The sequence below is a fragment of the Symphalangus syndactylus genome, chromosome 13, assembly GCF_028878055.3.
Source record: "Symphalangus syndactylus isolate Jambi chromosome 13, NHGRI_mSymSyn1-v2.1_pri, whole genome shotgun sequence".
Taxonomy (NCBI): domain Eukaryota; kingdom Metazoa; phylum Chordata; class Mammalia; order Primates; family Hylobatidae; genus Symphalangus; species Symphalangus syndactylus.
The window spans coordinates 22,584,644-22,710,309 of NC_072435.2; the positions used below are offsets into that span (position 1 = coordinate 22,584,644).

A 125,666-nucleotide genomic window follows, 5' to 3' on the forward strand; every position below is an offset into this window, starting at 1 on the left:
CACTGCAACCGGGCAAGGTCAATATTCTTATTCTGGACCTTCCTTACGGCCGGTAGGGGAGTGCTGGTCTCTATCAGCTCTCTGCTGCCACCGCCTGGATTCTTGAGAACTGCAGTGTCTGTGAAATCATGAAAAGTCGTGGTCCTGGATAAAGGATGGTAAAGTGTATTATATAACATACCATGTAAAGGCATGGGTCTGTGTTAGATAGTGTTTTTGTTCATCTGGTAAAAGTCACATAACAAAAGTCACATAACAACCCATTTTAAAGTACACAATTCAGTAGCATTTGGTATTTACAGTGTTGTAGAACCATCATTTCTGTCTAGTTCCAAAACATTTTTGTCATCCCAAAAGGAGGCCTTGTACCCATTAGACAGTCACTCCCCATTCCGACCTTTGCCTCAGTCACTACAAGCTGATTTGAGACAGGCCTCGTTTTGCATCGAGGGCAGTGATTGCTTCAGCAATCCACACAGGAGGAGCTTAGGCCCAGCATTCTGCATGGTGAGTGGAGCCTGGGGCTTGTCTGGAAGCTGGACTTGCTTGTACAGCAAGTGCTTTTTCTTTATGTGCGTGTGTGTTTAGGTTATTTGGGAAAGGATGGCTCATGAAAAGTATATGGTGGTGGTAGGGGAAAAACTTTAGGGTCCTGGTCAGCAATGTACTAGTCTTACCATCCTGTTCAAGAGACCAACCTTTCTGAGCTCCAGCTTTTTCATCCTTTAAAGATGGTAAATGACATTTATCTCGCATATTTACTTTGAAGATTAAAGGAGATAACTTATGCAAAGAACTGAGCAAAGGCTGGGCATGGTGGCTCACGCCTGTAATCCCAGCACTTTGGGAGGTCAAGGCGGGATCACCTGAGGTCAAGAGTTCAAGACCAGCCTGGCCAACACAGCAAAATGCTGTCTTTACTAAAAATACAAAAGTTAGCTGAGCGTGGTGGCGTGCACCTGTAATCACAGCTACTCGGGAGGCTGAGACAGGAGAATCGCTTGAACCTGAGAGGCGGAGGTTGCAGTGAGCCAAGATGGTGCCACTGTACTCCAGCCTGGGCAACAGAGCAAGACTGTCTCGAACACACACACACACCCCCCAAGCCAAAGAACTGAGCCAAGTGACTGTCAAATAGAGGTAACTGGTAGATGGTCCTGGTTCTTCTTCCTCATCATCGACAAAGCCTGAACTTTGACAACTCATTCTGGGGGCTTTACCATAGTAAGTCACTTGTGACTCCCAACTAGAGTTAGGAACCCAAAAAGCATTCATGGTATTTGGTTGCTGCTGTAGCTTAGATGACAATTTGCCAGTGTAGAAACTGCATTAGGGTTCTTCAGAGAAGCAGAACCAATATTCTGTATGTGTGCGTGTAGGCACGTGCTGCATGACATTCCAAACAATGGGCTCCATGGACCATGATGGTCGCATAAGATTATGCTGCTGAAAAAATGTCTTTGACCTGGTGCTGTCATAGGCCTTGTAACATCACAGTGCAATGCACAACTCACGTGTGTGGTGATATTCTAAACAGGCCAACTGTGCTGCCAGTTGTATAAAAGTCTAGCATATACCAGCCTGGCCAACATGGTGAAACCCCATCTCTACTAAAAATACAAAAATTAGCCGGGCACGGTGGCTCACACCTGTAATCCCAGGACTTTGGGAGGCCGAGGCAGGCAGATCATCTGAGATCAGGAATTCGAGACTAGCCTGACCAACATGGTGAAACCCCGTCTCTACTAAAAATACAAAAATTAGCTGGGCGTGGTGGCTCACACCTGTAATCCCAGGACTTTGTGAGGCCGAAGCAGGCAGATCACCTGAGATCAGGAATTCGAGACCAGCCTGACCAACATGGTGAAACCCCATCTCTACTAAAAATACAAAAATTAGCTGGGCTTGGTGGCACGCACCTGTAATCCCAGCTACTCAGGAGGCTGAGGCAGGAGGGTTGCTTGAACCCAGGAGGCAGAGGCTGCAGTGAGCTGAGATCCTGTCACTGTACTCCAGCCTGGAAGAGACAGTGAGATTCCGTCTCAAACAAACAAACAAACGAACAAAAAAATCCCCAAAAAACAAAAATTAGCCGGGCATGGTGGGGCACGCCTGTAGTCTCAGCTATTCCACTCAGGAGGCTGAGGCAGGAGAATCGCTTCAACCTGGAAGGCAGAGGTTGCAGTGAGCTGAGATCCTGTCATTGCACTCTAGCCTGGGAGACAGAGTGAGACTCTGTCTAAAAAAACCCCAAAAAACAAAACAAACAAAAATTAGCCAGGTGTGGTGGTGCATGCCTGAAGTCTCAGCTATTCCACTCAGTAGGCTGAGGCAGGAGAATCCCTTTAACCTGGAAGGCAGAGGTTGCAGTGAGCCAAGATCACGCCATTGCACTCCAGCCTGGGTGACAGAGCAAGACTCCATCTCAAAAAAAACCAAAACAAATAAATAAACAAAAGCCTAGTACGTATTATGTACAGCACATAGTAGTTGATAATCGTAATAAATGACTATGTTACTGGTTTACGTATTTACTATACTTTTTTGTTGAGATGGAGTTTTGCCTTGTCACCCAGGCTGGAGTGCAGTGGAGCAATCTTGGCTCACTGCAGCCTCCACCTCTCAGGTTCAAGCAATCCCCCCACCTCAGTCTCCTGAGTAGCTGGGACCACAGGCGCATACCACCACACCCAGCTACTTTTTTTGTACATTTGGTAGAGACGGGTCTCACTATGTTGCCCAGGCTAGTCTTGAGCTCCTGAGCTCAAGTGATCTGCCTGCCTCAGCCTCCCAAAGTGCTGGGATTATAATAGCCACGGCACCCGTGTATACTATACTTTTTAAACGTTAGAGCGTACTCCTACTTACAAAAACAAAACAACAACAACAAAAACAATTAATTGTAGAGCAGCTTCAGGCAGGTCGTTGTGGAGGAACCCAGAACTGTTGTCATAGGAGAGGACAGCTCCATGTGTGTCACTGCCCCTGAAGACCTTCTAGGGGGACAAGATATGGAGTTAGAAGAGAAGGATCTTGATGATGCTGACCCTGTGCAGGCTAGGCTAATGTGTGTGTCTTTCTTAATAAAAAATTAAAACGTTAAAAAAATTAGGAAAAAGATTATAGAATAAGGATATACAGAAAGAAAATCTTTCTATACAGTTGCACAATGCATATATGTGCATACGTGTGTGTATGTGTGTTTAGAGACAGCCTGGCTCTCTTGTCCAGGCTGAAGAGCAGTGGTATGAACATAGCTCACTGCAGTCTTGAACTACTGGGCTCAAGTGATCCTCCCACCTCAGCCTCCCAAGTAGCTGGGACTATAGGCATGTGCCACCATGCCTGGCTAATTAAAAAATAATTATTTCCTGCAGAGGTGGGGGTCTCACTATGTTGTACAGGCTGGTCTTGAACTCCTGGGGGATCCTCCTGCCTCAGTCTCCCCAAGTGCTGAGATTACAGGTGTAAGCCATCGTGCCTGATCTATGTTTGTGTTTTAAGCTAAGTGTTATTACAAGAGTCAAAAAATTAAAAATTAAATTTAAATTTAATTTAATTTAAAATTAAAATTAAAATTTAATTTAAAATTAAAATTTAATTTAAAATTTAATTTAAATTTACAAGTTAGCTGGGCACAGTGGCTTATACCTGTAATCCCAGCACTTTGGGAGGCCGAGGCAGATGGATCACCTGAGGTCAGGAGTTCGAGACTAGCCTGGCCAACATGGTGAAACCCCATCTCTACTAAAAATACAAAAATTAGCTGGATGTGGTGGCAGGCGCCTGTAGACCCAGCTACTCGGGAGGCTGAGGTAGGAGAATCGCTTGAATGCAGGAGGCAGAGGTTGCAGTGAGCCAAGATCACGCCATTGCACTCCAGCCTGGGCAACAGAGAGAGACTTTGTCTCAAAAATAAATAAAGTTTATAAAGTAAAAATGTTACAGTAAGCTAAGGTTAATTTATTCTTGAAGAAAGAAAAGTATTTTATAAATTATCGTAGCCTAAGTGTGCAGTGTTTATAAAGTCTACAGCAGTGTAGAGTAACGTCCCAGCCTTCACATTCACCCACCACTCACACACTGACTCACCCAGAGCAGCTTCCAGGTCTGCAAACTTCATTCATGGTAAGTGCCCCATATAGGTATACCATCTTCAAATATTTTCTTCGGTATTTTGTTGTAACTTTTCTACGCTTAAATACACAAATACTTACTGTTGTGTTACCGTTGCCTATAGTATTCAGTACAGTAACATGTTGTCCAGGTTTGTAGCCTACAAGCAATAGGCTCTAAGATCAAATAGGCTCCAGCCTGTGCAACATAGCGAGAGCCCATCTCTACAGAAAATAAGAATCATTTTTTTAAAATGGAGTCTGGCTCACGCCTGTAGTCCCAGCACTTTGGGAGGCCGAGGTGGGCGGATCACAAGGTCAGGAGATTGAGACCATGCTGGCTAATATGGTGAAACCCTGTTTCTACTAAAAATACAAAAATTAGCCGGGCGTGGTGGCAGGCACCTGTAGTCCCAGCTACTCGGGACTCTGAGGCGGGAGAATAGAGTGAACCCGGGAGGCGGAGCTTGCAGTGAGCCAAGATCGTGCCACTGCACTCCAGCCTGGGCGACAGAGCGAGACTCCATCTCAAAATAAATGAATGAATGAATGAATGAATGAAACGGAGTCTTTCTCTGTCACCCAGGCTGGAGTGCAGTGGTGTGATCTCGGCTCACTGCAACCTCTGCTTCCCAGGTTCCAGCAATTCTCCTCCCTCAGCTTTTGAAGTAGCTGGGACTACAGGCATGCGCCACCATGCCCAGCTGCTTTTTGTATTTATAGTAGAGACGGGGTTTTCCCCATGTTGGCCAGGCTATTCTCAAACTCGTGACCTCAGGTGATCTACCTGCCTTGGCCTCCCAAAGTGCTGGGATCACAGGCATGAGCCACCGCACCTGGCCTAGAAAATAATTATTTTTTAATTAGCTGGGCATGGTGGCACATGCCTGTAGTCCCAGCTGCTTGGGAGGCTGAGGTGGGAGGATGGCTTGAGCCCCGTAGTTCAAGGCTGCAGTGAGCTGCGATTATGCCACTGCTCTCCATATAGCCTAGGTGTATGGTAGGCTGTATTATCTAGTTTTGTGTAAATACACTCGATATTTGCACACGACTGATGATGCAGTTCTCAGAACAGAGAGAGAGAGGTTTATTATGAGAATTGGCTCATATGATTGTGCAGGCTGAGGAGTCTCACGATCTGCTGTCTGCAGGCTGGAGAACCAGGAATGCCTGTGGGGCGGTTCCAGTCTGAGTCCAGAGGCCTGAGAACCAGGGGGACCAAGGGTGCAAATCCCAGTTCCAGGGCAGGAGGAGATAGGCGTCCCCACTCCAACAGGCAGGCGGGGAGCAAACAAGGTAAATGACTCCCTCCTCTACACTTTTTTGTTCTATTCAGACTCTCATGAGATGAGTCCACTCACAGAAGGGAGGGCAATCTGCATGACTAAGTCCATGAATTCAACCAGTAATCTCAACCAGAAACACCCTCCCAGACACACCCACAAACGAGGCTTAATCTGGGAACCCCGTGGCTCAGGCATGTTGACACATAAAACCTACTATCACAGACAAGCAGGTCCAACGTGGCGGGTTCGGCAAGAGGATGGGCTAGGGCCTTAACCTGAGCAGTCCTGTGTACCCTCAACCGTTCAAGCTGCCAGGAGGCCCCTTTCCAGGATTGCACCACCGATCCCTGGAGCCCACCTCATAACCCTTACAGAAACGCAGGTAAACAGCGGAATAGTTAGTCTGGGACAAACAGGGAACACAGACAAGCCAGTCTGCAAGACCCTCATCTCCAGCAGGGGTCAGCGAAATGCCCCAAAGGCCAAATGGAGCCAGCTGCCTGTTTCTGAAAATAAAATGTCATGAGAACACAGCCACACCTGTTTGCTTTTGTGTTTTCTTCAAAATGTTTCTATTTTTTAATTAAAAACATTTAAAATGGACAAAAATTCTATATATTCATGGTGTGCAATCTGCTGTTTTGAAATTTGTTTACAGCCAGGTGTGGTGGCTCATGCCTGTAATCCTAGCACTTTGGGAGGCCGGGGCAGATAGATCACCTGAGGTCAGGAGTTCCAGACCAGCCTGGCCAACATGGTGAAACCTCATCTCTACTAATACAAAAATTAGCTGGGTGTGGTGGCGGGCACCTGTAATCCCAGCTACTTGGGAGGCTGAGGAAGGAGAATTGCTTGAACCTGGGAGGCAGAGGTTGCAGTGAGCCAAGATCCTGCCACTGCACTCCAGCCTGGGTGACACAGCAAGACTCCATAAAAAAAAATTGTATACATTATGGAATGGCTAAATTGAGCTGATTAACTTGTACATTACCTTACATGCTTATTTTTTTGTGGTAAGAACATTTAACATCAGGGCTGGGCATGGTGGCTCGTGCCTGTAATCCCTGTGCTTTGGGAGGCCAAGGCAGGAGGATACCTTGAGCCCAGTTCAAGACCAGCCTGGACAACATAGGGAGACCCTGTCTCAACAAAACAAAACAAAAAAACACTTAACATCTTCTCACTTAGCAAGTTTCAAGTACATGATATTTGGCTGTTAACTAGAGTCACCATGTTGTATGATAATAGGTCTCCTGAGCTTATTCCTCCTGTAACATCAAAATTTACATCCTTTGACCAACACCTCCCCAGGCTCTACCTCCCCATCACTTTCAGCCTCTGGTAACCATCATTCTGCTCTCTGCTTCTGTGAGTTTGACTTTAGATTCCACATATAACTGAGATCATACAATACAGACGCTCTTCAATTTACAGCGGGGCTACGTCCTGATAAACCCACTATGAGTTGAAAATACAGGTTGAAAATAATTTTTAATTTTTGAGACAGTGTCTCAGTCTGTCACCCTGACTGGAGTGCAGTGGTGCAATCATGACTCACTGCAGCTTTGGTCTGGTCTCAAACCATCCTCCTGCCTCAGCCTCCTGAGCAGCTGGGACTACAGGTGTGCACCATGTCTGGCTAATTAAAACAAATTTTTTTTTTTTTAAGAGATGGGGTCTCACTATGTTGCCCAGTCTAGGGAAATGCATTTAATATATTTAACCCACAGAAGGTCATAGCTTAGCCTAGCCTACCTTACACCTGCTCCTAACGCTTACATTATCCTCCAGTTGGATAAAATCATCCAACACAAATTCCATTTTATAATAAAGTGTTGACTATTTCATGTGATTGATTGCATACTGAAAGTGAAAGACAGAATGGTTCTGTGGGTACTCGAAGTACAGTTGTTACTGAACGAATGTCACTTTCTATTTTTTTTTTTTTTTTTGAGACGGAGTCTCGCTCTGTCCCCTAGGCTGGAGTGCAGTGGCACGATCTCAGCTCACTGCAACCTCTGCCTCCTGGGTTCACGCCATTCTCCTGCCTCAGCCTCTCCAAGTAGCTGGGACTACAGGCGCCCGCCACCACGCCCGGCTAATTTTTTGTATTTTTAGTAGAGACGGGGTTTCACTGTGTTAGCCAGGATGGTCTCGATCTCCTGACCTCGTGATCCGCCCGCCTCGGCCTCCCAAAGTGCTGGGATTACAAGCGTGAGCCACCGCGCCCGGCACGAATGTCACTTTCATACCATTGTAAATAAGGTCAAATCCATCACAAGTCAGGGACCATCTGTATCTTCCTGTACCTGGCTCATTTTATTTAACGTAATATCCTCCAGGTGCATCCATGCTGCAAGTGACAAAATTTTCTTTGTATTTTCTATGCTTGCTTTTACCTTGTATCAGCAGAGCCAAGCAGTTACAACAGAGACCAAATGGCCCCCAAAGCCTAAAATATTTACCGTTTGGCCTTTTTTTGGAGACAGGATCTCACTCTATTGCCCCGGCTGGAGTGCAGTGGTGCAATCATGGCTCACCGCAGCCTTGACCTCCTGGGGCCAAGTGATTTTTGCCCCTTAGCCTCCTGAGTAGCTGGGACCACAGGCGTGCACTACCACGCCTGGCTAATTTTTTTCAAGTTTATTTTTTGTAGAGACAGAGTCTCACTACATTTCCCAGGCTGGTCTTGAACTCCTGGGCTCAAGTGATGCTCCTGCCTTGGCCTCCCAAAGTGATGAGATTGTAGGCATGAACCACCATACCTGGCCTATTTGGCCTTTTACAGAAAAAAAATTGCCAACTCCTGATTTACGGTCTTAGGCAGGACTTGTCCCAGCATCTTCTCCTCCAGAGTTTCCTTTTCTGTCTCCCTCAAACAGGGTCCTCACCCTCCCGCCCGTATTCTCTCTGACCAACACTTGTGGTACACTCAGAGCTTCCTTTTTGCAGTTCTGGCTTTGGGAGTGTGACCCGAAGAACACTTGCATCAGAATAGCTTAGGAAAGCTTTTTAAAATTCATATTCCCAGGCTTCACCTGGGTCGCACCATACCAGAATTGGCCATGGGGCTCAGAAACCTGAAGCTCACTCTCTCCCCAGTTGAGACAGTCTCACTCTGTTGCCCAGGCTGGAGTGCAGTGGCATGATCTTGGCTCACTGCAACCTCTGTCTCCCGGGTTCAAGTGATACTTGTGCCTCAGCTTCCCAAGCAGCTGGGATTCCAGGCACCTGCCACCACATCCAGCTAAATTTTTTGTTTTTAATACAGATGGGGTTTCACCACATTGGCCAGGCTGATCTTGAACTCCAGACCTCAAGTGATCCACCCACCTCGGCCCCCCAAATTGCTGGGATTATAGGCGTGAGCCACCACACCCTGCCAGGTTTCCAATATATTTTCAGGCTAATGAAAACTTCACAAGCCCTGGATACTGTGCTGATAACACCCCCTGCATAAAAGCACAGCCCTGAGCTCTCTCCACTCTGCACACCACATCTTTCACTTTCACTGTCTAATAAATTTCCAGCCTAATTTCCTGCCTTTTAACTGCTTTATTTCCTCAGGAATTCTGAATCAGATCTCGGATGGAGGCAACTATATTGGTTCATATTTTTTTGCTTTTTAAAAAATAACTTACAAACCATGTAATTCACCCATTTTAAGGTGTACAATTAAATGATGCTTTAGTATATTCACATAGTTGTACATCTATCACTCCAAAAGGAAACCCCGTACCAGGAACAGTCACTCATTCCTTGCTCCCCTCCCAGCCCTGGGCAAACTCTCATCTTGTGTCTCTGTGGATTTCCCTCTTCTGGTCATTTCATATCAATGGAATCATACAAGTGGCCTTTTGTACCTGGCTTCTTTACAGAGGATAACGTTTGTGAGGTTGATCCATGTTGTAGCACGTATCGCTACTATATTCCTTTATTCCTTTTTTTTTTTTTAAATTGAGATGGAGTCTTACTTTGTTGCCCAGGCTGGAGTGCAGTGGCGCCATCTCAGCTCACTGCAACCTCTGCCTTCCGGGTTCAAGTGATTCTCCTGCCTCAGCCTCCTGCGTACCTGGGATTACAGGTACACGCTATTACCCTGGGCTAATTTTTGTATTTTTAGTAGAGACGGGGTTTCCCCCTATGTTGGCCAGGCTGGACTTGAACCCCTGACCTCAGGTGACCTGCCTGCCACAGCCTCCCAAAGTGCTAGAAGTACAGGAATGAGCCACTGCACCTTTTTTTTGTTTGTTTTTTAAATGAGACAGGGTTTCACTCTGTCACCCAAGCTGGAGACCACAGTGGTACAATCTCGGTTCACTGCAGCCTTGACTTCCCAGGCTCAAGTGATCCTCCCACCTCAGCCTCCCAACGGGCTGAGACTACAGGCATGTACCGCCATACCTGTTTCATTTTTAGTATTTCTAGTAGTGACGGGGTTTTGCCATGTTGCACAGGCTAGTCTCAAACTCCTGGGTTCAAGTGAGCCTCCCAACGTGCTGGGATTACAGGCATGAACCACTGTACCCAGCCTGCATTCTTTTTTCATGGCCGAATAATATTTCATTGTGTGGATAGACATTTTGTTTACCCATTCATCTGTTGATAGACACACGTGAGTTGTCTGCACCTTTTGGCTGTTGTGAACAAGGATACCTACTTCATCTCTTACCTTGGTCACAGGCGGCCTACAGGTCATTAGGCAGCTTAAAGACTGGCTGTTCTTCAAATGCTAGCTCCTGGTCCAATCAGCTGCAATGGAGGCCAGCTGCTTGGGTCTGGGGCCTGAGCATTCATCCAGGGCCCCCGCTCAGTATAGCGGCTCACAGTCATCTTGAAATTCTTAATTTTTGAACAAAGCACCCACATTTTCATTTTACGCCTGGGCCTCCAGATAATCTTGGTTGATTCCATTTTGACAATGGGGAATAAAGCTAAAGAATAAACCTACATTCTTGGGTGTCTGCTAAACAGCTGTCACCTCCAATAGAACCAAAAAGTGGCTGATACCTTCTGAGCACGGCTGACACAGATTTCCTGTGAACCAGTCCCGTCCAGCGAGGGGAAGGGGAGGCCGCTGGGTGTGCTGGGGAGGGAGGGCTCCCTGCCTCACGTGGACCAGCGGGTCTCAGGCTGGTGCCCTGGGTAACATCTGGCTGTGTCTGAAGACTTTCTTGGTTTTCACAACTGCGGGAGGGAAGGCACCTGGCAGGTAAAAGCAGGGACGTCACTGCATACCCTACAGCCCACAGGCGGGACCCCGATGTGGAAGTGGCCGGCCCCACTGTCAGCAGTGCCCAAGGGGAGAAAATCCACAGTGGGGATGTGGGGAGGAGCCCGCCCTGCTCCCGGAAGGGTCTCAGGGAAGAAGACGCTCTGCTGCCACCCAGCGGGCATCAGGGGAAACTCAACCAGGGAGTTGGTATCCCGCGGGGTCCACTGACCCTGGAATTGCCTTCCCACGACACCGACTCAGGAAGCTTCTACTCAGCGATCTCAGGTGGACGTTCTGTGCCATGCAGCTCAAAGCATCAGAGTTTGTGCGGCTGCACACACACCCCCGCTACAGCGTGGCGGGCAGGTGGAGGTGAATTCTCTGTCGTTTGACTCGCGGGTGAGGAAAGGGTCCTTCCTGAGAGAGATAAGAGCCCAGATCAGCAGGGAGACAGCGCCCCCACCTGTCCCACCCACGGTGTGATGCATCAGGCCGGTCCAGGGCCCTGGGACTCACCATCGTTGCCCTCCAGGACCGGGTCCGTTGCCTTCCTGATGTTCTTCCCTCCCTGTGGTAAAAATGTTAAAAACAAACAACAAAACAAAACGAAACAAAACAAAACAAAACAAAAAACACTATGTAGGAAGGGGATGTTTTCATTGTATGTCGTGTCCCGAACTTGACGAAAAAACAGCAGTGCAGAAAAAAGTTTTTCTCAGACCTCAAAGATAGCTAGTCTAGAAAAATAGAATAGTCCTAGTCTCTTGCGAACCTGCCATTTTAGCTGTGAGAACAACTGCAATCCATGCATTTGTCCTCCATTAGAAGGTAATACATTTTAGGAGAACAGGCATCTTTGTCCTGCACCATCAGCCTGAGGGCAGCGGCCAGCACATAGGGTTATAGGGTTTCTACAGACTCATCATAACTTCATCCTCTACTTTTGGAATTTAGAGTAAGAAACAAGGAGTTGGGTAGAAATCAAGGTATCATCCCTATTATTCAAAGCTCTGAGGCCAGGCTGGGTATGGTCACTCACACCTGTAATCCCACAGCTTTGGGAGGATAAGGCAGGTGGATCACCTGAGGTCAGCAGTTTGAGACCAGCCTGGCCAACATGGAGAAACCCCATCGCTACTAAAAATACAAAAATTAGCCAGGCATAGTGGCGGGCGCCTGTAGTCCCAGCTGTTCAGGAGGCTGAGGCATGAGAATTGCTTGAACCTGGGAGGCAGAGGTTGCAATGAGCCTAGATCGCACCATTGCACCTCAGCCTGGGTGACAAGAGCAAAACTGTCTCAAAAACAAACAAAAAACTGACACCACACACACACACACATACACTGAAAGACTCTGAGGCAGGTGGCCTGAATCTGCAGCTTCCTAGCACTTTGCCACAGTCTTCTGCCCATCCATTCCACCCACACAAAGCTTGCTGCATGAAAGAGGAAAGTGTGTACACATCTGGAGACAGGAAGCTTGTGAAGAGCACTTAGAAGGTCCAGTTTTTCCTCCTTCCTAGCCATTAGCACCTGGGTAACTCCCTCCTCTACCCTTGGAAATGGCCAAGAGGCTTGAGATAAACTCTTTTCCAACAGGCAGCAGTGAGTACAACACAGCTTTCTGCCAGTGTGGAGTGGCACATCAGATTCTAGGCAGTTTCATGATCCTCCTCCCGGTTTTCCCATCTTGCCAGATCTCCTTCCCTCAAGTGTGGGAGGGGCTTGTGACTTACTTCTATCCAAACAGAATGTGGCAGGCTTGATGGGATCCGACTTCTGTGATGCCATGAGATTGTAAGTCTGTCTTGCTGAGCGACTGTTTTGCTGGCTTTGAAGATGCAATCTGCCATATGGAGAAGGCCAAGCAGAAAAGAGCTGGGGATGGCCCGGGGCTGACAGTTGAGAAACCAAGGCCCTCAGTCCAGCAGCCTGAAAATAGATGCTCCCGGGACCCACGTGGACTTGGAAGAGGTCCTTGTCCCGGTTGGGTCTCAGATGAGACCACAGCCCTGGTCAAAACCTTCACTGCAGCCTTGTGAGACCCTGAGACAGAGGATCCAGCTGAGTCATATCTGGACTCAAACACTGAGATCACGTGTTTTAACTGCTGAGTTTGTGGTAATGTAAACAGCAACAGACAACTAATACAAGTAGGTAAATATTGGTGGAGTGAATGCTCCAGCCACTTCTACAGCTGATTTACAGAGATTCATCTCTTCTTGAAACTGATTCTATAGGGTAAGTACAATTTTTCCTACTTTACAGATAAGAAATCAAAAGCCTATGGAGGTTGACATTTGTATAGTGTCACAAAAATCATTCAAAACAGCCAGAATTTTAACACAGGTCAGCATCAAAAACTTGAAGCCGGGCACAGTGGCTCACACCTGTAATTGCAGCACTTTGGGAGGCTGAGGCAGGAGGATCACTTGAGCCCAAGAGTTCAAGACTAGCCTGGGCAAGATAATGAGATGTTTCTAAAAAATAAAATATTGTTTCTAAACTTGACTTTTCCCTTTGACTTTCCCTTTGGCTGTAACTTTACAAAGTGGGATATTTGTAACTGTTGGGGGTGGGGTAGGCAGCAGTGCTCAAGATAATGCACCGGACGCAGGAGGGCATTGTGTATTTTTAGCTATATATAAGGTGATCGACCTTTAGCAAGATTAACATAGTAATGCTTTGTTAACACAAACATTAATGGTGGTTTCCTTGCCCCCCTCCCCACTCTTTTTTTTTTTTTTTTGAGACAGAGTCTCGCTCTGTCGCTCAGGCTGGAGTGCAGTGGCGCGATCTCGGCTCACTACAAGCTCTGCCTCCCGGGTTCACGTCATTCTCCTGCTTCAGCCTCCTGAGTAGCTGGGACTACAGGCGCCCACCACCACACCCGGCTAATTTTTTGTATTTTTAGTAGAGATGGGGTTTCACTGTGTTAGCCAGGATGGTCTCGATCTCCTGACCTCATGATCCACCCACCTCAGCCTCGCCAAGTGCTGGGATTACAGGCATGAGCCACCGCGCCTGGCCTCCTTGCCCTGTCTTTGTTAGATGGGCCTGTGTCCCATGTGGGAGAAAAGGTATCCTGAAGACAGATACTGTGATTCAGAAGGGCTAACTTTTCCCCCACTACTCCACCCATTCACCTCGTAAACCCTATCACATTGGTCCAATGTCCAAGTATTTTATAAACAAACACTCCCAGAACACGCAAGTATTTAAAAAGTATTCCTGCAAAGAAACCATAGGTTGAAGATAATGCTAATACTATAAGCACAAATAAACTGCAGAGTTGACATTTCTCCTATACCTGGTATAAACTTTATTAGCTCCATTGCAATGGGAGCAGAAAAGGGGGCATGCCAGTCCCTGTCTAATATATGCTGACAGGGAATGATGCTAAAACATTCCTCCAGTTTGAAAGGGGTTACTGGAGTTATAGATTTACACACAGTACAGTGAGTGGCTCGTGGAAGGTGGTTGTATTGTAGAGGCAACATTTCAATTAGTAGAATGAACCCCAGAAATGGATTTCCTGAATGGCAGCTCTGCTACTTATTGGCTGTGCATTCTTTTTTTTGAGATGGAGTCTCGCTCTGTCACCCAGGCTGGAGTGCAGTGGCATGATCTCGGCTCACTGCAAGCTCCGCCTCCCGGGTTCGAGTGATTCTCCTGCCTCGGCCTCCTGAATAGCTCGGACTACAGGCACAAACCACCAAACTGGGCTAATTTTTGTATTTTTAGTAGAGATGGGGTTTCACCATGTTGGCCAGGTTTGTCTCGAACCACCAACCTCAGGTGATCCGCCTGCCTCAGCCTCCCAAAGTGCTGGGATTACAGGTGTGAGCCGCCATGCCTGGCCTTGCTGTGCATTGTTATTTTCTGCACCTCAATGTCCTCATCTGTAAGATGGAAGCAAAAAATATACTTACCTCTAAGGTGTTGTAAAGACCAAATAAGTTAATTCATACTGCTTAGGACAGGGCATGGTATACAGTAAGGGCTGTGTTAGATATCATCATTCATCGTCATCATGGATGAGAGAAATAAATACAAGAAATCATAAGTAGTACATTTTGGTAAGAATGTAAGAGTTTTCCACTCTCCTAGGAATAGACTGATGGTTCTGTTGTAGCCATGGTAATAAGTAGCTACCTAGACAGGTTTAAATCCATTCAATGGATCCAAGACAACTTACCTCAGTGAACATGCTTTTTTGCAAGCCAACCAACAGCTGCCCTTTGCATCAGAAATTCAGCCAGTCAGGAAGGGATGCACTCTGATGAACACACCTGTACCAATCAGCCTCACCTGAGTAACCACAGGCCAACTCATACCTTCAAGGTTCAGCCTCATTCTGTACCTCCCCAAATTCCTACCTACAAAGATCAGAAGTCTGCTTTACTCAGAGAGACTGTGGTAGACCAGCTTTTCATTACACTAAGGAATAAATTCGGCTTTGTGTTTATAGGTTCAGATATTGAGTGACAGTAACACCATCCTTTGGTATTCAGGTATGTGCTTTAAAAAACCAGTAGTTGGCCAAGAGCGGTGGCTCACACCTGTAATCCCAGCACTTTGGGAGGCTGAGGTGGGCAGATCACAAGGTCAGGAGATCGAGACCATCCTGGCTAACACGGTGAAACCCCGTCTGTACTAAAAATATAAAAAAATTAGCCGGGCATGGTGGTGGGCGCCTGTAGCCCCAGCTACTCAGGAGGCTGAGGCAGGAGAATGGCGTGAACCCGGGAGGCGGAGCTTGCAGTGAGCCAAGATTGTGCCACTGCACTCCAGCCTGGGCAACAGAGCAAGACTCCGTCTCAAAACAAAAAACAAAAACCAAAAAACAAAAAACACAAAAACACAAAAAACAAACCACCACCACTAGTTGTGGTACCCAAATTCAGGGGCCGCCTTTGAGGATCTAGGTCCTCCCAACCTCTCTGCTCCCAAACCATATCCCCACTAGTTAAGAAAACCAATTGACACCTTTTCCAAATGCTCTGTGTTTATTTCATTCCCTCTGTATGCTCTGAGGTAGGACTGACATTTCACAGATACTGAGTCCTACGACTTGAAGGTCTCTAGCCTTCAAATCCAGTAACCAAGGTATAGTGAACACAGAAGAATCACTACTATTGAGGGCTTTGTGAGAATCAGAAATCATTTTCCATCTTTGAGAAGGAACTCCCAGGGGCACAGTTTGCTCGGAGAAAACAGCGTTTAAAGTTCCTCCATCAGATGGGTGTGAGTGGGGCAGGTTTCCGTATCTTCAGTTTTTCCACCAGTACCGGTCATCTTCATTGAAAGAATGGCAACTACCATCAATTACAATTCGGGGCTTGAGCAGCTGCACTTCCTCCAACAGCTTCCTTATTTGCACAGGGTACTGCCATTTCCACAGCCTGAGGAAGCAGGAGAGGACTCGTTACTGAGACGTTGCTTTCGACTTCTTCTCCCTTCTTCAAAATTCCTGGAAGTCTCATCAAGGATTTCAAACCCTTTCTTGTACTCTTAAGGAACAGTAGTGAAATGTGCCCCAAAGAGTTAAAGAAACCAATGACTAACAAATTGAGTTTGCAGGATGGAAGACAAGAAAAGAAACAGCTTGCTGAAACATGGAGACTCCCCCTCCACTTATGAAAGAAATGGCTGAAAACGGTTAGAAAAAGTACGGCAGACTGGAGTTTGCACAGAATGAATTGCTGATGTCACAGCCTGAATTTCTACCATGTTTTATGCTAACTCTCCCTAAATTGGCACATGCAACCCATGAGGTAGCATGAATAGATAATTATGCATGCCCAAGGACTTTCCAGATCTCCCCTTTTCTTCCAATCACCTACTAATCTCAGAATCTACTCCCTGAACCTTTTCTAATAAAAATACTGCCTTAAAGCCAGCATGGGGAGACAGATTTGAGCTTGACTACTGTCTCCTTGTGAGTTGACCTGCGATATAGGGCTTCTTTTCCCCCTCAAATCTCCAATGTCACAGTATCAGCCTCTAGCACATCAGGCAGTGAGCCACTTTTGCTTGATAACAGTAGCATGTTCCCTATAGAATAAAAGTAATTCTCTGCATGTAAAGAAACTTGGACATGTCAGATACTATGCTGAGCTTTTAAAGGCATCTGCTCCTTACAACATTCCTAACAGTCCTAAGATGCAGGCATGATCCTTCAGCCCATCCATGAATTCCTTCCTCAGAGTCTCTGTGCCAGGTCCTGTTATAGGCTTTGGGAAGGTACAGTAAATTCTCCCTTAATGTCATTCATAGGTTCTTGGAAACAGTGACTTTAAGCGAAACTACTACAGCAGATTCTCGAAGAACATCATTTTCTTCAGAGTCATTGTTATAACAACGAGGAAACATTGGTTTCATTATAAGTCGTTTTGCTTAAAGTCATAGTTTCTAAGAATGTATCAAGGACATTAAATGAGGACTTCCCATATAGGGATGGACAAGGCAAATTTCCCACCCTTACCGAGCTTATAGTCTACTAGAGGAGAAATAAACATATTTAAATAGATACATAGCACTGCCCCCATTTCACAGATGGGGAAACAGACCCATAATAGGTCAATCCGTAAATCCAGGTCTGACTTCTATCCTACCTCAACTACTAAGTCCCACAGTCACCACTGATCTTGTCAATGGCTCTAGTGCCTCATAAGTCAAGGATACAAACATATTCCTTCAACAGCACTCCACTTTTTCAGCTCATTTTGTCACTGTAACAGTTCTGACCAAACCAAGACTCCCAGATTCACTGAGTCATGTTTCTCATTCATCTTCCCCGTCCTGTCTTCACTTTCCTCCTATGATTCCAGGGTCTACCACAGCCACTCTTGACTTCTTCCTGGTTATACCCATGTGCCATAACTTGAAGCCTGGATAAACTCAACTGCCATCAGCTGGACCATACTGGAGAAAACAGTTACTCAACTGAGAAATTTTCTATTGATATAAATATACCACAAGGAAGTCGGGCATGGTGGCTCATGCCTGTCATCCAGCACTTTGGGAGGCTGAGGCTGGTGGATCATATGAGATCAGGAATTTGAGACCACCCTGGCCAACATGGTGAAAACCCGTCTCTACTAAAAATGTGAAAATTAGCCAGGCATGGTGGCACGTACCTATAATCCCAGCCACTCGGGAGGCTGAGGCAGCAGAACTGCTTGAACCCACCAGACAGAGGTTGCAGTGAGCTAAGATTGCACCCCTGCACTCCAGCCTGGGCAACAAAGTGAGACTCCATCTCAAAAAACTTAAATAAATATACCACAACCAACCTCAAATGGGCTATCAATGCTGCCAGCTGTATATTTCTCTGGTCAAGATTTTACTCCCTTCAAGTACAAATGTGTTCCTTCATGCTCAGGGATGTCTTTGAAATCCTGTTTGTCTATGAATATGGGGTCCTAAATGACACATGCTTTTTCTACCACTAAACACTGAAGACATCAATGAACTGCCACTTTCTCATGAAATAAACTTCTAGTCTTAAGAGATGGTCCTGAAGAACTTCTGTGAACTCCATCAACTCAGCCCTCCAGACTTGTACAAGGACTGAACGAGAGGGGAAGCTGAAATGTTGTGTGTGAGCTATTGAAGAAACTTTCTGCTAGGTGAATTGATCAGTGGTGTTAAGTACATTCACACGGCTGTGCAACCATCACCACAACCATCTATCGCCAGAATTCTTCATCTTGCAAAACTAAAACTCTGCACCTATTACACAACTCCCCAACCCCTCACTCCAATCCTTTGGAAATCACCATTCTGTCTCTATGAATTTCACTCTTCTACGTACCTCATAGAAGTAGAATCCTACAGTATTTGTCTTTTTAGGACTGGCTTATTCCACTTGGCATGTCCAGATTCCATCATGTAGCATGTGTCAGAATTTTCTTTTTAAGACTGAATACGATTCCATCGTAGGTATATACCACATTCTGTTTATCTTTTCATCCACGAACGCCTGGGTTACTTCCACCTCTAGGCTATTATTGTGCATTTTGCTGCTATGAACATGGGTGTGAACTCTGAGATCTTGTTTTTAATTGAGTACATACTCAGAAGATTGCTGGATCATACAGCAATTCTAGTTTTTTCAGCATAAACTTTTATAATGTTCTGTGTACCCTTTCCAACCCACCCAGAAAGTAAGCTCCATGATTTCAGGCACCTGGCATCTATCTCCAATATTCCTGTATCTCCAGCATCCAGCATGGTACTCAGAATACGTAGTGGGCACTCACCAATGGAGTAAAACCTGGCTGCCAAGCTATGACCTCTTTTCCCATAAACTGCTTCTCCACCAGCTAACAAGCCTGGAACAGAAGCAGGTCTGTATCTCAGAAGACAATTGCTGGGGACTTACCCAATTATTTGTAGGTTAGACGTGGGACAGGCAAAGGCCGAACACAGCTTCATCATTCCTTTGGGACTGAAGTTATTCTGCACTAGGTTTAGACTGGTCAGGTGCCGGTTGCAGGAAAGGGCCGAGGAGAGTGCCTCACAGCAATCAGAAGTCAAACCACACGCCTTCAACCTGCAGGGTCAGGACACCCAGAAAATAACCCCAAAGATCAATGATAGACCCTTCATTCAACCCGTATGAATTTCACCTTGCTATTCTTTGGGGAAAAAAAAAGAAAAAACGAAACTGGTGGGCTCTGCCTCCCAGTTTCTGGTTTAGTTGTTCTGATGAAAGACACAAATATTTGCCTTTTTTTTTTCTTTTTGAGATAGCATTTCACTCTTGTTGCCCAGACTGGAGTGCAGTGGCACAATCTTGGCTCACTGCAAACTATCTCTGGGATTCAAGCGATACTCCTGCCTTAGCCTCCGGAGTAGGTGGGATTACGGGCACATGCCACCACGCCTGGCTAATTTTTTGTATTTTTAGTAGAAACAGGGTTTCATCATGTTGGCCAGGCTGGTCTTCAACTCCTGACGTCAGATGATCCACCTGCCTCAGCCTCCCACAGTGCTGGAATTACAGGCATGAGCCACTGCACCCGGCCAAATATTGGCATTTCTAACAGGTTCCCAGGTGAGGCTACTGTGCTTGCTTCTCACAAATGGAATTATATACCACGTGACCTTTTGTGGCTGGCTTCTTTTACTCAGCATGACGTTTTCAAGGGTCATCCATGTGGTGGAAGGTACCAGCACTTTTGTTTTTTTTTTTTTTTTGAGACGGAGTCTTGCTCTGTCACCCAGGCTGGAGTGCAGTGGCACCATCTCGGCTCACTGCAAGCTCCGCCTCCCGGGTTCACGCCGTTCTCCCGCCTCAGCCTCTCCGAGTAGCGGGGACTACAGGCACCCACCACCATGCCCGACTAATTTTTTTGTATTTTTAGTAGAGATGGGATTTCACCATGGTCTCAATCTCCTGACCTCATGATCAGCCCCCTTCGGCCTCCCAAAGTGCTGGGATTACAAGTGTGAGCCACCGCGCCCAGCCTTTTTAAAATTTTTTTTGAGATGGAGTCTCACTCTGTCACCCAGGCTGGAGTGCAATGATGCGGTCTCGGCTCACTGCAACCTCCACCTCCTGGGTTCAAGTGATTCTCCTGCCTCAGCCTCCTGAGTAGCTGGGATTACAGGCACCCACCACCACACCTGGCTAATTTTTGTATTTTTAGTAGAGACAGGGTTTCCCCATGTTGGCCCAGCTGGTCTCGAACTCCTGACCTCAAGTGATCTGCCCACCTCGGCCTCCCAAACTGCTGGCATTACAGGCATGAGCCCCTGTGCCTGGCCTCAGCACTCTCCCTTTTACAGCTGAACAATAGCCCACCATATTGGACCTCGGTCTTAAGCCCCCGGCTGGTTCTGATGCTCACTGACGTTTTAAGGACCGCTCAGGTAATCACTTGCTTTCTGCCCATCTTTGTCTCTAGACTGTTCACACTACAACACAAAGGTCTTTTCACTTCCATACTTCCGCCATTTAGCACCAGCACTAGCAGCAGGGGTCATTCAACAGGCAGTTGAGGGTTTTCTACCTCCAGCCCTTGTTCCCAAGCATTTGCCACTTCATCCGTCTCATCCATAGGAGCCGGGCTGGAACTTACACCCAGATCTGTGGTGCTGCAAAGGTTGCCCTCCATCTAACTTGAGGGACTCATGGAAACCAGATCATCATCATCCTTGTTCAAGCAACCTCATGCTGGGGTCCCCCACCTCCTCCCAGCCCGGCCGGCAAAGAGGCGCCCCAGGAAGTTACCCGAGTCTCGTCAGAACACTATTCTTTTGCTTCAGTCCCTCGCACAACGCGGTGACCCCACCGTCACCCAGGGCATTGTCTGTGAGATCCAGGCTCTTCAGGTGTCTGCTCCTTGAGACCACACAGGACAGACTCTCACAGCACGCAGCGGTGAGATGACACTTCACCAACCTGCAAGAGGCGGGAAATAGAGCAAGTCTGCTTCTCTCGAGGAAAGTGGAACAGCGGGAGAAGGTTCAGCAGCATTAACTGGAGTTTCCTTTATTCCTTCCTGACGGGCCACTGTTTTGCCCACTCCTGTGAACGGCTGACACCATGTGGTATCTGCTGGCTCGAGAGAGGGATGATAGCGGAGGGTGGGGAAAGTGTCTGGTGTGATTGAAAATATCTTAATTTTTTAATTTTTTTTTTTTTTTTTTTTTTTGAGATGCAGTTTTGCTCTTGTTGCCCAGGCTAGAGTGCAATGGTGTGATCTCAGCTCACCGCAACCTCCATCTCCCGGGTTCAAGCTATTCTCCCTTCCTCAGCCTCCCGAATAGCTGGAATTACAGGCATGCATCACCGTGCCCAGCTAATTTTGTATTTTTAGTAGAGACAGGGTTTCTCCATGTTGGTAAGGCTGGTCTCAAACTCCTGACCTCAGGTGATCTGCCTGCCTTGGCCTCCCAAAGTGCTGGGATTACAGGCGTGAGCCACCGCGCTTGACCTATGTTTTATTTTTTTCAAGACAAAGTCTCACTCTGCTGCCCAGGCTGGAGTGCAGTGGTGCGATATCGGCTCACTGCAACCTCCACCTCCTGGGTTCAAGCGATTCTCCTGCCTCAGCCTCCCAAGTACCTGAGATTACAGGCGCGTGTCACCACACCTGGCTAAAGGTATCTTTAAAAGAAATGAGCACAGCAGAGTTTGCTTCCACTTGGAGATGAAGTCAAGATTCTCCACGGGGGAGGTGGAGAAACTGTAAAGACTCTGACAGAGCGAGGCGGAGAGAAAAGGGGACAGAAGTTACTGAAGTGCTGATAGGTCTGGAATCCAAAAGGGGAAGTTTTGTGCTTCTATTCCAAGGAAAAATGGGGAAGATGGGGTGGGCGGCCCCCAAAATAACATCTGAATGGTTTATCGCGGGAGAAATGACTGAAACGGCCTCCAAGTCTGTCTTCAGCTTGGGAGGCTAAGGGCAGGATGATAGGGTGGGGAGGGTCCATCCTCAGGAGCCATCGGGTCAAGAATAAAGAGGGATGCAGGCTGGGCGCAGTGGCTCACCCCTGTCATCTCAGCACTTTGGGAGGCCAAGGTGGGTGGGTCACCTGAGGTCAGGAGTTCAAGACCACCCTGGCCAACATGGTGAAACCCTGCCTGTACTAAAAATACAAAACAGTAGCTGGGCATGGTGGCAGGTGCCTGTAATCCCAGCTACTCAGGAGGCTGAGGCAGGAGAACCTCTTGAACCCAGGAGGTGGAGGCTGCAGGGAGCTGAGATTGTGCCATTGCACTCCAGCCTGGGCAACAAGAGAGAACCTCTGTCTCAAAAAAACAAAAACAAAACAAAACAAAAGCCACCAAAAACAAACAAAACACACACACAACAAAACAAAACAAAACAAAGGGAAGCAAAAAAATGAAAGAAAAAACAGATGCAGTTGTGAGGGCCAACCCTTGAAGGTCGGGTGCGGGTGACCCAGTCTTGGATAAATGGTGATGGAGAGATCCAGATAATCTCCCAGCACTTAAACGCCATCTCGAAAAAAACGATGTCTCCAACTGACTAAGATTAAGATTAAGATTCTATGCCATGCAGAAGTAGGGCTTGAAACAATGAAAACAAATGGTAGAATTAATACTTGGGGGCACTCAGAAGTTTGTGAACTAGAATCCATACCAAATTCCTTTATTTTATTCTTGGGAAGGGAGAGATCTCAAAATGATACCCCACTTGTGGTCCATTAATTCTATCTTTGTAATGAATAAGCAAATGCTACCAAGTGTACAAGGGTTTAGAATGAAATCATTTATGCTCATGATGAAAACACTAGATATAAGGTACATGGTCCAGCTTTAGGAAATTTTTAAAGTTTAGGAGATTTTTAAAGGCTCCACCATTCAATGAAATACCTTACCATACTTCATTTATTATAATAGACATATCTTGAGACACAATGTGAGACCAATGCCAAAGTTTTGGTTTCTTGGGAGTTCAATTCTCCACTGGATATGATGGGGGGTGGTGAGACTACATAAGATTAGATATACAAAATATTTCGTGCTCTGCCTGCCACATGTTAAGAATGCATTAAGTGCTTGGCGGGGTGCAGTGGCCCACACCTGTAATCCCAGCACATTGGGAGGCCAAAGCGGGTGGATTGCCTGAGGTCAGGGGTTGAAGACCAGCCTGACCAACATGGTGAAACCCCATTTCTACTAAAAGTACAAAAATTAGCCAGGCGTGGTGGCACACGCCTGTAGTCCCAGCTACTCAGGAGGCTGAGGCAGAAGAATCGCTCGAACCTGGAACGCAGAGGTTGCAGTGAGCTGAGATCATGCCGCTGCACTCCTGACTGGGCAACAGAGCAAGACTCAAACAAATAAACAAAAAGAAAAAAAGAGAACGCATTAAGTTGCATTAAGTGCTGACTACTATGATCCTTTCTTTGTAAAACATCAAATGCACGTTTGCATCTAGGACAAGAGAACCCCAGAAGACATCCAAACCACTAACAGGGATGACTGCATGGTTGTGAGACTGAAGATTGATTTTTGCTCACTGAGCTCTTTTACTTTTTCTACAGTCTGTTTAATGATGGGATATTCCTATTCAATAGAAACATTTCAACAAAGGGTGAAGAAATTTGAGCCCCAGAGGGAGAGATTAAGAGACAAGCACTCTCCCTTCTCCATAGAGATAAATAGCTGAAGATGAACTTAGGGCAAGATGCCTTCCTCTGAGGAATGAACAGTGTTTAGGTATCAAGGGTTTCTCAGAACTCATGGTTCCTCCCATGAGGCTCCATTGGCCCTTCCCATGCTCACCGTGGTGTCAACACCTCGACTTACCTAGGTTGCCCTTGGAAAAACGAGTGTCAGCTCACCCCGAAAGCCGTTTTTGGTTCCAGTCTCCCTGCTCCTACCTCTTGACCTTTCAGGAACTCCAAACCCCAGTATGGTAGAGTTGACCCAACGCCCATGGGAAACTCACTCCAGGTCCTGGAGATGACAAGATGGTTCTCTCATGATCTCGCACAGAAGCTTCACGCCGTTGTCTTCCACAGGGTTCATGCTAAGGCTCAGGTGCGTCAGCCATGAGTTAGCCACAAGTGCAAGTGCAAGAAAACCACAGCCAGCCGTGTCCAGGTGGCACTGATTCAGCCTGTGGGGCGCCCACATGGGAAAGAAGATCGTAACACTCATTCCCCAGCATGACCTCAAGTGAGCTGTGGCTCTCCTTCCAGCTCCAGTCTGCTTCTGTGTAGGGGGGGGGGTCATGTTTGTATTTTTTTCTTTTTTTTTTTTTTTTTTTTTGAGGAGTCTTGCTCTGTCACCCAGGCTGGAGTGCAGTGGCAAGCTCTCAGTTCACTGCAGCCTCTGCCTCCTGGGCACAAGAGATTCTCTTGCCTCAGCCTTCTGAGTAGCTGGGATTACAGGTGCGCCACCACGCCTGGCTAATTTTTGTATTTTTAGTAGAGATAGGGTTTTATGATGTTGACCAGGCTGGTCTCGAACTCCTGACCTCAGGTGATCTGCCCGCCTCGGCCTCCCAAAGTGTTGGGATTACAGGCATGAGCCACCGCACCCGGCCAGGTTTAAGACCTTCCCTCTGACAGAACCTACCCAAATGAGAAGGAAGCAGAAAACCAACTTTGGTAATATGACAAAACAAGGCTCTTCAACATCCTCCCAAAATCACACTAGTTCACCAGCAATGGATCCAAACCAAGAAGACATCCTCGATTTTCCTGAAAAATTTCAGGAGCTTAGTTATTAAGCTAATTAGAGAGAGATTAGAGAAATGTGAAGCCCAGTGCAAGGAAATCCAAAATATGATACAAGCAAAGGGAGAAATATTCAAGGAAATAGCTTAAAAACAATAAAAAAAAATCAGGAAACTTTAGATACGTTTTTAGAAGTGTGAAATGGTCTGGAAAGTCTCAGCAATAGAACTGAACAAGTAGAAGAAAGAAATTCAGGCTGGGCACGGTGGCTCACCCCTGTAATCCCAGCAGCACTGTGGGAGGCCAAGGTCAAGAGTTCGAGACCATCCTGGCCAACATGGTGAAACCTCATCTCTACTAAAAATACAGGCTGGGTGCGGTGGCTCACGCCTGTAATCTCAGCACTTTGGGTGGCCGAGGCGGGTGGATCACCTGAGGTTGGAAGTTCGATACCAGCCTGACCAACATGGAGAAACCCCATCTCTACTAAAAATACAAGAAATTAGCCAGGCATAGTGGCGCATGCCTGTAATCCCAGCTACTCGGGAGGCTGAGGCAGGAGAATTGCTTGAACCCAGGAGGCGGAGGTTGCAGTGAGCGAAGATCATGCCATTGCACTCCAGCATGGGCAACAAGAGTAAAACTCCATCTCAAATAAATACATACATACATACATATATACATACATACATACATACAAACAAATAAAAAATACGTTAGCTGGGAGTGGTGGCACACACCTGTAGTCCCAGCTACTTGGGAGGCTGAGGCAGGAGAATCACTTGAGTCCAAGAGGCAGAGGCTGCAGTGAGCCGAGATTGCACCACTGCACTCCAGCCTGAGTGACAGAGCAAGACTCTGTCTCAAAAAAAAATAAATAAAATAAAATAAAAAATAAAAATAAATAAATAAAAATTCAGAGCTTGAAGTCAAGGTCTTTGAATTAACCCAATCCAACAAAGACAAATAAAAAAGAATGAGAAAATTTGAACAAAACCTCCAAGAAGTCTGGGATTATGTTAAATGCAAACCTAAGAATAATTGCTATTCCTGAGAAAAAAGAATTCTACTAATTGGGTGCATAATTGAGGAAAACTTCCCTGGCCTTTCTAGAGACCTAGACATCCAAATACAAGAAGCACAAAGAACGCCCGGGAAATTAATCACAAAAAGATCTTTACCTAGGCACAATGTCGTCAGGTTATCCAAAGTTAAGATGAAGGAAAGAATCTTAAGAACTGTGAGACAGAAGCACCAGGTAACCTATGAAGGAAAACCTATCAGATTAACAGATTTCTCAACAGAAACCCTACAAGCTAGAAGGGATTGGGGCCCTATCTTCAGCTTCCTTGAACAAAACAAGTATCAGCCAAGAATTTTATATCCAGCGAAACTAAGCATCTTATATGAAGGAAAGATACAGTCTTTTTCAGACAGACAAATGCTGAGAGAATTTGCCATTACCAAGACTCCACTAAAAGGCACTCTAAATCTTGAAACAAATCCTGGAAACACATCAAAACAGAACCTCTTTAAAGCATAAATCATACAGGACTCACAAAACAAAATACAAGTTAAAAAGCCAAGGCAAAAAACAAAACCCAAGGTACACAGGCAACAAAGAGAATGACGAATGCAATGGTACCTCACATCTCCATCCTAACATTGAATGTGAACGGCCCAAATGCTCCACTTAAAAGATACAGAATGCAGAATAAAGAAGAACTCACCAACCAACCATTTGCTGCCTTCAGGAGACTCACCTAGCACATGAAGACTCTCATAAAGTAAAGGGGTACAAAAAGGCATTTCACGCAAATGGACACCAAAAGCGAGCAGGGGTAACTATTCTTAGATCAGATGAAACAAACTTAAAAGCAACAGCAGTTAAGAAGACAAAGAGGGACATTAAATAATTATATAATCCTTGTCCAACAGGAAAATATCAAAATTCTAAACATACATATGCCTGACACTGGAGGTCCTAAATCCATAAAACAATTACTAATAGACCTAAAACATGAGATAGATAGCAACACAATAATACTGGGGGACTTCAATACTCCGCTGACAGCACTGGACAGGTCATGAAGACAGAAAGTCAAAGAAACAACGGATTTAAACTATACTTGGGATCTATACAGAACATTTCACCCAACAACTGCAGAATACACATTCTAATCAACAGTGCATGGAACTTTCTCCAAGATAGACCATAACAGGCCATAGAATGAGCTTCAATAAATTTAAGAAAATTGAAATTTTATCAAACACTCTCTCAGACCACAGTGGAATAAAACTGGAAATCAACTCCAAAAGGAACCTTCAAAACCACGCAAACACATGGAAATTAAATAACCTGTTCCTGAATGAGCACTGGGTCAAAAATAAAATCAATATGGAAATTAAAAAATTCTTCAAACTGAACAACAATGACACAATCTATCAAAACCTCTGGGATACAGCAAAGGCAATGCTAAAAGAAAAGTTCATAGCCCTAAATGCCTACATCAAAAAGGCTGAAAGAGCACAAACTGACACTCTAAGGTCACACCCTCAAGGAAGTAGAGAAACAAGAGCAAACCAACCCCAAACCCAGCAGAAGAAAGGAAATAACCAAGATCAGAGCAGAATTAAGTGAAACAAACAAAAAAATACAAAAGATAAATGAAACAAAAAGCTGGTTCTTTGAAAATATAAAATTGATAGACCATTGGCAAGATTAACCAAGAAGATAAGAGAAAATCCGAATAACCTCACTGAGAAACGGAACAGGAGATATTACAACTGACACCATTGAAATACAAAAGATCATTCAAGGCTCCTGGGAACACCTTTATGCACATAAACTAGAAAACCTAGAAGAAATGGATAAATTTCTAGAAAGATCCAACCCTCCTAGCTTAAATCAGGAAGAATTAGATATCCTGAACAGACCAGTAACAAGTAGCGGGATTGAAATGGTAATTTAAAAATTACCAACAAGTCCAGGACCAGACGGATTCACAGAATTCTACCAGACATTCAAAGAAGAAGTGGTGGCCGGGCGCGGTGGCTCACGCCTGTAATCCCAGCACTTCGGGAGGCCGAGGCAGGCGGATCATGAGGTCAGGAGATCGAGACCAGGGTGAAACCCATCTCTACTAAAAATACAAAAAAAAATTAGCCGAGTGCAGTGGCAGGCGCCTGTAGTCCCAGCTACTAGGGAGGCTGAGGCAGGAGAATGGCATGAACCCACGAGGCAGAGCTTGCAGTGAGCTGAGATCGCGCCACTGCACTCCAGCCTGGGCGACAGAGTGAGACTCTGTGTCAAAAAAAAAAAAAAAAAAAAAAAAAAAGAAGAAGAAGAGGCACCAGAATTGGTACCAATACTTTTGACACTATTCCACAAGATAGAGAAAGAAGGAACCCTCCCTAATTCATTCTATGAAGCCAACATCACCCTAATACCAACAGCAGGGAAGGACATAACAGAAAAAAAACCACACACACACAAGAAGCTACAAAGCAATACCCTTGATGAACATAGATGCTAAAATCCTTAACAAAATACTAGCTAACCAAATCCAACAACATGTCAAACAGATAATCCACCATGATCAAGTGGGTCTCATACCAGGGATGGTTTAAATATGTACAAGTCAATAAATGTGATACACCACATAAACAGAATTAAAAATAAAAATCACATGATTTCAATAGATGCAGAAAAAGCATTCGACAAAATCCAGCAATGCCTTGTGATTAAAACTCTCAGCAAAGTTGGCATACAAGGGACATACCTTAATGTAATAAAAGCTATCGATGACAAACCCACAGCCAACATAATACTGAATGGGGAAAAGTTGAATGCATTCCCTTTGAGAACTGGAATAAGACTGAGGTCTTCTGAGCAGGATGCACCATGATCAAGCCATCGTGACCTCTGTGACCCACATGTACACATCCAGAAGGCCTCTTGGAGCCAGAAAGTCTAGGATAGCATGAAAACCACGAAAGAAAAACAGCTAGCTCCTGTCTTAGCTGATTAGCCAACCTTGCAACATTCTATCACTGTAACATGCTCTACCCTAACTGATAATCAACCTTGTGACTTGTGCCGTGACCCCTCTCACCTTGTGACAATGTACCATGCGACATTCTTCCCCTACCCGCAATAAATGGCCCCAGACTGTTACTTTCCACTGCTTACCCCTAGCCTATAAAACTAGCTCCAGACTATCCCAAGGACAAAAAACCAAACACCACATGTTCTCAACTCATAGGTGGGAATTGAACAATGAGAACACATGGACACAGGAAAGGGAACATCACACACCGGGGCCTGTTGTGGGGTGGAGGAGGGATAGCATTAGGAGATATACCTAATGTTAAATGACGAGTTAATGGGTGCAGCACACCAACATGGCACATGTATACATATGTAACCTGCACGTTGTGCACATGTACCCTAAAACTTAAAGTATTAAAAAAATAAACAAAAACTAGCTCCAATCCCATCACCCTTCTCTGACTCTCTTTTCAGACTCAGCCTGCTCGCACCCTAGTGAATACACAGCCTTGTTGCTCACACTCAGCCTGTTCAGGTTGTCTCTTCACTTAGATGCATGCATAACAAAGACAAGGATGCCCACTCTCACTACTCCTCTTCAACATAGTACTGGAAGTCCTAGCCAGAGTAATCAGACAAGAGAAAGAAATAAAGGGCATCCAAGTCAGTAAAGTCAAACGGTCATTGTTTGCTGACGATATGATTGTTTACCTTGAAAGCTCTAAGGACTCCTCCAGAAAGCTTCTAGAACTGATAAAACAATTCAAGTTTCCAGATACAAGATTAATGTACACAAATCAATAGTTCTATACACCAACAGCAACCAAGTGGAGAATCAAATCAAGAACTCAACCCCTTTTACAACAGCTGCAAAACACAACACAACACAACACAACACAACTTGGGAATATACCTAACCAAGGAGGTAAAAGACCTCTACAAGGAAAACTACAAAACATTGCTGAAAGAAATCACAGACCACACGAACAAATGGACACACATCCCATGCTCATGGATGGGTAGAATCAATATTGTGAAAATGACCATACTGCCAAAGCAATCTACAAAATTCAATGCAATCCTCATCAAAATACCACCATCATTCTTCACAGAATTAAACAATTCTAAAATTCAAATGGAACCAAAAAAAGAGCCTGCGTGGCCAAATCAAGACTAAGCAAAAAGAACAAATCTGGAGGCATCACACTACCTGATTTCAGACTATAAGGCATAGCCACCAAAACAGTGTGGTACTGGTGCAAAAACAGGCACATAGACCAATGAAACAGAATAGAGAACCCAGAAATAAACCCAAATACTTACAGCCAACTGATCTTCAACAAAGCAAACAAAAACATAAAGTGGAGAAAGGATGCCCTTTTCGACAAACGGTGCTGAGATAATTGGCTAGCCACATGTAGGAGAATGAAACCGGATCCTCATCTCTCACCTTACACAAAAATCAGCTCAAGATGGATTAGAGACTTAAACCTGGCCGGGTGCGGCGGCTCATGCCTGTAATCCCAGCACTTTGGGAGGCTGAGGCAGGCAGATAAGGAGTTCGAACCAGCCTGGCTAACATGGTGAAACCCCGTCTCTACTGAAAATACAAAAATTAGCTGGGCGTGGTGGCGCATGCCTGTAATCTCAGCTACTGGGGAGACTGAGGCAGGAGAATCACTTGAACCTGGGAGGTGGAGGTTGCAGTGAGCTGAGATCGTGCCACTGCTCTCCAGCCTGGGTGACAGAGCGAGACTGTCTCAAAAAAAAAAAAAAAAAAAAAAAAGACTTAAACCTAAGACTTGAAACTATAAAAATTCTAGAAGATAACATTGGAAAAACCCCTCGAGACATTGGCTTAGGTAAGGATTTCATGACCAAGAACCCAAAAGTGAATGCAATAAAAACAAAGATAAGTAGCTGGGACCTAATTGAACCAAAGAGCTTTTGCACAGCAAAAGAATAGTCAGCAAAGTAAACAGACAACCCATAGAGTAGGAGAAAATCTTCACAATCTAGACATCTGACAAAAGACTAATATCCAGAGTCTACAATGAACTCAAATCAGTAAGAAAAAACAATCCCATCAAAAAGTGTGCTAAGGACATGAATAGACAATTCTCAAGATACACAAATGGCCAACAAACATGAAAAAGGCTCAACATCACTAATAATCAGGGAAATGCAAAGGAAAACCACAATGTGATACCACATCACCCTTGCAACAATGGCCATAAAAAAAAAAAAAAAAAAAAAAAAAACAGTAGGTGCTGGGGTGGATGTGGTGATCAGGGAACACATCTACACGGCTGGTGGGAAAGTAAACTAGTACAGCCGCTGTGGAAAACAGTGTGGAGATTCCTTAAAGAACTAAAAGTAGGCCGGGCGCGGTGGCTCACACTTGTAATCCCAGCACTTTGGGAGGCCGAGGCGGGCGGATCACAAGGTCAGGAGATCGAGACCACGGTGAAAACCCCGTCTCTACTAAAAATACAAAAAAATTAGCCAGGCGTAGTGGCGGGGGCCTGTAGTCCCAGCTACTCGGAGAGGCTGAGGCAGGAGAATGGCGTGAACCCAGGAGGCGGAGCTTGCAGTGAGCCGAGATTGCACCACTGCACTCCAGCATTTGATCCAGCAATCCCACTACTGGGAATCCACCCAGAGAAAAAGTAGTCAATATTCGAAAAAGATACTTGTACCCATATATTTATAGCAGGACAACTCACAATTGCAAAATCGTGGAACCAACCCAAATGCCCATCAATCAATGAGTGGATAAAGAAACACATACACACACACATACATATACGATGGAATACTATGCAGCCATAAAAAGGAATGAGCAGCATTTGCAGTGACCTGGATGAGATTGGAGACTATTATTCTAAGTGAAGTAACTCAGGAATGGAAAACCAAACATCGTATGTTCTCACTGATATGTGGGAGCTAAGCTATGAGGACACAAAGGCATAAGAATGATACAACGGACTTTGGGGATTTTGGGGGAAGAATGGGAGGGAGGCAAGGGTTAAAAGACTTCAAACATGGTGCAGTGTACACTGTTTGAGTGACGGGTGCACTAAAATATCACAAATCACCACTAAAGAACTTCTCATGTAACCTGGCTGGGCACGGTGGCTCACGCCTGTAATCCCAGCACTTTGGGAGGCCAAGGCGGGCAGATCACCTGTGGTTAGGAGTTCAAGACAAGCCTAGACAACATGGCGAAACCCTGTCTCTACTAAAAATACAAAAAGTAGCCAGGTGTGGTGGTGCACAGCTCTAATCTCATCTACTTGGGAGGCTGAAGCAGGAGAATCGCTTGAACCTGGGAGGGGAGGTGAGGGTTGCAGTGAGCTGAGATTGCACCATGCCACTCCAACCTGGGCGACAGAGCCAGACTGTCTCAAAATACAACAAGAACTTACTCGTGTAACCACCTGTACCCCAATAACTTTTGGAAAAATAATGAGAACTGCATCTGTATTGTGTCTGTCACTAGCAACTAATAAACGCAGTAGTAATCAACACAATTGATCCTCATTATTCATGGATTCTGTATTTGTGAATTTTCCTACTTGCTAAAACGTGTTGGTAATTCTCCAAATCAATACCGGGAGTTCTCAGTCCTTCCTGGACATGCATGTGTGCAGAGCAGACAGACTTGTGTCTCCAGGCGCACATGTTGCTCCCAGTGGAGGCTGAAATGATTTCAGCTCTCCACTGTCAACAATGTCCTTTTTGAGGGTATTTAGTGCCGTGTTTGTTGGATTTTTGTGCTTTTTGTGGGAAATTTTGTTTTGTTATGCAGTCTCACTCTGTTGCCCAGGCTGGAGTGCAATGGCGCGATCTCAGCTCACTGCCACCTCCGCCTTGCAGGTTCAAGTGATTGTCCTGCCTCAGCCTCCTGAGTCGCTGGGATTACAGGTATGCACCACCACACCTGGCTAATTTTTTGTATTTTTAGTACAGACGGGATTTCACCATGTTGCCCAGGGTGGTCTCAAACTCCTGAGCTCAAGTGATCCACCCACTTCAGCCTCCTAAAGTGCTGGGATTACAGGCGTGAGCCGCCACGCCCCGCTGCAATTTCGTTGTTTAAAATGACCTCCTAGCGTAGCCGCCAAAGTGCTCTCCAATGCTGGGGAGCGTGGGGAGGCTGTGAGGTCCATCACTTGTGTCAGATGGGCTTTGTCAGGCACAAGTCACGGTGCCGTTGGTCATGTGCTCAATGTTAACGAATCAATGATGTGTATCAAGTAAAAGCCATTGAACGGAAACAAGAAATATGAAGTTTTCATTGATTGATGAAAACGTGACTAGAGGTTCATAGGAAGCTAACCCTGCACCTCTCTCGGGGCAACGGCTCCGTGCGAGCTGGTTCTGTGCTCAAGAGTGACTTCGTAGAACATGATGACCTGCAATTATGAGAACTGACCGTCCGTGAACAAATGACTTCCCACTGTAAGATAACACAGAGGCAGACACAGAATTTTCCAAGAAAGGATGAAACCTAGGAGACATGGACAGAATTCAGCACATACCAGTCCCTTCATGTGACGGTGTCCACACCCCCTCCCCACTGCTTTCTGCTTTGAGAGCTACATCACGCTATGTTAGAAAGCTAGGAAGTCCTTACAGGGGAGCAAGCCAGACTCACATCAGCCTCTGCAGACTACAGTGGGGAAGCCTCATGGATCGACACAGCAGATTCACACCTTCGTTCCCCAGGCCGTTGTTGGACAGGCACAGGTGTGTCAAGCTCCGGTTGCTGACGAGGGCTGAGGCCAGACTCTGGCAACCCGTGGCTGTGATGCCACAGTCCTCCAGGCTGCAAGAAGAGAGCCCCAGAGAGGACGTGAGGAGGTGCCTTCTTAAAGCTCCATCTCTCCCTCCTTTACAAGGAGGGGAAAGACATATCACCCCCATAGTGGGCATGTCCCTGCAGACACATGAGGTTGCATCCTCTCTGCCTTTAACTTGCAAACTCAACTCCAGTGCATCAGCCCCAAAAGAATACTCTAAGTATTGTGGGTGATTAGATCTGCCAGTCACAGTGGGGAATGGCTGGGTAATGTTGGTCTGCTCACTGCTCGGCCATTTCCAGTTCTCACATGGCTATGATATAAGGCTTTGCCGAAATGAGTAGTTTTTCCAATTTATTTCTTTTCTTATTTATATTTATTTGAGATGGAGTCTCGCTCTGTTGCCCAGGCTGGAGTGCGGTGGCATGATCTCAGCTCACTGCAACCTCTGCCTCTCAGGTTCAAATGATTCTCCGGCCTCAGCCTCCCGAGTAGCTGGGATCATAGGCATGCACCACCACGTTTGGCTAATTTTTGTATTTCTAGTAGAGACACGGCTGCACCATGTTGGTCAGGCTGGTATCAAAGCTGGTCTCCAACTCCTGACCTCAGGGGATCTGCCTGCCTCGGCCTTCCAAAGTGTTGGGATCACAGGCATGAGCCACCGTACTGGGCCAATTTTTCCAATTTAAAAGTACGCTTAGGCCGGGCACCATGGCTTATGTTTGTAATCCCAGCACTTTGAGAGGCTGAGGCAGGAGGACTGCTTGAGCCCAGGAGTTCGAGACCAGCCTGGGCAACATAGCAAGACTCTGTCTCTAAAAAGAAAAAATTAGCCAAGCATGGTGCTACATGCATGTAAGTCCCAGCTACTTGGGAAGCTGAGGCAGGAGGATCCCTGGAGCCTGGGAGGTAGAGGCTGCAGTGAGCTGTGACTGTGCCACTGCACTCCTGCTGGGTGAACAGAGAGCAAGACCACCCCCTAAAACAGTACATTTAACACATCATGACCCTCAGGCATAAACTAGATACTCTGCCTGCTTTTGAGGTAGAGTTTCGCCCTTGTTGCCCAGGCTGGAGTGCAATGGTGTGACCTTGGCTCACCACAACCTACGCCTCCCGGGTTCAAGTGAGTCTCCTGCCTCAGCCTCCCGAGTAGCTGAGATTACAGGCGCCTGTCACCACACCCAGCTAATTTTTTTGTATTTTTAGTAGAGATGGGGTTTCACCACATTGGCCAGGCTGGTCTTGAACTGCTGACCTCAGGTGATCCACGTGCCTTGGCCTCCCAAAGTGCTGGGATTACAGGTGTGAGCCACCACATCTGGCCATTTAAGCAGCTTTTTATGTAGCACTGCAGTGATTCCAGACACAGTCGCTACATAAGTGATAGGTGTTTTGCTGTAACAAGAACTTGGAGTGAACGCCCCTTCCCCTTGAGAATATGACACCTGAGACAGAGAGCTCAGGGTGTGATGGGGCCACACCCCGTCACCCTCTGAGCCTGGATGTCTCACTGCTGATTCCAGCACTGCCATCCAGGTAAGATTAAAGGTCACCTAGAGCTGTGCTGTCCAGAATGGGAGCTGCTAGCCCCACATAGCTACTGAGCTCTTGACATGGGTCTAGTGTGATGAGGAAACTGACTTTCCCATTTAATTTAGGTTTGGCCGGCCACACGTGGATTCGTGGTTGCCACGCTGGGTGGCTCAGCTGAATCAGCCCCACCCTTGACTCCTGCCATCACCATCCGAGCACCGTCCCACTGTGGACAAGTGACACAGCCTTTCGGAAGCTGTCTCATCTGTCAGTAGGGTTATCAACAGCACCTGCTCCGTAGACCTGTTCTGAGAACTCAGCGAGGAAGGGCTGGAGGGATTTTAGTGCTGTGCTTGGCACAGCTCAGTAAGTATTGAATAGTGGTTGCTGTAACTGTTGCTGCTGCTTTGCCTCCCTCCCTAGATCAGTTATCAGTAAGCAAGTGGGCCAGGCATGGTGGCTTACACCTGTAGTCCCAGAACTTTGGGAGGCCAAGGCAGGAGGATCGCTTGGGCCCAAGAGTTGAGGCTGTAGTCAGCTAAGATCTTACCACTGCACTCATCCTGGGCAACAGCAAAACTCTGACACGGAAAAGGAAAGAAGTGATATCCCTTTAGGTGTAAGGGGTGCAGAACCGCTGTCCCCTGCGTTTCCACTTGGAGGCACTTCTGCTAGAACAACACAGGCCTGGATTCATGCCTGCTCTGGGCTCCCTCGTCTCCGTAGAGGGAGGTGGGCTTGGGATTTTGGGTGACCCTTCTCCTTTTTGAGCCTCTGTGCCCAGAAGCCCGGAATGCATGAGCTCTGGCCTGGACTTTACCAGGCAGAGGGGAGCCTGACCCCCACCCGCGTTCTTTGAGTGACTGAGTAGGTATACCTCTCCAGTCGAGGGGCCCAGCATTCCCTAACCCACAGTGTAAGCCGCACGCATGAGCCTCACGCCCAAGAGAGCTTTATCAGGAGGGAAGGTCATTATGCAATTTCCACCTGGCTGATTCTTGCGTCCACCTTTTATCTCCATTTAGAGTCTGGGAGCAAGAACAGATGTTCTTCAGGTCACTCTTACACCCCACATTGTGCAGGTCTTGGGAGGTCCCAACTTCCTTCCTCACCCCTGGTTTGTGCATCTGCTCATTTCCCTCCCACCATGACCTGGAGAATCGAAGTTACGATAATCCCGGTGAAAGGAAGTGGCACTCACATCAGCTTCTGCAGGGCGCACTGGGAGACCTTCAAGGCATCACTGAGAGGCGTCACTCCCTGGTCTGTCACCTTGTTTCCTGCCAGGCTCAGAGATTTCAGGCTGGGGGAGGTCGTAAGGATTTGGGAGATCTTCAGGTAACAGGCGTGGGTCAATCCACAGCGATCCAGCCTGCAGAGACAGGCAGCATGAAGCAATCCCAGCTCTCACCCAAAGCAGCCCATCTCCCCTCTACTCAGCACACGCCAGCAGCGCCGGCCGTTTTCCTGGTCCTCAGACTCTGTCTGCTCCTGCCTCCAGGCGTGAGAAGTCGCTGCTCCTTCCATTGCAACCTCCCCTCCTCCCTCCCTCAGGTTTTCATGGGGTTCACGTCCTCATTCATGTCTCTTGAAGGTCTCCTTTCGGGTAAGCCAGACCTTAAACGGTGCCTACTCCACTTCCCTCCATTGTCTCAACATTCATAGCAACCCACCCCAGCCAACCCTTTTTTTTTTTTTTTTTTGAGACAGGGTCTTGCTCTTGTCACCCAGGCTGGAGTTGCAGTGGCACAATCTTGGCTCACTGCAACCTCCGTCTCCCGGATTCAAGCAAGTCTCCTGCCTCAGCCTCCTGAGTAGCTGGGATTACAGGTGCCCGCCACCATACCTGGCTAATTTTTGTATTTTTAGTAGAGACAGGGTTTCACCATGTTGGCCAGGCTGGTCTCGAACTCCTGACCTTGTGATCCACCCACCTTGGCCTCCCAAAGCACTGGGATTACAGGCGTGAGCCACCACGCCCGGCCTCCAGCCAACGTTCCACACACTTATGTTAGTGCTTGTTTCCTGCCTGTCTTCCTTCCTAGAATGTCATCTCCATGAAGGTGGAGGCCTGGTTGCTTTGTTCTCTATGGTCCCCTCAGCAGCTGCGATTGTGCCTAGTACACAAAGGGCACTCGAGCATTTGCTGAAGGGCACGAGCTTCCGGGATGACCGGCGGTATTTACGAAAGAGGAACGTACACAGCTACCCCACGAGCCAGCACGTCCACCCCCAAGTCTAACCCATCACTTAATTCCCTATTCACCGAGTAGCTTAGCATCTCTGTGACTCAGTTTATGCCCTGGAAATGAGGACAACAGCACTACCGACCTCAGCAGTGGTTGTGAGGATTAGAATATTAGAATCGCCACAAAACACTTAGGCCAGTGCCTGGCTAGGACAGAGATGAAGGAAGCAGATTTATTTTATTATTATTATTTTTTGGGACAGTCTTACTCTGTCACCCAGGCCAGAGTGCAGTGGTACAATCTTGGCTCACTGTAACCTCTGCCTCCCGGGTTCAAGTGATGCTCCTGCCTCCATCTCCCGACTAGCTAGGATTACAGGCGCCTGCCAACATGCCCAGCTAATTTTTGTATTTTTAGTAGAGACGGGGTTTCACCATGTTGGCCAGGCTGGTCTCGAACTCCTGACCTCAGGTGAGCCACCCACCTCAGCCTCCAGAGTTCTGGGATGATAGGCATGAGCCACTGTGCCTGGTCTGTGTTGAATTTTAGACAGAACTTTTAGAGCTCTCCAAGCCTATACATGTTCCTGCCGTGTGTGTGCATACATCATTATTTTTGTGTTGTTTTGCTCTCCCTGTGCTGGCCTGTGAGCACCATGAGAGCAGGAATCTTGTTTCATTCATCAGCCCGTCTCTGGAACATGTTGTAGTACTACACTCAGAATCAAGCATCTGTCGTTATTGAATAAAACAATCTCGGCCAGGCGCAGTGGCTCACGCCTGTAATCCCAGCACTTTGGGAGGCCGAGATGGGCAGATCACGAGGTCAGGAGATCGAGACCATCCTGGCTAACATGGTGAAACCCTGTCTCTACTTAAAAAAATACAAAAAAATTAGCCGGGCGTGGTGGCAGGCACCTGTAGTCCCAGCTACTCGGGAGGCTGAGGCAGGAGAATAGCTTGAACCTGGGAGGAGGGGCTTGCGGTGAGCCGAGATTGCACCAATGCACTCCAGCCTGGGCAACAGAGTGAGACTCTGTCTCGAAAAAAGACTAAAGAATCTCATTTCATTCATCAGCACGTCCCAGGAACACGTCGTAGTACTACACACAGAATCAAGCATCTGTCGTTATTGAATAAAAGAATCTAGTTTGCACTCCAGCCTGGGCGACAGAGCGAGACTCTGTCTCAAAAAAAAGAAAAAAAAAAAAAAAAGAATCTGGTTTCATTCATCAGCACATCCCTGGAACATGTCATACTATAACGCAGAATCAAGCATCTGTCGTTATTGAATACAAGAAAGTTCCAACTCCTCAATGTGATAGTGAATGGAAACCCTTCACAATGTGGCCCAATCCATCATTCAACATCAAAGTCTCCCATTTAGAGAGTTAGCTGATCATCCCATCCCTCTATCCCATAAATACTTTGGGGAATATGGGCCAGGTGTCGGAAATAGAGCAGTTCTAGGTCCTGGGAACACAGGAGTGAAGAGAAGAAAGCAATACTCCTGCCTCCATGAGTTATGAGAAGGTAAATTCGTTAGACTTCCAAGAAACTGGACCTAAGTGACTTCATGCTTTTTCCTTCCTTGGCCCCAAATAGCCTCCATCCATCTTTTCTGACAACATGTATCTTATTTATTCTTTGAATCTAAGCTCCAGTTTCTGCACTTGTGGTGCAGAGAATGAGCAAAAGAGTGAGCATGCAGCTTCCTCCAATCTGTTCCCAGATAAACCCCACACGATGTCAGGCACAGCATTTCCATCCTGAGACAACATCTATGCTTTGGCCAATTTCCCTGGGTTACATCTCCTTAAAGTGCAGTTCCCTGGCTGCCAGGCAAACACACACGGTGCAAAGCAAATTCTTCTTTCTTATTATTCTTCGATGTTAGTTGATGTGCCAACTAACAAAGCTCAAAGCAGGGCTTGTATTTGTCTGTCTCAGAATACTTTATTTGGGAAGGCACGGCGGGTGGATCACTTGAGGTCAGGAGTTCGAGACCAGCCTGGCCAACACGGTGAAACCCCATCTCTACTAAAAATACAAAAATTAGCCAGGTGTGGTGGTGTGTGCCTGTAATCCCAGCTACTTGGGAGGCTGAGGCAGGAGAATCCCCTGAACCTGGGAGGTGGAGGTTGCAGTGAGCTGAGATTGTGCCACTGTACTCCAGCCTGAGCAACTGAGCTACACTCAGTCTCCAAAAAAAAAAAAAAGAATACTATATAAACATTAAACAGTTGTATCTCTAGACCAAGCTAATCTAATGAAAAAACCACCTTCCCAAGACTTACAAACCGCAGTAAGAGCCACTAACTGGGACCGACCAACCGACCAACCAACCAACTTGTCACCAGATAGGTGAATGCTCCAACTGTGGTACTCCACAGCATTGAATGGCTGTCACCAACAGAAAGGAAGAAAATGTGTAACACATGACTGCTTGGGTGGATCTCAAGCGCTGATGGACCAAAGCCAGTCTCAGGCGATGATGTACCACACTGATTTAAGAGCACTGTCAAAATGACAAGGTTACACAGAGATGGAAAACACACGTGGCTGCTGAGGAAGAGGATGAGGAACGGTGCAGTTGGGGAGGGGTGTGTGACTACAGAGCGTCTTGGTTACTGTGATCGTTACACAAACCTAGATGTAATAAACTACTGTAGAAAAATGTACACACACTGTACCAGGATCTGTTTCCTAGTTTTGATATTATGTGTTAGTATGTGAGATTAACCACTGGGAGAAACTGCCAGAAGGACACTTCTTTTTTTTTTTTTTTTTTTCATTTGAGACAGAGTTTTGCTCTTGTTGCCCAGGCTAGAGTGCAGTGGCACGGTCTTAGCTCACTGCAACCTCTGCCTCTGGGTTCAAGAGATTCTCCTGACTCAGCCTCCTGAGTAGCTGGGATTACAGGTGCCTGCCACGCCCGGCTAATTTTTGTATTTTTAGTAGAGATGGAGTTTCACCATGTTGGCCAGGCTGGTCTTGAACTCCTGACCTCAAGTGATCTGCCCGCCTCCGCCTCCCAAAGTGCTGGGATTACATGCATGAGCCACCGCCCCCAGCCCAGAAGGGTGCATTTGACCTCTATACAATTAAAATCTCACCGGGTATGGTGGCTCACGCCTATAATCCCAGTGCTCTGGGAGGCCAAGCGGGGAGGACCACCTGAGCCCAGGAGTTCAAGACCAGACTGGGCAACCAAATGAGACCTTGCCTCTGCATAAAATTTTTTTAATGAAACTTTGAGTTTTTTTTTTTTATTGTGATAAAGTACTTATAACCGAAAATGGACTATTTTAACTATTTAGGTGTGCAATTCAGTGGCACTCAACTCCTGCAACTGTCACCACCATCCATCACCAAAACTTTTCCATCTTTGCAGCTCTTTAATTTTTGCTGTTTTCTGTAATAATTTCAAACACAAGTAAAAATGAAGAAACACAAGGCAAAAGCCCTACCAGAGACGTACCTCAAAGACTCCAACAAACATTTCGGGTGTTTTAAGGCTTCACACGCCATCCTTACATCCTCTTCCTTCAGGTGGGTGCCTCCCAAGTTGAGGAATCTTAGGTTACGGTTGGCAATGAGGGTTCTCCAGAGGTGCTGCAGACCAGGGGTAATCTGTGCATTTCTAAACCTGCAATGGGGAAGGGGAGACACATTCAACACTGGTGACGTTTAGTTGTATCCTCATTTTTCCTTCCCATCCTTCTCCCATTCTAACTTGCAAATTTCTAATTAATTGTATTTCCTTTTAAAGCAATGAATACCTGAGTGCCTGTGATGGGCCAGCTACTGGGAATAGTGTATGAAACAGTATTACCAATCCCTGCCTTGGGGAGCTTAATCCAGCCAAACCCGTCCAAACCTGGTGTCAAGGAGCCTGCTTCAGTAACATCATCACAAGGTTTTTTTTTTTGTTGTTTTGTTTTGTTTTTAAGATGGAGTCTCGCTCTGTCACTGAGGCTGGAATGCTGTGGCGTGACCTTGGCTCACTGCAACCTCCACCTCCCTGGTTCAAGCAATTCCCCTGCCTCAGCCTCCCAAGTAGCTGGGATTACAGGCACGTACCACCACACCCTGCTAATTTTTTTTGTATTTTTAGTGGAGATGGGGTTTCACCATGTTGGCCAGGCTGGTCTTGAACCCCTGACCTCAGGTGATCCACCCGCCTTGGCCTCCTAAAGTCCTGGGATTACAGGCGTGAGCCACCGTGCCCGGCCGATCACAAGGTCTTTAGCGACTCCCCACTCTGTGCTTTTGGGAACTTGGTTCCTACACCTTTGGTGGCACTTATGCCCTCAGGCTGCACTTGAGGGGTTTCAGATGGGTCTTCTCTCAGGAGGTAGGGGAGAGCTGGGATAGTGTCATGGGAAGGGATTCTCTCATAGGGGGCGGGCAGCCTTACATTAGAGTCTGCATCTTGCAGGTGTGATGCCTTAGCTTGGCACACAGAGTCTTCATGGCCCGCTCTGTCAGGATGCTGCTGCCCAGGTCCAGCTGCCGCAGGTGTGGGTGGGTGCCGAGCACGGAGCAGAAATCTTCCCACTGCTCCTCAATGAGGGTCTTACCCCACATCCTATGTCAGGGGGGATAGAAACACGGGCTCGTGGGATGGAGTTTAACGTGAGCAGTCGTGGCAACACGTGGAGGAGAGGGACCAAGCTATCGAGGTGAGACCGGGGTGGCTTTAGAGGCTCTGAGGCAATGTAGCAGCTGCCATCACGCTTTGCATGACTAGCCCTGCATCCATCCTGCCTCCCAGATATATCAGTACCCGAGGGGGTATGCAGGCATGACTAGGAACTGCCAGCTCCTGAACCAGTTTTTTGTTTTTTTGTTTTTTTTGAGATGGAGTCTCACTCCGTCACCCAGGCTGGAGTGCAGTGGCGTGACCTCAGCTCACTGCAACTTCTGCCTCCCGGGTTCAAGCGATTCTCCTGCCTCAGCCTCCCGAGTAGCTGGGACTACAGGCGCACGCCACTACGCACAGCTAATTTTTGCATTTTTAATAGAGATGGGGTTTCACCATGTTGGCCAGGACAGTCTCGAACTCCTGATCTCATGATCTACCCCCGCCTCAGCCTCCCAAAGTGCTGGGATTACAGGTGTGAGCCACCACACCCGGCCCTGCATCAGATCTTTGCTTCAATTCCAGCCCCACTTGAACGTGAAACTGTGCAACAGCTATGGAGAACAGTACAGAGGTTCCTAAAAAATATTAAAATAGAGCTACCCACCTAGCAATCCTACCTCTGGGTATATACCCAGAAGAACTGAGATCAGGATATGGAAGAGGCATTTGGTCTCCCGCGCTGACTGTGGCATTTTCATAATAGCTCAGATCTGGAAAACTTACATGTCCATCCATGGACAAACACATTGAGAGCACGTGATACATACGTTAATGGACTATTAAAGGAAGACATTCTGCCATTTTTGACAGCGTGGATGAACCTGGAGGATATTATGTTAGGTGAGCTATACCAGTCACAGAAGCACAAATGCTGCATGAGTCTACTTTTTTTTTTGGAGATGGAGTCTCTGTTTCCCAGGCTGGAGTGCAGTGGCGTGATCTTGGCTCACTGCAACCTCCGCCTCCCAGGTTCAAGTAATTTTCCTGCCTCAGCCTCCCAAGTAGCTGAGATTACAAGTGCCCACCATACCTGGCTAGTTTTTGTATTTTTTAGTAGAGACAGGGTTTCACCATGTTGGCCAGGCTGGTCTTGAACTCCTGACCTCAAGTGATCCACCCACCTTGGCCTCCCAAAGTGCTGGGATGACAGGTGTGAGCCACCAACACACTCAGCTCATGATTCTACTTTGAAGTATCTAAAATAGCAGAAAGTAGAACGGAGGCTGCCAGGGTACTGGGGAGCAGGGGAGATGGAGTTATCATTCCATGGGCATGAAGTGTCAGTGATGTGAGATGAAAAAGTTCTAGAGGTCTGCTGTACAATGTCGTGCCTGTAGTTAATATTGTATCGTACACCTAAAAACCGGAGCAATTAGTCTCTCATCCACTGGCAATCATCTCCTGTCTGAGTTTATACCTTCCCACGTGTCTGAGTGTATACCTTCCCACGTTTGTGAACAGGGAGCTAACCTCACAGCTTTGCCCCGAAGAATAAAAGAAAAATAGAGGCCAAGCGCGGTGGCTCACGCCTGTCATCCCAGCACTTTGGGAGGCCGAGGCGGCAGGATCACAAGGTCAGGAGTTCAAGATCAGCCTGGCCAATATGGTGAAACCCCATCTCTACTAAAAATACAAAAGTTAGCTGGGTGTGGTGGTGGGCAACTGTAGTCCAGCTACCAGGGAGGCCGAGGCAGGAGAATCGCTTGAACCCAGGAGGTGGAGGTTGTAGCAGTGAGCCAAGATCACGCCACTGCACTCCAGCCTGGGTGACAGAGCGAGACTCTGTCTCAAAAAAAAAAAAAAAAAAAAGTGAATGGGAAGTATAGCACAGGGTAGCTGTGAACACGAGTAGCTGTGACTTTTTATGATATGTAAATTTCCCATCTCAGTGCTTGGCCTGTGGCTGTGCACATTTTCAGCCAATCTACAGGAAAATTGCCCAGGCTGTGACTCCCCTTGGCTGTGGAAAGAACAAGGTAAAGGGCAAGCTGTTCTTTCTTTCTGCACTGACATGAGCTCGCCTCCTAAAAAGCAAGCATTTGTGCTTAATTGTTTTCCAACCAAGGGTAACTGCCATGTTATCAAGGCCTCAGCACACACCAGGTGCTGTGTCAGACTTCTTCCACGTGAGAATTTTTTTTTTTTTTTTTTGAGATGGAGTCTCACTCTGTCACCCAGGATGGAGTGCAGTGGTACCATCTTGGCTCACTGCAACCTCCACCCGCTGGGTTCCAGCAATTCTCCTGCCTCAGCCTCCTGAGTAGCTGGGATTACAGGTATCCACCACCATGCCCGGCTAATTTTTGTATTTTTTAGCAGAGATGGGGTTTCACTATGTTGGCCAGGCTGGTCTCGAACTCCTGACCTAATGTGATCCACCTGCCTCAGCCTCCCAAAGTGCTAGGATTACAGGCGTGAGCCACCGTGCCCGGCCCCATGTGATAATTTGATGCTTTATTATTTTTTTATTTTTTGAGATGGAGTCTCATTCTGACGCCCAGGCTGGAGTGCAGTGGCATGATCTCGGCTCACTGCAACCTCCGCCTCCTGGGTTCAGGCAATTCTTTTGCCTCAACCTCCTGAGTAGCTGGGACTACAGGCGCACGCCACCACGCCCTGGCTAATTTTTGTATTTTTAGTAGAGACATGGTTTCACTATGTTGGCCAGGCTGGTCTCAAACTCCTGACCTCATGATCCACCCACCTCAGCCTCCCAAAGTGCTAGGATTACAGGCATGAGCCACTGCACCAGCCTGTCTACAGACAGGGTCTTACTTTGTTGCCCAGGCTGGTCTCAAAAACCTGGTCTCAAGCAATCCTCGTCTACCAATCCTGTCCACATTCTTCACTGCTGTGTTCTGGGTCATAGGAGGATGACATTGAGACAATCCAGCAAAGTGTGTTTTCTAGACCTGCACTATTCAGTAAGCATCAGCTACATGTGACTATTTAAATACAAATGAGGCTGGGCACAGCAGCTTATGCCTGTAATCCCAGCACTTTGGGAGGACGAGGCAGGTGGCTCACCTGAGGTCAGGAGTTCGAGACCAGCCTGGCCAACATGGTAAAACCCTGTCTCTACTAAAAATACAAAAATTAGCCAGGTATGGTGGCGCTGCCTATAATCCCAGTTACCCGGGAGGCTGAGTCAGGAGAATCGCTTGAAACCGGGAGGCAGAGGTTGCTGTGAGCAAAGATCATGCTGCTGTACTCCAGCCTTGGTGACACAGCGAGACTCTGTCTCAAAAAAAGAAAAAAATACAAATGAGTTGAAATGGAATGAGATGAGTTTCACCTCCACAGTCTCACTCACCACGTTTCAGATGCTAAACAGGCTTATGAGGCTGGTGGCTGCCCTACTGGACAAGGCACATGGAATATTGCCATCACAGAACCCTCTACTGGACAGCACGGCCCTGGACCCCACACCAAATAAGCAGTCCACAAACCTGAGCGGTCACATTGAAGGGAGGGGCTTGCTCACACCTGTAATCCCAGCACTTTGGGAGGCTGAGGCAGGTGGATCACCTGAGGTCAGGAGTTTGAGACCAGCCTGGCCGACGTGGCGAAATCCCCTCTACTAAAATTACAAAAATTAGCTGGGCATGGTGGTGCACACCTGTAGTCCCGGCTACTCGGTAGCCTGAGGCAGGAGAATCGCTTGAGCCTGGGAGGTGGAGTTTGCAGTGAGTTGAGATCGTGCCACTGCACTCCAGCCTGGGTGACGGAGCGAGACTGACTCAAAATAATAAAATAAACCACATATTCCTGGGTTTCAACCCCAGAGCCTTTCCTTTCGAGTCTTGGGCGGGGTCCTGTATTTTGAAAGACCTTTCCCAGGTGTGGACAATGAGCCAGATTCGGGTCCTGGCATTTTAGCCAGCTGGACGTCATCTGGGCCATTCATCCTGAAAGAATTATCTGGGACCTTGAAGTTCCTGGAAGTCATGTCAAGTCCCAGCAGTAGAGACACAGAGCTCAGCACATGGCATAGGATAAAACCGCCTGAGGTACTCACCACTGAGGAACCACAGGCCATGCCTCAGCTGATTCATCTCTTGGGAAGATCCCTTTGACATCCACCCGAATTTTCCGCAAATACGGACAGTGCTGGAGGCAGAAGGAAGCTGCTATCAAGTCCAGGTTCTGGTTAATCGGAAGCCACACTTCTTGGAAGCCGTTTAACGCCAAGCGAACAAACTCTTTGTCTTGAGTCTCGAAAAGACAGTGGAAGGCATCCAGGGTATCTCCTGGGGCGGTGGCGTTAGGCTGCTGACCCAACAGAGAGACCCAGTGCAGAAGCTTCTGCTTCGCCCCCAGGGGAACAGGACAGCCCAGCAGGACCTCCAGTGGCCTCCTTACGTCTTCGCTCACGAGGCCAAACAAGAAACGCTTCATCCAAAGCGAGTGGATATGGAAGCCTGCTTGTTTAAGCTCCATGGACCTCTTTGTCTTCTCAATGTACAGAGGGCAGAGAGCCGGCTCGATTTCCAGCCCCTCTAACACGTAGTACAAGGCGGCACAGAAGTCCTGGAGACTGAGGTGGAAGAAGGTGTAGCACCCCTCACAGTGGCTGTCTGGGAGAAGGATGTTCATGTGAAACAGAGCACGGAGCTCAGACTCCCCAAGTCCTTGAACCATGAGGTCGTCACCATCAAACACAGACTTCCCATTCCACACTCCCTCCACAGCCATACGGCAGAAGCGCTTCAGGACAACTCTTTCCTCCAGGTTGAGACAGCGCCGGATCACGCCTCGAGGGGTGAGCTGGTGAAACACGAAAGCGGCGTACAAGCCTGTGAGCGTTTGGTTGAAGGGGGCGACGCTCTCCCCCACCACGTCCTGCAGCTGCAGAGCCACGCAGATCAGAGAGCCCACGGCGGGGACCTGGCACTGGTCGAACAGCTTACGGTTGTTCATTATCACACGCAACCCTTGCGTCTTCTGATGCTCACCGATCCCGCGCTCAAGGAGCAGGTGCATTCTTTGTTCCGCGGAGATTCCTCTAACTAACAGGTAACGGGGAGACACGACCTCCGACTTGAGCTTCTCTATGCCCACGTCTCTGACGGTGACGATCAGGAAGGACTCAGGGAGCAGGACTTTCCTCAGCAGACTGCGTAGGAGGATGAATGGGGGCTGCTTCTCAGCCCAGTCTTTGCAGAGCTTCGTGTCATTGTTGAGGACAGAGCCCAGGTCATCGAAACCGTCAATGATGAACAGCAGCCTTTCTGGTCGGGACATGATCTCCGTCACTGGGGCCTGGGAGTCCGGCCACTCCCTGGAGATGAACTCTGTGACACTGCTCTCCTTCTTCCGCTGCATCTCTCTAACGGGGAGGAAGAAGACGTAGGAGAACATTCCCTGGTACAGTCCACCTTGCGCCCAGCGCAGCACGATCCTTCTGGCCAGAGCCGATTTCCCAATTCCTGACTTTCCATGCAGAACCACCGTGTGAGGCCGGAAGCCCCACTGGTCTGAATTAAAAGCACCAGCCAACGTTTGCATTTCTGGCCAGTCAGAAGTTTTTTCAAAACTACGACGTACATCCTCCTTCTCAGCGAATTTGGTCATCACGTGATTCTTGTAGTCCCATTTGTCACCTCCAAGGCCTGAGGTAAGAGAGGGTAGAATGAAAATCAGGAAACAGACCAGGCACGGTGGCTCGTACCTGTCATCCCAGCACTTTGGGAGGTCGAGATGGGTATATCACCTGAGGTCAGGAGTTTGATACCAGCCTGGTCAACATGGCAAAGTCCCGTCTCTAATAAATACAAAAATTAGCTAGGCATGGTAGTTGGCACCTGTAGTCCCAGCTACTCAGGAGGCTGAGGCAGGAGAATCGCTTGAACCCAGGAGATGGAGGTTGCAGTGAGCTGAGATTACACCGCTGCACTCTAGCCTGGTGACAGAGCAAGACTCCATCTCAAAATAAAAATAAAAATAAATCAGGAAACAAAATTTGAAGCCAGTCTGATTTTTTTTTTTTTTTTTGAGACAGAGTCTTGCTCTGTTGCCCAGGCTGGAGTGCAGTGGCACAATCTTGGTTCACTGCAAGCTCCGCCTCCTGGGTTCACCCCATTCTCCTGCCTCAACCTCCCGAGTAGCTGGGACTACAGGCGCCCGCCACCACGCCCAGCTAATTTTCTGTATTTTTAGTAGAGATGGGGTTTCACCGTGTTAGCCAGGATGGTCTTGATCTCCTGACCTCGTGATCTGCCCACCTCGGCCTCCCAAAGTGCTGGGATTACAGGCATGAGCCACCATGCCCAGCTGAAGCCAATCTGAATTTTAGTAAAAACATACCCCACAGAAACCCTGCATCAGTGGGGCCTGAGTCAGCCTCCAGACGTGGGTCTTGTTTCTTCCTAGCCAGGTGCTGAGAACATGCTCACTCTTCATTCCCTACTTTAAAGGCCTCGAACGCTTCTTAATAATCCACAGAATAGCTCTGCTTCCCCCATTCAACCCGATATCCGTTTTTTGCACTGGGGACCTGATAAGTTACATTGTATTGCCGGGCGTGGTGGCTCACGCTTGTAATCCCAGCACCTTGGGAGGCCGAGGCAGGCAGATCACGAGGTCAGGAGATCGAGACCACGGTGAAACCCCGTCTCTACCAAAAAATTACAAAAAATTAGCCGGGCATGGTGGCGGGCACCTGTAGTCCCAGCTACTCAGAGAGGCTGAGGCAGGAGAATGGTGTGAACCCGGGAGGTGGAGCTTGCAGTGAGCCGAGATCGCGCCACTGCACTCCAGCCTGGGTGAAAGAGCGAGACTCCGTCTCAAAAAAAAAAAAGAGAGAGAGAGAGAGAGGGGAGCACGTTCCTTGAGGTCAGACAGATCCTGCCTGGAACCCAAGCTCTACAGTAGAGCAGTGATCCCCAACCTTTTTGGCACCAGGGACTGGTTTTGTGGAAGACAATTTTTCACAGACCAGGGTGGAAGGGGGGTGGTTTTGAGATGATTCAAGCACATTGTTTATTGTGCACTTTATTACGATTACATTGTAATATATAATGAAATAATCATACAACTCACCATAATGTAGGATCAGTGGGAGCCTGAGCTTGTTTTCCTACAACTAGATTGTCCCATCTGGGGGTGATGGGAGACAGTGACAGATCATCAGGCATTAGATTCTCATAAGGAGCACGCAACCCAGATCTCTCGCATGTGTGGTTCACAATAGGGCTCATGCTCCTGTGAGAACCAAATGCCACATCTGATCTGACAGGAGGCAGAGCTCAGGTGGTAACACGAGTCATGGGGAACAGCTGTAAATACAGATGAAGCTCTGCTCCCTCCTGCTATACTGCCTGGTTCCTAAGAGGCCACCCTACCAGTCCATGGCCTAGGGGTTGGGGACCCCTGCTGCAGAGCGTCTGTGTGATTTGATACAAGCTGCTGTTCAGTTTCCCCACCTGATAAAGATTTTTTTGAGACACAGTTGCACTCTGTTGCCCAGGCTGGAGTGCAGTGGCATGATCTTGGCTCACTGCAGCCTCTACCTCCCAGGTTCATGCAATTCTCCAGCCTCAGCCTCTCAAGTAGCTGGGATTATAGGTGCCTGCCACCACGCTCAGCTAATTTTGTGTGTGTGTGTGTGTGTATATATGTATGTGTATATATGTATATACACATATATGTATATACATATATATGTATATACATATATGTGTATATACATATATGTGTATATACGTATATACATATATATGTATATACATATATATGTATATACGTATATACACATATATGTATATACGTATATACATATATGTGTATATATGTATACATATCTGTGTGTATATATGTATATACATATATGTGTATATATGTATACATATATGTGTGTATATATGTATATACATATATGTGTGTATATATGTATATACATATATGTGTGTATATATGTATATACATATATGTGTGTATATATGTATATACATATATGTGTGTATATATGTATATACATATATGTGTGTATATATGTATATACATATATGTGTATATACGTACATATATACATATATATATATATATATTTTTTTTTAGTAGAGATGAGGTTTCACCATGTTGGCCAGGCTGGTGTCGAACTCCTGACCTCAAGTGATCCGCCCACTTCGGCCTCCCAAAGTGCTCGGATCATAGGCGTGAGCCACTGTGCCTGGCCCACCTGATAAAGATTTAAGAATATGCATTCAACATTAGCACAGGGCCTGAAAATGTGAAAAAATGAAACTTAGCACAAACTATAATTATTTTATACCACCTGACATTTATCACAAACTTCAATTCTTTTATGCATTTAGTTTTTGTCAGCCCCTAGCTTACAATGTAAGCTCCACGAGAAAAATACCTTGTCTTTTTGCCTCAATACTTCCAGCCTCTTCAGCCTCTGATATCTGATAGGTACTCAATGAACATGAAAAAGATTCATATCCTGGGACCTTAAGTTTACTGGTACTACCGTTTACTTTAAAAAGGCAGCAAGAGTCTCTCTGCACAAATGTGTAATACAATTACTAACTGTATGCAAAGTCTCCACATAAAAATTCTAGAAATTACACTTCATTGTAGTTGTATCCTCTGAATCTGTCCAGGATGAGTTCCAGGACATTCCCAAATGATACCAAAATCTCCAGATACTCAAGTCCCTGATATAAAATGGTATAACTGCATATAGCCTACGCACATCCTCCCATGTAGTTTAAGTCATCTCTAGGCTGCTTATAATACCTAACACGATGTCTACACATCCCTTCATTTGTGTGGACTCCTCCCATGTAGTTCAAGTCATCTCTAGGCTGCTTATAATATCTAACATGATGTCTACACTTCGCTTCATTTGTGTGGACTCAACGCACTGCTTGGCATGTGGCAAGTTCGGGTTTTGCTTTTTGGAACTTTGTGGAGTTTTCCTGAATATTTTTGATCGATGGTTAAGTTGAATCCATGGACACAGAACCCATGGAAACGGAGGGCCGTCTGTCATCCACATCAGGGGAAGCCATTAACAGACCCGTGTTAAAACCACGGGAAGGACACCTTAAGATTGGAACCTCTATTTGCTGAGCTCAGACTGACCCTGTTGTCCTCAGAGGACTGGCTGTGCCACTGGAATGTAGGTTTTTACAGAGGGAGGGAAACCCCAGGAAGACAGTCTGCGTTTAAACTCAGGCCTCCTTCGGTTCTTCCTCAAACACCTCTTTTTCTGTGAATTTAATTATCACGTCTACACTCAGGGTTCCAATCCTCTCCTTGAGGGCTTCTTTCCTAAAATTCCAGACTCATGTGTCTAACTCGCCCCTTAAGGGGTCACAGGACCGCAAATTCAAAGGATCAAAAACTCATCTTTTGTCTCGCTGGGGGCAGTGGTTCACTCCTGTAATCCCAGCACTTTGGGAGGCCGAGGCAGGTGGATCACCTGAGGTTAGGAGTTCAAGACCAGCCTGATCAACATGGAGAAACCCCGTCTCTACTAAAAATACAAAATTAGCTGGGTGTGGTGGCGCATGCCTGTAATCCCAGCTACTTGAGAGGATGAGGCAGGAGAATCGCTTGAACCTGGGAGGCGGAGGTTGCAGTGAGCCGAGATCACACCATTGCACTCCAGCCTGGACAACAAGAGCTAAACTCAGTCTCAAAACAAAAAACAAAAAACCTCATCTTTTACTTCTAACCAAAAATACTCTCATAGGTTTTTTCTAAGTGATAACAAGAAAACAAGGTTGTGTTTGTGACCCTACTTTGGAGCAGATGCTGAGCTCATTGTTTTTCTTGTTTTACATAAATTTAATTGTAGCTTCCCATTAATCCTGTATATGGTAATTTGTTCATTTCTATAATAGGGATATTGGCTGGGCATAGTGGCTCATGCCTGTAATCCTAGTGCATTGGGATGCTGAGATGGGCAGATCACTTGAGGCCAGGAGTTCAAGACGAGCCTGGGCAACATAGCGAGACCCCTGTCCCTGCTTTCCATAACAAATATGAAAATTAGCCAGATGTTGTAGCATATGCCTAATTTCCAGCTACTTAGGAGGCTGAGGCAGGAAGATTGCTTCAGCCCAGGAGTTAGGGGCTGCAGTGAGCTGTGACTGTGCCACTGTACTTCAGCCTGGGTGACAGGGCAAGACCCTGTTTGAAAATGAGGGTGGAGTGGAAAGTGTGAGTATCTCCCCTTACTAGGTTAGCATGAAGGTGTCTTGACAATCAAAATGTGGAGAACAGTGCTTAGACCAGAGTAACTATTCTAAAAATGTCACCAATATTTGTGTATATTATTCATCCCAATTTAAAGTTGACAACACTGGCAACCATTAGTTTTTCAAATATTGGTTGAGCGAATGGTTACGTAGCTCACATAGGATTGACATTATATTGCACAGGTGGGATAATAGCCCAGCCTGAAGCTGTCTCAGAGCTCAAAATGTTAGTCATTGGCTCCTGGCATCACCACCCACCAGATCGTTCCAGAAGGAAGGTGAGAGCAATTCCCAGAGCCCCTTTTTTCAGAACTCTGCCAATCACCAATTCCAGTTAGCTTTATATCTTGAATATCTCATGCTAGTCAAGTCACTTCTTTCCATCACTGCCTTCTAGGACGCAAGTGTTCACGGAGCACTGTTAACAGCCCCAAAGGGAGAAAAAAGCCAAATTCCCACAAACTGAACAACAGATGAAGAAAATGGGGTCTTTCCATACAATGGAATATTATTCAGCAACAAAAACGAAGTGCCCATACACACCGCAACACGGGCTTTGGAATATTATGCCAAGTGAAAGACGCCAGTCACGGAAAACTAGGTATCATATGATTCCATCTACATGACCGATCTGGAATCAGAGAGTTTAGAGACACAAAGTAGATTAGTGGTTGTCCAGAGTTTTGAGGGAGAGGAAATTGGTGACTGCAAATGGGTATGGGGTTTCTTTTTGGGAGAAAAAAATGTTTTGGAATTAGTGATGACAGTTGGATAACTGAATAGACTAAAAATAATTGAATCATATACTTCAGGAGGGTCAACTTTATGGTATATAAAATCCTAATTATATCTCAACGAAAAAGCCTCAATCAACAGTTTCTCAGGGAAACCTGCTCTTACATCCTTGGCTGTTTAATCATCATCCTGCAAAGTTATAGCACTTTAGACTCATCTTCACTCCATATGATTTAGCTAATGTGTAAGTCTGGATGATAAATGCCATGAAGGCGGCTGGGCACAGTGGCAAATGCCTGTAATCCCAGCACTTTGGGAGGCTGAGGTGGGCAGATCACGAGGTCAGGAGTGCGAGACCGACCTGGCCAATATGGTGAAACCCCATCTCTACTAAAAATACAAAAATTAGCCAGGCATGGTGGCATGCCTGTAATTCCAGCTACTCGGGAGGCTGAGGCAGAAGAATTGCTTGAACCCAGGAGGCAGACGTTTCAGTGAGCTGAGATTGCGCCACTGCACTCAAGCCTGGTCCACAGAGCGAGACTCCTTCTCAAAAAAAAAAAAAAAAAAAAAAAAAAAAAAGCCACGAAAGCAAGACATGTTTTTCTTACCACTGTGATTCCAGCACAATTCTTCAATGGCAGGTATTCATGTACATATTAGTTGATGGAAGAAATTACAAAAATAATTTCTGCCACTTAAGTTTGAAGAAAACACTTGACTACTCTTGGTCATATGTTTAGCATCCATCAAACAAAGCTGTGATTGATTCGAGTCCCCTAGAATTATGGGTTCTTTAGAATTTTCATAGTATCTGACTGTAGATAATCACAGTAAATGTGCATAGCTCTATCCGTGGTACTGATCAAGAGCTTGAAGGGAAGGGGTTGACACCAGAGACAAATCAGAATGAAGAAAGGAAATCTAAACTACTTACACTTCTTCCACCCAGCTTTCTTCCAAGAGGGCAACCAAGGAATAAATCTATTTTCCTCACCTTGTTCTTCTGTCTCTGCTGCTGTGGCACCTTCTTGTTCCATAGATTGTGAAATTTCTGCAAAAGAAGAATGAATTCCAACATACTTGTGTTTATTACTCAAGTCAGAGATGTCAGACACCCCCCAAGATAAGCTTAGTCATGCCATATTTAATTTTCTGGCCAGTTGAAAACACAGCAACCACTGGCTCAGCTAGAAGACAGAGTGCACTAGTACAATGAGCACTAATTCAAAGCTTGAGGGTGAAGGTCCCAGGCTCATTTCTTCTTGGAGAGCCTTGCACAAGTTATTAAAATGAAGGGTAGGTAGGGTGTGGTGGCTCTTGCCTGTTATCCCAGCACTTTGGGAGGCCGAGGTGGGCAGATCATGAGGTCAGGAGTTCGAGACTGGCCTGGCCAATATGGTGAAACCCCATCTCTATTAAAAATACAAAAATTAGCCAGGCACGGTGGCAGGTGCCTGTAATCCCAGCTATTTGGGAGGCTGAGGCAGAAGAATCGCTTGAACCCGGGAGGCAGAGGTTGCACTGAGCCGAGATCATGCCACTACACTCCAGCTTGGGTGACACAGCGAGACTCCTTCTCAAAAAAAAAAAAAAAATGCCACGAAGGCAAAACATGTTTTGCTTACCACTGTGATTCCAGCACAATTCTTCAATGGCAGGTATTCATGTACATATTAGTTGATAGAAGGAATTACAAAAATAATTACTGCCACTTAAGTTTGAAGAAAGAACTTCACTACTCTTGGTCAGATGTTTAGCATCCATCAAAGTTGTGATTGATTTGAGTCCCCTAGAATTATGGGTTCTTTAGAATTTTGTCTTCATAGTATCTGACTGTAGATAACCACAGTAAACTTGTGTAGCTCTATCCATGGTACTGACCAACAGTTTGAAGGGAAGGGGTTGACACCAGAGACAAATCAGAATGAAGAAAGGAAATCTAAACTACATACCCCAATCTAAACTACCCACACTTCTTTCACCCAACTTTCTTCCAAGAGGGCAACCAAGGAATAAATCTATTTTCCTCACCTTGTTCTTCTGTCTCTGCTGCTGTGGCACCTTCTTGTTCCATAGCTTGTGAAATTTCTGCAAAAGAAGAATTCCAACATACTTGTGTTTATTATTCAAGTCAGAGATGTCAGACACCCCCCAAGATAAGCTTAGTCATGCCATATTTAATTTTCTGGCCAGTTGAAAACATGGCGACCACTGGCTCAGCTAGAAGACAGAGTGCACTAGTACAATGAGCACTAATTCAAAGCTTGAGGGTGAGGGTCCCAGGCTCATTTCTCCTTGGAGAGCCTTGCACGAGTTATTAAAATGAAGGGTAGGTAGGGTGTGGTGGCTCTTGCCTGTAATCCCAGCACTTTGGGAGGCCGAGGTGGGCAGATCACGAGGTCAGGAGTTCGAGACTGGCCTGGCCAATATGGTGAAACCCCACCTCTATTAAAAATTCAAAAATTAGCCGGGCACGGTGGCAGGTGCCTGTAATCCCAGCTACTCAGGAGGCTGAGGCAGAAGAATCGCTTGAACCTGTGAGGCAGAGGTTGCACTGAGCCAAGATCGTGCCACTGCACTCCAGCTTGGGTGACACAGCGAGACTCCTTCTCAAAAAAAAAAAAAAAAAAAATGCCATGAAGGCAAGACATGTTTTTCTTACCACTGTAATTCCAGCACAATTCTTCAATGGCAGGTATTCATGTACATATTAGTTGATAGAAGGAATTACGAAAATAATTACTGCCACTTAAGTTTGAAGAAAGCATTTGACTACTCTTGGCCATATGTTTAGCATCCATCACACAAAGTTGTGATTGATTCGAGTCCCCTAGAATTATGGGTTCTTTAGAATTTTGTCTTCATAGTATCTGACTGTAGATAACCACAGTGAACTTGTGTAGCTCTATCCATGGTACTGATCAAGAGCTTGAAGGGAAGGGGTTGACAACAGAGACAAATCAGAATAAAGAAAGGCAATCTGAACTACATACCCTTGAAATCTAAACTACTTACACTTCTTTCACCCAGCTTTTTTCCAGGAGGGCAACCAAGGAATAAATCTATTTTCCTCACCTTGTTCTTCTGTCTCTGCTGCTGTGGCACCTTCTTGTTCCATAGCTTGTGAAATTTCTGCAAAAGAAGAATGAATTCCAACATACTTGTGTTTATTATTCAAGTCAGAGATGTCAGACACCCCCCAAGATAAGCTTAGTCATGCCATATTTAATTTTCTGGCCAGTTGAAAACATGGCAACCACTGGCTCAGCTAGAAGACAGAGTGCACTAGTACAATGAGCACTAATTCAAAGCTTGAGGATGAGGGTCCCAGGCTCATTTCTCCTTGGAGAGCCTCGCACAAGTTATTAAAATGAAGGGTAGGTTGGGCGTGGTGGTTCATGCCTGTAATCCCAGCACTTTGGGAGGCTGAGGTGGGCAGATCACCAGAGGTCAGAGGTTCGAGACCAGCCTGACCAATATGATGAAACCCCATCTCTACTAAAAAATACAAAAATTAGCCGGGCATGGTGGCCCGTGCCTGTAATCCCAGCTACTCAGGAGGCTGAGGCAGGAGAATCACTTGAACCCGGGAGGCGGAGGTTGCAGTAAGCTGAGATCATGCCACTGCACTCCAAAAAAATAAGAATACAAAAATTAAATGAGGGGTAAAACCTACAGTTAAGAATTAAGGATCTTAGGATCTTAGAGCCAGATGCTGTGGTACATGCCTGTAGTCCCAGCTACTTGGGAGGCTGAGGCAGGAGAATCACTTGAGTCCAGCAGTTTGAGGCTGTAGTGCGCTACAGTCGTGCTTGTGGATAGCCACTGCGTTGTAGTCCCAGCAATACAGCAAAACTCTCTCTCTTAAAAAAAGAATTAAGGATTTGAATTAGACACAGGATTCAAATGTGAGTTGTCATAAACTACTTGTAAGATCTTCATCAAGTTACTGAAGTTACATGTTTCTGTATGTTCATCTACAAAAGCAAAGAAATTGTTCCTATGTTGTTGAGTTGCTGTGGAGATGATTTAGTAGAGTAATAACACAGCCTCTGGCATACAGTAGCTACCACTGACTGAGAATAACCACTTATATATATTTATCAGAAAATAGTTACCATGTGAGGCTAAATACAAATTCATCTTAGGATATATGAGAATAGATTTGCCATTTTAAAGAATAATCATTAGGGTGGTCTTTGTCTTGTCAATTAGAGAAAAATTATAGATTTTTAAAAATCACAAACAGAATAAAAACCATTTAAGGATTTTTAAGCATGAGAGTAAAGTTACAGGTGTAAATTTTTAGATTGCCTTGGTTATTGTATGAAAAATTGATTGTATGTAAAAGTGGATTGTGTTTGAGACGCAAATGAAATGCCTTTAAATACAGCAGATGGGAAGAACTGTGTAAAAATGGGTCATATATTACAGGTAGAGACCATATGATCTTCTGATTTGCTAGATATAAGGTGGAGAAAATAAATATTAAAAAAATACAGCTACTCAGGAAGTCGAGGCATGAGAACTGCTTAAACCTGGGAGGTGGAGGTTGCAGTGAGCTAAGATTGTGTGACTGCACTCCATCCTGGGAGACAGAGTGAGACTCCATCTCAAAACCAAACAAACAAACAAAATGACTAAGCTTTTGGTGTAAATGACCAGGCATACAGTGATGCTATTCACCAATACGGAAAACAGTGAAGGCAGGTATCAAATGAACGCTCCACCCAACAGCAGAAAACATGCCCTTCTCAAATGCAAACAGACCTTCTCCAAGATAGATGTATCAGGCATAAAGCATGTTTCAAGTTGATGCGCCTTGAAATTATACAAAGTATGCTCTCTTAATGCAATGAAATAAGATTAGAAATCAGTCAGAAAATTTGAAAATTTCCATGGCCGGGCGCGGTGGCTCACGCCTGTAATCCCAGCACTTTGGGAGGCCAAAGCGGGCGGATCACGAGGTCAGGAGATCGAGACCATCCTGGCTAACACGGTGAAACCCCGTCTAAAATAGTTGTACTAAAAATTTTTTTGTACTAAAAATACAAAAAATTAGCCGGGCGAGGTGGCGGGCGCCTGTAGTCCCAGCTACGCAGGAGGCTGAGGCAGGAGAATGGCGTGAACCCAGAGGGCGGAGTCTGCAGTGAGCCAAGATCGCGCCACTGCACTCCAGCCTGGGTGAAAGAGCGAGACTCTGTCTCAAAAAAAAAAAAAAAAAGTCCTAAGACTGGATTATGGTGACAGTTTCATGTTTATACATTTTTGAATTGTATTCTCAAGATTTTATGATATGTAAACCTGCATCGAGTTATCCGGAAAAAAAAAAAAAAAAGGCCAGGCACAGTGGCTCATATCTGTAATATCTCAGCACTTTGGGAGGCCAAGGCGGGAGGATCACGAGTGAGGAGTTCTAAAGCAGACTGGCCAACATGGTGAAACCCCATCTCTACTAAAAATACAAAAAATTAGCTGGGCGTGATGGCGGGCGCCTGTAGTCCCAGCTACTTGGGAGGCTGAGGTGGGGGAATAGCGTGAACCCGGGAGGCAGAGCTTGCAGTGAGCGGAGATCGTGCCACTGCACTCCAGCCTGGGCAACAGAGCAAGACTCTGTCTCAAAAAAGAAAAAAAAAAAAAAGCAAGCAGCCGCTATGTCTTGAGCATCATAATACATTCAATCTATTAGATTAAATAGATTCGCCACGTAAGAGATGAAAGAATCTGAAGTTACATAGAATTTATAAGATCTAGGCTGGGTGTGGTGGCTCATGCCTGTAATCCTAGCACTTTGGGAGGCTGAGGTGGGTGGATCACCTGAGGTCAGGAGTACTAGGCCAGCCTGACCAATATGGTAAAACCCCACCTCTACCAAAAATACAAAAATTAGCCAGGCGTGGTGGCATGTGTCTATAATCCCAGCTACTTGAGAGGCTGAGACAGGAGAATCGCTTAAACCTGGGAGGCAGAGGTTGCAGTGAACCAATATCAAGCCATTGCACTCCAGCCTGAGTGACGGAGCGAGACTCTAGGGGGGAAAGAAAAAAAAATAGGAAAAGAAAAAAGATCTAACACAAAGATGACATCTCAGTCTGGAAAGAAAAAAAAATCAGGCTGTTGGCTGATCTTCCATGGGCAAATCTGTCTCTCTGGGCTTTGGAATCATCATATGTACGATGCTGACTTCGGATGGATGTATCTTATTGTCTTCTCTAGAGTATTGTAATAGATTTATAGAATAAATTTCACAAATCATACAATTCACCCATTGAAAGTGTGCAATCATGACAGAATATTCAGATTGTAACCGTCACTACAATTTTAGAACGTTTTAATCACCCTCAAAGAGAAAAACCCTGCCCTCTTAGTCCTCACCCTCTACGTTTCCCCATTCACCCCAGCGCTAGGCAACCACTAATCTGCTTCTAGTATTTAAATGGATTTTCCAATTCTAGACATTTTATATGAATGGAATCATTCAATATATATCCTTTTGTGAGGGGTTTCCTTCACTTAGCCTACTGTCTTCAAGGTCCATCCATCTTGCAGCATACATTAGTGTTTATATATATATATATATATATTTTTTTTTTTTAGACACAGTCTCATTTTATCACCCAGGCTGAAGTACAGTGGCACAATCATGGCTCAATGCAGCCTCAACCCCCTGGACTCAAGCAATCCTCCTGCCTCAGCCTCCCAAGTAGCTGGGACCATACGTGTGCACACCCACACTCAGCTAATTTTATTATTTTTTGGTAGACGTGGGGTCTTGCTACATTGCCCAGGTTGGTCTCAAACTCCTGAGTTCGAGCAATCTGCCTGCCTCAGCCTCCCAACGTGCTGGGATTACAGGTATGAGTCACCGTGTCCAGCCACATCATTCCTTTTTATGCCAAATAATATATTATTGTATACATATACCACATTTGATTCTATAGCTCGATAAAAAACAACTGCATTTATTGGGTTGGCTTAGTTTCAAGGGACACCTTTTTTTTTTTTTCTTGAGATGGAGTTAAGCTCTTGTGTCCCAGGCTGGAGTGCAGTGGCTCACCACAATCTCTACACCTCCTGGGTTCAAGTGATTCCCTGCCTCAGCCTCTTGAGTAGCTAGGATTACGGGCACGTGCCACCATGCCTGGCTAGTTTTTTTTTTTTTCTGTATTTTTAGTAGAGATGGGGTTTCTCCATGTTGGTCAGACTGGTCTCGAACTCCCAACCTCAGGTGATCCACCCACCTCGGCCTCCCAAAGTGCTGGGATTATAGGCAGGAGCCACCGCTCCCAGCCTTTGAGGGACATCTTTCCATACCCAGCCAATTAGGAGCAACGATGAAGGCCTGTGATCCCCTATGATGTAAGCTCCTTGAGGGTAGAGTGTCTCTGATGGCCTTCATCTTTGTACATGGATAACACCTGCAGTCAGGTCTTTCTGGCACAAGCCCACCTTGCCTCAATTTAACCATGTGAGATTTTGGTGTGCCATCGCGCTTCTGGGTATCACTGGACAACTAACGACAGTCAGTACCACATAGGATTGAGAAGCAAGAGCTCAAGTACTGGCACAGTGCGTGATCCACGTGGTCTCGAGAAGTGGTAGTTCTCATGTCCAGGAACAGCTCAGAGGGATCTCCTAACGTGGCTGATGGCAAGACCCCCGGCTTTTGTCAGGTTTGTTTCAGTCCTACTATCAAGGTTAGTCTGTGTGTTTATTTTATGCTCTAAGCCACCATTCAGTAACTTATAAAACCTCTGAGATGCAGTTTTATCACATGAAGGATAACACGTCACACTCACCTAGTGAAGCCTAGATTGACAAACTGTGAGCAATGTAGAACCTTTGGGACTCAGAGCCTCTGACTCAGATGCCAGTTACTCAGATGTTAGCTTTGAAGAGCTCTTTCCCACCCACAGCCTGAGCAAAGCTCCATCAAAATGAGGTTGGTTTCAACCCCTTCCAAACCAGGTTAGGTTTCATGGTCAACAGTGGCTGCTGGGAGCTGAGCAAGATGGTGGTGGCGCAGGTAGCAGCGGAGAATTCATGATGTCTATGCAGCCTGCCTTTCTCCCTGTGTGTTTTGCCTTCCCTGGTGTCATCTTAGTTTTTTGGTTTGTCTTTCCTGTCCCACAACGGGTGAATTTCATGAACACGTGTGCTTTGGCCAATGATGTATTGTAAATATGCAGAGCAGTGGCTGGCACGAGGTCAGTGCTCAAATGTTTGGGGAATTGTATTGAATCTGGTTTCATGCTATCTGGTTCTTTCCACCAAAGCCTCCCAACTGGGTTATTGGGAGGAGCTTGTCATAGTAGGGTCATAAGGTTATCCAAACTGAAGACGGGAAGTCCTCAAGTTATAACAAAGCCTGAAGACCACAGAACTTTTTTTTTTTTTTTTTTGGATAGAGTCTTGTTCTGTCACCCAGGCTGGAGTACAGTGGTGTGATCTCGGCTCACTGCAACCTCTGCCTCCCGGGTCCAAGTGATTCTCCTGCCTCCACCTCCCAAGTAGCTGGGATTACAGGCACCCACCACCATGTCTGGCTATTTTTTTGTATTTTTAGTAGAGACGAGGTTTCACCATGTTGGCCAGGCTGGTCTTGAACTCCTGACCTCAGGTGATCCACTCACCTTGGCCTCTCAAACTGCTGGGATTACAAGAGTGAGCCACTGGGCCTGCCCCCAGGCCACAGAACTCTTTAACTTGGAAAGAGAAAGACCAGAATTACCAGATCCTCAGAACCCATCCAGTCAGCTAATGGTAGGGTAGTTAGACTAGAAAGAACACTGGACTATCAGAAGTCATGGTCGTAACACCTAGAGATGCAGACTGGCTGCCACATGTCTTTAAGCACATCCTATTTCCCCCAGCTCCACCCCACTAACCTGGCACTTCTTCCTTGCTTGATCCTTGGTCAGTCGTTGTTGCTTCAAGATCTTCTGGTGAATGTCCTGCAAGACAAAGAAAAAGAGAGATTGGCCTCAACGAAGTCACTGTAATTACCCAAGCCAAGGATAAGAATGTCCTGTGCCCAGATTATGGAGGGGAACCAAGACAACTCTCAGGATCTCAGTTTATTCCATGATTGGCCTATAACGGAGACAACAGAGTCAGACTTTCCTGAGCCAGAAGAAGCACAATGAAGAAACAGGTTTACAAAGAATTCTCTGGCCCCCGTTTTGCTGGATGGCCTTGGGTAAGTCACACAATGAGGTTAATTATGGTGATTAAGCTTCTTTTCAGGAGTCCTTCTCAAGACCTGTCTTGAACTCCAGACCCAGTTAGTCAATGACTCACTAGGTGCCTATGAATTACCCAAATACAAGTGCCTTCAACTTACAAGGTCCAAACTTGACTACCCATCCCCCAACCTACTTTTCGCAAAACATCTCTTCCATGGGGTGAGGTGATGGAACCCCATCCACCCAGTTTATCATGCCAGAAACTTGGGTATCACCCATGACACTGTGTTCTCTCTCTCTGCATTTAGTTCTTAAAAACTGTCTTGTGGCCGGGCGCGGTGGCTCACGCCTGTAATCCCAGCACTTTGGGAGGGCGAGGCGGGCGGATCGCGAGGTCAGGAGATCGAGACCATCCTGGCTAACATGGTGAAACCCCGTCTCTACTAAACATACAAAAAATTAGCCGGGCGTGGTGGTGGGCACCTGTAGTCCCAGCTACTTGGGAGGCTGAGGCAGGAGAATGGCGTGAACCCGGGAGGCGGAGCTTGCAGTGAGCCGAGATCGCACCACTTGAACTGCTGACCTCAGGTGATCCGCCCACCTCAGCCTCCCAAAGTCCTGGGACCACAGTCGTGAGTCACTGTGTCGAGCCCACACCTGTATTTGTAGGGCTAATTCAGTCAAGGGATTTGTTTTCTGTCTACAGTTGGAGAGATCCTCTAGATAAAAAAGAACTGCTATTTTCTAAATGACCTTTCTCCTACATACCCTAAAATAATCACAGAATCTGATCCGAATTCTTGCTGCACTATGGACACCAATAGTCTAAGGAAGTCCAAGCCTTAGATGAGCACCTGGAACCTCAGTCCTTCATCCCATGGCCAAGCACGAGACTCGCACCCAACAACTACCAATGTTATCAGCCAATGAGGTTCTTAGCCACTTTCTATGCATTACATTATTGAACTTTTGAAATGGCACACACAGTATCACATTTCCTGTTCCAAGATGTAGGATCCAAGGGTCAGAACGGAAGGAGACATTCCCAAAGTCTCACAGCTGACCCATGGTAGCACCGGAGCTCAAGCTTAGCACTTACAACTCAAATCCTATTAACTTTAGTGAAGTCCGTGTGGGTGGAGCTGTTGTCTACCCATTTCTCCCTCCTCCATTATTTTACAGGCTAGAGACTACACTAATTTCCAGCCAGTGACGATGACCAATGAGATCCTTCTCACAGGTCAGACTCACACTGCAGAGGTGGACCCGGTTACTGAACAATGATTCTTCCCTGTTCCCATGAGAACCTGAAATCATCTCCCCTGCCCTAGACTTGCCCCAAGTCTCGCTTACTTTTCATGTCATCCCGTGCCTTCTCCGAGAGGGTTCGCAGGTTCATATTTTCAAAGATGCTAACGGACGTAGCCCAGGCGAGCGATGCTCCGTAATACTCATGCAAGAGGAGTGCCAGGCATTCCACGCTGGCATTATCAATTTCAAACTGTGGAATAGAGCATGTGGTCGATTCTGAAGATTTCTTCTTTAGTAATTCCTTGAATGTCTGAAATTCTTCCTTGTCTAGCTCATAGAGACACCATTGCAGCCCGTAGCTGGAAAAAGTGAGCGATTTGTCTCCTTCCATCTTGATACAAGGCTGAGAACTCAGGTTTTTGGGGAAAAGTGGATTCTTTGGTAATATGGAGCAAGTAGGACCTGTGGAAAGAGTGACAAGACTCAAAAGAGGATCTTGCAGCAAATTCTCAAGTTGATACAACTAATGTCAATCACCTCACTAGATGAACAGCCTTCTCTTTTTCAATTCTTCATGGACGAAGCATTTGTTGCCACAGCATCTGTTTATCCTGTTACTGGAACATCAGTGCTGGGACATTTTGTTGTCTGTACCCTTAGTTCCCAAACAGCATCTTAGAATAAAATTGGACAGGCATGCCACAGATGCTCTTGGCTAGTATGTCATACTCAAAAACACTGGCAATGGCTGGGTGCGGTGGCTCACACCTGTAATCCCAGCACTTTGGGAGGCCAAGGCAGGTGGATCACTTGAGGTCAGGAGTTCGAGACCAGCCTGGCCAACATGGTGAATCTCCATCTGAATTAAAAATATAAAAAAATTAGCCAGGAGTGGTGGCACGTGCCTGTAATCCCAGCTACTCAGGAGGCTGAGGCAGGAGAATCGCTTGAATCTGGAAGGCGAAGGTTACAGTGAGCTGAGACTGTGCCATTGCACTCCAGCCTGGACAAGAGTGAAACTCCGTCCCAAAAAACAAACAAAAAACCACTGGCAAATAGATTCCTACCAGTTACTAATAACCAGTTACGGGGTTCTTAGATCAGTTTGATTTCTGTTACACCTGTTAACATCAGGTTCCATAAACATAATAAACAGTTTTGGTGTAAAAATAAACTAATACTTGAAAATCATATCTGATAAGGGATTTATATCTAGATAATATACACGCACTAATAGGGAGACAATCCAATTTAATATGGGCAAAGGGTCTGAATATCCATTTCTCCAAAGAAGCTACACAAATGGCTAATGAGCACATGAAAAGATTAATGTCATAAGTCACCATCAGGACCAATTCCATCCCTACCTGCTAACTCATTTTATAGGTGCACATCCAGGACCTCTGCTATGAATTACCTCTCCAAGTTGTCTAGAAGCCTGGTCTATGATGACATCAAAATGTAGCAGTTGTTATAAGGCCCCAGGAATAATTCCTAAATCTCTCAAATTTCCTTTTTTTGTTTTCATTATAAGAGCTCTACAAATAATGACAGCCAGTACTGGTTGGCCAGTTTGAGCAAATCTTGTTTTCCCCCACCATTACTTTGTGGTAGACAACAAAGCAATCGAAGGAATACCACGTAATAAAACATTTTAAAGACTTGGGTAGACAGCAGCTTGTCATTTGCTGAGGGGCGGTATTGGTGTGAGGTCACCCTTGCTTGACATCTGTGCATTTATAGTTTTTGAGCTAAACTTGCAGATACACAGTAAGGTCCTGTCATGTCACCTCCCTGGAACTGGAAGCATCCCACCGAGGTAAAAATCAGCCTGCAGGGGGCAGGTTCTGTTAACACTGATTTTTTTGCTCTTCTTGCTTAGACGGGGCACCTGCTTTATACTCCCTTGATCTGCAGGGACAAACTTGTCCCCAGTAGTTAGCCCCTGTCTTTCCTTCTGCCTACTATTCTTTCCATGGGAAAGTTTTAAGATGGACTTGCTGAGATTACTTCAATTAATTAGGAGAGTCAGAAGATAAATTATAAAATACACAGAAAACATTTAAAGGAGGATAGAGGTGGGAGACAAGAGCCTAGAGATGTCACAGTAGCTAAAAATCCATTCAATAAGCTCAATTTTTTTTTTTTTTTTTGTTTTTTAAATGACTGAGTCTTGCTGTTGCCCAGGCAGGAGTACAGTGGTGCAGTCACAGCTCACTGGAGCCTCGAACCCCTGGGCTGAAGCAATCTTCCCGCCTCAGCCTTCCTAGTAGCTGCGACCACAGGCTTGCTATCACTGCACCAGGCCCTTTTATTAATTTTTTTTAAAGTACAGACAAGGTCTCACTATGTTGCCCAGGCTGGTTTCAAACTCCTGGGCTCAAGTAATCCTCTTGCCCTGGCCTCCCAAAGTGTTGGGATTACAGGCATGAGCTACTGCACCCAGCCATATTTGATTATTATTTTTTTTTCTTTTTGATGGAGTCTCGCTCTGTTGCCAGGCTGGAGTGCAGTGGCATGATCTCTGCTCGCTGCAACCTCTGCTTCCCAGGTTCAATCAATTCTCCTGCCTCAGCCTCCCAAGTAGCTGGGATTACAGGCATGCACCACCATGCCTGGATAATTTTTGTGTTTTTAGTAGAAACAGGGTTTCACCATGTTGGCCAGGATGGTCTCGATCTCTTGACCTCATGATCCACTTGCCTCGGCCACACCCGATCAAGTTTGAATATTTCTAATCCTGTTCTGATTTAGTAATTTAATATGCTTTACAAGATGAGGTGGCCGGGCGCGGTGGCTCATGCCTGTAATCCCAGCACTTTGGGAGGCCGAGGTGGGCGGATCACAAGGTCAGGAGATTGAGACCATCCTGGCTAACACAGTGAAACCCTGTCTCTACTAAAAATACAAAAAATTAGCTGGGAGTGGTGGCGGGCGCCTGTAGTCCAAGCTACTAGGGAGGCTGAGGCAGGAGAACAGCGTGAACCCGGGAGTCGGAGCTTGCAGTGAGTCAAGGTCGCGCCACTGCACTTCAGCCTGGGTGACAGAGCGAGACTCCATCTCAAAAAAACAAAAAACAAACAAAAAAATGAGGTGATATACGTGGGTACACATTTTCCCCTGGGACACAGGAAACATGTTATCACGAATACCCTCTTTATGGGAAGGGCCTCTGAAAAGAGGGGTGAGGTAGCAGTCCCTGGACGATTGTCATTGAAAAGAGTGGAGAGGTGGCAGTCACTGGACAACTGTCATGGAAAAGAGTGGAGAGCTGGCAGTCCCTAGACAACTGTCATGGGTTGACCACCTCCCTGGAGAAGCTAATAGGCTTTTTCCTGCATTCCTTCATTTTCTTTCTACCCTGGGGAGTGTTCTGCTACAACAGATTGCTAATAACATTGCAGCAGGCAGCAGCTAGGGCAGGGGATTAGATCCATGTGTCATGGTACCAAGGCTGAGGGTCAGTTTCCTCATAGGTAACTCAACTCTAAGAGGCTGTTGACTCCCGTGGTGATGCTCAGAGCAGAGAGACAGCTCCAAGTTCAAGTCCTGCAACCTTCATGATACATCCCCATGGAAAGTAACTGAACATCTAAGGCTGGGCTCTCCTCTGGAAGCTGGAAATCAGAGTACTTGCCTCTTCAAGGGTTACTGTGGGGTTTCAGTGATGCAACAAGAGAGGCGGTCAGAAGGGTTGGCACAGAGCATGCATGGGAACCCTGAACACCACCTGCTCTAAAGCTACCTGCCAGACCGAGATGTCCTGAGCAGAAGAGTATGTTACAGTACACAAGCGTTCAGGCTTAAGACGCTACTGCTGAGGTGGGCAGATCACCAGAGGCCAGGAGTTCGAGACCAGCCTGGCTAACATGGTGAAACCCCATTTCTACTAAAAATACAAAAAATTAGCCAGGCATGGTGGCACGCACTTGTAACTCCAGCTACTCAGGAAACTGAGGCAGGAGAATCACTTGAACCCGGGAGGCAGAGGTTGTAGTGAGCCAAGATTGTGGCATTGCACTCCAGCTTGGGCAACAAGAGCGAAACTCTCTCTCAAAAAAAAAAAAAAATTTAGTAGGATCTCAATTATGCAGATTCTAAAACAATCAAATTCATAGCAGCAGAGAGTAGAATGGTGGTTGCCAGAGACTGGGGGATAAAATGGGGAAAAAGGAAATGCTGATGAAAAGGTACAAACAAGTTTCAGTTAGATCAGAGAAATGAGTTTTAGGGATCCCCTGCACAGCACGGCGCCTAGAGTTAATAATGATGTGTTTAACCTGCCATGGAATTCAAGAAAAGATGTATTATTAATATATGCTCCAAAATTGCTAAAAGTAGATTTTAAACATTCTCACCATAAAAAATAACTAAGGTGATAGACACGTTAGCTTTTTCCTGCAATATATACACATATCAAAACATCGCATTGTACCCTGCAAATATATACAATTATTGTCAATTAAAAATAAAAGTGGATTTAGGATTGCTTCAATTTGTGAATCTGCAGGTGAGGCTAAAGTGTGTGTGTGTGTGTGTGTGTGTACATATATACACACACAAACATATATATTTTGAGATGAAGTCTTACATTGTCACCCGGGCTGGAGTACAGCGGCACAATCTCAACTCACTGCAACCTCCGCCTCCTGCGTTCAAGCAATTCTCCTTCCTCAGCCTCCCGAGTAGCTGGGATTACAGGCACCTGTCACCATGCCTGGCTAATTTTTTGTGTTTTTAGTAGAGACGGGGTTTCACTGGGTTGGCCAGGCTGGTCTCGAACTCCTGACCTTGTGACCTGCCCGCCTCGGCCTCCCAAAGTGCTGGGATTACAGGCGTGAGCCACCACACCCAGCCTCATATATATTTTTAGAGACAGGGTCTCACTGTCCCCCAGGCTGGAGTGTGATGACTATCATAGCTTGCCATGGCCTTGAACTCCTGGGCTCAAGTGGTCTTCCTGCCGCAGACTCCCAAAGTAGCTGGGACTACAGGTGCACACCACCACACCTGGTTTCTTATATTTTTATAATTTTAGAATGTCTGAAATTCAGGACTGAGATAAGATAAATCTAATCCAATCTTTGGAATTCCTACTGAATTTCATTAAAAGAGGCAAGGTTTTCATTAACCTACCTATCCTCCAGGAAAAGATGTTTTTTGTGTGTGTGCTACCATGGTTGTTTTGATTATTTTGATTATGATAAAACCATTTGTAAGAGTAGATAGTACTTCCTGCTCCCTATCTCGAACACTCAGAGAATAAAAAAAAAAATAGCTTCAATGGATATATAAATAGTATCAACAGAAACACTTTACAAACTAGGACTAGCTATCCTTCAAATTAAATTTTTTTTTTTTTTTGAGATAGAATGTCGCTCTGTCACCCAGGCTGGAGTGCAGTGGCGCAATCTCAGCTCACTGCAACTGCTGCCTTCTGGGCTCTGATCCTCCTGCCTCAGCCTCCCAAGTAGCTGGAATTACAGGTGCCCACCACCCCACCCAGCTAATTTTTTGGTATTTTAACAAAAATTTTTGGTATTTTGGTATTTTTGGTAGAGATGGGGTTTTACCATGTTGGCTAGGCTGGTCTCGAACTCCTGTCCTCAAGTAATCTGCACCACCTTGGCCTCCCAGAGTGCTGGGATTACAGGCATGAGCCACCATGCCCAGCCGCCTTTTAAACTTTTACAGAACTTATACCAATTCTTCTCAAACTATTCCGAGAATTGAAGGGGAAGGAATTCTTCCTCATTCTATGAACCAAGCATTGTCCTGATACCAAAACCAGACAAGGACACACAAAAAAGAAAACTACAGGCCAATATCTCTCATGAACATAGATGCAAAAATCTTCGACAAAATTCTAGCTAACCAAATCTAAGAACACATCAAAAAGATCATTCCCCATGATCAAGTGGGATTCATCTCAGGGTTGCAAGGGTGGTTCATCAGCAGACTGAAGGACAAAAACCACATGATCATCAAGACATGTAGAAAAAGCATTTGATAAAATTCAACATTTACAAGAAAAAAAACAACCCCATCAAAAAGTGGGCAAAGGATATGAACAGACACTTCTCAAAAGAAGATATTTATGCAGCCAACAGACACATGAAAAAATGCTCATCATCACTGGCCATCAGAGAAATGCAAATCAAAACCACAATGAGATACCATCCCACACCAGTTAGAATGGCGATCATTAAAAAGTCAGGAAACAACAGGCGCTGGAGAGGATGTGGAGAAATAGGAACACTTTTAAACTGTTGGTGGGACCGTGAACTAGTTCAACCATTGTGGAAGACAGTGTGGCAATTCCTCAAGGATCTAGAACTAGAAATACCATTTGACCCAGCAATCCCATTATTGGGTATATACCTAAAGGATTATAAATCATGTTGCTATAAAGACACATGCACATGTATGTTTATTGCGGCACTATTCACAATAGCAAAGACTTGGAACCAACCCAAATGTCCATAAATGATAGACTGGATTAAGAAAATGTGGCACATATACACCATGGAATACTATGCAGCCATAAAAAAGGATGAGTTCATGTCCTTTGTAGGGACATGGATGAAGCTGGAAACCATCATTCTGAGCAAACTATCGCCAAGGACAAAAAACCAAACACTGCATGTTCTCACTCATAGGTGGGAATTGAACAATGAGAACACATGGACACAGGAAGGGGAACATCACACACCAGGGCCTGTTGTGGGGTGGGGGAGGGAGCATTAGGAGATATACCTAATGTAAGTGACGAGTTAATGGGTGCAGCACACCAACATGGCACATGTATACATATGTAACAAACCTGCACATTGTGCACATGTACCCTAGAACTTAAAGTATATAAAAAAAAGATGAAGAAAAAAAGATTCAACATCCCTTTATGATAAAACGCAGAAGAAACATAACTCAGAACAATAAAGGCCATATATGACAAACCCACAGCTAGCATTCTACTGAATGTGGAAAAGAAGAAAGCCTTTCCTCTAAGAACTGGCACACAGGGTGCCCACTTCCGTCACTCCTCTTTAATACAGTACTGGAAGTCTTAGCCAGAGCAATAAGGGAAGAAAAAGAAAGCGGATCAAAATTGGAGAAGTCAAATTGTTCTTGTTTGCAGGCAATATAATCTTGCATTTAGAGAAGCCTACAGACTCCACCAAAAGACAGAGAACTGATAAAGGAATTCAGTAAAGTTGTGGAATCAACATACAAAAATGTTGATTTTTGGATAAATTTTTCAGTATGATGCAAGTTTTTGTATAATAAATGAACTCAGTATGATGCAAAAATCAACATAAAAACAGTAGCATTTCTAAACACCAATAATGAACTAGCTGAAAAAGAAAGCAATGTCCTTTATAATAGCTACAAAAAAGTACCTAGAAATAAATTTAACTAAGGAGGTAAGAAATATCTATAGTTAAAAACCACAGAATACTGAAAAAAATTGAAGAGGATAGATAAAAATGGAGAGATCTAATGCTCATGGATTAGAAGAATGTTGTTAAAATGGCCATCCTACCCAAAGCAATCTACAGATTCAATGCAATCCCTATCAAAACACCAACAACATTCTTCACAGAAATAGAAAAACAATCCTAAGATTTGTATAGAACCACAAAAGATCCCAAATAGCCCAAACAATTCTGAGCAAAAAGAACAAAGCTGGAGACGTATCACCTGACTTCACAAAGCTATAGTAACCAAAACAGCATGGCACTGTCATGAAAACAGACATAGACCAACAGAATAGATAATTCAGAAATCCATATATTTATAGCCAACTCTTTTTTAATGTATTGCTTATGACTTGTTAGAATATTTTAAGATTTTCTTTTTTTTTTGAGACAGAGTCTTGTTCTGTCGCCCAGGCTGGAGGTGCAGTGGCGCAATCTTGGCTCACTGCAAGCTCTGCCTCCCAGGTTCACGCCATTCTCCTGCCTCAGCCTCCTGAGTAGCTGGGACTACAGGCACCCGCCACCACACCCAGCTAATTTTTTTGTATTTTTTTTTTTTTTTTAGTAGAGACGGGGTTTCACTGTGTTAGCCAGGATTGTCTCGATCTCCTGACCTCGTGATCCACCCGCCTCGGCCTCCCAAAGTGCTGGGATTACAGGCATGAGCCACCACGCCCAGCCAAGATTTTTTAATACTTTAAGTTCTAGGGTAAATGTGCACAATGTGTAGGTTTGTTACATATGTATACATATGCCATGTTGGTTTGCTGCATCCATTAACTCATCATTTCGATTAGATATTTCTCCTAATGCTATCCCTCCCCATCCCTGCACCCTATGACAGGCCCCAGTGTGTGATGTTCCCTGCCCTGTGTCCAAGTGTTCTTATAGTTCAATTCCCACCCAGGAGTGAGAACACGCGGTGTTTGGTTTTCCGTCCTTGCGATAGTTTACTCAGAATGATGGTTTCCAGCTTCATCCATGTCCCTACAAAGGGCATGAACTCATCCAACTCATTTTCAAAGGCACCAAGAAAGCACACTGTGTTCAGTAAGTGGTACTGAGAAAACTGAATAACCATATGCAGAATGAAACTAGACCCCTGTTTCTCACCATATACAAAAATCAACTCAAGATAGATTAAGTACTTAAACATAAGACTTGAAACAATAAAACTACCAGAAGAAAACATAGGGAAAGCTCTTCTGAATACTAGTCGAGGCAAATATTTTGTGGCTAAGACTTCAAAAGGACAGGCAACAAAAGCGAAAATAGACCAATGGGAATACATCCAACTAAAGAGCTTCCGCACAGTAAAGGAAATAGTCCACGAGTAAACAGACAAACTGGCCAGGCACGGTGGCTCACGCCTGTAACCCCTGCACTTTGGGAGGCCGAGGCGGGTGGATCATGAGGTCAGGAGATCGAGACCATCCTGGCCAACATGGTGAAACCCCATCTCTACTAAAAAGTACAAAAATTAGCTGGGTGTGGCGGCACGTGCCTGAAATCCCAGCTACCGGGGAGGCTGAGGCAGGAGAATAGCTTGAACTAGGGAGTTGGAAGTTGCAGTGAGCTGAGATGGCACCACTGCACTCCAACCTGGTGACAGAACAAGACCCTGTCCCCCCTCCCAAAAAAAACCCTGCAGAATGGGAGAAAGTATTTGTAAAATAATGATCTGGCAAGAGACTAATACCCAGAATATATGAGAAAACTGTATAGCAAAACTCCAAGTAATCCATTAAAAAGTGGGTAAAAACCTGAACAGACATTTCTCAAAAAACATCCAAATGACCAACAGATATGAAAAAAGATTCAGCATTACTCATCATCACACTCTCACTGTGGTTTTGATTTGCATTTCCCTTTAGTTAGAATGCCTATTATCAAAAAATACAAAAAAATAAATGCTGGCAAGGATGCAGAGAAAGAAACAGCTTTCCACTGTTGATGGAAATGTAAATTAGCACAGCCATTATGGAAAACAGCATAGAGGTTTCTCAAAAAACTGAAAATAGAATTATTAATACCCTATGATCCAGCGATCTGGTGATTTACCCAAAGTATATCAAAAGCATGTGTGCACTCCCACGTTTACCACCCCACTATTCACAACAGCTAAGATATGTAATCAACCTAACTGTCCATCAACTGACAAACGGATAAATAAAATGTGGTACACACACAAGGGAACACGATTCAGCCTTCAAAAAATCCTGCCATTTGTGACAACACGGATGAGCCTGTAGTTCATTGTGTGAAGCAAAATAAACCAGGCACAGAAAATGAAACACTGCATGTATTTTACTCATATGTGGGAGTTAAACGGAGCAAATGGGACCATGGAAGTAGGGGATATAATTGTATTAGAGGCTGGCAAGGGGAGATGGGGAGGATGGGGAGGATGGTTCATGGGTGCTAAGATTACAGGTAGACAGGAGAAACGGGTGCAGGTGTTCTGCAGCACTGCAGGTGAATATGGTGAACTATAACTTATTGTCTATTCTCAAAAAGCTAGAAGGGAGGACTGAGTGTTCACAACAAATGTTTGGGGCGATGAATATGCTAAGTACCATGATTTGATCATGTCACATTGTATACAGGTATCAAAATACCACTTTCGGGCCGGGCACAGTAGCTCACGCCTGTAATCCCAGCACTTTGGGAGGCCAAGGTGAGTGGATCATCCGAGGTGGGGAGTTCGAGACCAGCCCGACCAACATGGTGAAACTATCAGAAGTCTCTACTAAAAATACAAAGTTAGCTGGGCATGGTGGCACACGCCTGTCATCCCAGCTACTTGGGAGGCTGAAGCAGGAGAATCGCTTGAACCTGGGAGGCAGAGGTTGCCGTGAGCCAAGATCATGCTATTGCACTCCAGCCTGGGCAACAAGAGTGAAAATTCATCTCAAAAAAAAAAAAAAAATCTCGGTAAATATGTACAGTTATGTGTCAACTAAAACAAAGGAAAAACTGCAGCAAATATATCTATTTCTAACAAACATCAGCGGTCAGCAAATCTCCCAAAAGGAGCCAGGCGTTTTCGGCTTTGGGGCCATCTGCTCTCTGTCACCACTACTTAGCTGCTCCTGTGCTGTGAAAGTAGTTGTAGACAATTTGTCAACAAAGGAGAAAAGCTGTGTTCCAACAAACATGTACAAAAATGGGCAGTGGGCTGGACTTGACACACAAGCTCTACAGAGAATCCCATAAGAATGTTAGGTGTCATTATTAAAAAGTCAAAAAACAGATGCTGCTGAGGTTGTGGGAAAAAATGGAATGCTTATACACTGCTGGTGGGAGTGTAGATCAGTTCAGCTATTGTGGAAAGCAGTGTGGAGATTCCTCAAAGAGCTAAAAGCAGAAGTAGCAATGGACCCAGCCATCCCATCACTGGGTATATATACTAAGGAATATAAAGCATTCTCCCATGAAGACACATGCACGCAAATGTTCACTGTGGCACTGTTTGCAATAGCAAAGACATGGAGTCAACCTAAATGACCATCGAGCTCAGATTGGATAAAGAAAATGTGGTACACATACACCATGGAATACTATGCAGCCATAAAAAAGAATGAGATCATGTCTTTTGCGGGAACATGGATGGAACTGGAGGCCATCATCCTAAGCAAACTAAGACAGGAACAGAAAACCAAATACCACATGTTCTCACTTATAAGTGGGAGCTAAATAAGAACACATGGACGCAAAGAGGGGAACAACAGATACTGGGGTCTACTTGAGGGTGGAGGGTGGGAGGAGGGTGAGAAGCAGAAAAAAATAACGACTGGGTACTGGGCTTAATACCTGGGTGAGGAAATAGTCTGTATAACAAACCCCCATGACACAAGTTTACCTACGTAACAAACCTTCACATGTACCCCCAAAACTAAAAGGTAAAAAAAAGAACGTTAGCTGTCAGCACTTCCGTTCAGTTTTGTACTCTACTATTCTTTATATTTGATATTCCACTATTATTTATATTTACCTAATTTATATTTGGTAGGAAAGCAATCAGACAAAGAGGTATAAAAGTGGAAAAAAGGTGAAAATTAACATTTGTATGTAGGTATGTATGCCTAATAAATTACTCGAACAATTTTAAATTATATGCAGTTATTAAATTGGGCTGGTAACAAATGTAACTATAAGATCCCACACAAAATCTAATAACCAGTTAAACGTGAGATCAAATGAACAGCAACTATAGAGGTAAAAAATGCGCATAATTTAGAAAAGCAGCATATCTGTTTTGAGAGCTTTAAAATGCTGCTGCTAGATAAAAGCCTTGATGTGGTGAGGCAGAGGCAGATTCCCAACACATCAGTGATCCTTCATCAGTAGAATATCATCCAAGAAGTCCTGCTGATATTTTTATCAGGACAAGAAACTCAGTGTTTCTATGAAAAGCCAAAACTAGACAAGAGAATTCTAAGAAGAATGATATTCACTCTGTTGATTTCTAGGCTGCACTTTAACGTCTATGATAGAAGGTCACCATTTCCAGGGTGCACACAGATGTGTTAAAGTTTGAAATATTTATGTTCATGAATTCCTACTTTACATTTAGCCCCCAAATAATGAGCAAATAGAAGGTCTCAATTGAATGGTATAAGAGACAAGACGACAGATTAATTCAATACAGTACCCTCCTCACTCCAGAAAAACAAACAAATCTTTAAAGTCCCCCTGAAAAAACTGCTGCAAATAAATTTGAGACTATGACAAAGAATGCATTACGTCAACAGCTCCTCCAACCCGTGATAATGATCAACAGCTCCGTGGATTTTTTTTTCTGAGATGGAGTTTTGCTTTCGTTGCCCAGGCTAGAGTACAGTGATATGATCTCAGCTCACTGCAACCTCCGTCTCCTGGGTTCAAGTGATTCTCCTGCCTCAACCTCCCCAGTAGCTGGGATTACAGACACCCTCAACCATGCCTGGCTAATTTTTGTATTTTTAGTAGACAAGGGATTTCGCTATGTTAGTCAGGCTGGTCTCGAACCCCTGACCTCAGATGATCCACCTGCCTCGGCCTCCCAAAGTGCTGGGATTATAGGCATGAGCCACTGTGCCCAGCCTATTAGAAGGATTTTGAAGAGTTAAAAAAACCACATATGACTTTTGTAATCCCAGCACTTTGGGATCCTGAGGCAGGTGGATCACCTGAGGTCAGGAGTTTGAGACTAGCCCGGTCAACATGGTGAAACCCCGTCTCTACTAAAAATGCAAAAATTAGCTGGGCATGGTGGCGTGTGCCTGTAGTCCCAGCTACTCGGGAGGCTGAGACAGGAGAATCGCTTGAACCCAGGAGGCAGAGGTTGCAGTGAGCTGAGATCACACCATTCATTGCACTCCAGGCTGGGCATAGCGTAAGACACTGTCTCCAAAAAATAAAAAAAGAAACTGCATGACTTTTAAATGTACTTTAAAAAAACAATGTTATTACTGATAAGATAAATAGCCAAAATGATGTACCACGTTTGACATGTGAGGCTGACAATGTCCATGATGCGTGACTGGACCCTGCTTTGTGATGGGTGAAGGCAAAGGTGCTCCTACATTTGTGGAAGTGTAAATGGGTGCCATCTTTTTGGACGGTACTTTAGTAATCTTTATCCATTTTAAATACAATTAGACCCAGCCTTGTGTAAAACAGCAAGACTGAAGACCATTTAGGAGTCGATTAATAACAGATGGCTTAACTTAAGCATCAAAGTACCCTGCACCCTTAAAAATGCACCAGAATCAGCACAGAAAGCTGCCCAGCTGTAAGGCTCTTAACACCACACACGTGCACAGAACGTCTTCGGGTGAAGAGCAGAAAATAGGGAGGAGACACTATGGGGGCAGGGAAGGACACACTTCCCGCCACACCTTCTCGTATTGCTGCTCTTTCAAATCAATACTGAAAAAGGCCGGGCGCAGTGGCTCACGCCTGTCATCCCAGAACTTTGGGAGGCTGAGATGGGTGGATCACCTGAGGTCAGGAGTTCGAGACCAGCCCGGCCAACATGGGGAAACCCCGTCTCTACTAAAAATATGAAAATTAGCTGGGCATGGTGGTGGGTGCCTGTAATCCCAGCTACTCGGGAGGCTGAGGCAAGAGAATTGCTTGAACCGGGGAGGCGGAGGTTGCATTGAGCAGAGATCATGCCATTGCACTCCAGCCTGGGCAAAAGAGGCAGACTTTGTCACACACACACACACGCACACACACACACCACCAAATACTAAAAAGTCCTCCCATTAAAAAATCATTTTAGTAGAAGCTAAGTAGACATAAATGAATTTCACCAAAATTGAGGTATTCTTAACATTGCCCATCCATGGAAGACCAAAAAACTAGGTACACGTGAGCACTGATAGAACATTGAAATTTATGTGCTGTATTGCTCAAAATAGAACCATAGCAAGAAAATAAGCTTTTCTACACATTCCTATATTTAGGGACAGTATTGACTATTGGTAAATGGAAAAATACTTATTTCTGAGCACATGTTTAAAAGCTTACATCCCAACCACAGAACAATTAAGATTTTTCTAGGTTTTTCTCCCCCTTTCTAAGTTAACACAAACCACCTGGACACATGGAAATTGAACGCAAAACACAGAAGACAAAGACTCTCAACTTAGGCAATGAAATTAGGAAGGAAGGTTATTTAAGAGAGAATGAATTTCGGATTGTCATATGTAAACACTTCTATATACACGTAATTTGAATTAAACATTTCCCGTACCGCTCTACACAATCCTTTAAAGGGGCTGGAGGACCAAGACGTGAACCAGGGCTGTAAAAACCAACAAAAGCCTCAGGGGTGGGTAAGGAAATGAGTATAGTCTAGGGCCGGTGATTTTATTTTTAGGATGAGGTGATTGAGCAGGTTCATACGTTCAGAGCTGAGAATAAATAAAGGTAGAAGAAGCAAGAAGATGATGAAGACTTTGTCTATATCCTGTCTTAGGTGACTCAAAGCATTTCATTTAAACTTTATATAGCATATATATATATATATATACACACATATATATTTGTGTAAATGTACTTTTTTTTCTTGAGACAGAGTCTTGCTCTGTAGCCCAGGCTGGAGTGCAACGGCGTGATCTCAGCTCACTGCAACCTCTGCCTCCTAGATTTAAGTGATTCTCCTGCCTCAGCCTCCCGAGCAGCTGGGATTACAGGGGCCCACCACCACGCCTAATTTTTTGTATTTTTTTAGTAGAGGCGGGGTTTCACCATGTTGGCCAGGCTGGTCTGGAACTCCTGACCTCAGGTAATCTGCCCACCTCGACCTCCTATAGTGCTGAGTTACAGGCGTGAGCCACCGCGCCCGGCCTTACATAGCATATTAATATATAAAGGGCATCACCGTCCTCACTCCAGGGTCTGAAGCTGAGGTTCTGTGGTGTTGACTGGGTTGCTCTGTTTCAGGGGGAAAGTGCATTAACGCATATGGGATGATAACGCCCAGTCGTCACAGAGTGGGAACTGATCAATACAAGCCCCAGAGACAGATGACTGGATGGCTTAAGGATTCATTTGGGATAGGCACAGTCACTTTTTCCCGTGAAGTCGGGTGGGTGAGGAGTTGGGGAGAAGCTAGTTACTTGAATCCAGGCAGGATTACAGCTGGAGGGAGGTAAAGGAAGGCTGCTGGTTGAGGTTATTTTCTGAGGATGAGTGACTTCCCTAAGCTTGCATTTTGTCTCTATGCTTTTCCTACAGACCGTACCCCTCCCACCTCACCTTTCTACGCAGGTGTCCTGAATGATTAGCAAGAAGCAGTTAAGATTATAGGGCTTGAGGTCTCAGACCCAGCTTTGAATGATTTGCCGCTTTCTACCCCAGGCAAGCCATTTAACTTACCTGGGGCTCAGCTTCCTCCCTTGGTAAACAGGACAAACAACACCGTCAGAATTATATGACATTTCAATAACTAAGTTACGGTTAACTATAGTATTTGCACAATTAGCACCATAACACCCCTCTGGACTCCTACCAAATGCAGACCAGACATTAGCTAATCCTGACGTTCAAGTCGCAGTACCCCCTACTCTGTACTCTTACTTAATTTTTACTTGAGACGAAGTCTCACTCCGTCACCCAGGCTGGAGTGCAGTGGCGTGACCTTGGCTCACTGCAACCTCTGCCTCCTGGGTTTCAAGTGATTCTCCTGTCTCAGCCTCCCTAGAAGGTGGGATTATAGGCACATGCCACCACACCCGGCTCATTTTTGTACTTTTATTAGAGATGAGGAGTTCACCATGTTGGCCAGGCTGGGCTTGAACTCCTGACCTCAGATGATCCACCTGCCTCGGCCTCCCAAAGTGCTGGGATTATAGGCGTGAGCCACTGCACCCTGCCCTCTGTACAGTATTTTAGACCGAATGTCTGAAAAGGACGAGAGACGTACCTAAATATCCCGAGTAAATGTGAGGTTTTAGAGGAAAATCTTTTCAGCAAAATGGGGTAACTGGACTTTGTTCTTTCGAGGAATCCTTTGGTCCTGGGCTTTGAGCAGCCAGAAGGGACAGGTTGGGGGCACCCAGTAAGCTCAATACGCAGGTTCTAATCAGCAGTGGAGAACAAAAGCGGGAAGGGCAGAGAGCAAGACAGGAGGATACTCACCAACTTCACACCTCACCGCCAACAGCAGGCCCAGCTCTGGGCCAGCTGGCAATTACGGAAAAAAGAAGGCCACGCCCAGCTCCACGCCCACGTGACGGTAGTTCCTGGGGAGCCCTGAGCCAGTGATGTTGCTGCTGCTCATTGGCTGCAACCGGCTCTGAACCACCAGCCCCAGGGAACAGGCACTTTTCTGCACCTGTGTGCACCACTTACAGGTGCTGCTGCTGGCAAAAGGCTGCCTTTACCCCCACACACCTGTGCTGAGGGCACCCAGATGCTGACAGCCTTCAGCTGGCTGTCCCGGAGCAATTAGTGTATGTGTGTGTGTGTGTGTATGTGTGTGTGAGAGAGAGTGTGTGTATGTGAGAGAGAGTGTGTGTGTGTGAGAGAGAGAGAGACAGAGAGACTGCATGTGTGTGAGAAAGACAGTGTGTGTGTGAGAGAATGTGTGTGAGACAGTGTATGCGTGTGTGAGTGTGTGAGAGACACTGTGTGTGTGAGAGACAGTGTGTGCGTGTGAGGGAGTGTGTATGAGAGAGTGTGTGTGAGAGAGAGTGTGTGTGTGTGTGTGTTGGGTGCCCTTATTTTACATAATCCGGAAGTTGCCCTTGGCATTTTTTTATTTTTGTGTATTGACAAATTATCATTGTATATTTTCCTGGGGTGCAGTGTGATCTATGTATACAATGTCAAATGATTAAATCAAGCTAACAAACACATCCGTTGCCTTGAATACTTATTTTTTTGTGGTGAGAACACTGGAAATGTACTCTCTTAGCAATCTCGGAACAGAAGTGTATACTTTTGGTAAAGACCCATGTATTTATTTTTAGTTTTTTTGATGTGGAGTCTTGCTCTGTGACCCAGGCTGGAGTACTCAGTGCGAACTCCGCCTCCTGGGTTCAAAGGATTCTCCTGCCTCAGCCTCCTGAGAAGCTGGGACTACAGGTGTGTACCACCACGCCCGGCTAATTTTCGAATTTTTAGTAGAGATGGGGTTTCACTATGTTGGCCAAACTGATCTCGAACTCCTGACCTCAGGTGATCCACCCGCCTCGGCCTCCCAAAGTGCTGGGATTACAGGCATGAGCCACTGTGCCTGGCCAACTGTGTTTGAAAATTCCATTTGAAGAATTTATGGTGAATACATTTTAAAATTTATGGTCTCTCCTTAGGTCATGAAGGTCTTCTGATTAGTTAACTTTTAGAAAGTGTAGTGTCTTTCCTTTCATATTTAGATTTATACTATACTTGGAATTAATTTTGTATATGGTTTGAGGTAGGAATTCAGATTTTTTTCTTCTATGTATGACCAATCAATTGAGCACCATTTGTTAAAATACCACCCTTTCCCTAATCTTTTGTAATGTCAGCTTGTCAGAAGTCACGTGATCATATTTGTGCCCTTCTGTTTTGGACTCTATTCTGTTTCCCTAGTATATTTCTCCAATCTTTAATTAAATGCATGGAAAATACGATACTGTGCTAACTATCCTGAACTCTTTGCATTTCTTCTTTTTCCTTTTTTTTTTTTTTTTTTTTTTTTTTTTTGAGATGGAGTCTCACACTGTCGCCTGGGCTGGAGTGCAATGGCATGATCTCAGCTCACTGCAACCTCCGCCTCCCCAGTTCACGCGATTCTCCTGCCTCAACCTCCCTAGTAGGTGGGATTACAGGCGCCTGCCACCACGCCTGGCTAATTTTTTGTATCTTTAGTAGAGACAGGGTTTCACCATGTTGGTCAGGCTGGTCTTGAACTCCTGACCTTGTGATCCGCCCACCTGGGCCTACCAAAGTGTTGGGATTACAGGTGTGAGCCACCACACTTGGCCACATTTCTTCATATACTTTAGAATTTGCTTGTAAATTTCCACTAGAGTACTTTGGGAATTTTATGGTAATTGCAATAACTTTATGAATACAGCCGAGGAAAATTGTCATCTTTGAAAGACAGTGTTCCTATTCATGAAGTTTGTATATTTTTTCATTTATTAGGTATTCTTTAAATTTTTCTTTTGAGACAGGGTCTCACTCTGTTGCCCAGGCTGGAGTGCAATGGTGCAAGCATGGCTTACTGCAGCCTCGAACTCCTAGGCTCAAGTGATCTTCCCCACTTGGCCTTCCAAAGGGGAGGGATTACAGGCATGAGCCACTGGACCTGGCCATGGCACAACTTTTTTTTTTTTTTTTTTTTTTTTGAGACAGAGTTTTGCTCTTGTTGCTCAGGCTGGAGTGCAATGGCGTGATCTCGGCTCAACGCAACCTCCACCTCCTGGGTTTAAGGGATTCTCCTGCCTCAGCCTCAAAAGTAGCTGGGACCACAGGCATGCACCACCATGCCCGGCTAATTTTGTATTTTTAGTAGAGACGGGGTTTCTCCATGCTGGCCAGGCTGGTCTCAAATTCCTGACCTCAGGCGATCCGCCCGCTTCAGCCTCCCAAAGTGCTGGGATTACAGGCATGAGCCACTGCACCTGGCCGCAACTGTTATTGTTTATTCCTATTTGAGATTATTGACACCAGCATAAAATAAATTTTTTTATGCTTTTAAAAACTGCTTAATAGTACATAGTAATACATTTTATTTTCATATATCGAGTTGTTGTGTGTGGGATCTTATTAAATTCACTTTTTAATTATTATTTTTTAATCCCCAAGGTTTACCAGGATTATCAGTTCTTGTTCTATGTATGTAATCATATTGTTTGTGGAAAATGACAGTTTTATTTCCATCTTTATAATGTTGTGTTTATTATTCCTCTTGTTGCCCTGTTACACTGACTAGGACCTCCAGTGCAAAGTTAAATAAAAGTTGTAATAGTGGTTGGGTTTTTTTGCTCTCATTTTTATCTTAGGGAAAGTATTTTCACTATTCTCCAATGAACATGTTAGCAGTAATTTTTTAAAGCCCTTCCTCAAATTAAATAAGTCACCATCAGTTCCAAGTTTGCCAAGTGTTTTTAAAAATCATAAATTGATGTTGAATTTTATCAACTTTTTTTTTTTTTTTTTACGTCTACTGGGTCGGTCTTCCTGAATCTGAAATAGTTCCTGCCGACTTTGTGTTCTTGTTCTGTCATGTCACTGAGGCCCTGCCGTGTTTATCTCAGCACGTTCCATCCGCAGGCACATGATATTCATTTGTCTTCTTATTAGTGATGTTAACTTTGAGCACTTGGCTAAGGCACCATCTGCCCTGTTTTCCCACTACTCTTACTTTGTAATTCACATGTAGTTTCTGGGGAGAACCTTAAAGACTCGTGAGTACATCAAGTCTCCATCTACTGGTTTCAGCACCTTCTGATGGTTTCTCTAACACCACATTTCTTCATTCATTTATTTGCTTTTTTTGTTTGTTTGTTTTGAGACGGAGTCTCATTCTGTCACCCAGGCTGTAGTGCAGTGGCACAATCTCAGCTCACTGCAACCTCCACCTCCTGGGTTCAAGTGATTCTCCTGCCTCAGCCTCCTGAGTACCTGTGACTACAGGCATGCACCACTACACCCAGCTAATTTTTGTATTTTTTAGTAGAGACGGGGTTTCACCATGTTGGCCAGGCTGGTCTCGAACTCCCGACCTCAGGTGATCCACCTGCCTCAGCCTCCCAAAGTGCTGGGATTACAGGCGTGAGCCACCGCACCTGGCCTACTTTCAAAATATTCTTTTTCTTTTGCAACTGCCCTATGCTGTATCTCCTTTGCTGTGTGTCTTTTGCTTAAATTCTTTTAAACAAAGACAAGAACTGAGGTCTCACGACTGTCATCCACATTTCTATCATTATTTGGTTTGATGATTAAATTATTCCAGATTTGGCCAGTGGGAACTCATTCAATCAGGCTCCTTGTTCCTATTGCTATGTCCCCATTATTATTATTTTTTCAGAGACAGGGTCTCACTCTGTTGCCCAGGCTGGAGTGCAGTGATGCACCATGGCTCACTGCAGCCTCGAACTTCTGGGCTCAAGTGATCTTCCCACTTCAGCCTCCCAAATAGCTGGGACCACAGGCATGCGCCATCATGCCAGGTGATTTGTAAAACATTTTTAATGTAGACGGGGACTCCCTATGTTGCCCAGGCTGGTCGCTAACTCTTGGGCTCAAGCAACCCTCCACCTTAACCTCCCACAGTGCTGAGATTACAGGTGCGAGCCACTGGCCTGGCCCCCATTGTCTCTGAGCATTGTCTTACTTCTGGCACAAGAGGTTCCAGGCCCATTCTGTACATTCCCAGCACCAACGATGGAGTCAGCTCTTTCTCTGAAGATTCTTGGTTCCTTTAATGAGGAACGGTGCTTAGAAAACGATACCTGAGCACCAGTGTGCTGTTTCTATGATACCATTGTTTCTACACTTAAGTTTCTTTTTCATGGCTGAATAGTACTCCATTGTGTATAAGTACCATATTTTCTTTACCCAGTCATCTGTTGATGGACACTTAGGTGCTTCCAGATCTTGGCTATTGTGAATAGTGCTGCAATAAACATGGAAGTGCAGATATCTCTCTGATTTACTGATTTCTTTGGGGTATATACCTAGCAGTGGGATTGCTAGGGTGGAGGTTGAAGATCCCAACTGCTCTGGCTTTTGAAATAAAATGTCTTCAGAATTAAGAAACCAACCTGGGTCGGGCTTAGTGGCTCACGCCTGTAATCCCAGCACTTTGGGAGGCCAAGGCAGGCGAATCATGAGGTCAAGAGATCAAGACCATCTTGGCCAACATGGTGAAACCCCGTCTCTGCTAAAAATACAAAAAAATTAGCTGGGTGGTCGTGCACACCTGTAGTCCCAGCTACTCGGGAGGCTGAGGCAGAAGAATCACTTGAACCCAGGAGGTAGAGGTTGCAGTGAGCCGAGATCGTGCCACTGCACTCCAGCCTGGTGACAGAGTGAGACTCCATCTCAAAAAAAAAAAAAAAAAGAAAAGAAACCAACCTGGATGATACCTGATCATTACGTTGTAAAAAGACGGCTGTTTCAGAAGGAAAAAAAAAACTATTGTGATTGCTTTCTAGATCTTTGAGTTTTAAATGCTGCCATAACTAATTTAAGAATGTAGTAGTTAGTTAGGACCTTAAAAAGTTGAGAGTTACACTTCATTTTTAGAGCCCTTAAACATGAGGTGATTTCTTTTTTCCAGTACTTGCTACATTTATTATCTTCCTTAGAAGTTCCTTGTGCACACTTTCCCCAGACACGTTAAGAAAAGGTTTCTTCCTTAACAGCTGATGGACCAGTCTATTGGTAAATAAATCACACTCTAAAAAATTTCAAATTGCATTCATGCATATTTTTAATTAAATTTTTCTAATACCCTTGAAGATATGAAGACATATCTCCAATAGATGTTTACATGACATATTCAAAGACATTCTGGTAGCCAGGAGTAGATGTGGGTTGGAACTCACCTTACCTTGGTGCCCCCAATGCAGTGACTAATCTATGTGTTAACACACGACACTCCATAATGTTGATGGAGCTATTTGGAGGTCATGCTCTACACCAGTTCCCAGAACGAATGGAGCCATTCCAGAGTCAGGACGGCCCACAAAATAGGCAACTGTGTCCCAATTTCTCATTGGGAAAAAGAAATACACAGAGGGCCACCAGATCAGTCACCAGAGGGTCCAGATCGATTCATCTCTATTGCTTCATCACAGCACTAAGAATTCCAGTCCTGTATTATCTTCAGGAAGTCTCCTTCCACTGCAGGGCCCTCCAGTCTTGCCAGCATATCCACTTCATTACTGTCTTTCTTCTCCCTTGGAAGGATAAAAACAAGGTTTTGTTTTCTTACATTTAGTTTTCTTTTGCAGCCCCGAAACAAGGAGACAGAACCTCTAGAACAGGAATTCACTACCTAGGAGAGCACCATGGCCCCATGCAGTAGGTCAAGATGAATAGGGGCACTCTTAGGAGCTCAGGAATGAATTCAAAGTGCCTTGGGGTTCAACCAAGACAGCCCCCATGATCCCTCCTCCTACGAATCACACCCTCGGATGGCTCCCTCTCTCACTGGACCAGGGCTGGACTGTGGCCAATAAAACAAAGCAGACGTGATGGGACGTCACTTTCAAGATTAAGTAATAAAAGACTGTGGCTCTGTTTTGGGCTGTCAGTCGTCTCTCTCTGCCACCGTCTCCCTCTGCCTCTGCCTCTCTCAGCCTCTTGTTCTGGAGGAAGCCAGCTGCAATGTCATGAGCAACTCCCTGGAGAACAACTGAGGCCCCCTGCCCACAGCCACACAAGTAAGCCTGGAAGCAGATTCAACAGCCCTCATCAAACCCCAGCCAGTGGCTCAACTGAGACCTCGGGAGATACCACGAGCTGGAACCTCCCAGTCACATCGCTGTCGTATTTCTGACCCTCAGAAATTGTGAAAAACAATACGCCTTTACATTGCTTTAAGTTACTAAGCATTGAGGTAATTCACTGCATAGCAATAGATGACTAACACACCAGGAAAAATTGCATCTTTCACCCAGAACCTACCACTGGTTGAGAACACGTGTTAGGCACTGTGCTAAGTGCTGTATGTGTGACTTTTTCTCAGTCATCATAAAATCTCCATGGGAGAAGACACCATCCCAATTTTATAGATGAGCGAATCGAGGCTCAGAAAGATTAACTTGTTCACGGCTATATAGCTGGTAAGTCATAACAAACTCAGTTGTTCAGGAAGAAAAGGTGAAGAAATGAAGAAAAGAGAAGACAAAGACAAGAAAGAAGATATCAGATAGGAGAATCCCAGTTAATGGTTCCTTTAGGTAAAAGTGGGAGTTGGGGGTTTGAACAGCTACATTAAGGGAACTATAAATCCCCAGGAAACAAAATCAGAATGGTAGCAACACCTGAAACAATAGCATTCCAGGTCCAGCATCTCACTTTCTATTTTTAGAGACAGGGTCTCACTCTGTTGCCCAGGCTGGAGTGCAGTGGTGTGATCATGGCCCACTGTTGCCTCAACCTCCTGGGCCCAAGTGATCCTCTCACCTCAGCCTCCTGAGTAGCTGGGACTACAGGCATGCACCACCATGCCTAGTTAATTTTTCTATTTTTTAGTAGAAGACAGGGTTTTGCAATGTTGCCCAGGCTGGTCTGAACTCCAGACTCAAGCGATCTGCCTGTCTCAGTCTCCCAAAGTGCTGGGATTACAGGCATGCACCACTACACCCAGTCCAGCATCTCACGTTTTACAAGGAGTGATTGGTTTTGCACAGGAAACCTGGTGGAGACTTACAAAATGACCTCTTCTCTCTTCTTTTGGCTTGAGAAGGCCTCACACAAGGTCAGAATACCATAGACTCCAATCGCATTCTTGCTCATGTCCAGATGTCTCAGATGTTGGTTTTTGCGGAGCACAGAAGCCATGGCCTGGCAGCAGATGGAAGTGAACAGGCAGTTTTCCAGCCTGTGACACAGAAACAGACAGCAGAGAAGTCATCACGACTCATCTGAGAGCTTAGCCGGTGTGACACCTTACAGCCTAGAGATCGCACTGACAGGAATGCGTAATGTTGTTCCAGCTATGGTCTATTCACCTATAGTCAATCAGTTTCTTTGTGTCCTTTCGGTGATTTCAGAGCAGGCTATAGAATTCCTCACTCTAAGAATTTATGAGCCAAGTATATTTTTTGAAAATGGCTTGTACCTACTTATCTTCATTCATTCAAAAGATATTTGATTCCACCTAGTGGACATTTTTGACACAAGAGTGAGCAACACACACCATCCTTGCCTCCCTGTAACTCACAGTTGACTGGGCAGGGTATTGAGGGAGGAGACAGGTAACAAAATACATGTATTCATATAGCATGGTTTTATTGTCCTAATGGGCCAGGTGTTTGGATCTTTTTTAAAAAAATTTTATTTGGAGACTGAGTCTCACTCTGTTGCCCAGGCTGGAGTGCAGTGGTGTGACCCTGACTCACTGTAGCCTCAAATTCCTTGGCTCAAGCAATCCTACTACCTAGTAGCCTCCCTAGCAGCTGGGACTGCAGGCACACGCCACCACACCCAGCTCGAATCCTTCTATGAGTAAGTCACTTTGCCCTCCCACACAGTACTCACTGAAAAGTTGGGGAGGCACATCTACAAATAAGTGACCATGTCTCAAAGAGGTGCCGTGTATCATAAATACGATGCCGGCCCATGAGAGTCCTTGAACAAAGAGTAAAATTCATGGATTATTAATCGGTTAACGGGTTATCATGGGAGTGGGATGGGTGGCTGTATAAGAAGGAAAGAGATCTGAGCCAGTATGCAGCGTGCTCCGTGACTCACTAGTGACCCTGCAGAGAATCCTCACCAGCACTAAGGCTCTCACCAGATGCAGCCCCTCCACCTTGGACTTCTCAGCCTCCACAGTCCTTTTCTTTGTAAGTCATGCAATTTCAGGTATTCTGTTATAAGCAACAGAAAATAGACTAAGACAGATAGGGTCCATGAATTTTACACTGAGCCAAGTTACTGCTCATGGCCGAAACCAGATTACAAATATAATCTCAGTAACTCGCCATTTAATATTAGGTATATCTCCAAATGCTATCCCTCCCCCCTCTAAAACTTAAAGTATAATAATAAAATAAAATAAAATAAAAATAAAAAATAAAAAAAAAGAAAACAGCTAACCCAAAGGGGACAGGTGGATGAAAAGGACCTAAAGCAGATAATTGTCTTGTTAGCCCCACAGGTATACTGGAAACATAAAATTAATTTTGTGATCTGAAAAAAAAATCTCATACAAGCAAAGGCTTAGAAAATACTGCATAAACACTTTCAAGTATAGAAAGTTCTTTTCTACCTGAAAATATATTTCACTCAATCTAAGAGATAAATCAACATTTAAAACCCAAACTAGGTTTGAGGCATCAAAGAATCATGACTGGCAGTGAATTCATACTGAATTTAATTTGAGAAGCAAATCATCAACAAAAAGGAACACCATTATCCAAACTAATCCTGGAAATGAAAGATGTTCTACAATACAATAATTTATTTATTTATTTATTTATTTTTTATTTATATTTTTTTGAGACGGAGTCTCGCTGTGTCCCCCATGCTGGAGTGCAGTGGCGTGATCTCAGCTCACTGCAAGCTCCGCCTCCTGGGTTCACGCCATTCTCCTGCCTCAGTCTCCCGAATAGCTGGGACTACAGGCGCCCGCCACCATGCCCGGCTAATTTTTTGTATTCTTAGTAGAAACAGGGTTTCACCGTGTTAGCCAGGATGGTCTCGATCTCCTGACCTCGTGATCCGCCTGTCTTGGCCTCCCAAAGTGCTGGGATTACAGGCGTGAGCCACCACGCCCGGCCAAGACAATAATTTAAATGAGCTAGATTAAATGCCAAGATTATGCTAATGGAGAGCAAAAAATTTGGATTGAAAAAGGTAAAATTAGATTCATTTTTTGATCATGAGAGAAGAGATGTTTACAAGTCTTTTCCAAACACTTAAGGTAACCAAAGAATTAAGAAGAGAATGAATGCTTTTATATCACTGGCTGGTATACATGTTAGCAAAGAGACCATAAAAAACAGGGAAATATATACATTATATATTTTCATATATAAATATATTAATATAATTAATATATATTTTAATATTATATATAAATATACAATACATATATTTATATAATATAAATTATGTATATATAAATATATAATATATAACATAATATGTAAGTATATAATGTATAATATATTGTATATTTACATATATTTACATATAATATATTCATATTTATTTTATATATTATTTATATATGCTTATATATAAATAATATATACTTATATGTATAATATATAAAATAAGTATCTACATATAAATATCTATAAAATAAGTATATATGTGTCTGTACATATATGTGTACATATATGTAGATATCTTATGTATCTTTATATACATATATATGTATCTTATGTATCTTTATATACATACATGCGTATATATGTATCTTATGTATCTTTATATATGTATATACATATATACGTATCTTATGTATCTTTATATACACATATAGGTATATATGTATATACGTATCTTATGTATCTTTATATACATATATACGTATATATGTATCTTTTTTTTTTTTTTTTGAGACAGAGTCTTGCTCTGTGGCCCAGGCTGGAGTACAGTGGTGTGATCTCTGTTCACTGCAAGCTCCGCCTCCCGGGTTCACACCATTCTCCTGCCTCAGCCTCCCAATTAGCTGGGAGTACAGGTGCCCGCCACCATTCCCGGCTAATTTTTTGTATTTTTAGTAGAGACGTGGTTTCACTGTGTTAGCCAGGATGGTCTCGATTTCCTGATCTCATGATCTGCCCCCCTTGGCCTCCCAAAGTGCTGGGATTATAGGTGTGAGCCACTGCGCCTGGCCACATGTGTCTTTACATACATATATACGTATATATGTATCTTTATATACATATATGTGTATATATATATCTCCTAAGTGTAAAATTCAATTTCAGAAGAACAGTCATCTCAGGTATCAGTCTAAAATTGACAAACTCTTTGTTATCTTTTATTCAACTGGAAGAATATTTTCTAAAACAATTGTTAACACAGATTGCTGCATCCCACCCTCAGAGTTTCTGATTCCCTAGGTCCGAAGTGGGGCCCCAAAATTTGCATGTGTCCTGCCCAGGCGAAACTGCTGCTGATCCACACTTTGAGAACCACGGCTCAGAAGCTTCCCAGCTCTCCAATTCAATGGAGGCAACAACCCAGAAACTTAAAAAGACAGCCCTTTCCTGTTATATGTTCCATCCTGAGAGACGCTTATCTACAATTCTCCTGGTCTCATAGGAGGAGACGAGGGGCCACTTACTCCAGGATCTGTAACGTACAGTCAGGGTTCTTCAGGGCCTCACACAGCAGGATCACCCCATCATCCTTCAGGCTATTAAAACTCAGGTCAAGACTTTTCAGGGTTTTATTTTTACAGAGCGCAGAGATCATATCCTGACAGCAATTAAAGGTCAAGTCACACTTTCTCAACCTGCAAAGAAACACAGGTTAAACAACAACAACAACAACAACAACAAAAACACCCTTACGTTTTACTTCTTTGTTTTTGGTTTCTGTTTTTATTTGTTTGTTTTGTTTGTTTGTTTTTTGTTTGTTTTTTTGCATAACAGTATAACCAAGATGCAATTAATATACCACACAATTCGCCCATTTAAAGTGTACCAAATATTGGTTTTCAGTCTGTTTATAAAGTTGTACGATTATCACCACAATTTTAGAATATTTTTGTAAATTCGATATAGAATATATTCGTCACCCTCAAGGAAAACCCTGGACACTTTAGAAGCCACTTCTCACTTCCTCCCCCAACCCACCCCAACCCTAACACTACGAATTTGCTTTCTTTTTCTGGATTTGCCTATTTTTGGCATGTCATTTAAATGGAATCATACAATATGTGACCTTTTGCGTTTAGCTTCTTTTCATCTACCATAATATTTTGAAGATTCGTCCATGCTGTAGCATGAATCAGTATTTCATTTAACAAATAACATTCCATCACGTGAATACACCATACTTTCTTTATGCCTTCATCAGGGCACAGACGCAGGTTGTTTCCAGGTCTTGGGTATTATGAGTATTATGAATAATGCTGCTGTGAACTGTGTGCAGGTTTTCATGTGGAGGTGGGTTTTTATTTCTTTTGTGGATACACCTACAAGCGGGACTGATGGCTCACAGATTAAGTCTGTGCTTCACCTTTTGAAGAACTGCCACAGCTGCTTTCCAAAGCAGTGGCACCGTTCCCTGCTTCTTTTTGGGGAGCTAAAAGTATCAGTGTTTCAGGGGGTATTTTGCACCACCTCACGCCTTTCACAAACATTTGCTGAGATTTACTATGCTTGGGGCATTGAATTAGGGGATGGGAATTCACGCAGACAGGGCCCCTGCCTTTTAGCAGCTGATATTCTCGCGTGAGACAAGAAATAAAGAGGGGATTCGATGGTTATGGTTCAGTGATGTCCTAGGAAACCAGCTCCCTAGAGCAAACAAACAAAAGCCCTCATGTGTAGTGATTGCCGGTTTCCATGGTGCAAACACTTCTGCCACGGCTGATTTCAAGCTGTGGAAATCAACTACCTCGTGACAGAGCAGGATCACCATCATCTTGGACAGACACCGCCACTTTTAGTTCCAGCTCCCTTTCTAGCCTCATGCATTTCAAGGAAATCACTTCTCTCCTAATTACAAGCAGCCAGAAAGAGCAGACAGTAAAACACAGATAAGACAGCTCTGGCACAGAGGGAGGTGGAGGGAAAGTCTCTTGGGTAACTGCCAAACTTTCCCCTCATGCCATGAACCCCAGTAAAACAGTGGGCCTTAATAGCACATTCCTTTCCCTTCAGGTGCACTAAGATAGGGAAGCTAAAAGCAGACTCAGGGGATATGCCTGCAGCTGCAGAAAGATGTATGGGAACAGACACACAACTCTCCCTCCCAGATAAGCACAACCAAGCGTCACAGAAGCAGTCCAAGTCTCTGATAAACATTCCCACCCTGAATCCTTAAAAACTCTTAGTCTATAAGAGAGTGTAGCTCTGACCTAACTCGGCCAGAAGCCCCTCTCAGGTTTATTTTCTCTAAAATAAACCTGTCCTTAACTGTCAAGCCACTTTTTGTGTTTCTTTCCTCTTTCTTTAATTCTTATACCTCGAGGTAATCATTCTTACAGTGATGAACAGATAGATGTCAATATTCCTTATATTTAAAATACCCTGCAATCCCTCTGAGTTCACTCCTGGGTGTCTTGGTACACAGTTTGAGAACCCTGCCTCTAGATCATTTGCCTCTGAATCAGAAATAATAACCCTCCTCTTTATTGTGCTTTTCCCCTCAGCGCCAGCACTATGCCTAACACATAGTAGGCATTTAATAAATGTGTGACATGAATGAATATATAACAGTTTCTCTTCATCACCCTGTTCTGCTCCAGGGAGTTCCAAGAAGAAAGCATTCCGGGACTTACACCAGCCTCTGCAGAGGACATCTCAGGTGTGGCAGGGCATTCCAAATATGCTTGGCCCCTTCATCTTTCAAGGCGTTTTCCGCCAAGCTCAGGTGGGTCAGCATCTTACTCTGCCTGAGACAGGAGGCAAGGCTTTCACAAGTAAGCTGTGTAAGGTTGCAGTTCTCTATCCTATGGGAGAGAAGCACACAGATGACTGAATGGAGAGGGGTCTTTGTCTCACACAGAAGGGTGATCCTCTCAGTCAGGGCTCTCCCTCTGGAGGCAGAAGCATCCTCACACCTCTGTCATCACCACTCAGGACTTCCAAGCTTTCAAGGAAAGGACAGCAGCTTCGATGTGGGAATGGTGGGATGAAGGCATTGTGGATCAATAAAATTGATAGACTAAAAAGCTTCTGCACAGCAAAAGAAATAATCAACAGAGTTAACAGACAGCCTACAGAGTGGGAGAAAATCTTCACAATCTGTACATCTGGCAAAGGACAAATATTCAGAATCTACAAAGAACAATTCAGCAAGATAAAAAAAACAATCCCATCAAAAAGTGGGCTCAGGACATGAATAGACAATTCCTAAAAGAAGATACACAAATGGCCAAAAAGCAAATGGAAAAATGCTTGACATGACTAAGTATCAGGGAACTGCAAATCAAAACCTCAATGCGATACCACCTCACTCCTGCAAGAATAGCTATAATCAAACAATAAAAAAAGGTGTTGGTGAAAAGAGAACACTTTTACACTGTTGATGGGAATGTAAACTAGTACAGCCATTATGGAAAACAGCGTGGAGATTCCTTAAAGAACTAAAAGTAGAACTACCATTTGATGCAGCAATCCCACTACTGGGTATCCACCCAGAGGAAAAGAAGTCATTATATGAAAAAGATACTTGCACATACATGTTTATAGCAGCACAATTTGCAATTGTGAAAATATGGAACCAGCCCAGATGCCCATAAATCTATGAGTGGATAAAGAAAATGTCACACATACACACACACACACACACACACACACACACACACACACACACACACCATGGAATACTACTCAGCCATAAAAAAGGAACAAAATAATGGCATTTGCAGTAACCCAGGTAGAATTGGAGACTGTTTTTCTAAGTGAAGTAACTCAGGAATGGAAACCAAACATCGTATGTTCTCACTCATATGTGGGAGCTAAGCTATAAGGACACAAAGGCATAAGAATGACATACTGGACTTTGGGAATTTGGGGAAAGGGTGGGGGGTGGCAAGGGATAAAAGACTACACATTGGATACAGTGTACACTGCTCGGGTGTCAGGCATGCAAAAATCCCAGAAATCACCACGATAAAGCTTATTTATGTAACCAGACACCACCTGTTCCCGCAAAACTTATTGAAATAAAAATTAAAACCTGAAACAAAAAGACTAGGTGCAGTGGCTCACATCTGTAATCCCAGCACTTTGGGAGGTCAAGGCAGGTGGATCACCTGAGGTCAGGAGTTCAAGGCCAGCCTGGCCAACGTGGCAAAAGCCCATGTCTACTAAAAATACAAAAATTAGCCGGGCGTGGTGGTGGGTACCTGTAATCCCAGCTACTCAGGAGGCTCAGGCAGGAGAATCACTTGAAGCCAGGAGGCAGAGCTTGCAGTGAGCCGAGATAACGCCACTGCACTCCAGCCTGGGCAACAGAGCAAGATTCTGTCTCAAAAGAAAAAAAATTAAAACATAGAAAATAAATATATGGGAGTAAGAGGGAAGAGAAAGAGACCATCAAAGAATAAATAGCAGACAAGGAGATGGCCGAGGAAGAGACATAATTTCCGAAGTTATAAAAAAGGAAAGACCCATTAAATACATGGGAAGACATGCAAATTAGGTAAACTAAGATGAACAGTCAGATGATAAAAAAATCGTCACTAGTAATCAAGGAAATGCAAATTAAAACCGTAAGGTACCATTTCCTGCCCAACAGATTGGCAACAACATTAACAACAATACTGATAATAATAAGACTTGGGTAAGAATCTGGAGTTAGGGGCACTTTCATACCCATTGCTCTGGCTAATTGGTACACTCTGGAAACAAACCCACTAAAACCGAAGATGAATACTCACCACGGCCTCGCAATTCTTTTCTTAGAATGTTCATCACAGTGTGTGTGCATGTGCATGTGTGTGTGTCTGTGTGTAGCCAACAATTGGAAGCAGCCCAAACCTCAACTGTGAGTAGAATGAATAACAAAATTCTTGGATCTTCGTATCAATATCATTCTGTAGTGAAGAGGAATTAACTATAGAAGCAACTAAACAGATGAACACTAAGATATAGATCAGGAAAAAAACACATCGCAGGTGATACTTTTATGTAAAATCCTTTTTTTTTTTGAGACGAGTCTCACTCTGTCTTTCAGGCTGGAATGCAGTGGTGCGATCTCGGCTCACTGCAACATCTGCCTCCTGGGTTCGACGGAATCTCCTACCTCAGCCTCCCGAGTAGCTGGGATTATAGGTGCGCTCCACCACGCCTGGCTAATTTTTGTATTTTTAGTAGAGATGGGGTTTCACCATGTTGGCCAGGCTGGTCTCAAACTCCTGACCTCAGGTGATCCACCCACCTCGGCCTCCCAAAGTGCTGGGATTATAGGCATGAGCCACCGTGCCCGGCCCTTTTGTGTAAAATTCAAAGCAACGCAAAACAATGTGATGCCTGTTTAAGGAGACACGGGTAGTAATATTAATACTATACATAAATTAAGGAGCCTGATCAACCTGATTCAATATGTCATCACAGTGGGGTCGGGGTCAGGGTCAATAAAAGCAGTGAGGACAGGGGAAAACAGAACTGATGAGTTCTATTTCATAAACGGGATGATGGATACATAGGACTCATTATGCTTGATACAGAATATTAGGTATAAATCCATACTTTCATGTAGGTATGTTATTTCTCTTTCATTCTTGGCTGGACCCTTATTGACGTATCTATATAATTACATCGATCACAAGACTTAGGTTTGCTCCTTTACATGCACCTTCCCCGTGACTGCTTTTCTCACAGAAGCACTAAATCTACCGAACAATCACCACAACCACAACCACAACCACAGCCACTAGAAAGGAGACTTACGACAGCCTCTCCAGCTGGGCCACGGACAGGTAATATGCCCCACAGTCCTCCAGGGAGTTTTTTCTTAGTATGAGAGTCTTTAGATGTCTGTTACCTTGAAGATTATTGCCAAGATCGGTCCAAATTCTAGGGGTGGCCAAGCAGTTTTCCAACCTGTAGAAGCCAGACACAAATGCTGAGCCATGGCTCTGGGGAAAATGGTACGTGTAGAGCCTCCTGGATCCCACTGTCTCACATCTCAGTCTTCACAGCAGAGACTCAGGGGATTATTTCCAACTTTCTGGCCAGCACACCTGCACCAAGCTCAGGAACTTCCTACTAAGTCATCAGCAGAAAACAGCACACTCTTGGGGCTGTCATCAACTGGAATACAATAACGACTGAGCTCTAACTATCTCCATTCAGCTCCTTGAAATGCAAATTTCAAAAAAAGTTAGCTGGAAAAAGATAATTGTGTATATTTATGGGGTCCAATGTAATATTTTCATTTATGTATACATTGTAGAAAGAGTCAATCAAGCTAATTAACATATCCATCATCTCACCAACTTAATGTTTTTTGTAGTGAGAATGTTAAAAATCTACTCCTTTAGCAACTTTGAAATAATAGGTGATTATTAGTTACAGTCACCCTGCCGTGCAACAGACCTCAATGCGTATTTCTCCTGTCTAACTCACACCTTGTGCATTTATTTGCCCATCATCATCAAGGTGAAGAACTGAGATGCAGTGACATTAGAGAATTTTTCCTGAGTCTCACGGCTACTGTCTTCTCAGGCTGGATTTCAGCCTCAAGGTGGGCTGTTTACATAAAGACATCCAGTGAAGCACTGTGCTTACCACCTCCAGGTTCCAGCCACCTGAGCTTTCTGTTCTGTGCAAGAAAGATAACGAAATGCAGAGATTATCCAAGCTACATTCAGCTCTGTTGGATGTAAAGGAGCAACGCTGGCAGATGAAAACAAAACAAGAGGTCATACAAATTCTGTTGAGAGAAGGTTTGCACATGGAAAGGCTGGAAAGTGGGGTCTGAACTAAAGGTGGAACTACCATTCGATCCAGCAATCCCACTACTGGGCATCTATACAATGGAAAAGAAGTCTTTATATGAAAAATGCACTTTCACATGCATGTTTATAGCAGCATAATTCACAATTGCAAAGATACGGAACCCACTGAGGTACCCATTGACCAAAGAGTGGATAAGGAAAATGTGGTATAGACACACCATGGAATACTACTCAGCCATGAAAAAGGAATGAAATGATGTCTTTTGCAGCAACTTGGATGGAGCTGGAGGCCATTATTCTAAGTAACTCAGGGATGGGAAAACCAAATGTCGTATGTTCTCATTTACAGGTGGGAGCTAAGCTATGATGATGCAAACGCATAAGAATGATGTAATAGACTCTGGGGACTTGTGGTTGGGGTGAAGGTTGGAAGGAGGTGAGGGATAAAAGACTACACATGCGGTACAGTGTACACTGCTCGGGTGACAAGTGCACTAAAGTCTTAGAAATCACCACTAAAGAACTTATCCATGAAACCAAAAATCACCTGTACCCTAAAACCTATGAATATAAACAAACAAACCAAAAAAGTCGAGTCTGAGTAGGTGCGTGGCAGTAAATGTCTAACCACTGCCGTTCTGGAGAAGGGAGTCCTGGTGCGCAGTGTTTGCCAGTGCCTGTTGTGTAAATGCCTCTGCCATGGCTGATTTTCAGCTCAGAGTGGGAGGTCACTGAGCGAGGAGCTGGGAGGAGGTGCAGAGCAGTACACCATGACCTCATGTTTCCACCAAATGGGTACAGTAGACAGTGGCAGCCCCAGGGCAGTGGTCAGGAGCTGGCAAGCAGTGGCTCGTGGGCCTCCTCTGGAGCGCCACTTGGTTTTCTACAGCATATCAACTAAGAATGTTTTCAAATAAAACATTATTTTATTTTATTTATTTATTTTTTGAGACAGAGTCCTGCTCTTGTTGCCCAGGCTGGAGTGCAATGGCATGATCTTGCCTCACTGCAACCTCCACTTCCCGGATTCAAGTGATTCTTCTGCCTCAGCCTCCTGAGTAGCTGGAATTACAGGCGTGTGCCACCACGACTGGCTAATTTTGTATTTTTAGTAGAGACAGCGTCTCACCATGTTGGCCAGGCTGGTCTCAAACTCTTGACCTCAGGTGATCCACCCACCTCGACCTCCCAAAGTGCTGGGATTATAGGCGTGAGCCACCATGCCTGGCCTATTTTATTTTTTTTGAGATGGAGTTTTTGCTCTGTCGCCCAGGCTGGAGTGCAATGGTGTGATCTCGGCTCACTGCAACCTCCGCCTCCCAGGTTCAAGCAATTCTCCTGCCTCGGCCTCCTGAGTAGCTGAGATTACAGGCACGCACCACCACACCCCGCTAATTTTTGTATTTTTAGTAGAGAGGGGGTTTTGCCATATTGGCCAGGCTGGTCTCGAACTCTCAACTTCAGGTGATCCACCTGCCTCAGCCTCCCAAAGGGCTGGTATTACAGGCATGAGCCACCATGTCCAGCCCCCACAAAAATTTTTAAATGGTTAAAAAAATTATTAAAAGAATATTTTGTGACATATGAAAATTATATTAAATTCATGTTTCAGGGTTCATAAAGTTTTATTGGAACACAGCTGTATCCATTTGTTTACCTATGAACTCTGGCAGCCTTGGCACTGCAGTGGCAGAGTGGAGTCACCATGATAGACGGCATGGCCCCAGAGGCCAGAAGTGTTTCTTATCTGGCCGGTCATAGAAAAAGTTTGCGGAACGCTGGCAGTGACAATAATGAACCATAAAATGATTAGGAAACAATGCATTTTGATAATCTATGACTTTTGTTGTTTAATATATTTGTAAGCCTATGATTTAATTTTTAAAAACGTTGTTTAACAACTGGCTCACGAAATTCCTGAATGATGAAAAATCAGCTCTTGCAGGCTGCCATGTGATCTAGCCATCCACTACTGGTATTACCCCAAATAAAGGAAATCGGTCCATCAAAGAGATGTCTGCACTACCATGATCGTTGTAGCTCTGCTCTCGATAGCTAAGATTCAGAAACAACCGTCCATCAACAGACAAATGGATAAAGAAAATGTGGTGCATATACGCAATGGAGTACTATTCAGCCATGAAAAAGAATGAGATTCAGTCATCTGCAACGACATGGATGGAACTGGAGACCATTCTGTTAAGTGAAATAAGCCAGGCCCAGAAAGACAAACTGCATGTTCTCACTTATTGGTGGCATCTAAAAACCAAAACAATTGAACTCATGGACACAGAGTAGGAGGGTGGTTGCCAGGGGCTGGGAAGGGTAGTGGGAGGGTGGAGAGCAGGGGAAGGTCAGGACAGTTAAAACCATTTATGCCTAGGATTCCATTATTGGAACGCTAAGCACGTGGGAGTTATTTATATCTCACTGCTCAGGGTCATCCCCAAAGTCTGACTGAAAAAATTCAAAAAATTGCAGCCTCAGGCATAAACGGGTTAACAGGTTGAAAAAGAATAAGACCTAGTATTTGCTGGCACAACAGAGGAACTGTAGTTAATAATAAATTGTACATTCCAAAATAACTAAAAGTATAAATCGTTTGTAATACAAAGGATAAATGTTTGAAGGGCTACATCTCCCATTCTCCAAGATGTGATTATTTTACATTGCATGCCTGAACCAAAACACCTTATATACCCCATAAATATATACACCTACTATGTACTCACAAAAATTAAAATAAAAAGTTAGAAAATATCCAGCTTTTGCAATCCAGTAGGAGCTGGGGCTCAGGTTTCCTGGTATCAGACGGATCTAGAGCATAGTCAAATTGTACTTTTTATTTTTATTGTTTTAGTTGAACAAAGCCAACAGTAGATCAAAGGAAAGGACGGAGGGAAGCTGAGCCTCTCATCACCGCCCTTGAAAAGACCATCCGGGTACCCCGGGGTTCCTGCTCTTACCCCCGTCTCAAATCTCACCTGAGACACTGCAGATGGCACCGGGGGGATCTCAGCGCCCTGCATAGAAGCTTCACGGCCTTGGACTCCACTTCCACATGTTGTATTTCCAAGTATCTCAGATGCTGGTTCCCCGTCAGAACACCGATTAAGTCCTGGTTCAACATGGTGCTATTCACACGCCTTAAGCTGGAGAGGGAAGAGCGTCTCCTTGGAATAGGGTCCCGTCCACAGTCGTAGAATTCTGTGGCCTCACAAACGAGGCTACAGCTGCGCGAGGGACAGGTGCAGTCCCACCCTCAGGGGGTTTACAACTGAATTCAGGACGCAGACATTAAAGAGTGACACAAACCTGTGATTATTCAGGTCCTATCCCGGGAAAACTGTAAGTCAAAATGAATGGCTACATTTTCTTTATCCGGTCTATCACTGATGGGCATTTGGGTTGGAACCATCATTCTTAGCAAACTAACACAAGAACAGAAAACCAAACGCCGCATGTTCTCACTCATAAGTGGGAGTTCAACAATGAGAACACATGGACACAGGGAGGGGAACATCACATACTGAGGCCTCTCGGGGGGTGGGGGGCTAGGGGAGGGATAGCATTAGGAGAAATACCTAACGTAGATGATGAGTTGATGGGTGCAGCAAACCACCATGGCACGTGTATACCTGTGTAATAAACCTGCACGTTCTGCACATGTACCCCAGAACTTAAAGTATAATAAAAAAATTTTAAAAACTTCCAATGACTCACAGGATCGGAATTCGATTGGGCTGAGGTCTGTGAAGGCTTTCCTAAAGCAAAGGGAACGTCATCCAATTCCTGAAGGATTCGGAGGACTGGTTTTCCCACACTCTCCTAAAATCATGCTTTTGGTTTTAAAATTTTTATTTATATTTCTTTATTTTAATAACAAAGTTCAGCTTTTTTTTTTTTTTTTTTTATTGTGAGATGGAGTCTCACTCTGTTGCCCAGGCTGGAGTGCAGTGGTGCGATCTCAGCTCACTGCAACCTCTCCTTCCCAAGTGATTCTCCTGCCTCAGCCTCCCAAGTAGCTGGGACTACAGGCACCCGCTACCACGCCTGGCTAATTTTTGTATTTTTAGTAGAGACAGGGTTTTATTATGTAGGCCAGGCTGGTCTTGAACTCCTGGCCTCAAGTCATCTGCCTGCCTTGGCCTCCCAAAGTGCTGGGATTACAGGCATGAGCCACCGTGCCTGGCCTACAAAGCTCAACTTTCTGATCTACTTTCTTTTTTGAAAAATTTTTGTAGATACGGGGTCTCACTATGTTGTCCAGGCTGCTCTTCCACTCCTGGCCTCAAGTGGTCCTACTGGCTCAGCCTCCCAAAGTGTTGGGACTACAGTCATGAGCCACCACTCCTGGCCATCATGCTCCTTTTCTAAAACCAGGGACACAGATTTGCCCTGCACCTCTAAAGCTTATGTTTGCTGCTGCATCTCTTTCTTTCTAATTAGTTGTTTAAAAACAGTTTTCTTGAGGTATAATTGATTTGATATTAAAAACCTGCATATATTTAACATATACAATTTGATGACTTTGGACTATGCATATATTCGTGACGCCATCACCACAGTGGAGGTGGCTAACTAGTTCTTTTTTTTTTTTTGAGACAGAGTCTTGCTTTGCTACCCAGGCTGGAGTGCAGTGGCACAATCTTGGCTCACTGCAACCTCCACCTCCCAGGTTCAAGCAATTCTCCTGCCTCAGCCTCCCAAGTAGCTGGGATTACAGATGCGCCACCACACCCAGCTAATTTTTATATTTTTAGTAGAGACGGGGTTTTACTGTGCTGCCCAGGCTGGTCACGAACTCCTGAGCTCAGGCAATCTGCCCACCTTGGCTTCCCAAAGTGCTGGGATTACAGGTGTGAGCCACCGCACCCGACCGGCTATTTCTTCTACATTCAGTGAGTCCATAAGGAGGGACCCCTTCTGTGCAACATGGAATTCAGAACTGAGTTCTCAGCTCAGCTCAGTATCCCTAGTCGCATCATCTTTCACAAGTCACGTAACCTCTCTAAAGTTCAGTTTCAGGTCTACAGGGGAGAGCAAATGACATTTTCTCCTTAGAATGGCTGTGAGAATTAATCCCATGAAATTCTCAGCCCATTACTTGTCACATAGTAGGCACTCAGTAAGCAGGAGTGAATGATAACTATTATAATAATAGGAGAGTAAATATATCTGATAATGGCCAGGGCCCATATGATGCCTGGTGGCTTATTTCAAGGAAGGGGCCAGTGGTTCACACGGTGAATTATCGGGTTTTTGGATCTTAAAAACTCTGGAGAGATGGCGCGTGGAGTGGTGGCTAAGAGAACTGATTCTAGAGCCAGATTTTACCGCTTAGTAACGATGTAACCTCATGCCTCAGTTTCTTCATCTGTGAAATAGGGACACCTACTGCTTGGGATGACTTTTAAGAGCATTCATGTGCAAAGAACCTAAGATAGCCTAGCAGATGGTGGGCAATGCATACACGCTCACTCTTACATTATAAAAAATAGTGGCTGCGTGCAGTGGCTCACACCTATAATCCCAGCACTTTGGGAGGCTGAGACAGGTGGATCACTTAAGATCAGCAGTTCGAAACCAGCCTGGGCAACCTAGGGAGACCTTGTCTCTACAAAAAATTAAAAAAAAAATTAGCCGGGCAATGGTGGGATATCCCTGTGGCCCCAGCTACTCGAGAGGCTGAGGTCAGGAGGTCAAGGTTGCAGTGAGCCATGATCACGCCACTGTACTCCAGCCTGGGCAAGGGAGCAAGACCCTACTTGGAAAAAAATGAAGTAGTGTTTCTCCTCCTCCATGTAAATCTCATCCTTCCCAACCCAGTTCAAATGTGCCCTCTTTGGTGAGGCTTATCCCACGCAGGCACCTGCTAACAGTGGTGTGTTAGAGAAGCACAGAGTGTTGGTGAAGATGAGCTTCAGGCTGTCTGTGGTGCAGTGATTTACCTAAGGCTTGTCAGCCGCAGGATCTTAGATAAATCACTTAACCTCTCCAGCTCTCACTTTGCTAAAAAATGGGAGCTGGGCATGGTGGCTCACATCTGTAATCCCAGCACCTTGGGAGGCCGAGGAGGGCAGACCACTTGAGGTCAGGAGTTCAAGACCAGCCTGACCAATATGGTGAAACCCCATCTCTACTAAAAATACAAAAATTAGCCGGGCATGGTGGTGCATTCCTGTAGTCCCAGCTGCTCGGGAGGCTGAGGCAGGAGAATTGCTTGAATCCTGGAGGGGGAGATCGCAGTGAGCAGAGATCCAGCCACTGCACTCCAGCCTGGACAACAGAATGAGACTCCGTTTAAAAAAAAAGCGGGGGATAATAGTACATATTAATACTTCAGAGGAATGCAGCAGTGAGCCATACTCAGTGCTCAGGTCACACGTGGCTTCTGTAAGGCGGTGTCCCTCCAGAGAGTAACCACCACACCCTGGGTTACACAGTGCTGATTCTGCTTTGGGTACGGTCCTGCAGGCTTCACGTGCGGGACTGCATTTCATCTCTCCGTGGTGATGATCATTTAATTTTATTTATTGTTTGTTTTGAGAGAGGGCCTCGCTCTGTCGCCCAGGCTGGAGTGCAGTGGCCAGATCATGGCTCACCATCACTGCAACCTCTGCCTCCTGGGCTCGGGTGATCCTCCCACCTCAGCCTCCCAAGTAGCTGGGACTAGTCTCGAATACCTGAGCTGAAGTGAACAGACGTGAGCCACAGCACCGGGCTGATCATTTTATGGATGGGCGCATTGAAGTGCACCAGGGAGATGTCAGGAATTCCATGAGCCACTGTGTACACCGTTCACTTAAGGACAGAGCTGTTAAGTTGGTGGAAGTGAAACTAGTGGCAAAAACTGCAATGGCATTTGCACCAAGCTAATAGTAACTAGAGACAGGTCGAGCCATCAGCCTGGCTCCCGTGTGGGGTTTCCCTCACCACGCACCCCAAGACTCGTTCCCCCTGTGCCTCCGTCCAAGGCTGGACATGGGTGCCTTCCGGAAGTCTAGTGTGAGTGGAGAGGGAATGAAGAAAGTAGATGGGAAACAGACCATCTCCATAAAGTTCCTTCCGGTGGGATTTGTGTTATACTCACAGTAGCTTTTGCAGTTTGCACTGAGGGTGCCTCAGTGCGGCAGCAAGAGCCTTCATAAAAGGAGTCCCCAAAACACTGTTGGTCATAGTCAGGACTTCCAGCTTATCATTCGTTGCAAACACAGAGCATAAGTCTTGCCACCAGCGATGGAGCCCATTGCTCTCTGGCGCTCTACATGGAAGGGAGAAGAGAGAAAACACCTCTTCGTTAAACTGGAGAAAATCTACTAGGAAACCCCAGGGCTGGTGCTCCCTACCCTGGTTAGGGCCATAGGCCCCTAGTGACTCTAAGACATCCTCATTGAAATAAAGCACTCAGAAAAACCATCACGAGGTTTCTCATTTCATTCCAGGAAGACTCGTGGTCGCAAATAAGAGCCTTGTATTTTCCCATGACTTGGAAAAAAGGAAGTTGCTTTTATTTTTTATTTATTTATATTAGAGACAAGGTATCACTCTGCCACCCAGGCTGGAGTATAGTGGTCTGAACACAGCTAGCTGCAGCCTCTAACTCCCGGGCTCAGGCGATCCACTTCAGCTTCCTGAGGAGCTGGGGTTACAGGCACATGCCACCACACCTGACTCATTTTTGTATTTTTTGCAGAAACAGGGATTCTCCATATTACCCAGGCTGGTCTCGAATTCCTGGGCTTAAGCGATCCTCCTGCCTTGGCCTCCCAAAATGCTAGGGTTACAGACGTGAATCACCGTGTCTAGCCAGGAATTGCTTTTTTAATTACATGAGACTTATGTGGAGGGCAGAGATTGAATTATATTCTGTATCTACATTCTTACCCTGTGTATATATAATTCTTATTTTTTAAAAAATGGGATCAGAATAAAGGAAAAATTAATCTTTTTGATACAGTGAGTACAAGAAAGAAAAATCCAGAGCTAGATTGGCATGTAGTTTGGCAGTAGAAGGACCTGCTGACTATCTCTTTCATTCTTCCCCATACAATCCTTTCAGGTTGGCTGACCGAGATACACATGTGAAGATTGTTGTTGGTTGCATTAAAGAAATAGTTGAAAGTGGCCAGGCATGGTGGCTCACGTTGTAATCCCAGCACTCTGGGAGGCCAAGGCAGGTGGATCACCAGGCCAGGAGTTCGAGACCAGCCTGGCCAACATAGTGAAACCCCATCTCTACTAAAAATACAAAAAAATTATACAGGTGTGGTGGTGGGCACCTGTAATCCCAGCTACTTGGGAGGCTGAGGCAAAGAGAATCGCTTGAACCTGGGAGGCGGAGGTTGCAGTGAGCCAAGATTGTGCCACTGCACTCCAGCCTGGGTGACAGTGCGAGACTCTGTCTCAAAAAAAAAAAAAAAAAAGAAATAGTTGAAAGCAACCCAAAAGTATGTCAAGGGGGAAATAGTTTAATCATCTCTAGCACACCTATTTTTCAAAGAATACTTCATTGAAAATGGCATGTATGGACATTGCCAAGACACATGAGATGAAAAAGCAATTTTTAGAGTATTTACACTAGCGTGTAATTTTTGCATAAAATTTAAGTCCCATGAAATAGATTCATCCATTTTCACATCTGTCAAATACATAGAAATGCAAATAAGTAGGAATGATATCAACTCCCTGCAGGAACCCATATAAAAGTGATCAATGGACTAAACAACATGAAAGAAATATGTCGTGTCTTAAGATTTCCACGGATGTCAAGTCTTTACGCAGCATCACAGAAAGACATTGTGATTCATTGTGGTTAGATTCTTGAGGTCTTAGTCGGGTGACCAACAGTTATCACCAAGTTGAACATCAAGCTCTGGTGTTTCTTCCCCTCCCTAATAAAAGGTCCTCAGGGACTAGAGGGCCCCTTGAATGTGATTTTGTGGAGTGTGTTGGAATTGCCCACATAAGTTGGGAATAGACATGAAAAAAACACGGTCTGATGTAGCCATTCAATACCTGAGTGAACAGAACTCATTCTACCTGTGGCAGGCCAGGTCTCGCTAGCAGCTGAGCGGGCAGGGCCTCCGTCACAACTGTTTCAGCACTGACTGAGTGAGTAAGTTAAATATTAAAAGCTGACAGAGCCAGTGCCCTCACACAAAGGCTGGAATATAACAAAAGCCCATCAAGAGTTTTGCCCAGGCCTTTCCTGGGCCTTGAGGTATGACAAGATAATGAAGGAATTCTCAACAGGACCTATTCAGGATTAAACAAGTTTTTATCGGGGGTCTGAAGAAACTCCCCAGACCTCCACAAACAAGTTTTATTGGGGTCTGAAGGAACTCCCCAAGCCTCCATGATTTAGCAGGAGACAAGATAAGGGTCATCACCCCAGCACCTGGACCCATCTATGGAAGTAAATTTACTAAGGCTCTGGAGGAAGGTCTTCAGGACTCAGACCTTAGTTATAGATTAAAAGAAGTTAATCACTTATGTCTTTAGAGGAATGCACACTTACACGTACACATATAGCTTAGAAGGCATATAAGCTCTGGAAACTTTGTAATTTTTAGTTGGTCTGGCGATATTTCTTGGCCTTCTCCCTGTGCACCCAGTTATAGAAATAAACTCTCTTCTTTCCCAGTTCATCTGCGTCTCGTTATTGGGCTGTGAGAATAAGCAGCCTGACCCTCAGTTTGGTTCAGGGACATACCCAAGAAATATGAAGTGATATCCATGCTGATAAAGTTAGAGATGTGATGTGCGCATATCTCATGATGCAGCAGTTCCTTTAAAAACAAAATACGCCCTGGCGGGGTACGGTGGCTCACGCCTATAATCCCAGCACTTTGGGAGGCCGAGCAGGGCGGATCACGAGGTCAGGAGATCGAGACCACTCTAACAGGGTGAAACCCCATCTCTACTAAAAAATACAAAAAATTAGCCGGGCGTGGTGACGGGCACCTGTAGTCCCAGCTACTCAGGAGGTTGAGGCAGGAGAATGGTGTGAACCTGGGAGGCGGAGCTTGCAGTGAGCCGAGATTGCACCAATGCACTCCAGCCTGGGCGACAGAGCAAGACTGTCTCAAAACAAACAAACAAACAAACAAACATATATACAAAAAACAAAAAATACACCCTGGCTGGGTGCGGTGGCTCACACCTATAATCCCAGCACTTTGGGAGGCCGAGGCAGGCAGATCACGAGGTCAGGAGATAGAGACCATCCTGGCTAACATAGTGAAACCCCATCTCCATTAAAAATACAAAAAATTAGCTGGGCGTGTTGGCGGGCACCTGTAGTCCCAGCTACTCGGGAGGCTGAGGCAGGAGAATGGTGTGAACCTGGGAGGTGGAGGTTGCAGTGAGCCGAGACCTCACCACTGCACTCCAGCCTGGGTGATAGAGCGAGACTCCATCTCAAAACAAACAAACAAACAAACAAAAAACAAAAAATAGGCCCTGGCTGGATGCAGTGGTTCACGCCTGTAATCCCAGCACTTTGGCGGGCAGAGGCGAGAGGATCGCTTGAGCCCAGGAGATCAAGACCGGGCTGGGTAACAAAGTGAGACCCCCATCTCCACAAAAAATAATAAGACAATAGATAAAAATATACGCTAGAGCAGGGGTTGGCAAACTTTTCCTGTAATTGACCAGGTAGCAAATATATTCAGCTTTGCTGGCCGTGAATTTCCTGGCAATGACTCAGTCCTGCCGCGGCAGTGTGGTAACAGTCACAGACAATACGTCACAAGCATGGCCGGCTCCAATCAAACTGTATTTACCTAAACAAGCAGAAAGCTGGGTTTGGCCTCCTGGCTGTAGCTTGCTTACCTCTGCCCTGGAGAAACTCAGCCATGGCTGAGGAGCCCTGCACACTGCCTGTCATGCTGAAGAATGGAACAGAACTTAAATTACTTAAAATTTAAATGTCTCATCACATAAGGAGAGACTAACTTTTACTTATCTATCCACACACTAGACCAGTATATGTCTAGGATGAACATTAGTGCTACAAATCCATATGCTGAAGACTTATGCAGTCTTTCATGGAAAGACAGGAATCTGGAAGAGATTGTGGCTGCTTTATGCAGAGCAGTTAAGGAACAAGAAGGCACTTCCACTGTGCAGCAGAAGGACGATATCCCCTCTCGTGCCAGGCATCAGTCTAAATCGCCTCTCTCTTCTCATCATAGCCACTGGGGTCAAATTTTAGCTCATCTTAGCTTCGACCAGATGTGTGACCTTGGACAAGGTGCCTCACACACCTGACCTCCAGGGCATCATGGAGTTGAAGGGAGAAATAATTCACATAAAGCAAGTGCCTGACATTGTGTCTGCTATATGGCAAATGCCAAATAAATATCAACCAATATGAAGAAATGAGTAGTCAGTGCTTTTGGACACTTCTTAAGAAAAAGAAATCCATTATATTTGCCAAAATAAAGATCTTCCGGAAGAGTTTTGGTCGAGTGGAGGGGATGAGGAATTACATGAGTGCTAACAGTTTGTATCTGCTGAACACTAAATGAAGGACTAGATTTATTCAGTGTGTTGTAGATTTTAACACATTTAACAACCTTATGATATATATATATATATTTTTTTTTTTTTTTTTTCTTTTTTGAGATAGTGGCGCTATCTTGGCTAACTGCAGCCTCCGCCTCCTGGGTTCAAGCGATTCTCCTGCCTCAGCCTCCCGAGTAGCTGGGATTACAGGTGCCCACCACCATGCCTGGCTAATTTTTGTATTTTTAGTAGAAACGGGGTTTTGCCATGTTGGCCAGCCTGGTCTGGAACTCCTGGCCTCAAGTGATCCACCTGCCTCGGCCTCCCAAAGTGCTGGGATTACAGGCATGAGCCACGGCACCCAGCCTGTTTCTTTTAATTCAAGGTGGAAAATATATTTTTACATGGAAAGAAAGACCCTCTAGAGGTGTGCTGTCTGATATGGTAGCTGCTAGCTGCATGTAGCTATCTACATTTAAATTCACTAAAGTTAAATAAAATGTAAACGTTCATTTGCTTGGTCACACCAGCCACATTCCAAGAGCTCAGTGGTTGCCTGTGGCCGGTGGTTCCCATATTGGATAAGACAGATTCAGGATGTCTGCATCATCACGTTAAGTTCCATTAGTCAGCACTTTCCTTGAGACCAAAAGCTTCTGATACACAAAAGTAGGAGTGAGGTTGGGTGCAGTGCCTCATGCCTGTAATTCCAGTGCTTTGGGAGGCCAAGGTGGGAAGATTGCTTGAGGCCAGGAGTTGGAGGTTATCCTGGGTAACATAGGGAAACCTCGCCTCTCCAAAAAAATTAAAAATTAGCCAGGCATGGTGGTGCATGCCTGCGATTCCAGATACCTGGGAGGCTGAGGTGGGAGAATCGTTTGAGCCCAGGAAGTTGAGGTTGCAGTGAGCCACGATCGTACCACTGCCCTCCTGAGTGACAGAAAGAGACTCTGTCTCAAAAACAGAAGTAGGAGTGATAGATGAAGCAAGGTCTCATCTTCATGGGCATGCAGCACAGAGGGAGGGAGGGTGAACAAAGTATCTCGTTTTGCCCTGAATTCTCCCAGTTTAGCACGGAAAGTCCTATATCGGAGGAACACCTTCAGTCCTGGCAGTAAAACAAAGTCCTGGGTCGGAGAAATCTCCTTAATCCTAAACAAACTGGGACAGTTTGTAAAACAAATGTGTATCACCCTAGACACATGTTTGTCTTAAGACAGAAGTACTGGCCGGCTGCGATGGCTCATGCCTGTAATCCCAGCAATTTGGGAGGCCGAGGCGGGTGGATCACCTGAGCTCAGGAGTTTGAGACCAGCCTGGCCAACATGGTGAAACCCCGTCTCTACTAAAAATGCTAAAATTACCCGGGTGCAGTGGCACGCGTCTGTAATCCTAGCTACTCGGGAGGCTGAGGCAGGAGAATCGCTTGAACCCAGAAGGCGGAGGTTGCAGTGAGCTGAGATTGCACCACTGCACTCCAGCCTGGGCAACAGAGTGAGACTCTGTCTCAAAAAACAAAACAAAACAACGGAAGTACTGTGCAAACTAGGCTAGGGAAGAGATCAGAAAGGTTTGCAGATTGACCCCGTAAACACCCGGGAAACTGTAGTCAAGGCCCCTGGGTAGGACGGGCTACCCAAGGAGAGACAGAAGCACTTACTCAGAGCCAGGTTGGGAGCTGGAGCTGAGCTTCCACACGTTCATGAAGTTCAGGGTGACGGTCAGTTCCACCTCCTGCAAATATCGACAGCGCTTCAGGCAAAAAGCAGACACTTGAACTTCTTTGTTGTTGCCAATTCTCAAGACAACTTTATGATAATCATTTAGGGCTTGGCTTACAAAGACTTCCTCCCGGATTTCGTGCAGACAGTAGAATAACTGCGGGACCCCACCGCACGGAGAAGGTGGGTCACATTTATGCAACAGAGGTATGACTTTCAGCAGTTTCCTCTTATTGCCGAAAGACACCTTGCATCGGAATGACTGTTCCACGGCCGAAGCGCAGGCCTCGTTTAGAAAACCGAATAAGAAAACTCCCATGTGAGAGAGATAGCTTTTGCTTCCTCTGGGACTCGCTATCAGGCGCTGGATATTCACGTGGTTCAACACATGAAAATTTTTGAGTCTTTGTGGGAAACAGAGAACATAAAACAAGGCCGCAAAAAATTCCTGAAAAATCACGAGGGTAAAGGCGTAGTGGTCTTCCTCACCTGCAATTCTTCGAAGAATGCTCATGCCAAGGAAGGCGGTGACTCCCGTCTGATCCAACTTGGCTTCCTCAAGATCTTCTTTACCTAACACCCATTTCCTGTGCCACATGCTGTCTGCGGCCAAGTGACACAGACCTTCCAGCTGTGCTTGGTGGATCTTTCTGGAAAAGTTCTCAGTTCTGGTGGGAAACAAGCTAGAAATATACCGGACGAACACAGAGGTGGCATTTGGACATGCCTGTGTGAGGTTGTTTCCTCTCTCCATTTGCTGTTTCAGACCAGAGCAGACCATCCAGCAAACCACAGGGACCCGGCACATGGAGAAGAGAATGGTGTTTTCCATGGCAAAACTCAACACTTGGTCTCCCTCCTCTGTGTGTCCAAAATACATCTGGAAATACTTGATTTTTTCCATTGTATTAAACCCCGGAAGAGTTACGAGAGAGGGGCATTTCAGCAAAGGCTTGCATGTCTGCCAAGAGGTAAATCTTATCATGATCAGTAGCGTGGCCTCTGGAAGCATCGTTTTGCTCAGCAAACTGCTCAGTAGGACAGACCCAGGCAATTTCTGCCTCCAGTCTTCACTCAGGTCCTCCAGTCTGTCGATGAGGGTAGATGTGAGCTCCTCAAAGCCATCCAAGAGCAGCAGAAGTTGGTCGGGTTTGGACATAATCTTTGACATGAGGTCCTGAGATCCAGGCCACTTGTGCTCAATCAGCTCGGAGAAGCTCTGGTCTGTCGTCTGGTTCACCTCTTGGCAATGGAAGTAGAAAGCACACCAGGGCTTGTGGGCATAGAACTTGTTTCTGGCCCACTCATACATCACCTTTTTGGCCAGGATTGTTTTTCCAATCCCAGGAGCTCCCTGTATGACCACGGTCTTGGGCTGTCTACCCTGGGGTCTTTTGGGCAGAAGCAGGCATGGGAAGTACTCCTCGTGCCTGTGTACATCTTGGTAGAAGAAGTCCCTCTGGTTTCCAGGCCAAGTCATTGTGTCCCGTATGGGGAAATACTTTTCCATCACATTCAATTTGTACTGCCATATTTTATCTAGATTTGTGAGATGGGAGAAATAAAGGGTATGACATCAGAGTGAATCGTGAGAACTAACAGAGCAATAAGAAAACCAGTCTCGATGTCTACTTGAGGCCCCGTGATGCCCTTGCATCCTTTCCTGATACTGCTGCGTCAATGAGGAAGCAGCAATGAACGGAAAACTCAACTTGAAGTGGCTTAAACAAAACCAGGACTGTTTTCTACATGAGAAGTATGGCGGGCATAAAGCTGTTGAAATTAGGTTCAGTGGCGCCATAGTTTCAGGTCCAGCAGCATCACGATTCTCTCAGCCCTTTCTTTGTATTTCTTGCCTCACAGATAGAAGACAGCTGCTGTAGTGTTAGCCGTGTTATCTGCATTCAAATCAGAAATACTTGGGAGGGCCGGGTGCGGCGGCTCGCACCTGTAATCCCAGCACTTTGGGAGGCCGAGGTGGGCAGATCACAAGGTTAGGAGTTTGAGACCAGCCTGGCTAACATGGTGAAACCCCATCTCTACTAAAAATACGAAAGTTAGCTGGGCATGGTGGCATGTGCCTGTAATCCCAGCTACTCAGGAGGCTAAGGCAGGAGAATCACTTGAACCCGTGAGGCAGAAAGTTGCAGTGAGCTGAGATCGTGCCACTGCACTCCAGCCTGGGTGACAGAGCGAGACTCCATCTCAAAAAAAACAAAAAACAAAAAAAAGAGAAAGAAAGAAAGAGAGATACACTCTATTGAAGTGGTTCCCAAGTGGAAGACAAGTTTTCCGTGGACCAGGTGGCAGGGGATGGTTTTGGGATAATTCAAGTCCATTACGTTTATTGCGTGCTTTATTTCTATTATTATTACATTATAATATGTAATGAAATAATTACACAACTCAGTATAATGTAGTCACTGGGAGCCCTGAGCTTGTTTTCCTGCAACTCGATGGTCCCATCCAGGGGTGACGGGAGATGGTGACAGATCAGGCATTAGATTATCAGGAGCGCACAGCCTAGATCCCTCACATGCACAGTTCGCGAGAGGGTTTGCGCTCCTATGAGAATCTGATGCCACTGCTGATCTGACAGGAGGCAGAGCTCAGGAGGCAGTGTGAGCAACGGGGAGCAGCTGTAAATATAGATGAAGCTTTGGTCGCTCGCCTGCCACTCACCTCCCGCTGTGTGGCCCGGTTCCCAACAGGCCACAGACTGGTACCGGTCCATGGCCCAGGGGTTGGGGACCCCTGAGCTAATGGTTTGTGTCTGTTTTTTTTATTTTTTATTTTTGAGATGGAGTCTCAATCTGCCACCCAAGAGTGCAGTGGCACGGTCTCACCTCACTGCAACCCTCCGCCTCCCGGGTTCAAGTGATTCTTCTCACTCAGCCTCCCAAGTAGCTGGGATTACAGGCACCTGCCACCACGCCCAGCTAGTTTCTGTGTTTTTAGTAGAGACGGGGTTTCGCCATGTTGGTTCTGATTGTAGAAGAAGCACTGGGCGTGGTAACTTACAACCTGCCTTGCCCTAGCAACTGAGCAGGTCATCCTAGTCCATAGCCCATTTGCTCACCAGGGTCTGCATGATACAGGCACATACCAGATTCTCCTTCCTCCAGATTCACCTGTGTTTCTCCCACATTCAAGTCCTCTGGTTCCAAGGTAGGCAGAATGGCTGGAACAGAAAAAAGGAGGCTGTTCCACGGGAATGATAAGATCTTGGTAGCAGGGAAACAGCATGGGGCCAATGGCCTTTTTAGGACAGAAGCAACCACATGGCTTGAGTCTCACCCTCTCAGCACCTCCATCCAGGGAGAAGGAAATCACCTAGATCTATCTCTATCACAGCAATTTCAGGCAATGAGAAAAGGTGTTGTTCTACGGTGCACTGAGTAAGGTGATCAATAACATGTTATAAATGGATAGCCCCGCCAGACACTGAGGGAGAAATACAAATACACACATACTCATACACACATATGTGTATGTAAAATCCATACACAGTTCAATATCTACATAGGGGTGTATCTGTGTGTCCAGTCGGCCTTTCAGATCCACGGGATCTACATCTGTGGAATCAACCAACTGAGGATGGAAAATAAACTAAAAACCTGATAAAAATACAACAATAAAATAATACAATTAAAAAACCAATACAAGGCTGGGCACTGTGGCTCACGCCTGTAATCCCAGCACTTTGGGAGGCTGAGGTAGGAGGATCACTTGAGCCAGGGAGTTCGAGACCAGCTTGGGCAACATAGCAAGACCTCAACTCTACTCAAAAAATAAAAAATAATTAGCCGGGCATGGTGGCACGCCTGTAGTCCTAGCCACTCAGGAGGCTGAGGCAGGAGGATCGCTTGAGCTCAGGAGGCAGAGGCTGAAGGGAGCCATGATTGTACCACTCCACTCCAACCTGGGCAATAGAGTAAGACCTTGTCTCAAAAACATAAAAAAACCCAATACAGGATAACAACTATTTACAGAGCATTTACATTGTGTTGGGTATTATAAGTAATTTAGAGTGATTTTAAGTCTGCGGAGGACGGGTATAGGTTCTATGCAAATACTATGCCATTTTACGTGAAGGGGTTGAGCACCCATGAATTTGTTCAGTACCCTTGAGGGACAGCCTGGGACCAATCCCCCATGGATATCAAGGAACTTCTAGCTTAATATCTATGTATGTGTGCACATATGTGTACATACACGTGTATATCTCTACACACACATACACATATAGTCATTGATTCTTGTTATGTGTGGTAGTTCTCGTCTATAACATTCTTGTGAACACGGAATTCACTAATACTGAACCATTGCTCACAGGAAAACGCAGGGTTCATTTCCTGCTAGTCTCTGGTTACATTTTCATTGACTGATCAATATAAAAACTTGTTTTACTGTGTTTTTGTTTAAAGACACCTTATTTAGTATATATTTTTGTACTTTTAGCAGAGACCGGGTTTCACCATGTTGGCCAGGCTGGTCTCGAACTCTTGACCTTACGTGATCCGCCCACCTCTGCCTCCCAAAGTGCTGGGATTACAGGCGTGGGCCACCGTGCCCGGCCTCTCTGTGTATTTTTCATCAGGTTTTAGTAAATAGTAACATTTTCTGTTTAACACTAAGATTTTCTCTACCACTGGGTCAGGGGGTTTCCATCCCCTCTGATTTTCTTGTCCATTGATTCTCTCTCCTTTTTACAGGATGAGCTAATTCCCCCTGTGTTAGGTCTCAACCTTAGCATCGTTTCCTCAAAGAGGACTTCCCGGGCTGCCTTATCAAAAGAAAGTCCCTTTTCACAATCAATTACTCTCTAGCCATCTGATATTTGAGCACCTATGACATGCTAGGTGCTGAGCCAGCTGCTGGGGTGCCAGTGGCTAAGGAGACATAGGGCACCCACTCTCCTGTTGTTTATGTTTAAAATTGTGGAGCTGATGTCTTCTCCATTCTTACTGATGAGACTGACTACTTGTAACATCAGCTATTGGGACAGGCGGGTTCACAGCTCCTATCACGTTTCTGGATTGGTGTATTTTTCCTTTAATACAGTAGTTCCCCCTTCTCTGCAGGGTCTATGTTCCGAGATCTCCGGTGGATATCTGAAACTGTGGATAGTACTGAACCATGTAGATACTGATTTTTTAAAAACACATATCTAGGCCGGGCGTGGTGGCTCACACCTGCAATTCCAGCACTTTGGGAGGCCGAGGCAGGCAAATCACCTAAGGTCAGGAGTTTGAAACCAGCCCGACCAACATGGTGAAACCCCGTCTCTACTAAAAATACAAAAATTAGCCGGGCGTGGTGGTGCGCACCTGTAATCCCAGCTACTAGGGAGGCTGAGGCATGAGAATTGCTTAAACCTGGGAGGTGGAGGTTGCAGTGAGCTGAGATCACACCACTGCACTCCAGGCTGGGTGACAGAATGAAGACTCCATCTCAAAATAGAAAAAAAATACATACTGATCTATGATAAAAGTTTAAATTATAAATTAGGTACAGTAAGAGATTAACAATAATAATGAAATAGAACAATTATAATACTATACTGTCATAAACAGTATGTAAATGTGGTCTCTCTCTGTCTCAGAATATCTCACTGTACTTTACTCATCTATTTTTGGCCATGATCGACCCAAACTTCAGAAAGCAAAATCTTGGATAAGGGGACGACCGTAGTCCAGCTCTGCTTTATACATATTGAAGATGAGGTTTTGGATTACAATATCCTCCTGTGGGATTCACCCTTTGTTGCTGCGAAATGGCTTTTTAAAGTCTTTAACCTTCTTGCTTTAAATATAGCACTCCTGACATCACCATAGCTATACCAGCTTTCTTCTGCTTACTGTTCCCATAGCATTTGCTTTTCCACTATTTTACTTCCTACTTCTCTATGTCTTCATTTAACGTTCACCTCATATAAGCAGTATTCAGTTAAGTTTTTTAAAAATAGGCCCATATGGGCTGGGCGCGGTGGCTCACACCTGCAATCCCAGCACTTTGTGGGGCCAAGGCAGGCAGATTACCTGAGGTCAGGAGTTCGAGACCAGCCTGGCCAACATGGTGAAACCCCGTCTCTACTAAAAATACAAAAAAATTAGCCGGGTGTGGTGGCAGGTGCCTGTAATCCCAGCTACTCAGGAGGCTGAGGCAGGAGAATCGCCTGTACCTGGGAGGCGGAGGTTGCAGTGAGCCAAGATTGTGCCATTGCACTTCAGCCTGGGCAAGAAGAGCGAAACCCCATCTCAAAAAATAAAATTAAAAAAATGCCCGTATGACAGTCTTTGCCTTTGGGTTAGATCCATTATCTTCCTCCACTATTTGCATTCTTGCTCAGATGGCCCATAGGTGATGGAGGTGGCGACTACAGTAATTTAGCTGCCCAGCAGCCAAGCCCACCTCCACTTTATCCACCAGATCAACACTCACCATTTATCTCTCTGCGTACTAGAACACACATTTTATCACACTTCATAATGGCAAAGATGTTCGAAGTCACATCCCAAGCTCGTCGTCCAGGAAAACGCTCTATCAAGAGATGAACCACCTCTGCCCAACTGGCTGTCTCGACCTGGTCCCAGGTGATGGGCATGGTGCCAGCACTGAGCTCATTCAGTAAGAACTGCTTGAACCATTGTAGGTCCTCATTGCTCACATTTCTCATGTACAGCATGACCCCATTTTCACATGGGGAGCCAGGGTAGCAAGAGAATGTCCAGGGTGGAGTATGAGAACTGTGAGTGGAGGAGGATGAAGAGGGAATGGGGGCATCAGAGGGTGGATTCACATCACTCATCTTTAGTCAAGGCAGAGAACACCTCAGTGTCCACGATAAAGACAACCGATAGGAAGAGAGAAACACGAGACCTGTGGAGACATAAAACAATAAAACAGGAAGATGAAAACACCACCCAAGAAGACAGATTCATGTAATGCTTACTTGGCAGGTATTCTGCGTGCCAGGCACTCCCTTTACCTCCTTTCCTCGAAGATTCTCTGCCTTGTGGAAAAACTGAAGATGCATTGAATGTTTGGGATTAGTCCATTAGACTAATGGATTGTTTGTAGTTTTTATTCTCTATGCCTCCTTTTGGGGAAGAGGCAAGCAAAATATCAAAGCCTTCACAAAAGGTTTAGCAAAAAGAAAAATTAGAAGCAGGTAAAATAATTCAGTGAAGCTAAAATCTAGAAAATATGTGGTTGGTTAGAAGGCTCCGTTAGATTAAAAGTGATCTCAAATTCAACAAAGTTTTTATTCTTAAAACATAGATCGTGTATTAGAGAAATGCAAATCAAAACCACAATGAGATATCATCTCACACCAGTCAGAATGGTGATTATTAAAAAGTCAAGCAATAACAGATGCTGGTGAAGTCGCAGAGAAAAAGGAACACTTATACATTGTGTGTGGGAGTGTAAATTAGTTCAACTACTATGGATGATGGTGGGGCAACTCCTCAAAGACCTAAAAAGAGAACTACCATTCAACTCAGCAATCCCATTACTGGATATATATCCAAAGGAATATAAATCATTCTATTATAAAGACACATGCCTGAGTATGTTCATTGCAGTACTATTCACAATAGCAAAGACATGTAATCAACCTAAATGCCCATCAGTGATAGACCGGATAAAAAAATGTGGTACATAAACACCATGGAATACTATGCAGCCATAAAAAAGAATGAGATCATGACCTTTGCAGGAACATAGACGGAGCCGGAGACCATTATTCCTTAGCAAACTAACACAGGAACAGGAAACCAAACACCACAAGTTCTCATTTATAAGTGGTAGCTAAATGATGAGAACACATGGACACATAGAGGGAACACCACACACTGGAGTCTGCTAGAGGCTGGAGGGTGGGAGGAGGGAGAAGATTAGGAAAAATAACTAAATGGGTACTGGGATTAATACCTGGGTGATGAGATAACCTGTACAACAAACCCACCCCCATAACACATTTGCCTATATAACAAACCTGCACATGTACCCCTTTATCTAAAAGAAACATTAAAAAGAAATTTAAAAAAAGGATCATGGGGGGTGTATTTTTGTCCCCCCTGCCCCAACTTCCAATAGTAGTTTATTTATTTATTTATTTACTTAGAGATGGAGTCTCACTCTCTTTCCCAGGCTGGAGTGCAGTGATGTGATCTCACTGCAACCTCCACTTCCCGGGTTCAAGTGATTCTCTGGCCTCAGCCTCCCGAGTAGCTGGGATTACAGGCACCTGCCACCACGCCTGGCTAATTCTTTTGTACTTTTAGTATAGATGGGGTTTCACTATGTTGGCCAGGCTGGTCTCAAACTCCTGACCTCAAGTGATCCACCCACAGCCTCCCAAAGTGCTGGGATTACAGGTGTGAGCCACTGTACCTGGCCAATAGCTTCTTATTTAACACTTCTCCCTCTTATAACTTATGTGACAACCACACCTCTGGATAAACCTGTTTAATTGACTCAGTCCTCCCTTGGGCCCAGAGTAGCTGGGCTTGGTCCCAGGACAAAGGTGATGGTGCTCCTGGGTGGCTCACTCTTGCTAGTGCTCCTCCCTTCCAGTGGGTGGCGCTGCATGGAGGAGCCTAACACAGTCACACATTTTCTACCTCTACTTATTCCATGACCATTGCTGACCACGTTCCAGCCACAGTGAGCTGCAGCTCACGCTTGTAATCCCAGCACTTTGGGAGGCCGAGGCGGGCGGATCACGAGGTCAGGAGATCGAGACCACAGTGAAACCCCGTCTCTACTAAAAAATACAAAAAATTAGATGGGTGTGGTGGCGGGAGCCTATAGTCCCAGCTACTCGGAGAGGCTGAGGCAGGAGAATGGCGTGAACCTGGGAGGCGAAGCTTGCAGTGAGCCGAGATTGCGCCACTGCACTCCAGCCTGGGCGACGGAGCGAGACTCCGTCTCAAAAAAAAAAAAAAAAAAAGAAATTTGCAGAACTGGCTGGGTGCGGTGGCTCACGGCTGTAATCCCAACACTTTGGGAGGCCAAGGCAGGTGGATCACTTCAGGCCAGGAGTTCTAGACCAGCCTGGCCAACATGGTGAAACCCTGCCTCTATTAAAAAGACAAAAATTAGCCGGGCATGATGGTGGGTGCCTGTAATCCCAGCTACTCGGGAGGCTGAGGCAGGAGAATTGCTTGAACCCAGAAGGCAGAGGTTGCAATGAGTGGAGATCATGCCACTGCACTCCAGCCAAGGTGACAGAGCAAGACCCTGTCTCAAAAAAAAAAAAAAAAGAAAAGAAAAGAAAAGAAAAGAAATTTGCAGGGCAAGGGAGGATGTTGACAATGACATCATCATTTTGCTTTACTTTCATTCACTGCTGAAGGGAACATAAGCAGGCAGAACCTCTCTGAAAGGCCATTTCACAATGTCTACCAATCATGTGTGCACTGCCATGGAATCCAGTGGTTCTACTTCTAAAACTGCAACCTGAGGCCGGGTGTGGTGGCTCATGCCTGTAATTTCAGCAGTTTGGGAGGCCGAGGCGGGAGGATCACGAGGGCAAGAGATTGAGACCATCCTGGCCAACATGGTGAAACCCTGTCTCTACTAAAAAAATAAAATAAAATAAAATACAAATATTGGCTGGGTGTGGTGGTGTGCACCTGTAGTCCCAGCTACTTGTGAGGCTGAGGCAGGAGAATCACTTGAAACCAGGAGGGGGAGGTTGTAGTGAGTGAGCCGAGATCCCACCACTGCACTCCAGCCTGGGCAACAGAGTGAGACTGCATCTCAAAAAAAAACCAAAAACAAAAAAGGCCAGGCGCGGTGGCTCACGCATGTAATCTCAGCACTTTGGGAGGCCGAGGCAGGCGGATCACAAGGTCAGGAGATCGAGACCATCCGGGCTAGCACGGTGAAACCCCGTCTCTACTGAAAATACAAAAACTTGGCCGGGCGTGGCGGCAGACGCCTGTGGTCCCAGCTGCTTGGGAGGCTGAGGCAGGAGAATGGCGTGAACCTGGGAGGCAGAGCTGGCAGTGAGCCAAGATTGCGCCCCTGCACTCCAGCCTGGGTGACAGAGCAAGACTCTGTCTCAAAAAACAAAACAAAACAAAAACAAAAACAACAAAAAAACTGCACCTTACAGATACACTTGCACATGTGAGATGGTGTGTGCACAAGCCAGTCTGTCTTAATCTGTTTGGACTGCTGTAACAAATACCATACACTGGGCGGCTTAGTAACAACAGACATTGATTTTTCACTGCTCTGGGGGCTGGAAGTCCAAGATTGAGGTGCTGGCAGATTTAGTGTCTGGTGGGGGCAGCTTCCTGGTTCATAGAGAGCACCTTCTTGCTGTGTCCTCCTCACATGGAGGAAGGGGTGAGGGAGCTCTCTGGAGGCTCTTTCATAAGGGCTAGAATCCCAGTCATGAGGGCTCTGGCCCCATGAGTTAATCACCTCCCAAAGTCCCCGCCTTCTTCTAGCGTTACCTTGGTGGTTAGAGTTTCAGCCTGTGGATTTTGGGGGGACGCAGACATTCAGTTCATAACACAGTCCTTCCGGATTCACTCACCGAAATATCCCAGTGTCAAATATTATGCCAAGCTCTCTGTTTTTGGTACTGGGGATATGTTGGTGAGCAAAAGATACACAAAAAATTGTTGTTCTCATGCGGCTAACATTTCAGTGGGTGAAAATAAAGTGTAGGGGAGGAAAAGCTTTTCTCTGTCCCTTTATTGATCTTAGATTCATTGGCTGGAGGCTTGTACATTGGGGTCATGAAAGACAGATTCACAAAAGCACAGCAAACAGAAGTTTATTTATATGTGCATGCCCATGGGAGCACACTGATGCAATGGAAGACTATACACACCATGGGAAGAAGGAGAGGCAAGAGAGAGAACAGGAAGTGAGAAATAGCCTACTGCAATTTGTAGAAGACTGACGAAAGGGCTCACTGAAGCAGGGGTGTCTGAGCAAAAGCTTGGAGGAGAGGAGGAGGTAAGAGGTCACGGAATGGGCTGTGAGGCTATCAGAGGAGTTCCAGACAGAAGGGCAAGGACCACCACCCTATGGCCACGACGTGCCTGCAGCTGTTGAGAAACAGCAGGACCAGGGTGAGTGGAGGTGAATGGGCAAGAAGAAGACAGTGGAGGTGACCTCAAGAGGTCACACAGGACCTGATTGGACTGGCGTGGGATGGCTATAATTTTTAGAAGGATCCTTCTGGCTGGCTCTCCTACTGAGAACAAGGGTAGGGAGCTATAGACATAATCCTGGAAAGAAGAATTGTGACCTGTTGCACTAGTGTGACAAATTTACCATGAATTTTGTGCCTTAAGACAAAAGAGGAGAGGAAAGTGGGGGACGGTTAATGCGCACAAAAAATTAGGAGGACTGAATAAGACCTTGTATTTGATAGCACGACATGGTGACTATGGTCTAAGGCAATTTAATTATACATTAAAAATAACTAAAATGGTATAATTGGATTGTAACACAAAGGATAAATGTTTGAGGGGACGGATACCCCATTCTCCATGATGCGGTAGTTACACATTGCATGCCTGTATTAAAGCATCTCATGTACCCCATAAATATATACCCCTACTATGTACCCAGAAAAATTAAAAATTAAAAAGCAGGCTGGGTGCGGTGGCTCATGCCTGTAATCCCAGCCCTTCGGGAGGCCGAGGCGGGTGGATCACCTGAGGCCAGCAGGAGGAACCGCCATACTGTTTTCCATTTCCCATCCCCATCCCCATCAACAATGCACTAAAGTTTCATTTTCTCCACATTCTTGCCAACACTGATTATTTTCCATTTTAAACATAGCTATTCTAACGGGTAAACATTTTTAAAAGATAAAAGTCTGTCATCTCCATCTGGTTCTGTGGCCGAGTCTTGATCACCCTAGAGTCCATATAACTTCAAGTTTTGGTAAGAATTCTATCCCATGAATCCTTTTCCGTCCATTTTACAAAGGAGAAAACGGAAGTTGAACTAAGTAAATTCAGCCCAAGCTGTGAGTGTTGGAAACCAGCAGGTGGAACCTGACCAAATTCCTAAGCCCACGAGCTGAGCCATGTGGGTGACACATCTGCGTTTATTGAGGAGTATTTGCAGTGGAGCAGTGTCAGAGTCAGTGCTGCTTAATCCTTGCGGCTTTCTTTCTCTGTGTCTCGCGATTTCTTCTTCGCGTCTACAGCTATTTTGATTTTTTTCTGACTACATCTGCCAGTGGCTACTCTAGACCTCTGGACACCTGGAGACCCCACGACATCTCTTTCAGGTCTTAAAATTTTGCTAGTGCTATGAGTCTCCTGGCTCTCAGACCCTCAGAGCCGAAAGAAAACTTGGGAATTTAGGACTCCACTTCGGGGCCAGGAAAGCTGAGTTTCAGAGATTGGCAAGGATGTTATGAGTGAGAGCTGGTTATGTTTGCAGCTGAATCTTTAGCTCTCACTTTTGATTTTCAATATGGGCCCACTGGGTGCGGCCAACTCAAGGGTCTAGCCATTGTAACTGCAAGGAAGTGAATGATGAGGAAGAGAGTAGGTAGAAAAGAGAAGAGAACAAAACAAAACAAAACTCACCCCTGCAGAGAATTATTCTTCCTGCTCCTTCCTGGCAAAAGCATCTCCCAAAGCGGACATCGCCTGGTCTGCCCCACCCCCCAACCCTTATAGGTGCCGGGGAATTCAGGCAATTGGCACCTTCTCTTCCCATTGGTGGGGGCTGGCTCACTAGAATTCCTCTGCATTGCACCGATTGGGAGGCATTTAGCTCCCTTGATTCAGAATGAATGGGCTGCAGGTCTTGATCCTACAGGTGCTTCCGATTTGTAAAGGAAACTCTTCCCTTGCCTCTTAGGTCTAGAAGAACGAGCAACAGAAAATTACATGTTTGGAGAGCTTCCCAGTCTCCTTAGAAGGCTAACAACGTGTTCAGTCCAAAAGTGCCACTTCCCATTTGGAAACATCCAGAGTTATTCACTGGCTCATCTTGTTTACATGTTCATCTCTTCTACTTGGGATATAATTGCTTCAAGCAAAAGGAGGGTCTCGAGATCATCAGGGTCCAGTCTAGGTCCCACATACAATGGGCCCAGTCTCAGGGAGACCCAGAGACAGAGCTTGTGGGAGAAGGAAAACTCACCAGCAGAGAGTACAAGGCAGGGGGCGTTGGGAAGGACTGGCTTGAGGAATTTTCTTTTAAAAAAATTACCTCTAGTTGGCTGGGCGTGGTGGCTCATGCCTGTAATCACAGCACTTTGGGAGGCCGAGGCGGGTGGATCACAAGGTCAGGAGATCGAGACCATCCTGGCTAACAGTGAAACCCCATATCTATTAAAAATACAAAAAAATTAGCCGGGTGTGGTGGCGGGCACCTGTAGTCCCAGCTACTCGGGAGGCTGAGGTAGGAGAATGGTGGGAACCCAGGAGGCGGAGGTTGCAGTAAGGTGAGATCGCGCCACTGCACTGCAGCCTGGGCAACAGAGTGAGACTCCAAAAAAAAAAAAATCACCTGAAGTTGAAGGGGAGAAAACCCACAAGATAACCACCTTTATCAAGTTTGCATCAACTGATGATAGAATATCAGCAGTTTTCACATAGGAGTTTTAATTTTTTTTCAATTTTATTTGTGTATTTTTGAGACAGGGTCTCATTCCACGGCCCAGGACGAAGTGCAGTGGTGCGATCATAACTCACCCTGCAGCCTCGGCTTCTTGGACTCAAGTGATCTTCTGCCTCAGCCTCTCGAGTAAACGGCATTACAGGAAAGGGGTCCTGGTCCAGACCCCGAGACGGTTCTTGGATCTCTTGCAAGAAAGAATTCAGGGCAAGTTCGTAAAGTGAAATCAAGTTTATTAGGAAAATAAGGGAATAAAGAATGACTACTCATTAGAGCAGCCCTCGGGCTGCTGGTTGCCTATTTTTATGGTTATTTCTTGATGATATGCTAAACAACGGGTGGATTATTCATGCCTCCCATTTTTAGACCATATAGGGTAACTTCCTGACGTTGCCACGGCATTTGTAAACTGTCATGGTTCTGGTGGGAGTGTAGCAGTGAGGACAGCCAGAGGTCACTATCGTGGCCATCTTGATTTTGGTGGGATTTGACGGCTTCATTACTGCAATCCATTGTATCAGCAAGGTCTTTATGACCTGTATTTTTTGCTGTCCTCCTATCTCATCCTGTGACTTAGAATGCCTTAGACATCTGGGAAGGCAGCCCAGTAGGTCTCAGCCTCAGTTTACCCAGCTCCTTTTCAAGATGGAGTTGCTTTGGTTCACATGCCTCTGACGACAGGGACCATAGGTGCATGACAGCACTCATGGCTAATTTTTTGTAGAGACAGGGGTATCACTATGTTAAACAGCCTGGCCTGGTCTTGAACTTCTGGCCTCAAGGGATCTCTTGCCTCAGCCTCCCAGAGTACTGGGATTATAGGCATGTGCCATCATGCCCAGTCCATGTATGAGTTTTATATTCACAAAGGTTATGATGATGTGTCTTCAGACATCAGCAGAGAGAAAATCAAAGGTAAAATTGTTTTCATTAGGTTTACAGGAAATAGCCAAGAATGTGTATAATTTTGAACTTGCATTTCTCTTATTGTATAGGAGATTCAGCATGTTTTCAGATGGTTGAGTCATTAGCATTTCTTTGCTTACAAACAATTGTTAATTTCTCCATTTCATTTTGGTAATTTTTCAAAGCTCTTTATAGATTAGACATATAGGCTAGGCATGGCGGCTCACGCCAGTAATCCCAGCACTTTAGGAGGCCGAGGCAGGCAGACTATTTGAGGTCAGGAGTTCGAGACCAGCCTGACCAACATGGTGAAACCCTGTCTCTACTAAAAATACAAAAAAAAAAGTAGTTGGGCATGGGTGCACATGCCTGTAATCTCAGCTACTTGGGAGGCTGAGGCAGGAGAATCACTTGAACCTGGGAGGCGGAGGTTGCAGTGAGTGGAGATGTAACCACTGCACCCCAGCCTGGGCAACAGAGTGAGACTCCATCTCAAAAATGAATAAACAAATAAAAATTAGGCATATAAACTCTTTCTGATATAAGCTGCAAATATATTTACCAGTTTATAGTTTGTCTTTTTACCTTGCTTAACACATCTTTTGTTATGAATGATTAAAAAACATTCGTAATAAAATTTGTTTATTTTTGCTCTAATTGCTTTTGAATTTTAAATCTTAGCTAAGAAAGCTTCCCCCCTCCCATCAGGTTTGAGAGGAATTCAATTGTTTTCTTCTGGTACTTCTAAAGTTTTATTTATGCCTTTAAATCTCTGATGTGCTTGAAAATTATTCTGTTGTATAGGAAACAGATCTAGCATCACCGCTTATTTAAAATCAATTTCCCTCACTTATGAGTGATGCAATATTTATCAAATTTATATATGTTAATAATTCTATTTCTGGATTTTCTTTTTTCCTTTTCTTTTTCTTTTAATTTTTTTGAGATGGAGTCTTGCTCTGTCGCCCAGGCTGGAGTGCAGTGGTGCCATCTCCGCTCACTGCAAGCTCCACCTCCCAGGTTCATACCATTCTCCTGCCTCGGCCTCCTGAGTAGCTGGGACTACAGGTGCCCACCACCACGCCCAGCTAATTTTTTGTATTTTTTGTAGAGACGGGGTTTCACTGTATTAGCCAGGATGGTCTCGATCTCCTGACGTTGTGATCTGCCCACCTCGGCCTCCCAAAGCGCTGGGATTACAGGCGTGAGCCACCTTGCCCAGCCCTATTTCTGGATTTTCTAGTCTGTTCCTTTGTGCAGTCTGTTTGCAC

At 45.2% G+C, this 125,666-nt stretch overlaps 2 protein-coding genes and 1 long non-coding RNA gene across 4 annotated transcripts in view; all 3 read right to left on the reverse strand.

Moving 5' to 3' along the window:
- Positions 1-10,699, reverse strand: part of LOC129460830 (uncharacterized) — a 12,804-nt gene extending 2,105 nt beyond the window's left edge. Inside the window, exons 1-2 of the long non-coding RNA XR_008650314.1 lie at positions 10,412-10,699; positions 1-144 (exon numbers count right to left, since the gene is read on the reverse strand). The exon at positions 1-144 is cut by the window's left edge and continues 373 nt beyond it. This is a non-coding gene — a long non-coding RNA (uncharacterized lncRNA). The remainder of the gene's footprint in view (positions 145-10,411) is intronic.
- Positions 10,700-15,612: 4,913 nt separating this feature from the next.
- NLRP5 (NLR family pyrin domain containing 5) lies at positions 15,613-79,532 on the reverse strand. The gene is made up of 16 exons (XM_063615258.1): positions 79,513-79,532; positions 63,503-63,862; positions 61,853-61,918; positions 56,693-56,827; positions 56,040-56,096; positions 54,996-55,052; positions 53,959-54,015; positions 46,034-47,627; positions 41,788-41,958; positions 40,849-41,016; positions 36,381-36,551; positions 33,496-33,666; positions 24,052-24,222; positions 20,859-21,029; positions 19,005-19,175; positions 15,613-16,020 (listed from the first exon to the last, which is right to left on the reverse strand). Exons 2-16 carry the CDS (start codon positions 63,789-63,791, stop codon positions 15,888-15,890), a joined length of 3,582 nt encoding a protein of 1,193 aa, XP_063471328.1. The 5' UTR covers positions 63,792-63,862; positions 79,513-79,532; the 3' UTR covers positions 15,613-15,887.
- Positions 77,724-116,751, reverse strand: NLRP8 (NLR family pyrin domain containing 8). 2 transcript variants are annotated; one of them, XM_055236779.1, is made up of 10 exons: positions 116,314-116,751; positions 112,976-113,050; positions 109,809-111,408; positions 103,731-103,901; positions 99,622-99,789; positions 95,628-95,780; positions 92,510-92,623; positions 90,344-90,514; positions 86,750-86,920; positions 77,724-78,513 (listed from the first exon to the last, which is right to left on the reverse strand). In XM_055236779.1, exons 1-10 carry the CDS (start codon positions 116,678-116,680, stop codon positions 78,420-78,422), a joined length of 3,084 nt encoding a protein of 1,027 aa, XP_055092754.1. In that variant the 5' UTR covers positions 116,681-116,751; the 3' UTR covers positions 77,724-78,419. The 2 variants fall into 2 exon arrangements, with proteins under 2 accessions (XP_055092754.1, XP_055092753.1); XM_055236778.1 differs by having other exon boundaries at positions 92,510-92,680.
- Positions 116,752-125,666: the final 8,915 nt, after the last annotated feature.

What these genes read in the sequence shown, in the direction of transcription:
- NLRP5 (XM_063615258.1), bottom strand. Translation starts at nt 63,791, where the DNA reads ATGGAAGGAGACAAATCGCTCACTTTTTCCAGCTACGGGCTGCAATGG. An exon ending in GGCACGGGATGACATGAAAA is followed by an intron (nt 61,919 to 63,502) that starts GTAAGCGAGACT and finishes TTTGTCTTGCAG; the next exon opens with GACATTCACCAGAAGATCTT. An exon ending in TGTCATCTCCAGGACCTGGA is followed by an intron (nt 21,030 to 24,051) that starts GTGAGTTTCCCA and finishes CGCCTCTTGCAG; the next exon opens with GTTGGTGAAGTGTCATCTCA.
- NLRP8 (XM_055236778.1), bottom strand. Translation starts at nt 116,680, where the DNA reads ATGAGTGATGTGAATCCACCCTCTGATGCCCCCATTCCCTCTTCATCC. An exon ending in TGCAAACTGCAAAAGCTACT is followed by an intron (nt 99,790 to 103,730) that starts GTGAGTATAACA and finishes TTCCCTCTCCAG; the next exon opens with CTTAAGGCGTGTGAATAGCA. An exon ending in TGCCATCTGCAGTGTCTCAG is followed by an intron (nt 95,781 to 99,621) that starts GTGAGATTTGAG and finishes TGGCTTCTACAG; the next exon opens with GTTGGAAAACTGCTTGGCCA.